This window comes from Sceloporus occidentalis, unplaced genomic scaffold, assembly GCF_023333645.1.
Source record: "Sceloporus occidentalis isolate IW3139 unplaced genomic scaffold, rSceOcc1.0.p SCAF_386, whole genome shotgun sequence".
Classification (NCBI taxonomy): domain Eukaryota; kingdom Metazoa; phylum Chordata; class Lepidosauria; order Squamata; family Phrynosomatidae; genus Sceloporus; species Sceloporus occidentalis.
The window spans coordinates 329,777-437,624 of record NW_028317366.1 but is presented as its reverse complement, the minus strand read 5'-3'; the positions used below and the strand labels follow the sequence as shown (position 1 = coordinate 437,624).

Sequence of the window (107,848 nt, the reverse complement as noted above, 5' to 3'; positions counted from 1 at the left end):
ATACCTCTGTCTTAATCACTCAGACGAGGGAGCTCTGACCAATTAAAGTAAATGAGAGAAAGAAGCTCCATTAGCATAAACAGGACTTCCTTTTCATTGCCATAAAGCGCCAGCTCAGCGTGGGCTTGGAATCTACCCAAAATATCACAAGGCAGACAAGCTATATAAACATAATTAAGCTGCTCAAACATGCTGGGGGTCAACAGCTAAAGGCCTTGGCGTAAGATTTAAAGGCCTTTAACACCAACTCAGATTAAACAGCAAAGCTTGAAGAGTTACTGTTTTGCAAAGACTTAGACTTTTTTTTTTTTTTTTTTTTTTAAAGGAAAGTTAATGACTCAAAAGTTATATAAATATATACATCTCACATCTAATTTGTAATGTAAGCAAATTTTACTTTACTGAGAAGGTGGTAGATAAGTGGAACAGCCACACAGCAGAAGTGGTAGAAGTTAATAGTGTGGGAATTTACACATGCATGGGATAGGCGTGGGATAGGAGACCAGCAGGAGGAACAGGTGACCAGACGGGGACCGAAAGGGTCCGATCTGCCATCAGATTATATGTTGACCCAAAAAAATTAAGGCAAAAAGCCCTGCATTCACAGAGAAAAGGTAAGCTTATACAGCAGTTAATGAGTTAAGTCTATTGTTTCTCAAAGTAAAAAAAAAATAAAAAAATAGAGGCGTAACCAAATCAGCGAAAATCACCATCATTTGGGCGCATCAGTCACCCGCTGGCACTCTGTCCGATGTCTCATAACGTAGCCTCACGCCCAAAACACACAACATCCGAACGGGACCAGCGTTAACGACAGCAACCTACAGAAATTCCATATGGCCGACACGGAGAACGGCATCAGCCAGACCACCCATTCTATTGTTTGCCGATGATGGGAGTAGGATAAGGAGTCCGGAGGGGGGGTTTGTAGCAGCAGCAGGATAGATGGTTTTTATCCAGGCTCCCCCTGCATGTAATTTGTTTGCCATTAATTGATATAATGAATTATAACTAAACAGAGGGAGGTACTAGAGGTTAAGAAAAGATCCAGCAGATTTACAACCAACCCCAACGGAAACCCATAAATCTGACTCAACTGATTAACACTTTGCTGCTCCTTAATTACAGCATTTTAGTTATTGCTTAACGTGAACATACATGAGAACCTACCATGCAGGTGTCTGCGGCCCCTCCGGCATGCCTTTATTGCTCAACTTAATACAGTATTTACATAAAACATTGCACACACCACGTCTCTAAGGCTGCTGAAAAGAAGAAGAACGGAAAAATAGCAAAATTTATCACGAAAAAACGTACAAAGCGGAGTCTCCTTTGCAAACTGTAGATGTAGATCAGAGGAGAGCGACACGCGAGTCTCCAGTTTCTTTCTGCTAGCCAAGAAGTAGCTGGAAAAAGATTACAATCTGAATCAAGATGTAAATCTAGAGCCGACAACCACCGAATACCACCTGATATGGTGCGGCACACTTCTGGGCAATTTAATAGTAAACCGAGCCGGTGTAATAAATATAATGCTAAATAGAACAATAAAACACAAATTTACATAAAAAAAAACTAAATTAGAAAACATTTTGACTTATTTATAGAGGCTCTGATATAAATTGTAAGCTTGTTTGAGCAGGGCCAGATTCTTATGTTATTTAGTAATATCCCGTTTATCCATTGTACACTGCTGTGGAGTATGATGGCGCTATATAACTCAATAATATGCTTCGATAGATGACACTAGATAATATTTAAACCATCTGATTATACCGTATTGGCTCGGATATAGGCCGCCCCCTAAAAGTTTGGTGCTTTTTTAAATAAAGTTTTTTTTCTTTAAAAAAAGCACCAAAAAAAAACATGCTGCCACTGTCTCCCCCCCCCCGAGATATGCTGCCACTGTCCTCCCCCCCGAGATATGCTGCCACTGTCCTCCCCCCGAGATATGCTGCCACTGTCCTCCCCCCGAGATATGCTGCCACTGTCCTCCTCCCCCCCCCGAGATATGCTGCCACTGTCCCCCCCCCCCCCGAGATATGCTGCCACTGTCCTCCCCCCCCCCCCGAGATATGCTGCCACTGGTCCCCCCCCCGAGATATGCTGCCACTGTCCTCCTCCCCCCTCCCGAGATATGCTGCCACTGTCCTCCCCCCCCCCCCCGAGATATGCTGCCACTGTCCTCCCCCCCCGAGATATGCTGCCACTGTCCTCCCCCCCCCCCCCGAGATATGCTGCCACTGGTCCCCCCCCCCGAGATATGCTGCCACTGTCCTCCCCGCCCCCCGAGATATGCTGCCACTGTCCCCCCCCCCGGGATATGTTGCCACTGCCCCCCCCCCGAGATATGCTGCCACTCTGCACCCCCCGACTTACCAGAGGAGACTCCCGCGTGTCTTGGGGGGCCGGCGGGGGACATCTACGCAATACACGTACACAACTTCCGGTGCAGGGGACCTGCATCCTACTCCCCGATACGCTTAGACAGCCTCCCCTGCCAGCACGGGTCCCCTGCACCGCTGCGGGGGATCTGTATCCTAACCCTGCCCGGCGCCCGGGACTGCATGTCCCGGGCGTCGGGCGCTAGACCCCGAATATAGGCCGCACCCCCACTTTAAAGACTTAAAGTGGGGGGAAAAAAGTGCGGCCTATATTCGAGCCAATAAGGATATATATATATATATATATATATATATATATTGAAGTACCAGATCCTTTAATGTATCTAGATTAAGTGTAACAATATAGAACAAACTGCTTCTTCCTGAACGGTTCATTATTCTGCAAATCATTGCATTTAATTCTCAGTTCTTATTTCCGGGGGCTTTCCTTTTTAGATCGTTCTGCAAGTTGAAAGGCTATATATTTATTTTATGTGTTTGGTATAATTTCAGTGCATTAAACACCAGCGAGTGCTTTCTCTGACATACTTTGAGGACAAATGCTAAACCCCCCCCGGTAAAAATCAAAGGAAATCCTGCAAAAAGGAAAGGAAGATACTAAGCTGCAAGTTTCGTCGGACAAGAGCTTTTCCCCGACAGGACTTCTGGAAGTAAATTTTCCAGCCTTTTCTCTTTCGCCGGTAGTTTGTTTTGCTGCCTGAAGTTAAGTCACCTTTTCCACAGCTAGCCAAGCTTTCGCTGCACCCACAGGATTAATCAAGAATGGCCGAAGTTGAGCGATTTCCTGAAGTCCCTAAAATTCTAAAGTATTTGTCCAGATAAATGTCGTATCCCATCGTTACAGTACCTGAGAGACGAGGATGAGATGCACAGCTCCAAGTAACTCTTACATTGCGGCTGTCCAGCCATCCGACGGGATCATACTTCACTCAAACCTGATACTACACTCAACACTGACACAAAAGCTTGGTCAAAGCCTTGATTAGACAGAGCAAAGCTAAATCAAAAAGTCTTGTTTTGAGAGACATTGCAACCATTCTAACTAAACATATAAATTATAATCAAAACACTCACTGGAGAAACAAAGTAATCAGAATTCACAAGCAATGGGTTATCCATATGTATTATTCACAGAAGGATTTTTCCTTGCAGGTTGGGGAATTTCTTTTCCGAGAGATTTCGGTACTCATGGTATTCTTACTGAAAGGATATGCGCAGCACAGTAATGAGATAGATATACACACACATAGATATATATATATATATATATATATATATATATAAATACACACACAGATATATACACACACATATATTATATATTATATATATATACACACACACACTGTATAAGGTATGAATCGTTTAGCCCGGGCAGAGTAATTTAGTGCAACAAGAAACCAGTGTGTGTTTTTTTTGTAGGAAACATATGCATTTGTATAGCTGCCAAACAGCACGGACCACAACAGGAATGTGACGATTGTGAGCGGGATAAATTCCACGGCCCCCAGCGACTCATTTCAAACGGCCGTCCGCATTCAAACGGAGTCGCAAAACCCGAGGAGCGGCCTGCAGCAAACAGAGGCTGTGGAGTGGCTACATGATATAAAACAAAAGTCAGTGCCCCAAAATAATGATTTCCCCAAATACCTGGAAACCGGCGATATTAAATCAGATATCACGCTTTAGAGATGCTATATTAGCTCAGCACACTAAATAATCCTAACGGCTTTTAAGCATTAAACTCTGCATTAGGAGCCTGCAAACGATGGAAGCTGCCGTCTTATAATCACACAGGCCCGGAGAACAGGAGATTGGCGGCTTATAAACGTGTCTCTACGCAGGTAAAACGTAGCCTTCCCAGGCAGACTTTGCGAGTCCCTCTTACACAAAATATATCCAATGTATTTGCTGGTGAAGGGCACTACTTTTAGGGTCTGAATTTTTTGTTAAAGTTTGCCAGTAATTTTACCCTAAACTACCAGGCCAGACACATGTAGATTTTAGGATCCAGAAAGGGATCCATTCAAAGTGATGACAAAGTTAGTCGCAGGCAGTATTTTAGTATCCATGGTCGCCTGGCACTGATTGACCAAACCCTTCCGGTTGGGATTTGAAAGGCAGTGTTGTAGATGTTCTCCCCCTCCGCACAAACAAGCGCATGATGCCAAGCTGAGCAAGAAGGGCAAAGACTCTGTACGCCTCCGCGCAGATGTGCTGAAACATCACAATACCAGTTGCACAGAAACCACAAGAGGAAGACGGCGGACTCCGTGAGCATCGCCGGCTGCGCTCGGCACAGAATAACCACATTCTCAGAACCGGAAACCAAAGAAACAACCAGCTTCTACCAGCAGCAAGAGATGTTCCTACGGCTAAGCGGCCTCATCGACTTTCTGAACACAACCTTTGATATGTATGATTACATTAACCAATCTACATCTGCAAACAACCAAGATGAGTTACTCTTTATTGGTAAAGTTACATTAAGAGTCTCTTAAGTGTCCTGTGGACAAGCAGCGCACCCCCCCCCCCATGGATCACTGGCAACAGCAAATTCTCAACTTTCTGTACGGGACAGTAAATGCTAAAGATGAAGTTCCACATACTTGGCTCAATAAAACACTATGGAAACTTAATGCTGCAGAAACCTTATTACTAAGCAGCGTTAACCGCCCTCTCCGGCTCGGTGTTGGCAAACGTCATTGACTCACGAGACTCACGGAACAAGCTTACTTAGAATGTACGTTTCTCGATCAGAACAGATACTTATATCAAAGACCTGGTGACAGTATGTTCCGCCGGGACATCAGACGGGATCCAGAGACCTACATATTTGCAGATAAAAAAATAAAGTAAAGTCGAACAGAGCTGTCCATTTCAGTGCTTATAAACAGTCCTCAAGATACAGGCGTGAAGATCTGACCCCCGCGATAGTAAAAGGAAGCAAGTACTTTATATTTTATGATAGAGGGTTACTCGTTTACATCAAGTATCACATTATGAATATCACTTTCTAGGAATCAATAGCCAAGGCTAAATATAACTTACGTGTCAATCGGGCAGCCTGTCTTTGGACTAAAGCCGGCGTGAAACCTGAGAAGAGTCATTCGTGACGCCTGCCTGTGACACACAATCCCTTTCCCTCTTAAAAGTGTCCTGTATTACGCCAGCGCCTCGGAACAGACATACGGGAGTAATCAAGAAACGCGTGCGAAGAATGCCATCCCAGACACATCCAGGGATATCAAAACAGAAATATTCGCCAGCAACTCTCCAGAGTCAAGGAACCAGAACCTATTTAGTCTCATTGGCTGCATAATCTCAATTCCCTTACAAGTATACAGCACCAAGAAACAATTCTGTATAGAAGTCTTCTTAAAGGGGGGGAAATAACGGTGGGGAGGAAAGGATCACAATATATGAGGGGCAGTTAAAGAAACAGCCCTCCAGATTTTAGGGAAAACAGGGCAGGCTAGCTTGGGGAGCACTTGCCCCCCAGGCCTGTCCAAATCTATTAAAAAAGGGCCGGTCACACATGGATCAGGCCTTTGGAGGCGAGGACACATGATGTTATGAGTCTCCAGCTAAAGAAAAGGTGTGTGTTAGTATAAATGTGCGTGTAAATATGTGTGCCAGCACATATGTTAAATAACAGGGGCGTGAAAGGCCGATGGGACCTCATGGCTCGTTCGCTAAGTTTTGGGTGTAGATCTCCAACATCCTGAACGTCACAGGAAGGGTAAGAGCAATTAACTGCTATGCCGGCCCAAAAACTGAACTTAACGGACCTCTGAATAGCTGGTGATCCTAAGAGGTACGAGATAAAAATGCATAGCAACACCTGGGGTCTGATAATTTCCCTTTCCTGCCTGCTTGTGACGGAGACGTTAGTATTCATAACTACCGGGCCGTTCATTCATTGTTGCAACTTAACACTACGCCACCTTGAAATAAGGAAACAAACATCCGATCCCCTTCCTTTAGTACTTCCAGATCCTCTCGCGCATGTGTCACCTTCCTCCGTACATCCAGAACAGTCGATCAGGGAGAAAGACATTTTTATTGTATGGCCCAGCTGATAAGGAAGCGCCCAGGACCAATTTAACCCCTTAATGACAAAGCCCGTACATTGTTTTCAATGGGTTTAGGGACCGCCCATTGACCTTATGGGGGGTTAAAACTTTACCTAGAGGAGGGTTAACCAAGAGCACCGCCAACTCTGACGTGTCTCCTACCGGCAGGCATCGCCAGCAACGGATTATACTTAAAATCCGCCCGAGAACGCGGTGCTACCAAGCCGAAGGAATGATGAAGAGTACAAACCGGGCCTGTGACCCCGGAGTAATAGAAGCTACTCTAAACAAGAACGCATGAAAAACCAGACATGCTCACAGGGTTGTGACACGGTCACTTATTATATACTCCCAACCACAAGGCAACATCACCCAGTGCTTGGAAAATTAGATCCCCGTGGATCTGATCTGTTCTTGGATAACTATTGCCAGACATATTTTATTTGTCCAGCGTCTTAATTATTAGACGTACACATTACAGGGTTGGCAATAATTAGAAGCAAGCCCATTTGCACAAGACTCCTCATAAACTCTTATTCACATCCTACCCGAAAAAACCAACAAAACTGGGTAATTTCATTTTGACAGAATCCGCATGTTTAATGGCGTCTGCTTTGCTTCACTTGATATCTAGAGGATTGATATCGCTGTAACACGACATTCGGAAACTTTGCTCTACAGCCTCTTCTACTTTTATCACTTCCCTTTTTATACCGTAATTTCCATTATATAACAGGGTGCATATCAGCGAGCGGAGGCTACAGAAGGAAACGTTTACACGAAGATACTGTAAGAAATGAAGGGTGCCTTTAAAATGGGACATTACATTTATTGCATAATGTTTTGGGGGACGATTTGGGTTTCTATAAAGGTGAGATATCTGGTTTTACAATGTAAGGTAACTTGCATAGTAATGCATTACAAAGGGTTTGGAACAAAGGCTCCAACAGAGGTGGGATACCCCACAGGGGGTCAGACAACTGAAGCCGATGTATATTAACATAACTGTGTGCATGTTTGCATAGACTACCCGTCTCCTCCGTAATTGGGTCATACAGGAAATCTCTGGAAAGAGGGGTTGGGTGAACCACTTTCTGGGAGGTACAAGGAATTCTGGGATGGCTAGTTAGGGGCTGCAATAGAAAGAAGAGTCCGAGTAAGAGAGAAAGGAGAGTCGGAGAAAGAAGAGACAGAGAGAGCGCAGCGAACAGAAGTGGCCTTGGTCAGGAGACTCAGAACGAAGCTGCGCAAGATGTCGTTCGGGAGAAGCCTGTGAGCTGAGCAAGGTTTCCCAAGAATTTAAGTATCCCTTTTGTTTTGGATAATTATCAAATGTTTTGTGTATGTTATATGTTTTATAACCTGTAACAGTGACCTAATTCAATATCAATATACATTTTTCTATACCCTTGTATTTGTGCTTTATTCGTCACACATTCCCTAAAAGAATATCCCTGTAAGAGGGTCATAATTTCTTACAATACATTAACATTCACGCTACAGAACCGACCCGACAAGAAAACTCAATGGGTCATTTAAAGCCACAATTTAGTGCCACAATAGTTTTTTTTTTCTCCCATGTTTATCAGGAAAACAATGGGATTTCACCGTGAATAGATTTTTATTCTTATGTGTTCCAACAGTAAGAGATAATAGGAGAGATAAAATACCCTTTTGGGTACGGTTTAAAGAATGGATTATATACGCTTTTTAGAAGAAAGAGTCCGTAGAGAAAAGTCAGTTTGGGCGCGCGCACATCAGAGTCATTAGTTCTTTTTGAGGTCACGGGTCTTCTTAATAAACGTAAAGGTAATGAAGCATTTTGGCACTATACATTTTTGGTACATGCAATACTATATAAAAGAATACTACGGAAAAAAACAAAAGCTATCGCCCTTCGCTCCAGGAGAGCGAGTCACGTAAGGACAATGCCTGGCTTAGTAATGAAAAGGTTAAGCAAAGAAATAGTTTGGAAGGTAGCCAAAGAGCTATAAATGAAAAAAAAAAAAATAAATACTAGTTTCAGTTGTAGATTTCACTAAATGAGGCAAACGGTTGTCCAATGACATGGGGACGAACAGGGTACGTAATAGAGACATGTTACAGGACCCCTTGGTCTGGCCATCAACAAAAGCGAGGATGAAAGGGCCTACTGCAGGTAGAAGTATGAAATCTATCTGTATGCTGGATGAGCGAAATCCATCGCTATGCCCGGAAACTGACGTTTTATAGTCAGGTTACGGGGTGGATTTACAAACACCCTGATCTATCCAGAGGGCATACAGATGCAGATTTTATTTTGTATTTATTCGTATGCCACAGAGGATAACATTGCTTTAACTTCGAAGGGCTAGGGATCTTATGACGTGAATATTAACTAGACGTCCATGAGAGGGATTCACTTTTCATACAGAACGCACACGCAAAGCTGAACACCTTTGGTACAGTCATTAATTTAGGTTATGTCAATTTAACCAAGATGAGCCACACGTGAGCATTTTAGAATGACGTGTGGCTCACTCATGCAGCCCAAAAAATAAGTCTGCTATTTTAAGAGGACCGAGAGCAGTAAACTTCACAATTAGCATAACTATCACCGCCAGGTGAGTCAGAGCGCCATGACATCTCGGAGATCACGGGGACGGGTATATGTCATCTTACACTTTTCTGAACGTCGGCCCTGATTGTTGCCTACAGGCATCAGCAGCGTAGGCAATACAGCGGCAGCTATAGAACCGATCGCTTGTCACCCCAAGATTAAAAGAAATTAAGCAACCGAGTGCAGGATCTCGTGTCGGCCTGTTCCTTGCAAGCATCATTTCTGTGACCGAGATCATTGCTTGCTGCTTGGGCAATCCAGGTTAAGTCAACAAAAATGGTCATTGAGGAGTGCCGGGTGATACATGCGCACCCAATGCCTTCCGCAAGCAGCTGTGTGTTGATCCTGAGCACTGAATAGGACACCATATGAACAGTTTAGTCCATCTAGTCCTTCCCTTGTATTACATTCAAAACAGTATTCTGCCCATTACATTACTGCTTAAACTCGAGCACTGCATTAACTACTACCACTTTTGCTGGAAGGTCATTCTATGCATCCACAAGCCAGGGCTCTCTGAAATAAACACATTTCTGCAGTAGAATAAAAGGGTATGTTGGCGTTTAAACTAGAAAGGTTTGATAAGAGAGATGACTATTCCTCCAGTCTAAACATCAACTCCTATGTTCAGTCTTCAACATCAACTGGCAAGGAATTAAACAGCAGATTCAATGAAATCAAAAGTCTTTGTGCAACTGGCAGCAGGATAGAGGGGAAAGACGAGAGAGAGACCGAAAAAAGTGCTCCGAGGGGAGACAAGTAGCAGAAGCCATGTAGCTGTGGGGCCTAAACCTTTTGTCTCATTTTATATCGATCTCTATGGGGGTCACACACACATATATATATATATATATATATATATATATATTATAGCCAGCTTTTAGATTTGGGCCCTAACTTCAACACAAGCGTGCCAGCGCTGTCATGTACACAGCTTTACCACATACCAAAATATAGTTATCAGAAAAGATCAAAAGCACCGTACAAGACACATCTGCTGCTTTACTCGGCAAATAAAGGGTTCTCAAAGCCTTTATTAATTGTAATCAGGTCTGTCCTGATTAACAACTCTATTTCAAAGTAATTCAAAGTGTTGGCTTTAATAAACACACATTTAAATAAAGAATTTGGAGGCACTTATAATGCGATATGTTGGTGGCTTATAAAGGGGTCTGATTATTCTCAGTAGGTACTTTAGCTTGAGTGCTACTTACAGGACAATGTCTCGCTGTGTGCAGTCCCTATATTCCTTTAAGGCACCCTCGCTGTTCAAAGAGTAAAAAGTTCCGTTTATTATTTATTTTATTTTTATTTTTTTTTTAAAAGCCAACTGACCTGTGACCGTAACCAGACTTCAAAAGTCCACAGACGTCTGGTGTACTTTCTGTGCTATGCAAAGCTTTGCCAATCAGAATTGGTGTGATAAAAAGTCCAACAGAAGCAAGTCTCCCAGCCCCACAATGTGTCCCAACGTGCCACAGGACGTCACAATCCCAGGAGCTAACGTTCCGAAACGAGCGACAGCCTGACTGGGACGGGGATCATTTTTAGCAGCAGAGAGACAATGCTTTATTTTTATACACAGGACTGAGAAACATATCTAAAGCCAACTATTAGCTTTTTATTAGGAGAAAGTAGCTGTGAAATTGTTCTGAATGTTATAGTAGATTACCTGTCTACTGTATTTTTTTAACATACTTTATTTCTACTGTTATTGATATTATATGCTATCTGCACCGTTACCTTTTTCGGCTTTAACTAGCTGACATGATAACCTATATCAAAATCTTAAGGATGCAAATAAATATCTTGGCTCCTATCCATATCTGGACGATAAGAACAGGAAGCCCAGATGATGGCGAGAAAGTTACTGCGTATCCAAGAGAATAGAAGATAATAAGAGGACGGCTAAGGAGCTCACATTAGTCATCTGGTGCCCAGGAGAGGCAAGAAGAAGGTGGAGCGACATCGTTTATCACAGGAACTACTGCTGCTGTTAGTTTGTTTCCAGCGCATGCCAGATGCTGTTTAACACAGAGATACTAAGCTTGGTGTCGTGAAAGGCCTCGCCAATGGAGATCCGATTTAAAGCTTTACATACGTATGGGGGGGGGCAGTATGCTAAAACTTTGCAGGTTTTCAGCATTATTTAATACGAGACTGACCATGAGAAATGTAAGATGTTGGACAACTCCAATTAGCCAAAGTACTTACACTTCACTAAAAAAAGAGAGGCATCACTCACCACTTTAAGTGCATTAATATGCATTATTCATCTTCCATTAGGCACATCAAGATTGATGTCACATGTACATTAAGTTTCAAAACATTCCATATTTGACTCCTTTCCTACATCATCAGCGTTTGACTATACAGATCCCTTGAGCTTTAAGTATTTGTCTCCATGCCCAGGGTGACTGCTTCTACGTCAACGCAGGGAAATGGCACACACATGGCCGCCTGTCACATCTTCCTGTCTGTGCCAGCTCTGAACACAGTCACACTTTCACCAAAACGTCGCCAATATTTTCTACCACCAAAACAATGGCCTCGTCTTTTCTGCCTTCTCAAAAGCTGAAATCTTTCCTCGTATCCAAAGAACCCCCCCCCCCAATCATCTACCCAAGAAACAAACAAATCACCTTTGGACCAGCTAAGTCCACAACACCCCCTGCCATCTAACTCCCTGCACCACCATTACATGCATTTCACACATTCGTCAACTCGGTTTTCCCCTGCAAATACTTTCTATCACCTTAACACTGTGACAACTTCTTCTCCCGGCCACACTGGGACCTTAAATCTATAAGGTCTCCCCAATCATGCAGCTCCTCGACACAATGGGATCTATTCACCAAAGCAGTGTTTATGGAGAGCTGAGGTTTCAATGCCCTGCATTCACTACACATTATGAAGGTCCAACCCCAGTGAGCTCCTGCTGCAGGAACAGCCTGGTTGGGCCTTTCATAACCTAGAGTTAAATGACTAAGTCCTCCCAACTAGATTATACATGACCAGCAGAGACCTTCTTGTTGGAGAAGCCTGTCTGTGCTGGTCCTTCATAAGGGAACGTAAAGAGAAGGAGTTAAACTAAGCTCTCCTCTTAGTGAATAGACCACAATGTGTCTTCTCCTGCATCACTGAGATCCTTTCAAGTTTGCAGCCACTTTTCCTTAGAGTTCCTTTAGCCCGTGTAACAAGTCCTGTCTCTCACCTGCAGCTCACACCAGGCCACCTCTACCGTGGTCTCGGTGTCCAGCCCTTTATACACCGTCTTGAAGGATCCTCTCCCAATCTCGATGTCAAACTTGAGAAACCTGCCATCTGGGGAGAAGCCCACGGCCTTGGTCTCCAGCTCCTCGTTCTCCTCAGCCAACTTTTCCTGCAGGCTCCGTTCGCTCTCCTCCTCCACGGGTTTGGGTGTTTGGTCCGCGGAGGATTCAGCATGGTCCACCTCCTGGACCACCGGAGCTGGCTGGGCATCGTCCCTTGATACGCTCCTTTTGGTTAGTGCTTGCTCCGGGACGGTCTCCTGATGAAGGGTATCCGGTACACTAGCCTCAACGAGCCCCTGAACCTCTTCTGACACATGCACGGTGAGGCTGGTCTCGGACTCGGGTGGGGAGCCCACGATAGACTGGTTGGAAGGCAGTTCCAAGGCCGTAGCGTTGGAGTCACATATCACGCTGCGGCGGAAGAAGCGGTGTTCGGCCTTATCTTTGTCCATGGTGTGCCGGCGACGTCGAAACTCCTCAGGCCGGACTCCCGAACCCTCCCTGGGGACCGACAGCCTATCCCCGACTGAAGTGTCAGAGCTGGAACCATTAGAGGGCCTAGGGGGAGCCAGGAAGACATTTCCAGAGGATCCCGACATGGTAAGGGAAATAAACGGGGGATAGAGGGGGGAATTAGGGTTCAGCGGGGCCTGGGGTCGGGGCCCTGAGTGGGCAGAGTGCGAGCAGGGTCCCAAGGCCGGAACTCACACGCCATACTGTAGTGGGGCGCTCTCCAAGACCGACATGAGCCCGAGAAAGAGGCAGCTGAGATTAGTGAGAGTGTGAGTGACGAAAGCGGTCGGGAAGTGACAGGGATAGGCCGCGGGAAGGGGTATGTCTGACAGGAGATGACTATAAAGGCCCCCGGCTCTGTCAGGGGAAGGGATAAGGGGAAAAACAAAAAAGGCGGGTCGCGTCAGGGACAGCGACAAAAGGCCCCCTGACAGGAATTTTCTATATCCGAGGGGCGAGCGCTTTCGGTGCGCTCAAACGGAGCGCACTCTGCCAAATGGCGCACGGCGGCGCGGAGCTGGCACACTGCGAGCGCCGAAACACGCCCACTCTCCCAAAATCCCACCCTCTAACACAAAGGTCAGCCTACTGCAAGCGACATTAACGCCTGGATATAACCCCGCCTACAGCATGCCGAGATCACGCCCCATCAAGCTCTCTCAAAAAAGCCTTGGGTTTCGCCCTGCCCGCTGGCGCTAACAATTCTGCGCATGCGTGACACCCGCTCCTTGCCCAGAGGGAAAGGCTACCCCGGAGCGTCTCGGGAAATGTAGTCCTAATATTTCTTTAGCCCCTTTATAATGTCATTATTTAAATATACGCTTATTTGAGGCACCTTCATTCAAGCAGGGATATCAACCATAACGTACTGGTAGCAACAGTTCTAAAAGCATCAATTGGGGATCTTATATATTTGATCACAGCGGGGTAGAATAGGAAGGAGTCAGCTCCAGACTGCACAGCCCTGAAAATCTGCCCCTTCACCCTGAGATTGGGGCAAAAACCTCAGACTTACAGTCAAACCCTGAGAGTTCCCGGATATAAAGTTATACTATGATATTGTACATTTTTAAAAATGCATTCATAGCTGCCAACAATCCCGGAATCTCCTGGAACAATCGGATCCCAGCAACTAGGCTCTGCAGGCCACTTTTTGGCCAGTGCACCATGTAATATAGAACATATATAATATACGTATCCAAAGTTATAGCATCTTTGGGATTATCACATAGGTTCCTAGAGTACTAGTATTGGTGAAAACATGTTCTGTGCATGCGCAAAGTCATCAGCGCACACGTCTTTTATCCAATAGGGATGCTGCTCCTATATATAACTTCCCGCAGGTCCTCCAGAGGCCAAGCTGCACGGATCCATCGTCATTCACCAGGCAATAATTCCATTGAAATGTAGTCTTTTTCCCCCAAAATCTTTAACCCTAAAAGCCTCCAATAAATCCTTATTGTAGCAGGTAGTCCATACATAGAAAGTGGCCCGCAACCTGATCAAGTGACCCTCTTCCCATAACAAATTAAAATGCCTGGTTTTTAGAAGTCTACAGAAATCCTTTTTTTTAACCCAAAATCCCAGTTGTCCGTGTCTCAGTAGCTGGCGAGTACCCGTAACATTCTACCTCATCTAAGAAGATTGACAGGTCTAACATTCTAAGTATTACCATATAAACTGCGGCTTAAAACCTACTAAGTGTCCAAACCGGAGAAATATTATCTTAAAAGGCAGCACTCAACTAGTTGAAAATTAACTACTGTTTCTGATTTGCCTCCCGGGCTGCTGTGGAATAAATTCGCCGTTCCAGCTACATGGAAGAGAGAAGATTTAAACACATGGAGGGATTTAACAAAGTACAGGAGGGAAGTTTATTTCAAAGGAGAAATGTTAGAAGAAGAAGTCGTAATCTAGGAGGGTAGTAGATAAGTGGGACAGCCTCCCGGTAGAGGTTAATACAGTGAGGACATTTAAATGGTGTAGGTATATAGCTGTACTGAATATAAGAAAAAACTAAGAACTGATTAAGGTTTGAGCCTTTAATGTAGAGGGGTCTCTACATGGGGGGTCTCTACATGTGTCTTAAAGGCCTCCGTATTGCAAATGTATAAATGGTTGCCGAGATCAAAGATCTCTCCTGTAACTGCCCTATTGAGCAGCGATTTGCCCCCCGCCCCGGTTTAGCAGCAGGGCAACCGCTGCCCCCCTGAATCATTAATCGGGGTGAAGGGGCAGATTCTCAAGGTCACTCCGCCTGGAGCTGATTCCCTTTTTTACGGGGGCCGGTATTAGAGCCATTCGGTTAACATATTTTGTGGTTCATATGATGGGCTATTAAAGGGTTAATGTTTCAAAAAATCTCGGAGTCAGCGCATTTCGAAACGTCCCGGGTATGGTTATATAATTTATTATTATTATTATTATTATTATATTATTATTTATTATTATTCTCTTCTATAAAGGATAGGTCCGTGACTATGATGCATCTGGGAAGTAAATCGTTATTTTCGCAGAATTTCTAATTATTTTACCTGTTTCAATGCCTTTCTCGCCCCTTTTTCTCCCATCGACGTAACAAAACACATCGATTTTCTACTTTATCTCCAGGGAGACGATTTGCTGGGTCTTTTCTTTGATGGCGAAACGGTTTTTTTTTTTAAAGAAACTTTGTCCCTGTGGCAAGTTCCACTTCTTTCATGTAACAGCTGTAGGTTCTCATAAAAGCCGGTTCATGGAACTCCACGGCAGGCTTTTGAGGGCGTAATTGCTGTCGTCTCGTGTTGTATTTTTCAATTTTTTCGAGATTACCATTTTTCCGGGTATTTTTTTGTTAAATAGGGTTTAAAAACGCAGAATCAACAAAACCCAATGCAACCAAACCAGGTGATTCGAGCTCAACATCCACCCCCCCCCCCGCCATTTACCGCCATGCAGCCACACACTCACCCAACCTGCCACCACGGCAGCAGATTGTCTGGATATGCCTGACGGCACGGTGACCATAAAACCATAATGTGCCGGGGCATCGCCAGTCTGCCGCTGCCTCCATAACCACTGTCCCTTTTCGCTGACCGTATATGATGTCATATCCTAGCGTGCTGCATTTAGAGGACATGTGACTAGTAAATTCACTATGGGGGCTGTACCAGCCAGGCACAGACCCCCATGGGGTATATGGGCTGGTTACAAGGGAAATGGACTATGGAGCAGAGGTGAAACGGGGAGCCTGACCTGTCTCCGGTGATGTGTCACGGAGGTTGCCAGCCCTCTGGAACGGAACCCCAAGCCTAGGCCAGAATATTCCACTGATAAAGATGGAAGTAAATTATATTCCAGGGCCTTTACATTTTTCCGATACGCGCGTTTTTGGTGATATCTCCATAAGTCTTTTTGTAATCGGCCACCGCTCTACTGGAGTGGGGTCATATTGTGCCTGCCTTCCAGAGGGGCAAGCCTAATGGTAAGGAGCCAGCCTGGGGAGGTGGCGGAACAATTGTTCCTCAGGCCAATCTGCCCCTCTTTCTAATCCCCACTCGTCTGCTAAAAACACACTTTGGTTCTTACCCATAATTAATACAAATATTTGTCAACCTCCAGAATGAATGGCAGAATGACCTCTGAACATTTGTTTGACCTGGGTGGTAGGGTTACAATTTAGGACAAATGGTTGGGGGGCAGGGAGACGAAATTTGGGTAGTCCCTGAATACAAGGCACAGTTGACAGGTAAGAAATGCATGCCGGGAATGTAATTGCCAGGTTCGGTGGTCAGGCGTGAGATGTAGCAACTGATGGTTAAGATCGTTAGTTGAAAGGAATGTAGGAGAGGAACCGACGTAATGGAGAGCAGCAAGGTTATTAATTAGCCGTAGGGTGGAAAATCAGCTTTTGAAGGACAGTGAGAAACATTTCTGGGATTCCATAGGCAACGTTGGATCTCAAGTCAGACACTGTATTTCTTGTAGGAGTTTAGGGCAGTGGCAGATCCCAGCATTAGAGAATAACAGAAGGGGGAAAAAGACGTGGTCCAGAGGTTGACACGAACCAAAGAAGACCTTGGCCAAACTTTGGACAAGCAGATATGATGATCTGTTATATCCCACATACATGAAGGAGGTCCCTACGGTTCCTGTGCACTCAAACGTAAACATTATGGCTACTTCTGTGCTCCATTTAGTTGTCTTAAGTAATTTATCAAAGGACTCTTTTTCCCAGACAATGGATGCTATGGGGTATGTGCCCTCTTATTGTGAATTCTATAGGTGGCCTATATATGACAATAGGTAAGCCAGGTGTGAATGCATGTTCCTTGGAGAACACATACATAGACCTGACTGGAGCCCTCACAAAAAGTGCTACATCTGGGGCAAAATGCACAAACAATTTGTCTCTGATCAATATTTCTACACATTGCTCCAATTGATGTACATTATTGCTATTGTCAGTAAAACTGGGCCCATTTTTAGTCTTTTGATGTAAAAGCATAGAAAGGGTAGGCTGGCACTCCCTTTGTGCCCATTTAACGAAAGTATGTGGTTGTGGAAAGAAAGTGCCATGACCGGCAGCGTTATCTGCCCCCGCGCGTTTGTACAGTATCTGGCTGGGATGACCCGCATTTCTCTGAAGCGGATATCTGTAACTTTGCAGCTGAAGAGACATGCGATATTGTACAGATGGGGAAGACGGCATGTGTTGTAAGGAGATACTCGGCAATTGGCAGATGCCATAGCCTGCCAACCCCATTTCAATCTCAGTCAATCATCTTTGAACGCTAGTCCCAGCTGGAACCGTATCCTCCTAAAATAATGCGTGTATACGACATCATATTCTATCCGCATCACTTTAACCTTTTCTTCCCCAGTTCATTTGTCAAGGGGTCCTTTAATGTTTCCCTAACAGAAGTGGTGCATCCATTATCAAGCTGTGCAGATATCCAGAAATTGGGTAATTCTAAAAAGTGATATTATTTAAAGTTCTAGACTATGGGCAGGATCAGACGGATATGCCAGTGGAGATTCTTTCTTCTGTAATGGCAAAAGTGAGCTGAATCTTGATATTCTATCGAGCGGGGGCTGTACGTTTAACCTATTTTTTTGTCCCTTTATGGGACATTTGTTGTACGCCGGTTCTCACACCTTTAGGGCACTGACAGGGTTAAGGATGGGTATGTGCCATTTGTTCAGCCCTAAATCAGATGACTCTGGCCTTCCCAACATTTGATTCTTCTAACAACAGCTGGGATTTTTGATCATTTGAGCCAGGATTACCATTCTTCACCACGATCCAACTATATTCAAAACCTGGACCACCTACTTAACTCATTATAGACAATATATATGTATATAAATATATATATATATATATATATATATATATATATATATATATATATATATACGATGCTCTTGCTTAACGGTAATCCAATGTGTGCTCATTTTATAGATTTCTTTTAAAGTTACAGTGATACAATGATGCTATTAATTGTATACAAACGTATGGTTGTTCCTTACTTAAAACAGCAGTTAGTTCTCTCTATGACTGTGAGATTGGCAAATTATTGAACGCCAGCCATAATTGTCTTGGATCTATCTTTGGTTGCGATGACCAATTGTCTCAAGGTCTCTACCCCAATCTCAGGGTACATGGACAGGTTCTCGGGGTCTCACAGTCTGAAGCCAACTCCTTCATATTCTACTATGATTGAATGATGTCTGAGCTTCCCGTTTGCAGCGTTCTTCCTATAATATCGCAGCTGAAATCGCTGCTTGAATACAGGTGGCTTTATCCTGAACACCTTTAGCACCTGATACTTAATGTTTTTTCATAGGGACCCTTCTTAGGACCATTTGGTTACCACCATTAGCAAATCTCTACAATAGCATTTTGTGATGGGCTATTAAAGGGCTAATATTTGTTCATTTAGGAAACATGAACATGTGCTAATGCAGGGTTCAATGAAGAAGTCATTGTTCCAACAATTCCCTTGCCCCTCTTACCAGGGTTAAAATGTTGGGGTTCACGGAGGGGCTGTTTGGTGCCCTTAAGAAGACTCTTTGTTTGCAAGGTAGACCTATTTTCATCCGAATTATTGTGACCAGCAGCAGCAGATCATTCAGGCAATTAATGACCCCATTCAGGCTTGGTTCAATGAGATCAAAGGCCAGCTGCCATGCATAAAACACGGGCAGGAGCTGGATGGTGATGTAACACGGTACAGAAATATCTTGGCAGATATGCTACATGAGTTTCGACAGAATAATCACCTCTTTGTATGAAGGGGAGAGGGAAATGATAGCATAAATGTGCTTCAGTCAGCCAACTTTCACAATGTCTTATGCAGATCGGCACCTCCATAGTTATCCAGCCACTCCAACAATAAGGAAAGACCAAGGCGGAGGCCAATGTACCCGGACCCTGCCTTTGACACAACCAAATATTTGATGTTTTCGTGGTGTTTCATTATTTCTTTTGTAGACAGTTTTTTTTAGTACCCTTATTGGAAAAAATTATTAAATTCTGATTTACCAATTATTTTGAGCCCCAAGAGGGGTATTAGCGAGGACTATCATTAGGAAAACGTTCCCTGGACATGCATTTGTCCAACTGAGTTAAACATGTATGGGTCTGAACCTGTTGTAGTTTATGGCTGACAGGTTATTCTTGGGATCTTCGAAGGTTGGGGTTGTTCATGGATTCTGGTTACGATCTAAGCGTGGCAATTATTCACACGGTATTGATTCAGGATAGACTTCTTCTGCCATGAATACCTGGGGTGTTCCTGTACATACATAAAGAAGACATGGTGCTAAGTTGTCAGGAATAGTGAAAACTAAAGTTGGTCTTAATTATAGCCATAAAAGAGGAATCTTAAGAGTGTTAAACTCAAAAGGAACCCAGTGGAATCTTGACTCCTACTAATTAGTTTACCCTTGAGTTGAGTTGTTGTTTGAGGTGCTCCTCAGCAGCTCCATCTTGAATTGAGGTAAGTTGCCACTGGTTCCTGGGGATGAAAACCATCAAATTAAAAGATGAAACAAATCTAAATTCAAGGATTAGGTTCCACAGATTCCGCTTACAATCTCTGAGCCCTTGAACTGAAGGCTGCGAAGTCTTACTCAACAGTTGTCCTAAGTTCATCTACGAGGTGGTAACGTTCTTCTATGACCATTTGGCACCACTAGTAGTGACTGATCTCACCGCTTGTCTATCTCCAAATTACTTCCCACCCCACCAAAAATGGAAGATGCGCCAAAACTATATTTAGCCATTTATTTAGTGGCTCTAAGAATCAGAATCTGGTCGAAATCACGAAATGCACCGAAAGCTTTTGTTATTTCCTTTAACAATGACAGTCGGGCATTTACCGTCATCGGGCATTGGGTAGAAAATATTTTCAGAGAGTAAAGTCACGAAGCACTAGCTTGAAAAGCACGCTTGCTCTGCGCTCTCTTATCGACACAGAGAAATAGACTTGTTCCTTGTGTTCAAACTTGGAAAAGGGAGAAGTGGGGTGGGGTGGGGGATTCTTTAAACAGACGGTCCTTTCTTGTTTGTGGATACACGAGACAGCTTGGATGGGGGGGGGATATTTGGAGAAATGCCCAGCCTCACGATTACAGTGAATTCTGTCTCCCCAAGTGTTGACCGATCAGGGACAGGCAGAGACAGTTTCTGGGCAATAGCTCCCAACATACAATTAGTCAACTTTGTATGTGTGTGTACATCATCTACACGTGATACAAAAGAAAGATTATGCCGCCCATGTCTGAACACAGCTCTGTGTACAGTAATGTCGGTCGGTGACAAAATCCTGGTTTTATCTCATTAATGTGGTATTTTGGTTGACTTTCCCGGCTCAAACACCACACTGAGCTGATGCTTTATGGCGATGCTAATGAAGTCCGTTCCTCCATAGACTTTCATTAGTCAGAGAGTCTGGCTGAGTGATTAAGACTAAGACAGGCGACTATCCTGAAGAGAAAGACACCAGTCTCATGGTTGGTATAATAATTTACCCCAGATCATAATGTTCAGATCCACAGGTCTAGAATCAATACAGTCTGATTTGGATTTTGGATGGTTTTATGATGGGGGAATAAAAATGTCATTTTACAAAAAATAAAAGTTTTAGAAAGAAAAACCACCCCGAGTAAAGTCTCGGTGAAATCTAGGCACTGGGAGAAATCTCACAGGAGTTATTACTCATTTAGATGTATGGGCAGATAAGGCACGGGGGGGGGGGGGGGCATGGTAAGGAGCACGTTTGTAAGCTAATGACCGGGAAAATATTTAGCCCCAGGTGAAGTCTGACGTTTGCCAAGTTAATCTCAGTTTAACTCTTTGATTCACGTGGTCGTGATGCGTTGCCTACCTCTCTGGGTGTATGGTTTGGGGGGGGTTAACCCTGCGTAAGATTGCCAGCTAAAACCAAACACGTCCTTTAGCTAACAACCCGATAATCAGTCTATTCAATTGGATTACGGTCAGGTCCACATTGGCTGTTGACCTTGGGTGGACTCCTTGACTTGGATCGCCAGCCAGATGTTGTCCGTCTTTAGTCAATTTACTGCATTTCCAAAGCAACTTAAAGAAAAGGCGTCTTTTAGATTGATTCTGAACATGTTGTTACAAAATTCCATATTCTATAGAGTTCAGCATTTATATTACATATGAGACGACGATGATATAATTATAGAAGAAGCCAAATATTGCAAAAAAAAAAGCGCGGGGTGCAGCCAACAAATCTCACAGGCCCGTGCATGTTAGGCATTGATGCATCTCAGCTCGAGAAGAATTGGTTGAAGTTTTCTTGAAGAATGGGACCCGGATTAACGATGTCAAGTGGTTTGGTGCCTCTCTTTTAAGAAAATGATGTATCTCTGGTGGTGAAGTGTCCCCAGTCGTCCCTCCGCGGCCATCCTTGCTCTTGAGCTCAGGGATATGACATCATATCCCGGTGTTTTGCCTATGAAAGACGCGTGGTTCCTGGGCGCAGCGTGCAGTGTAAACGGGCCTGTTCGGGAGGTCTGAGATCTCCGTCCCATTAAACAGTAGCACACCGAGTAGCCTAATTCTTAAATAAAGTGATCTGACCCCAGTTTAGGGGCAAATGGGTGCCCCCCCTGAACTTTTCCGCCCTGGTAGAATATGCCACGCGTATACAGCTGGCAGTCACTTGGTGGCTGCTGGCCTTAAAGGGACAGCACCCCTTAGTCATCCCCAGTCCGGTCTGGAGAGCTGTGGGGTGCCATGTGTGTACCCCACTCTCACAATGACAATACACATGTGTATCAGTGCTCTGTGGGCCGCGGGGCGCATTCCTTGGCTCGCTCCTATCATACGGGCGCCACATTCCTGCCGAGATTTACACTTCTATATTTAGGATTTCCAAGCCGCTTCTCGTATGTAACACAAGCAGAACAAATAATACTTCGAAACCTTAAAGTCTCACGTCTTTCCCCTTTTCTCGTAATTACAGCCTGAATTAGCAATTTCGTTACCCGCAACCCAGTTCAGAACTAACGTGTTATAACGATGTATCGCTTCGTATGAAAATGTTTCTATGCCGTGATGGGAATTCACAAGGAATAGGTTAAGGATAGGCTTCTCCTGCCATTACTAACCTCGGCCTTTCCTGCATGTAGAAGGAGCCGACATGGTGCTAAGGTGTAACTGTAGCTGATCCTAATTACGGTCATAAAGGAGGAAGCATACGATACTTACGGAGAACCCACTGGAATCTTAACCCTTAAGAATTAGTTGATGGGTAGTTGGCGGTGCCCATCAACAACCCTAACCATGGTATGAGGTAGCGTGCCTTTAGTTCTTCAGGATGGTGGCCACGAAATGAAAACATTAACAAGCCTAAATTATTAGAAGGAGTTAGCCACAGGATTTGCCGCCTCCTCATCCCCAGAAGAAAATAAATGAAATGCTACGGAAAAGCTGAACAGAGGTAAGAATGTGGTTGGAAGCCACTAATCTCTTCCGCGGCTCTTCTGCCCGGTGCTCCTTCTTTGAGAAATGGCCAAGTAAATTTGGCCGGTACGAGAAGGATTGAAGAGCCAAGGACGAGCCGTAGAACTGCAAGCGGGGGTTATCTCAAGGAACATGTTTTGGGTCAGCGTATTTCATGTACCGGTTAACAGAGATTTTAAGTTTGGCCTCAGGAGATATGTTTGGTTTCCTTTGGTTCATCTGAAACACAATTTTGCAAAGATTTGACTTAATGAACCTCTCGGTGATCGCTCTACATAAGATTGCTTCTGCCATGATATACACAGAGGAGCTTTTCAAATCTATACACCGATCAGGGATAACATTCTGACCACCGGCAGGTGACGGGAATAACACGGATAATCTTGTTATGATGGTGCATGTCAGTGGGGGGGATATATTAGGGAGTGAGTGAACATTTCCCCCTCAAAGTTGATGTTAGAAGCAGGAAAAATGGCGAGGGCCAAATTGTGATGGTGAGACGACCGGGTCCGAGCATCTCCAAAACTGTATCTCTTGTGGGTTGGTCTGCAGCGGTCGGTCAAAAGGGGTTCAAGGAAGGAAAAGTGGTGAACCGGCGACAGGGTCATGCGCGGCCGAGGCCCATTGATGCACGTGGGGGACGAAGGCCGGCCCGCGGGGCCAAATCCAGCAGACGAGCTGCTGGAGCTCAAATTGCTGCAAAGGCTACCGTCCTTCAGGCTTTCAGAATTCATAGAGCTGCTCCCATACATCTCAGGAGATCCTGAAATCCCGAGCTGTAGCTCTACTTGAGAAACTCTACTTTTAAAAGATATATTTTCTACATAGCCTTATATATCTCTATAACGCCCCCTCCAGCTGTCAGGACTGTCCCGGCAAATGCGCAGCTCTTGGCACCTATGTATTTATCACCTCTACAAAAATCTTACTATTGCCCCATAAAATATATATACATTTCTTGTTGCTCATCATAAATTCAGCCTGTGTGGAAGATGTTAAATGTGTGAGCGCTTTCACATGCGTACAATGAGGATCCTGTGTGCGGCCCCCCTCACTCCCTGCTCCGTGGATGGCGTCCCACTCGGGCTGGATGAATGGTACATGTGTGTGTCCAGCTGCACTCCCACCCAGAAAACTGCACCCCGCCAGGACCCCGACACTCGCCCAGCACAGTAGCCAGGCATGGGCACGGAGGGGGAGCGCATCAGTATGGAGGTGAGTATGCCTGGGGGGTAAGTAAGGGTATTAACCCCGTCCTTCCCCGCACTCCGCTGCCCATGATATTTAGAATCTCCGTGTAGAATGTTCTATTTCAGATCCTCCTGAAATTCCACGCCGTTTAGTTACTGGCTTGTTAATGAGATTGTGGTTTTGCTGGTGGGGGGGTCAGGAAACCTCAAAACCCCCAATCGCATCTAAAGAACCCCCCCTTACTCTCGCCACCACACACAATCCATTAACCCTCCGCAATCACAGCTTTCGCCCTGATGTCTCCGTCGACTTCCAAAAGCTGTTCCCAATTACGGGTTTTTCTGCTCTCTCCATTGAGTTACGGTGCCCTTTTCTGCCCTAAATTACTTCAATGCAGCCATTAGTACCCTGGCTCACTAAGGGGCGAGTAAAGTGATTGCTTTGCTACACATTCCTTATCCTTCGTGAGATTGAGGGGTTAAAATTTGCCGTTTACAGCTCGCCACCATTTTCCTCCTTCCTAGGACGTGTAGGTTGGACTTCTTCCTTTTTCTGATCTTTTTAGTACTTTCTACTCATCTGTATATTATATATTTCCGCATTTACCGTTTTTTTGGCTGCGTTTTCCTCCTCTGTTCCCGTTTATTTTTCATTCTCTCCATTCTCTCTCTCTCTTTACTCTGCACTTGGCTAGATGTAGGTCTCGCGGTGTTAAAGAGACACCCCAGGGTCCCAGGCAGTCTCCTGATCAAAGAATACGTATTAAAGGACTTTTTAAATTGGACGATTCCGCAGAATCCCCCCATGCATTTGCACCATGAAATTTAAAGGGACCACTCAGCCACCATATGCATTAAAGTGTTTTTAGGGGGGACCCAAACCATAACACCCCTAGTTTTCTTGGAAGGGCAACTTCCGTGTGTTCTTCTTAGGAGAAACAGTTCCTTTTGGGACCCCAATATGTATGACCCTCTTTTCCTGAAGCCCCTCTTTTCTAGGAGGTCAGAATGTTTGCTGGGTATCAGGGTATTGCAGGGTTCTACTGCCCTAAAAGCCCCCAATTTGTGTTTTTATTATCTGTTGCCTGTTGGAGCAGAATCTTTATTTGTTCTGCTATCTTGTGAATACTTTACAGTTAATAAAGGTACCAAAATAATAATAATAATAATAATAATAATAATAATAGTTTTTCCATAATGGTTGCTCCACACGTCCATCTGGCAAGTTTCTTATCTCTTGTTCTTAGCACACAATACTTAGCATTAGTAGCGGCTGCTCAGTTTATATATTCTTTCAGTTTCTGTGTAGCTTTAACTGGTTTTAGAACTGGAATGCAAATCAGGAAACATAGGGTTAAACATGTGCTCCATAGGATAACTATGTTCAATATAGGTAGGGAGCGACTGCAGGTTTTTAGAGCACTTAAGGCAAAATATTTATTGTAAGCAATAAATAAATACCATACTTTCAGGCTCCGCCTACGCGGAGCGCTTCCTCTTCGAGGAGAGAGGCTTCTCGGGGGCGGGGCTTATCAGTGCGTGGTGCTTATGACCTAAAGGGGGGGCTTGTGACATACATGGGTGGGACTCTCACGTACATAAGCATGGAGAGCCCTGACCACTTTAAGTTGTACAGGGTGGGCAGGGAGTTTAGCTGGAGTTGGCATTCCTAGACAATGCCCCGGCGACCCACAGATTCAGGGCCCTGACCTGGGGCACCCGAGAGTTCTCAAGTATGATAATAATTATATATATATTTAAATCAACCTGCATGGCGGATCATACAAGGACTGTTCCTCCAGCAACAATGCAGACGGTTGATTAATTGGTTGTTGATTAAAGTTATTTTTTTGGAGGTTCCTCCATTTCTGGTTGATTCTGTGTTTATCTATCTTCTCTGCCCTTCTCCCTCCCCGATCCTGCGATTATTCATGAAATATTTTTGATGCACATCTCTTTCCTCTCTGTTTCTTCTGTGACGCCCCAATGGAATTTCCGCCCGGCACCATAGACCATAGAATTCCTAATCTGCCCCAGATGTTAGAACGGGAAGATCATTCTCCAGTATTAGAAATGAAAAAATAAACTGTATTTTGTGGCCTCGACTGACCTCCGAACTAAACAGAGGATAGAGAAGGGACTAGCTAAACTACCCCCCAGGGCCAATAGGCAACATTGGGAGTGGGGGGGGTGCTTTTTGGGGCATTTCTGAGGTTTGGTTAGGAGGAGGGACCTGATTGGAATTTCGAGTGACTTCATGACTTGTGGAAAACTATTTATGATGTCAATTAAAGCCCGCTAGATCAGAGGACCTCTCTAAACCAACCCATGATCCCCGCTGCCCCTAAAAGCAGGACAGTGTCTGAAAACCAGGACTGTCTCGTAACAATCGGCAGCTATGACGGTTGCGTATTCATCCCCGTGCAGTGTGCTTTCTATTATTAATGTTATAATTGCCCTCGCGTCTCCTCCCTCCTCGCCCGCAGCCATCTTGGCGTGTGCCCAGCGTGTGAGGGCAGACGCAGGCCCATCCAGGTTCTTTCCCTGGGACGATCGGAACGGCTGCCAAAGCAGGAAAAGAATGGCGGCAGCCGCCGGTTCCCCGGATTAATTTGTCTCTTCACGCGGCTCTGTGTATTTTATTGATTGATCGGCTTTGCACCGAAAAGTCTTTTTTGTTGTAATTACCTGATTTCAAATATTCTAGTCCGGGTCCGCCACACCGAGCTGATTCTTTATCTAATAAAGTCTGCTCCTCCTTTAGACTTTAGTCCGTCAGTTATAAGTCAGTGTCCGGCTGGGTGATTAAGACCGAGCCATTCTATTGTTCCCCACAGGCAGTATGATAAGGAGATTGGGGCTCAGATAACAGCGCGAGAATCATACAAATGGCTGATATGCAGCTGCCTGAAAAACGTTACATTATGCAAAAGACAGAACTTTCCAAAAAAAACAAAAACAATATTTTTGAAAATGTATTTTTTATCGGATACAAACAAAAAAAAAAATTCTTTGATATAGAATTAGTTTTGTGCCACGGGGTCAATTTTACAATCGGATACAAAACTGGTGATTATTATTTGTTTTTTTACGATGTTTTATTTCCATTATAGGATGGGAAAAAAATGCACTAGAATTATTGGATTAAATGAAAATACTTTTTCTGACTCATTTTAATGTTAAATGCTCATCAGGTTTAGGCGCTAATCTCCGCCGATTCCCCTATAACTCTTTGCACCGGGTATTGCACTGATTGCTATGGCAACTGCTTCACTTTTACTGCTTTAAACCCCTAGTGTGTTAAAGGGTCAGTTTAATGTCCTCGACACCCTGTTTAAAGAATATGCATATTAAAGTACTCGGTGAGTAACCCCAACCCTCCGCGAATACTTCAATATGCAGTCTTCGAAAGAAAAAAAAGACCTGGAAGTTGACCTGGAAGTTGCAGCCCTGTTGCTGCAGCTGCCCTCCTCCTCCATGGTCCAGCGTGTCCTACTGCTGATTGGCTGCTTGAACCGGGGGAGAGCTGAACACATCTCATGCAAGGAAATTAGTGGAGGGGCAGGAGGAAAGGGGGCAAATGCATAATGGGGGAGATTCTGCAGAATCCTCCATTGACAAAAGCCACACCACGAAGATTTAAAGGGACGGCGCAGCTATCAGAGGCATTTAAGAAGCGTATGATGACTGGGGCGACTATTTAACCCCTTAATGACAAAGCCCCTACATGTACAGGCTCAAAATGCATTGCTTTCAATGGGTTTAGGGACCGCCCATTGTCCCTAAGGGGTTAAATACTAAATTTACTAAACCAAAAGGAATTTTTAAAAACAGGCGCACGCCTGGAAACGTCAAATCCCAAAGTATCATATCATCAAGAATTGCCTAATTATGGAGTCATTTGTGACTCAATCCTTTTTATTATTTCCACCCGTGCCGGCCAAGCATCAAACACCTGATCGGAGGCTGGGCCGGGTATACGGCGACGAGACAAGCCATGTACGGGGAAACCACTTATTTCAAGGGATTTTTACCTCATTTCTTAAAACTGAGAATTTTAAAAGCAATGCATGAAAGGAAGAGGAAGGCTGTGGTACTCAAAGGGTTAACGAAATGACAGTTGAAAATACAAATATAACATAAATAAATAACACTCTTCCATAGGTTTATTTAGTGAATATAGAACGGTTAGATGTAGGATTTACGATATATATATATAATATATTCTTTATTATTATAATAATAATAATAAAAATAAGATATTTAATAATTAAAAAAATAATAATAATAAGATATTAAGTCTAACTCTACCCCCCGGCCCCTCAGGTGTTTGATATGGAAGCTTTGAGGTTGTCCCGGGGCTAAAGAACCGGTTCCAATAGAAACCAGGGGAAAATAAACCAGTGCGGTCAGACAGCCCTATTATGTTATCGTGTAATAAAGAGAATGATTTATTGTTTTATTGCATTGTTCCTGTGCTGGATCCCTGCCAGGTTCAGGTTGATAAACCTGTTACGGCGTCACGTGTATCTTCTGACCCGTTGGCATCGCTGACCGGATGACTGAGGTTTGCGATGTGTCACGGTGTCCTTTATGAGTCACCCCATGAGACAATGTCTGGGTAATTGGGCGTGCGAGGGAAACTGCCCCTGGCAGACGTTGTAGTCTAGGAGTCATTACCGACAACCCAGGTTGCAACAGAAGGGTAGATACCCAACCTAGATGCCCCGAGAATCTCATGATCTATCGAGCTGAAGGAGTTCGCGTGAGCAGGGCCCTCGTCATCCTTTGTTTCAAATTGTTATGTGATGCACACTAGTTGTTATGTCCTGTTTACCCATTGTACAGCGCCGCAGCATATGACGGTGCTATATAAATCAATGAATTCCGTTTGTAGCCTTCAAAATTGGATGGGACAAAACCCTGTACCCATGTTCTTTGGAAATATGATGGACAGAAGTGATAGGAGTAACAAACTGCCCCCATGTTATACACATCGTATACTGTAAGCCTGTGAGCCGGACCCTCTTTACCTAATGTGTCAGTTCTATTGTAGTCAGACCCTTTGAAGGTATGGGCTGTAAAAGGCGCTGTGTTAATTGTTGGCGCTACATAAATAAAATAATAATATGGTGGGTTTCTAATATATGTTGTTTATTTCAAATATGACCCGAATGGACCCGAATAGGACCGTTGGATGTAGAATTTGGGTAAAGTAACGGATCCAGTTGAAACAATGCATCTGCAGTAAATATAGTAGCTGAACAGTTGTCTAAATGCCATTTGTGCGATGAAACACAGGGAAGGGATATCTATCCCACATAATATTCTTTAATATTTAAACATAATATATCCCACATAATATACTTCTACTACCACATAATATGATAATATATTTAGTAGATATGTGTAGTATGATCTAAATGCTTATGATGTCATACTTTGGCTCAATACATTTCAATTAGCGATTTTGTTTGGCAATCCTGACACCTAGTGGTTTGAAATGGAATTACAGGACATGCATTATTTACAGAAGAGCAGCAATGTTATTTCCTTTAAAATTAAGCAAAAAGTAATTATTCTATTTTTTCATTTTTCTTACATATATATATATATGTATATATCCAGGCGATCGGTAACCCAGGACCAGCCAGGAGATCTGCAATAAACATTAACCATTATGCCACCAAGAAGAGTCTGGCGGAGAGCATGTTGGACGTAGCATTATTCATGGCTAATGCAACACAACTGAAAGCTGTCCTGGAGCAAGGTCCCAGTTTCACTTATTATATCACTCTCATCACCCTCATCAGCCTGTCACTTGCTCTGCAGGTGGTCATTGGGATTCTACTGATCATTATTGGTAAGGGCTACTCCTTTACAGCACTTACTGCAGGGGTTTCAGGGGGTACATCGACGACTAGTCCCAATCTCCCAGCAGATGTCCCATTCTGACCTCTCTCCTTTGCACAGGTTGAGGGGTCAATCAGAAAAGAGGAAATCTGGTGTTATAAACTTAATAGAATAGTAACGATTTGTTAAAAAATTTTATATTGACATAATCTCTATTTTCCATTGTGTATTTTTATTAACGGATAGTTTTGCTTCAAGGCAGTGTCTCAGAGGGGTCAACTTCTACCTGTAGCATGTCTAGATTGTTGGGGGGACTTCTACCGGTTGTTTTTCTAATCTAGAACAATATAAAGGGGACTGGGCTCTCCATCCATGTTTGATAGAGCTTCATGATCTCTTCACACAAGGAAGCTTTAATTAGCATCGACGAGCTTTCATAGAAACACTTCTCCTGTCTGATCCACATGTGTTCTTCCAAGAGTGAGTGTTGGCGATGTGGCAGAACCCAAGTTGAGATTCTGTTCTGTTCTTGACCTATGCAGCTCGTAGAAACCTGAACGATATTGAAAAACAGCCCAGGCTTGATCTGCTGAACAATGTGGCCACGGGGCTGGTTTTCTTGACGGTCCTTATCAACATCTTCATCACAGCCTTTGGGGTGCAGAAAACCGGCCTTTACCCGTCAAGAGGACCACGGGAAGTCAACTGAGCAGACAAGCTTCACAGGTATACATCATATATATAACACATTGGTCAGGGCCCCATTTTTGGGTTGCATTACAAGGCAAAAACTACTTTGTGGATTTTCATAGTTTAGCCAAATCTTGCAACATGCCACCAAGTTCCAGAGCTGGTTCCAGAGTTCGATATCTCACTAGAATGTAGAGCTGGTTCCAGGTTTCCATATCTCACGAGAATGTAGACCTGACCCCATAGTTCTATATCTTATAATAATGTAGATCTGGTTCCAGAGTGCTATATCTCTCAATAATGTACATATGGTTCCAGGTTTCTATATCTCATGAGAATGTAGAGCTGGTTCGAGGTTTTTATATCTCACTAGAATGTAGAGCTGGTTCCAGAGTTCTGTATCTCATGAGAACATAGAGCTACTCCCAGATTTCTAGATCACATGAGAATACAGAGCTGGTTCTAGAATGTTTAACACCATACAAGAGTTTAGAGTGTGGATTCCATATACACCCATAAGGATACATGTGTTCAGGGCCAATAAAGGCTGTAGGGTGTATAAACACACGTGCTTACCGGTAAAAATGTTCCTTTGCTGTTTTCCAGATCTCGGTTACTTTGTTGCATTGTGTTGCGCAACCAACTTCTCAGAGATCTTCCAATTCATATTTTCTGTATGTAACCACCGGAATTCTTTTTATTAACACATGCCGTATTTTAGCCTAGAGACTTTTCATCTAACTCTCTGACCCACATGCAACCCTTCCTTCCACCCGATCAGAAGAAGACATATTTTTATTATGAGATACGCTTTTCAAAATGTGTGTGTGGGGGGGGGGGTGTTGGGGGAGTTGATGATTTGAGAGAACGCATAAAGTGTAAAGAGACTTTTGCTGAGTGTGATTGGAGTTGTACGTCACAACATCTGGAGCTCTAGAATTTGACTTCTCCTGATCGAATAGGGACCTCATCGTACACAAAGATACCCCGATACCTGCAATGCCGAACATAAAGCCAACACGATGATTTTCCGCTACATAGGTACTGAATGAAGAGACTCGGGACTGATGGGTACTACTCTCTTTTATTGCATCTCAGTCCTTTGGTAAATCCAGAATATCCTTCATTGTGTCCGTTTAACGAAATCTTTAAATATAACTGCCGAAGCACATACTTCATGTCAGAGTCCACGATTGCTGTGATCGGTAAACAAGCTCTTCAGAACAGCTGCTTCAGATATAGTCCGTTCTTCTCTGGGCCTCATGTGGCCCCCAGGCACACAGCTCAACGTATGCATTAAATACCCCCCCCAAGACAATACGCTCTGATGTAAATAATTGTCCTCCCCGCATGTCCTCGTAACTCTGTATTACAGGTTAAGAACTCATATTGTCCAAAGTGAAATTAACCCTTCATATAAAATGATAAAAGCTAGAATAATAAACGCACGCGCATCGCTCAAACACATAAAGCTTCCCGTTTAGTTTTTTTTTTTTTCAATGAAAACTAGAAACCCGGTGCTGTTCATAACACACTCCCTACTCAGGGGTTAATGGTTTCGAGATTAATCTCCCCTTTTGCATCTCCATTCCTTTGTATCCATAGTCTAGCAGTGCTGGACAGGCTGGTATGAAAATATCTAAGACCACCCAAGCCGTGGAGGAGTCCCGTTGAAAGGGCCATCACCTGATCTCTGTTCGGAACACATAAGGTCACTTTTTGGCGATGTTAAAAGGTACCAATTAACCCTATATTGATACCCATCAACCCTATCTCAGGTATCTCTGATTCCTTCACCTTGTAGCAGAAACCTAAAGAGTTAACTGAGATCGATAGCTGCATACACTTCAACCACCACGGATGACAACATTATGATCTATGATGTCATTGCCCTCCTGGCGCCTGACGTCGGTTCCACATGCCACGCTTTGAATGGAAATGGTGGAAAAAGTTTCTAACGGCAAGACGCTCAACTTCCAGACCGGCTTGAAGAATCCTGAAAGAAGAAGGGTTAACCGTATTGATGCGAACTTCAAAATATTTAATCCGATTTACGAAGCCAGCCTAAAAAAAAAAGGCAAAAACCTATAAAAATCATTACACTTATATATTGCTTCCGAAGAACTTATTTCAATTATTATGGAATTATTTACAGCAATGTAGTCAGGCGAGACTGTCTGCCGGTGTCTCCTTAACGGTGTCACTGATTCGTGCAAAAACAGCCTTCAGATTTTGGGTTGATTTTTTCCAGAAATGATACATTGTGCAACAATGTAACAATAGTTTAAAGAGCGTTTGTAACGGAATGTGTGATAACGCTACACCCCGACACGCCAGCCTTTCGCACGCTTTGCTGGTTGGGCGTCAGGCCCTCCATCCCTGGTTGCCCTCTGATGATGAGAACGTTCCTCACCTGTCCAGCAGCTCCCAGTCTTCTCCCCCCCACCGCTCCCGAAATTCCGCCGTGTTCATTCCTCCGATACGATCCAGGTCTGATTTATAGATTCCCAACAGTCCAAATCCATTAACTTCCCAATAACCTGCATCCACAACACAATCATCTAATGAAACGATACGTGGGTGAAAATTCTACAACTCCATGATGCTCAGCCAGCCAAATAGAGGACCACGGCAGAGATCGCTTGTCCTTTATCTCCAGGGTCATACTCGTCCATCATCACATTGAAACATGAAGAATGAAGTATTGAACACTCAATGCCTTGGACTGAGCTTTAATAGAATATTATAGGGGTGTAACGCTAGCTTTTTGGGGCCCCAAACAAAAAGAGTTATTGGGACCCCGGTTTGAGTAAGCCGGCCATTATACGCTGTAGACAAGGGTCTCGTAAAACCACCAGTGGTCCTCAGGAACTGACAAGGAGGTCCTGGATGATACAATGTGTGTAGGTGGGGTGGGTAGCGGAGACAAATTAGGAGCAGAGTGGTAGATCAATGGAACACCATTCCAGTAGAAGCGGTAGATGTTAGTCTAAACATGCATGCGATAGACATAAACCTGAACCTACGGCAAGACCAAAGACTGATTGAGGCAGGCTAGATGGCCCAAATGGTACGTATCCGCCATCAAATTATATGTAGGATGAGGTTATTTCTCTCCCCTTTGTACAACACTTCAGAATATGAGGCGCTATATAGATCAATAAATATGAATTAATAATAATAATAATGTTGCGGTTTATGATACTTTGGACAGTCCTTTAGTTAATGTGTTCCCCGATGGTCCTGTGCATTAAACCCCGTGGAACATACTTACCGTCGGGCCAGCAAGCGGACGCTCCGCAGTTCAGCCTCATCACTATAGGTGCGAAAACCATCTTGCCCTCCACCGTGTGTGTGCGCACCAAATCAATGATGGACGGGGGGAAGTGCATGTGAAGGTCACACAGGAAAAAGATGCTGTGCGGGTCCTGGAGTAAGGAATGACATTATGAAGCGTTATTGGGGATCTGGAATCATAGTAACCACTTAGCAGTTATAAAAACATCCAAATCCAACAGGAGCAAGAATTTGGGGCAAGTTCTACTAACTAGCAGGTGGCTGAGATCAACAGTGGCTCCGACCACCACTTCCCAGGTAGCCTCTTCTCGCAGCCCTGTCTATGTCTATGTTAGACATATATCATGCTCCATATCGTAAAGAGCTCACCCAGGCAACAGGGTTAACAAGTCCTTTTATACCCAACTGGATGCCCTCCATGATCGTCTATCGGTCATTATTGCTTCTGTTTGTGTTTTATTCCATGGGCTTTGGTTTGTCATCTTTTTGGTTGCGCTCATGATGTAGTCACGGGTCATCCTGACATATGGATGTCCGTCACTCACCTTTACCAGGTTAACTCCAGCCTGTAGTCCCGCGGAACGCTCAAAGTTCCCGTCGAGGGTTATAATCTCATAACTGGAGAGAGAAGTGGACAGAGAGGAGAGATGGCCGGTCAGAGAAGGAGAAAACGGGACGATTGTAGCATCTACCAGCTCTTCGGAGGGTGGTCCATTAAACACCTCTCTTTAAATAATCTCTTTACGATCTTCTCTACGATGCCATCTACTCTTTAGCCCACTAAATGCGAAGTGAATTAACCCCTCGCGGTTTAGTTAATTATAATAATTCTATTCAGCGTTGCTGACTGTACAGGGGCATCGACCAGCACACGGGATCACCTGGGGATGTGCGACTGTTTCAGAGCACTCTTTACGTCCAAGTCTGTGCTATTGAAATCCACAACGATAACGCTGAACCTGGCATCGGACGTCGTCTTGTACAGAGCCTCCATATCCCAGATAAACTTCTGCACCCAGCGTGCTTGGTTCTTAACTAAGGGAAGAAAAGAACGTTAGTAGATGATTAAGATGAAATGCATCACGTTCATAGGTGGATAAATAGAACAGCCTCCCAGCAGAAGTGGTAGAGGTTCACAGAGTGGGGGAATATGGCTCCCGAATCTAAGACAAGACCAACGACTGACTCCATGTTTCTATTGGACAATCACACACCCCCCTCACCTGGCACAATAAAGTAGACTGTGGCTTGTGGGTTCCAGGTTAGTCCAGATGGCCAACACAACTCCATTCGTTCTTCGGCTCCCATAAGCCTTCTGCGTGAACCCCACATCATGTTCCTCATCCCCCTCTCATCTTCTCGGTCCTCCGGAGAAACGTCATTCCAACCAGGGGCAAAAACATACTGAGAGAAACGTAGGATGCGGTTGAAGCGGTCCTTCAACTCCAGCTCCAGAAAGTAACGAGTCCCTCGTACGTAGTCCAGGTGCCTCTCTACGTTAACAATGCGCCAGAGTTGGTAGATCCTCCACCCAGCGGAAAGGGAAAGAACGGACTTTAATAACAAGCCTCTCAAGTAGCATTTTAAAATACCCTGCCATCCATCAATGTGCATCTTGTTACCCCTCAAAAGAAAACACCAGACACTAGACTGGAACACCTTGTTAAAGGGTGACATAGAAGCTCCACCAACTCGTCCTTTTTCCCACATTGACTTATAAAACGTATAAAGTAACAAGAACTGTACTTGCCCCCTAATACCATAATGTTCTCTCTTTGATGCGGCACCTACTTTTTTGATCCTTACATTTTGATTGCACCCACTCTGTCTACTTGCCCCAGTCCTTACCCTCGATATCGCTGGTCCAGTTTCTTCATGAAGGCTCTGGTGACGCTCATCGCCTCCCGTTGTCTCAGCATCAGATTCCCGGACGTGTTACATTGAAGGTCGATGAAGTCAGAGCGCACGACCTGGAAATCCGTCCGACCCACACTAAAAGTCCTGTTCCAGCTGACTGGCTCCTCAAAGACAAATGGGTAGTCCATTTCATCCTCCACTTCTTCCTCCTCCTCATACTGAGGACTATCCTCATCCTGATTGAATTGCTCAACATTAATCACCTTTTCCAGCTCCACAACCGATAAACTGTTATAGTTAGGGTCCATAACCTGATCAGGCTCTAGTCTTCTTCTTGTATCTGGTTTACTCCTGTCCTTCACACCCTGCTTGCTGTTTCCTAACCCCCGATTGACATCTTCACCTTGTCTGACAGTTTGTTTTCTCCTTTCAAGTTCTTCAAACATCTGTCTCCTACCCTCAGTCTGTCCAAGGCCCCTTCTTTCCTTGTTCCTTTGTTCAGACTCTTTTCCACCACCCTGAGAGTTTCTAAGACCTTGTCTTTTCCCATAACCCCGTTCAGACCACTCTATTCTACTCTCACCTTTTACAGGACCATATCTTTTCATCCCACCATTTTTAAGCCTCTGCCTTCCCATTCCAACGTGTTCATGCTCCTCTCTTCTACCCTGTCTAGTTCTAGGGTTCTGTGTTTCCCTATCGCTTCGCTCAAACATCTGCCCATTTCTCTTTTGCATTTTCAAAAGTTCCTCCCATCCATTAACTGGTTTAGACACTTGGTTGACTACTTCTCCATGTTGAGACATCGGCTTTCCCCTCCTTTTCGCCTGTTGTCTCAGCCTGGGCTCCTTACTCCTTGTCCCTACAGTCAATGGGGGACCAATGGTTTCTTTACCCAACGTCTTATGTGTCTCATTGATCGATTCTTGCTGTTTCCCTACTTGTGAAAGCCTCATCCTCTCACTAGTACTCAACGGATGATCCATACTTAATACGAACCCTTGCCCATCCAATATATCCTCACTTGCTCCCCTTCTGTTGTTCTTCTGCGGCTCTTCACCATCCCAGTCCACTTTTTTACCCCCTCGACCTGCTCCTTGGTAGGTGGTCTGCCTGTGAACTTGGGAAACATGCCTTGTGCCTGGGGGTGTAATGTTTTTATTCTTCCCAAGTCTCATGGATCGTGAGTCTTGCCCGTTGGATGGAGGTCGGGCATTAACATCGCTGGACGTTCCATGTAGCGTTTGCCTTTTCTCAAGGCTGTTCGGGGACCGCTCAGTCCCGCTCTGAGATGGATCTGAAGAATTGACTTTTCTCTGTTTTTCTAGTAACTCCTTTGCCCTGGATTCCGCTTTAACTTTAACCCCTGACTCCCCAAAAAGCTTCCTATGCTTTATTAGAACATTATTGTCATATGTATCGTCCCTGGGCTCTTCTGCCTCCTTCTCACCATCCTGCATGTCTTCATACTGAAAGTCAGAGGGGTTATAATCGTCATCTCCTCCTGTAATATCAGAAATATAGAACTGATTAACCCGTTCGGCTCCAGCTCCCAATAACCCCAGCCTGCCAGCTCTCACGTACCTTGATTTTCTGGGGCTTCCATTTTCATGTACCTGTTATATTTATACCTGTGAAGTCGAACACAGCGTTTAGAGCGATATTTGTTATTCTTGTTATTCAGATATAATGTAAGAAGCCTACCTGTCATTGTATCGCAGATGTTCTTGGTACATACAAGGATTCTCCTTTTCCATGTGGCTCAGCCGAGTATAATCATTAGGATAGACATACGTGAGATGAACCTGGGAAAACAACGTTAAACATTCTTACTTCTCATATACGTGACGTGCGTTCCTCTACGGATTTACCCCATCACTATTTCTGGTCTCTCTGATGGCCATCGTCACCAGATCCATTGCCCTCACCCCACCGCAAGCCACCGTAGACCCTGTTTTATCCATACACCGTAGACCCTAGTATGTTTTTTTTTTTTTTTTGGAGGGGGGGGTCTTTCTAGTTTGGCCCCTTTGCGGTCAGTCACTTACAAACTGCAGCCCCTGGTATCGCTGTAGCGGGTATCCCGTGACTAGGTAGCTGGGCTTGTAAGGGCAGGAGGGCAGAACGCTACGAAGTCGCTTCATGCTGAGCAGTGGAACTGAAACATAAAAAAAGGGCGATTCACCAGAACGTCCGAAAGGCGACAAATGCACACAATTCATAAAATGATCTAACTCAATGATTAATGCGGGACGGCAGAAACCGGCTGGAAATGGGGCCAGGTTTTCAATAAACTTGGGTCATCTACAACTTTGATTGTTGAGGGATCTAGTTTGGTTCTTCCCTTATAGAATATTGGGAACCATATTTGAGCAACATACGGAAAACATTCAGATTTATAACCAACGCAGGTTACGGGGTGGCCGTTAGTAAACTAGAAAGCCGCTCACCTTTATAAATGTCGTCTCGTGGGTCGGGTTTCAGCATGTCTGCGGGGTGAGCGCCGGAGCAGAGACTGGGGTGGCTCGCAGAGGTCAACGGAATGAAAGATGTGTCTCCGAGGGGAAGGTGAGACTCATCTAACGGACGAAGAACGAATTAGGGATATAAAAAAAATATATAAACAAATAAATTAAATTAAATGGGATGACCACGGGCAAGCGAATGAACTTACCGGAGTAAAGCGACAGGAATTGAGAGTCTATGAGAGTGAAGGGAGAGCCGACTCCAGACAGACGCCACTGCAAGCGACAGAAGCAAACACATTTTACTCGCTAGAACTGGAGTTGGCCTGAGAGCGTCATGGTCTCCACTCATTGGATGCATTATGAAGGTCTAGTAAAGACTGAGCTGGCCCTGCACAATGCATAGTTCAATTGCCGCCTTGGTGCTATACCGCCATTGTTGAATCTCACTGTTTTACCTTGGGGGCCAACCTAGCAGGAGAAGCTCCCTGGGGTCGGACCGTTGTAGCGTATAGTGAAGTCGATGTGAACATCAGCTCTCTTGAAACTCCCACTTTAGTGAATAAAGCCCTTTGGACTAGGCGAGTGGGAGAAAGCTCTCCAGGTAGAGCAATCCCTTCAATTCCTGAGTTATTTCATGCACAGTATCCACTAATATCTCGAATTAAATTGCTGTTTTGGTTATTCCGGTTCTGCTTATTGATTACGATGAAACCCTAAAAGCTTTTGATCTCTTCAATAGAGATTTCTCTCACCCCCAACTCCACGTGGTCTGTTCCTGTGTCATCCTGTTTGTGCAGCAGCTCGAAGTAGTATCTCCGTGATGCCGACAACCTGCGGAGGAGACCACCGAGAACTTTGAGAACTGCTCGAGAACCCACACAGAAAGCATGGAACCTGCCATCAGAGATCATCATCGCTTTTCCGTGTTTCATCTCCCTTTTGTACAACACTGGAGTATGTGTTGGCGCTTTATAAGACCCAGATATTTAATGAAGTCCGTTGCCCACAAACCTTTGATGCCCAGGTGGTCTGTCTGGGTGATTAAGACTGAGACAGTCTATCGTTTCACACAATGCAGTAAGACAAGGACCTTGGACATCGGCTACCCCCGGATCTCACCTTACAAACCCGGACCTCTGACTTTGGAATTTATTAAACTCTCCCGGGGCTGTCCACTGATTTCCAGGCTGTGGAGGACACGGAGACGCACAATTGTGAAATCACGGGTAACGTTATCGTGGGTAACGCGGACAGACGGGTTTTAATGACCGTACCGGACCAACTCGGCACAGAAGCTGCAACTTTCCAACTGTTTCATCCTCGCTGAGCCAGAACTCTGAGTTGTCATCTGAAGATACCCCGAACTGGAAGTCCCCTGCAGGAAAACTCAAGGGGTTAATTCTCTAAAGCCGGGGCTTCGTTGGAAAACTGTGACTATTAACATCTGGGGGGGGGGGTCAACAAACCCTTCTATGTTACAATAAGATTTGAAACTGCTATTCCTTAAAAGTAACTAAACCTGGCTAAATGTTTCCATTAAAGTGTATTCATTAATGTCATAAAAAAAATAATCTAGAACATCTCTTTTTGCCTCGTTCTCCCTCAACGTTCCAGTAGATTGTAAGCTCACAAGAGCAGCGACGTCTTCTCCTTTTGCACCAGTCGTTCGTGACGTGTGCTACAGTTATTGTTAATTTTGCGCATCGTCAATTTTAATGTTTTTTGTTTATTTTTAGCCGGTGCCATTGCAGACAGTCGCTGCATTCAAGAAATCGGCGCTTTCTGCTAAGAAAAGTCTTAAAATGAAGACAGGTCCCTGGTTATGTAGATATCTGCACCCCGTCCCCCCAAGTTTAGGGGGTGGGTAATAATAGTTTATGTGTTAGGTTGTATCTCACCGTCGGTGGGTGGATGCAGGTATCCAAATATGCGCAATGCATAGTTTGTCCACTGGGGGGTGACAGCCATCTTACTGATCGAGGTACGACTCTGGCAAGAGAAAGGACCGGTGTTAGCTATTTAAACAGGATCTTGTATCAGCGCATGGTTTGCACGCTTAAATAATATATGTATCAGGATACAATCAAATAAATCCTGGAAAGCGGTATCCGCAGCCAGCCGTGTACATAACCCTGTTTTTTTTTTCCTTTCGTTTAAATATTTGCCATTCCCGGTAACTTTTTTTTTTTTTTTTTTAAATAAGCCGGTCCTGGAGCCAATGGCAAAGATTTTGTGCAGCGTAACCCTGGAACGTTCAGAGGTTAACCCCCAAAGTCTTGGCGTATTAGGGTGAACGGGGCAGATTCTCGGGATCACACAGCCCGGCGCTGATTTAATGATTTAATCTGAAAAATCCATTTTATGCTTTTTTTCCCCAACACTTTATTCCTGTTTGAATAAACCAAAAAAAATTATTTCATTGGGAACATCTTTTACCTTTCCGGCAAGTCATGGTTTTTCGGGACTATTATTAGAACTTTTAGGGATCGCTACAATGGAATCTTTGTGACGGGCAATCAAAGGGTTAATATTTTAAGTGTCTCAAGGCCGGTCCTTTTAGAACCTTCTGGCATGACTGTGTATCAACCTATTCTTCTGATGTGAAAGTGCAAAAGGTAAATAAAAATGGATAAAATTCACCAGCCACAAATAGTTAGAGTAGAATTTGAGCCGGTTATGGGCTGTGTGATTCCCCCCCTTCAACCACAACTTTTGAAACGTGAGCAAGAATCTTGATCTGGGTTTGACCCGGAGTCTCTGGGAGAAGCCCGGCTACTCTGGGTCAGCTTTCTCTGAAGGGGCGGGGACAGGGTGGTGTGTGGCCACACCCACTCCCCGCCCCTGCTTATCTTCTCCCTACTATAATGATAAGACGGGACTGTGTTTCCAGCGGGCACTCACGTGAGGATAGAGGGGGAAATGCAGATTACGTCTGAGCTGTTTGACGGAGCTTCCACACCAGTCTTCAAACACGTGGAGGTTTACGCGACCCCTAAACTGCAAACGCAGAAAAGGTCGTAATGCATTTGTACAGCACCGCGGAATATGATGGCGCTACATTAAACAATAAAATAATAACAATATGCTTTTCTTTTATGGGGCATTCATAATAAATTAATAATAATAATAATAATATAGACCATAAAAGTGTGGATTTCTGGATCATTCATTGTTCAGAACCATCTACTAGCTTGGATCGTAAGGGAAGTTGGCTGATCCTGCGTTGAGCCGGAATTTCCGGTATTAAATGGTTACAACGTTCAAAAACATCTTTTTTTTTAAACGTTGATTTCTTGCATGCTTGGAACCTTTAGGTGAAAAAAAAGGTGCGCTTTGTAAGTTAAAGCTTTTCTGATGAAAAAAGTTGGATTTGGTAACCAGAGTCTAAATAATGCGATTGATACCCGAGTCCTGGGACAAAATCCGTACGGGGGTTAGGGGTTCAGTGGAGGATTAACCAAAATGCATAAAAGAGGTATTGTCCTTGTGTTCCGCACACCCAGGAAGAATACAGAATACCTGATCACAGGGGGGGGGGGATGCTCAGAATTTGTATAAATACTGATGAATAGCATATTTTCAGCTTAGGAGTGCCCTTTTTTAGTAACAATAGATGCTTTATGGCAATGCTAATGAAGTCCATTCCTACATAGACTAGTCAGAGTGTCTGGCTGGGTGATTAAGACCGAGCCATTCTATTTTTCCCCACAGGCAGTATGATAAGGAGTCGAGGTGTTTAGTAAATGTAAATGAAATGTTTTGAAAAAAGAAAACAGCATAAAAAATTTTGAAAAGTTACTTTTAACCTGAAACCAGTAATAAAAGTATTTTTGCTCATTACTGCATCCTATCTTTATGCTGCCCTGCAGGTTCTTTTCCCGTGGATATTTTTTTGGCTTTCAATGCGTTGGTGCTTTACTCCGTTTTAGCATTAATTGATGTCACAAAGTCAGATCCTTATGAGGCTCCTGTATTTGAAACAAGCTATTTGCTTTTGGTTTACCTCTGGTCTCCACGGGACGGAGTGATTCCAGGTATGATTTCCAGGACTTGTGGGCTGTGGTATAAAGAAGAGAAACCCATCAGTCGATAAATGGTTAACAAGCCTTCAAAATGATCTCCTATAGAAAAAGAAACATTTCCTTGACTATAACCGCAGTGCTGTATATAATATAACCCCCAGCGCTGTATACAGTAATATAACCCCCCCCAGCGCTGTATACAGTAACAACCCCTAGCGCTGTATACAGTAATATAACCCCCCAGCACTGTATACAGTAATATAACCCCCAGCGCTGTATACAGTAACAACCCCTAGCGCTGTATACAGTAATATAACCCCTCAACGCTGTATACAGTAATATAACCCCCAGCGCTGTATACAGTAATATAACCCCTCAGCGCTGTATACAGTAATATAACCCCCCAGCACTGTATACAGTAATAATATAACCCCCAGCGCTGTATACAGTAATATAACCCCCCAGCGCTGTATACAGTAATATAACCTCCAGCGCTGTATACAGTAATATAACCCCCAGCACTGTATACAGTAATATAACCCCCCAGCGCTGTATACAGTCATATAACCCCCCCAGCGCTGTATACAGTAATATAACCCCCAGCGCTGTATACAGTAATATAACCCCCCAGCGCTGTATACAGTAATATAACCCCCAGCGCTGTATACAGTAATATAACCCCCAGCGCTGTATACAGTAATATAACCCCCCCAGCGCTGTATACAGTAATATAACCCCCCAGCGCTGTATACAGTAATATAACCCCCCCAGCGCTGTATACAGTAATATAACCCCCCAGCGCTGTATACAGTAATATAACCTCCCAGCGCTGTATACAGTAATACCCCCCCAGCGCTGTATACAGTAATATAACCCCCCAGCGCTGTATACAGTAATATAACCCCCCAGCGCTGTATACAGTAATATAACCCCCCAGCGCTGTATACAGTAATATAACCCCCAGCGCTGTATACAGTAATATAACCCCCCCAGCGCTGTATACAGTAATATAACCCCCAGCGCTGTATACAGTAATATAACCCCCCAGCGCTGTATACAGTAATATAACCCCCCAGCGCTGTATACAGTAATATAACCTCCAGCGCTGTATACAGTAATATAACCTCCCATTGCTGTATACAGTAATACCCCCCCAGCGCTGTATACAGTAATATAACCCCCCAGCGCTGTATACAGTAATATAACCCCCAGCGCTGTATACAGTAATATAACCCCCAGCGCTGTATACAGTAATATAACCCCCAGCGCTGTATACAGTAATATAACCCCCCAGCGCTGTATACAGTAATATAACCCCCCAGCGCTGTATACAGTAATATAACCCCCCAGCGCTGTATACAGTAATATAACCCCCCAGCGCTGTATACAGTAATATAACCCCCAGCGCTGTATACAGTAATATAACCTCCCAGCGCTGTATACAGTAATACCACCCCAGCGCTGTATACAGTAATATAACCCCCCAGCGCTGTATACAGTAATATAACCCCCCAGCGCTGTATACAGTAATATAACCCCCCAGCGCTGTATACAGTAATATAACCCCCAGCGCTGTATACAGTAATATAACCCCCCCAGCGCTGTATACAGTAATATAACCCCCAGCGCTGTATACAGTAATATAACCCCCCAGCGCTGTATACAGTAATATAACCCCCCAGCGCTGTATACAGTAATATAACCTCCAGCGCTGTATACAGTAATATAACCTCCCATTGCTGTATACAGTAATACCCCCCCAGCGCTGTATACAGTAATATAACCCCCCAGCGCTGTATACAGTAATATAACCCCCCAGCGCTGTATACAGTAATATAACCCCCCAGCGCTGTATACAATAATATAGCCCCCCAGCGATGTAACGTCCAGTGCTGTATACAGTAATAACCCCAGCGCTGAATGCCCACAGACGTCAGAGGGCAGTCGTGTCCGTGTGCCTCAGGGGTATTCTCCGGGTAGCCGGAGCCCAAACGTTCCCAGGTATCATCACATTAAACTCACTCAGTCAGTGCCTTTTATTGAATCGGAGACGCTGACCGTGGAGGTGAAGGGGACTGGGGGGGCTGAACGAGGAGAGGCAGGGGGCCGCTCCCAAGGTCAATACAGCACTGTCTATATCTCTAAATTATTATGTAATGTTTTCTAGGCTCCTCTATGATTGCCGGAGGGCTGTGGAGTCACTTTATTGTGCATTTATCTCTATTTACTTAAAGGGCTGCGACATAATAGATTGTAAGCTGGGTTGTGCCGGGCCCTCCTTACTTCTAGTTTCTGTAAGTTGTATTGTTATGTTATAGATTACTTCTTATGTCATGTTTACCCATCGTACAGAGCTGCGGAATATGATGGCGCTACATAAAATAATAAATAATAATAAATATGATATAAAATGAGTAGGGGCAGAGCTTTAACCTTCCACCGCTCTGTACAGGTAGGGAGCGCGGCCCGGACCACGGCGTCCCCGCAGCGGATTAGGAAGAGGTGGGCGTTATAACCTTGAAGCCACAAATCTCATGTCACGGAGAGAGAGACATCTGGCCTGTGGGAGCTACAAACACACGGGCCGAACACGCCACGGGATACGACAGATATCTGACTATAGGGATCCATGAAGGCTCTGAGCACCGTGTCGCGTATCTTTCGGGATTTGCGGACACGAGGGCGCCGTTATCCGGTACACAGGAATCGAAGAAAAGTCCCCAAAACACAGCAACGCATGTACCGGGTCCATAAACATACCCGGAGGAGACCCCCGGAATGATCTGCTTCTCCAGGTCACTAGTAGAAAACTCTGGTTAGCGTAACGGGCGTTCTAACACCCCCCACACTGACCATGTCCATCCCTTTATGACCGCAGCGTCCCCATCCTCCGGCAGGATAACGCACCGCGTCACAAATCACATCATCCCAAACTGGTCTCTTGAAGATGGCGATGAGGTCACTGAACTCCAACGGCCTCCGCAGTCACCGGATCCCAATCCAATAGATCACCTCTGGGATGCGGGGGACGGGAGATTCGCATCATGGATAGACTGTGTGATGTCATCATGTCCATACGGACCAAAATCTCTGTTTCCAGCACCTTGTAGAAAGTACGCCCCGAAGAATGAAGTCAAAAAGGGGGTCCAACCCGGTACTAGCGAGGGGTACCTAATAAAGTGGCCAGTGGGTGTATATGTAAAAGTACACATTTTGGATGTATATAAGGGAAGAATCGTGATTGGTTTTATTAGTATCGCTTAATGAATTAGTTGTATTTTTGTAAGACCCGGAGGGTTCGGGTCTTAACCCGGAAAACCGGAGACGTTCCCAGATATGCTGGTGACCCTTCTCGCCCGGGAAGTCTCAGCGGCGCAGGCGTTCTTGGATCAGTTGCCCTTATGCTCGCTACATTGTATCTCTTGGCAGAACATCGGAAAGCAGGAGTCTGCGAGACTGCGAGACCCCCGAGAATCTGCCCCTTCGCCTGGGCATTGGGGTAAAAGACTGAGACAAACACTGAGAGGCTCTATGTTTGGTAATCTCGTAGAATATATGGTTTCTTACCAGCTCGTGCTGTTTGGCGGGTTTGTAAAACTCCACTTTGCGGTCCGTGTCGGGAATATTATTGAGTGCGAGAGCTTTGCCCAACTCGACCCAGCTGCTGTACCCTGAGGATGAGACAAAAGGGATGAGAACGGCAGAATCCCGACCTCAGACGGGACGGAACAGTCAGCCGGTCATTAATGATGTTGCATTAAAACGAATAGACCCTCGTAGCGTTAAATGGTTAACGCCGATAACGCTAGATGTCAATTTGTATAAAATAACGAGTTCCTGATTTTCCTCATCTTCGAGATTCTTTTGGCGCTTGTTTCGTTATCTCTACTTCTCCTTTCTTTTGATGAGTGATGTAAGCAATGACGTATCCGGGGGCCGCAGGTCCAGGGGGGGGGCTAGGACTCTCCAAATGACTTTACAAAGGAGCCTCTAGTGCATTGTGCCCAGGCATGGGGTCACTGCGGGTTCCTGAAAGTGGATCTGCCACTTTCCCCAAAATTCTACATTATTACTATATCATTTTATTTATAGATTAAAATAAACTATATATCGTTACTTGGGTTTGACCCAGAGTCTCCTGGTGCAGCTCTCTTTCTCCAGGTCTCTGGGTCGCAGTATTTGACCACGCCCACTCCTGCCCATTTCCCTCTCTCTCCCCGCCCACTAAAGGCTTATCTCTCCTGTCTATTGTTGCTGATTGCTGTTGATTGGTTCAGGCAGCCTTTCTAAGGGTGAGGGGAGGAGAAGGAAGAGAACGCTATGAGACGGCCATATTGCTTTAAGGCCAGCGGCCGCCTGTTGTAAGTTCAGCAGACGGCTGGATATGACCGGCCACATCCTACGTTTTTATGCTCACATTAAAACATGAAGTGGCCCATTTGGTGAGTTTGGGTGCCCCAGTCTGGGCCAGGTCATCCCATATTCAGATACAGATCTCAACTGCCCTGCGAGGAACTTTAAACCAAAATATCTCCAAAATAAATACACTGATTTACAGCCAAAAAAGTGCGATATAGGTAGTTTTACTAAATACGTTTAGCTATGCCGAGGTGTGATGAGCGTCCCCTTTACAATCCTCAGTTTTTCACCACTTTGTGACCTCATTAATCCCGACAATTAAACGCTCAAACCTTTATGTACTTTCTCTACCCTCATGGTTTCAAGTTACTAAATCTACACTCGGGGAAATTACACTCGACTTTACAAATTCACCTTCAAGTTCCTGGTATGATGACCTAACTCCCATAAACATAAAAAAGGGAATATTGTCAGAGAAACCGGGCATATCCAGCCGGTAGCCGCACGCTGCAGGACTCAATCTGCCACCAGAGCCGGTCATTAAACCAAACCTCACTAAGCTCTTGTATTGATTTCAGTGGGAACGGCAATCGGTGATGCAAAATCAGCACCATGGAGGGGGCTTTGCGCTGCAGCTTCTCTTAAAGCTAGATGTATATATACATATATAATTTAACATAATAAATATAATTTAATATGATACATAGATATGTATATAATTTAATATATAATATGATATATATATATATATACATATATCATTTAAAATATAATATATATGATTTAATATGATATATGTAATTTAATATATACATATATATATATTTTAATATATAATCTAATATGATATATATAGACATATCATTTAACATATAATATATATAATTTAATATATAATATATATATAATTTAATATATAATATAATATTATATATATAGATATATAATTTTATATATAATATATATATATAATTGAACATAATATATATATAATTTTATATGATATATATGTAATTTTATATATACATATATATATATATTTTAATATATAATCTAATATGATATATATAGACATATAATTTAACATATAATATGTATATAATTTCATATATAATATATATGTATAATTTCATATATAATATAATATTAAATATATAGATATATAATTTCATATATAATATATATATATATATATAATTTAACATAATATATATAATTTTATGATATATATTAATATATAATCTAACATTATATATATAATTTAACATATAATATATATAATTTAATATGATATATATAACTTCATATATAATCTAATATGATATATATAGATATATAATTTCATATATAATATATATATAATTTAACATAATATATATAATTTCATATCATACATATATATATATATAAAAATATAATAAATATAAATAAAAAATATTTGTTGAAGTTATCTTCATATCTTTTGATTGCATTTTATTATGGATACATTTTATTTTTATTCTTTCGAATACAGTGTATACACCTTTGCCAGTAACTTGTTAAAATCACATAAAAAAAGGATTAAAATAAAATGTCCCAGCATTTGATTTTAAAAACCTGGTCATTTTATTGCGGGATTTTTGCCCACACCTTCAGCACACAAAGGGTATTCATCTAAACGATGCGAATGTTTACTCGGAGTCGTGCTTAATGTCATAATCTGCTCTGTTTAATTTGGATAAGATGTGAATTCGTCCATTTAGCGACATGGGCTGCATGTGTGGCGGAGGGAGAAAAAATTGTGGTTCTATATAAATAAATAGTGCAATAGAAAGTTCATTGGGATCACACCAAATACTGTCAAATTTGGGGTTTATAAAATATAATACAATAAAAATATGTATTTTTTATTAAATACCCTAAGTGTGTTCCTTCACCTCTTAAGAGGACATTCTGGTGTCCTAGGAGGCCTCCTCAATTAAGAATTACTTACTTTTAGGAGAAGCTGCAGCACCAGTTGCTTAAAGGAGCCAATCGGTGGCAGGGAAAACGCTCCCATTGAACACAATAGAAACTTTTTCTGGGCATGCGCGCAGGGGTCCCCCCAATCAAACGCCTCCTGAGCCAGTGGTGGACGGCATCAGATGTTATTAAGATCTAGACTATTTCTTGTTTTTGGCCAGTGACTTACTTCGGTTGATGGGGTGTCCGTCCGTATATGTCGTCACGTTCACGTAGATCATCCACGCTCCTAGAAACAGAATGGAGGCCAAGACAACCAGCCAGAAGTTTCTTTTCAGCGCCTTTATGGAGAGCGGGCGACCCCACATCCTGGCCGCCCCCATTCGACGTCTCTTCTTCGGCAATGTGGTTTTGGCAAGTGATGTATCGTTACCAGAAGTCATTCCCTTCCCAACTCATTTAGAGATCTCTTCCCAGATCCTACATCATGCTTTATCGTCATCGTTTGCCCAAAACATGGAATAGATGAAGATCCTAGGCCGGGCAATATCTCAGGCACATTGTCATTCATTAAAAGCTTGGAGGCAGGTGTCCCGGGAGCACCAGATGTCCCCTCTCCGTGGTCTCAGTGGTGGCACGTTCTTTAGGTTCTCCAGGTTCCTTGGTGTCTTCTCAACGTGTTCTAGACACACGTTTCTAGTTCTACCCCTGCTAATCCAACCATAACAGAAAATGCAGAGGTCCCGTGTCCTAACCCTGGACACCCTCTCCCCTGTCTTTCTGTTTCAGTATTTACGTTACCTGCCCCACCTATACATTACCTGTCTCACCTATACGTTACCTGTCTCACCTTAAGGACCCGCCCCTTCCCTAACCGTCGATGCCGCTTCTGATATTCTCTGTCCTCTCCGACCTGCTTTGTCCCTTTCTGCCTCCTCTTGTTTCCTTGTACGGTGTCCCTGGGGTTCACACACCTTACTCCGAGGGACAGGGTAACTCCCAAACTCTTACCGGCGCCCCTCCCCGTAAAGCGAGCCGCTTACTAACCAAGCCACAATAACCTGTGTAACCCATTCCTACCCGGTGACAGAAGCAGAGATCACAGGTGCAGCCGGCGATAAGAGCTCTTATCCGTCTACTAAATACAAAGAAAGAAACACAAGTACATGAAAGAATAAAAACATGAAATAAAATAATAAAAAAATAAAATAATAATAAAAAAAAAATAATAAAAAAAATAAAAAGCAGTCATCGATCAACAACCCTATCGTTATTTTGGAACAAGAATAAGGGAGAGTAAAAATAAAAATGAATGAATTTGCATTCTGACATTCGGTGGAAACTCGGTATACACAAAGGGCGAGATAAAAGGACGGCTCAGGGTGGGCTTCCCCTCCAGGGGTTTAATGCGAACGTCTCCTGGTGACTTCTAAGAAGCAGCGGCGTTCTAATAGAAGATGAAAAGGTCATCGGGTATCGTGTGGGTGAGCCGCGAATAAATAATTTAAAAAATAATAATTTGTCGGCTTTAGGGGTCTCCTTGTACAGCGCCACGGAATACGATGGCGCTTTCTTATTCAATAAATCATAATAATTCCTGCCCTTGCAGGACTTGTGCCTCTGCTGGTAGATACTTGGAAGCTATATGTATGTAATTCCCTACTTAGAACAAATCAGTGGACACGAGAATGATATATTGCTCTTATTCTGGAGGGTTGTGCAATGAATGCAATGATTACTAAATGAAGACATATTGCAACACAGACACACACAATAAATACACCATCCAAGTGTCACTGTTAAGGAGGAACAGTCCCTCTTTCCTCCTCTAATGTTGCTTTTCTCTAGGCGCTCAGAGCATTTGAGGATATCACAGGCTTCTATAGCCCAGAAATGAATAGAAATTACATATTTTTAAAAAAAATATTAAATTATGTAAATAAAATACATTATTCTTCTTTTAACCCTATTTACATATATTGATCAAAAAGCGGCACGGGCGCCATCACCAGCTTCACTGACAAGAGTCGAGCACGACACCTATAGATTTAATGTAAATCAAAGAAATATCCGTCCATCGGAAAGAAAAGTCATTTGAAACGTTGGAGGTGTTTGTAAATTTAAAGGAAATCGGACGTCTCTCAGCAGCTCTCGGCTCCGCAGACGTCTTAAGGTCTTGCGTTTTGCCGCACCCTGATTTAGACTAATTATTATTATAGTTCATAGACTTTAACGACTTGTCTGAATCCAGCAGAACAGGGCTGGTACGAGCTGCTACCCATCGAGAAGGCGAATCCTCCTGTGTATTGTGTCAGGTAGCTGCACGCAAAGCATAAACACAATGAAAACCCTGCATGCGGATAAACAACAAGGACACACGCGTGTTCTGCTCATGTCTGAGGCAGCCACTATGTACCCCCATGGCTCTCTTGGACCCTAGGCGGCTGCCTACTTTTTCCCTGCCCCACGCAGATGATTTATGAGGATCTGAGTATTAAGGATTGAGAAGTATAGCTGGACGAGTCGGTGTCGGCTCACAAAAAGCAAAGTATGAGCCGGAGCCAAGCTGGCTCAAAGGATCCCTCCGGCTCCTCTCGTTGGGTTTTTGGTCCATATGGATGCTTTCAATGACTTGCCATCTGGCACATGGCTCATCAAGCCAAGCCTTGTGGTCTGGCTTGACTTTTACTGCCAGCTCACCCACTGACTGTATTGTTTAGAGCCGGGGCCACCATCAGAAATCTTGGGACCCAGTACAAATATCCCTCTGCCCCGTTTCCCCCCACTGCCCTGCCTTATGCTATAAATAGGACCATCAGGCCCCAAAGTCTGTAAGGCTCAATTCTGGGGGCCTGTGACAGACCATGGAGTCCGCGGCCCCCTGCTTGCCTGGACCCCCTACAGGGATACTGGTTCTACCCCATTGATGAAAGTCCTGTTTACAGCACTGACTTTTTTATTTTATTTTTAATATGGATCCCATAACAATAAAAAGCTTAAACCAGCATGAAGGAGAATATAAAATTAGCAATTATTAAACCTGCAAATAAGATCTATTAATTCATTTGTAGACAGGTTATAAGAAATATAATAAACGCCAGAAATTTAAGATTAAAGCTTCAAATCACCTGGGATAGTAATTTTTTTTTTGATAGTTTAAATCATTTTCCTAAATCCCACCCAAGGTATTAACATTTAGTCAAAATTTAATTTTTAAATAATGTTGATTTGATAATGAAAATACTAATCATTGTTTTGTTAGAACACAGAATAGGAATTGTTCCTCTCTAATTGTGAGTTATATGTTATTCTGATGTAGCACTTGATACCTCCACGGGGAGCGGACCAGATATCCCTGGCTCATTGTGAGCTAGAAGCAAATGAACAATTAAACATTGAGAGCAGTTTATCACAAATGTCATGTTGTTATCGCGTTACAGTCCTTAGGGGATAGAAACTCAGGAAGCTGGCAGGTACCCCAGCGTGCGACACACCTTTTGTGTTCTCCCAAAACAATACAACACCTGAGCACACAGGCAGGGGCCACACCTGTACAGAGGTTCGGTACGAAATTCTGTGGCCCTCTGGTGGTCACAAACGGAACAACAGGACCTTCTTAGAACCTTGCAATGTTTGCTTTGCTTTTAAAGTACAAAAAAAGGAATCTAGAATGGAGAATCTATATATTTCAATATTTTACTTACAAAGAGTACCGCGGCTCTTGTGACTAAATCAAGAAAAGCTAAAACAATGTTTTTACCAAAAATGAATGTTTCTGAGTTTAGGTGTGATACTAACCGCACTTCCAATATTTAGACAGCTGTGTTATCTTTATAACGAACATTCGGTGCACTTAATGGTGCGGTATACAGATAACGCTTAAGACAGAAACTAAGGTATTTCCATATTAACTAATTAGTTTTAAAACGGCTTGATTATATTTATTTTAATATCAAATACCCAAAAGGTACCATTTTTTATATTGCTTTCAAATATGTATAAAGATCTTCAGAATGCCTGAGGACATCTTGCAAGTTATCTATTACCCCAATATTCAACGGTACAATTCTTACTGCTTTTCTGTATCACTGCAGGGGATGGGGCTTTATCATCCTATAACAGAGATCTGGAAAAGAGGATTAAGGACCTTTAGTGCATCTAAATTTTGACAATTGGTTATGAGACGATGGGGATGTTCCGAGAACCTCATTACATGTTCCCACTTCTTAGCCTAATAGTAGCCCCTTTCTTTGAACACTAGCCGGCTAGACATGCTGGGATGCCAATAACAGCAAAGTAAAGTAGCCCAGATAGGATACAAAAAAAAAAATAATTCCACAATGACAATGGAAGACTTCAATTTGAATATTAAAAATTGAACAGATGTTTATTAATCATATTTGGTTTTTTACACAGCCAGGCTATAAGAAATTCGTTTTTGAAAACAGATTAAAAATGTTCAGAAATTGTAATTTCATCTGAATAATAAATTAAGACTATTCACAAAAAAATGGTTTATTGGAGAGACAGAATAAAAGCAATAAAGTTAACCTTTAATAAAATAAAACTATTAGTATTATAACTGCATACACTAACATGTATTGTTTCGAAATTAAATACAGGAATGAAGTGAGCGTTTAGCTGCTTTTAATTCTACGTGTAAATAGAAAGTATCTACATGGATGGAATTTGGATCCGATGCCCGCTTGACTTAACTCTCTCTGTGCTGCAGAAGCATATTTATGAAGCGCCAAGCCTTATTTTAGCAGAGTGAGAGCATAAAAAGTGCAATATAAACAGGCAAATAATGCACAGTCACTCAACATGAAACTTTTATTTTTGGTTGAAAAAATGTCCACACAATTTCCCATAAAAGAAAGATGATAAAAATGAAAAGTTCTGCAAATATTCAGGCACATGCCCTTTAAATCAGAGATCAGGCACCTCATTCACATGGCCCGTGTTCAGGACTGCGTCATCATCCTATCCTGAGCTCATTCTCCAGGCCGTAGATTTTGGCTTTCAGGCTACGCAGCTCCCCTTGGATGTTGCGCGTCCGTTTGTTCCCCTGTCGCACAGCGTTTAGGATGGCGAGGTCCTGATCAGGACCGATGTTCAATGTCACCTATAAAATTAACGGAGACATTAGGCGATTGCACAGGTCGCTGATGACGATAACCCCTATTAAATATTAGAGATGGTCCACCTTTAGGAACCTTCTTACAAGCTTTATATACATAGTGCTTGCAAAGCCACAAAACAGTTAAAAGATGATAGATTTATAAGAAGTAGAATGCTATTTTTGTGTATATGTGCATTAATACTGCATTTGGTACTGTCACAGGAGGAAGAGCACGGGACTACACATCGCCACTTATGTTTAAAGACTGGAATATACATACACATATATATATTTTTAAGTGTTTATATTTCACATACTTTATAATGAACACTCCATCACAGAGGCTGAAAACTCACCTTGAACAGTTGCTTCTCTACATCTTTTAGTCTCTGCCTCAGTAGTTTGATGTCATTCTTAAAACCCTCCACCTCCATGTTGCGCCTCTTCTCCAGAGCTTCGTAGCGCTTTGTCATAAGCTGCAGACGCTTAGCCATTTTTTCGGAGCGTTCCTAAGAATTGTAATGAAGGCAGATTAGCTTTCCAGTGTGGTGGGGGAAGCATGAGCGCTAGGTAGGCATATTGTTCATTGGGCTCTCCATGAAGTCTCCCCAAATTGAGACGCCACTGCTTTCAAGGTTAGAAGTCAAAACCCACAGTGCAGATCTTAATGACCTTTTTTGCGTTCCACCCATAATAAGGGCAAAATTGGCCCTTTTTTCAGCGAAGTAAAAATGAAAATGTTGATGCTATAACGAGGCCAACTCGGTCCTCACTGAATAGGTCCTTGTAGACTCCCATTAACCAACACACAGTGTCATAAGTACCAGGAATCACTGCACAAAGATTTTTACTTTATTTTAGAGTCACCTGTATACCTTACCTTGAATATTTCTTGCCCCACATCTCCTTCCTCCCGGATCTTTGCTAGCTCATCTTCCAATGACACACATTGCTCTCGGTACATATCAGAAAGACGGTGAGCCTGGGCGAGCTGCTCTGATAGGGCCTGGTGGAAAAATAGGGCAGTCGCTGATTTCAAATAACACACAATGAGAAAAGGATTATATTTTCAAAGCTAATTATTTATAATGGAAGTGCTGCAATTATACCCAATAAAAAAAAAGCAAAATACAGGTGGAACACAGGGAGATCAATTAAAAATAAAATTACCTTGACCTCTTCGCTGCGTGACGTCCTAGCAGCTCTTTCAGCCTTAGAAAGCCGTAGAACTTGCAATTCATGTTCTCTGTCTCGCTCGGGATCATGAGCCAAGGTCAGCTGCTCTCGGCAGCGGTCGAGCTCCCTCAGAAGACGGTCTTTCTCTGCCATCCAAGATTTCTCATTAGCACGACTCTCGAATTTCAGCTGCAAGAAGTCCCTTGTGCTCTCGTACAGCAGCTTCTGGGTTTTGTTCAATCTGATGAGAGCAAAGGACAAAGATTAAAGAAGAAAGAGACAAAAGGCAGAGTAAATAATAGACTGTACAGTATGACTGGCTTAGCAATAAGGCACATAAGAGGGTACTTTCAGCGACGTTCAATGCTATACAGCAGCAGCACGCATTGGCTTCTATTGTATCTAAGGTGCGAACGTCATTATGGAACTAGAATGTTAAAGGTAAAAAGACTCACTTTTCGGTTAATTGTTTGACTTTGTCCTGGTCCCTCTGGTGCTGCACTTGTGCCTCTTCAATGCGAATCCTTCTGTCGTCCAACAAAGACTCTACTTGCTCTTTGGAGAGACGCGTCTGCTCCTCTAGCTGGGCCTGCAGGGCCTCTATCTGGAGAAAAGTGTTGAAAGGAGTGTTGGTTAGTGGGGTCACCATTATCTGCTTATCTCGCTAACCCTAAAGCCCAAGACTATTTGAGCACCGGCAAAGAGAAGTTCAAGGATCCATTTAACAGAAGAAGCCAACAGGTAGACCTTCAGAACCACCACAATTCTTCTCTGGCCTGTAGTCAACATGCATTTTACTTAACGAGTCACTATGTTTATGTCTCAGAACTTTGTTTCCGTTGTGCCCTCTACAAACCACTATGGATCAGCCTGAAACAAGCGTCAGTGACCAGTTTTGGAGAGAGCTGGCAGACAACATCGATCCTCGGGCAGTGACGCAGTTATGGAATTTGTAATAAAATGCGGGACTGCACACCAGTTACGCCTTGAAATGTAAATTGGAATTTTCATCATATTTCACATTAATGGATAAAGAATACATAATCAATGATAGCTCTTTGTTGGCTGGCGGGGGTGTACACAGTGAATGGTAAGCTGAAGACGGGTTTAGCCAAAAGCATCTGCTGCAAACCATGGACTGGGAACCGGTGCCTGTTTACCTGAAGCAACAGTGTTTGCTCATCAGCCTTCTCTGGAACATCGGCCACATGATCTTTCCCCGCAGATTTCAATGACACTCGTTTACCACCTGAAACAAGGAAAAGGACTTAGAAATTGTGACAGTCGACCAAATGACAAATGCACAGAGTATGACAATTATTAATACTTAGCCACCATGAACTTAGTGTTCCATGGAGCTAAACGCCTGTTGGTATATGAGGTTCCCTTTTTTTATTTAAGTTCTAAAGTAATATGTAACCAAATGATCCCACTGCTATACCGATCATTAACACCATGGCTCCCTCACCTAGCCGTGCTGTACACTTCTCTCTCCGCTCATGTGGGTCTCCTGACTGGATTGCTCTCTGGGGTATGGTGACCTGTCAGACATGAAAGAATCAAGAGACTTTTAGCCAGCAATTGTACAAAAAAACACAAATTGATGTTTCTACTATGTGCTTTTTTTCTGATTAAAAACTCCCCTATAGAGGGCCTGAATTACAACTGTTCCCCAACTATATAAAGATCATTCATTAAACCATGAGACAATAAATGTTTCAGCTACCTAAGTATCAACAAAGAATTCAAGATCTAAGATTCACCCAAATACAATACCATATAGATTGTAAAGTGCTGCATAAATTGTTTGCGCTATATAAAAAAAAAAATTAATAATAGTAAAAAGGTAGCAAATAATTCTTCATGCTAGATTGTATTATTCATCTAAATAAGCCGTGAGGTGGAAATACAGACAGCAGAGGTGGTCCCCACCTTGTTTGGGGGCTCCTTATGGAAGTAGGTTATTTCACCATTGCTGGTCCCAACAAGAGCCAGGAGTTTGTGTATCTTCTTTCTGTCCTCCAGCTCCCTGTGGCAGAACAGCAGATAAATATGAACTCTTCCGTTCCATTTCCATATTATAAAGCGTGTTGCATTACAAATGGAGTCTTGTGATCGTCTCACCTGATTTTAAGCCGGTCGTTCTCAGAGTACAAACGCAGAACTTGCTCTCTTTCCTGGAAGAGGAAAACCTGCATGTCGCTCAGCGCCTTCTGCAATTCTGCGATCTCTTCTTCTCGCTGACGCATTTCCCACTGCAGTTTATGCTGTGACAGAGAGTAGGACATTAGAAACTGTTCAGCGCCCGCATCCAAATAGTCAGATTATGACTTGACCTAATGTGAAAATGTCTGCGTTTTTGTATTTGGATTCTTTAATTTTATAATAAACACGAATAAACGAGGACCCCGTGCAGCTCACCTCTTTTATAAAGTAATCCGCGCCGTTTACAGGAATTTGGTTTAGATTTCTCTTTACATGGAAAAAGCCTTGCCTTGTCATACTTACGAGCAATGCAAGTTTCTGGTACTACCCATTATCATGAGAAATGCAGAAAACTCACACATAGTTATTTTTAAAAGTATTTTTTTCTATATTTTTATTAGAAGAAAAAAAAAGTCTTGCTTTCATTATTCTTAAAAACGGCCACTACCTTCTGATTGGCCACAATTTAAAATTCATTCCAATATCGCTGCCAAACACAAGTAAGCGTGGACATTTTTTTCAACCAACCGTAAAATGTTTTGACTGCTGACATGAGAAATGGGGTACTTTTCCCCAATTTAATAGAGGGACAACATGGAAAGGATCCACAAGCTGCTCAGTGACCCAAAAACGAGTTGAGCCGAAGACTCAGCTAAGCGGAGGCCGATAGAAGTGTCCCTTCAGTAAGTTAACAAACAGATGCGTTCACGGACCTGCTCTTCGTACGTAGCTTTGTATTGTTCCAGCCTCTTCACCAGATCCTCATGTTCCTCATCAAACTCCGCAATCTTCTTCCGGTAATACTCCAGCAACTCCCGAGACGGGCGCAGATACGCCAATCGCTCGTTAATCGGAGGCAGAGGGGTCGTGTCCACCGGCTTCGGAGTGTCGCCAGAAGACAGGGACGAAGCCTGTGACAGAGAAGCTTCATACCTGAGCCAAGAAGAGAAGACATTGCCTTTAGTGTTATCCAATATTAACATGTATTGTTAATAAAGTAATTGTAAGCTCTTGAACTACAAGCATAGAACTAAACATCTCAGCTGCCGTCTGCTTTAAGGCATGATCAGTAACCAAGTCTGATGTAGAACTAAATGTCTTACCTGCCACCTCGGCGGGGTGTCACTTCCATTTCTATGGCTATTTTTTTTATAAGAAAGAAAAAAAAAACTGGTTAACGATTTTTCCTAGTTTACACACGTAATTCCTTCCTAGGAATATCATTTAAACCTCAGAAAATCTTTGGAAAATATACAAATAATGGCTTCAGGTAGACACGGCTACTTTTGCATCCAAATAATTTTTTGTTCAGTAGCCGTGTCTACCTGAAGCCATTATTTGTATATTTTCCAAAGATTTTCTGAGGTTTAAATGATATTCCTTTAGTGCTTTATCACCATAGCAACCAGAGGACCACTTACACAGTTGCCATGGTAGCTTGACCACTTTGAAGCATTGCACCCCATAACAATCACAGAACTGCATAATAATGAATAGGAAATCAATGTCATAGTTTTGTAGTAAAATGCAACAGACCCACCTGTCAGGTATCTAACCCAGTCAAATACAGTGCAGTCTGTCTCTAGTGCATAAACTCTAAGCCTGATATAGATATATATGTTTATCTCTATAGAGTATATCTCTGTACCCCAATACCTGTCTGTAAATTGTTCCCCTCAGCGATCTCCGCGGTTCTGCTACCGCCAGCTCTCTAACTGTAATGCGAACAGTGCGCTTCCCGCTTCCCAGCCAATCGCAACGCCTATCCATTGCCATGGAACCGAATTCTCCAATCACAAGAGGCAATACTGGGCACCATCTCCCGCGGCATCATGGGAGATGTAGTTCCGCTCCTTTATTGGTTGCGTGTTTGTTCTCGTGATGAGACCGTCATGCACTAGAACATAGCTTAAGCCCTTGAGCCCCCTAGCGGCACTAGCGAGTTAAAAAACAGTAAAGCATATTTTATGGGGAAAAAGTAATAGGAGGGAGGCAGAGATAATGTATACAGTGTGCAACCAAATGAGTGGGGTCTTCAGGAGTAATGGCATAGGCAAACCCAACTGCAAAGATAACATACCACCCAAGTGTCCCTGTTTCACCTACTGTAGATTCCAGAAGCTCTGAATGTTTGCTGGGTATGGGGGTATTGCTCGGTTCTACTGCCCTAAAAGCCCCGATAATGTGTATAGAAACTGCAGGAAACGGCTTTATAAAATATTTAACTTAAATACATTCTTCTTTTTATTAAACCACATATTAGGGGGGGCCCTTCCTTCTGTCTCCTTCCCACCTCCACATGCAGAGAGAATAAACAGGATGGTGCTTGGAATCCAGCGCACATCGGGCTCCACAAAATCAAATAACTCCAGATAAAGATATGAAACGGTCAGCATTTATTAGGTCCCGGGTTTAAAGATCAGACAGAAAACATGAGGTTTTGTGTTAGGAGTTGTCATACAACATGGCGGGTGTCACATCTGTGTCACTTCTGCAATAGACCCCTTGGCCATCGCATATCTCTGTCACTCTGGCAGCTGACGGGTTAAACCATAATTGAATTGACAACGTGAGGTCGAGAGGCTCAGACAAAAACTTAAAAGTATATATTTTTTACAACCCTAGAATAGTAAGTGTGGTGATACCGGTTTAACCCATTTATGTGACATGGGTTATGGAATGGAACATAAGTCGGTGCGAGACATGTCTAAGCTATTGTGCAACTTTTCTTACAGGAGAAAATATAGATCTATTGGATAAGCTTATAAAACGGGCTACACCTGGTTGCGCTACATTGTAGCGCAGGGGAGGGACATTTCCTTTACTAAAAGTTTTTAAAGTGACGTGAAACAGTGAGAGGTTAAGCAGCTGCGTCCGCTTCACTCCGTTCGATTCATCTTAATTCCCAGTCCTTTCCTTTCTGATCCGCACAGCGCCAAAAGATCAGGATCGTCCTCTGTCTCCTCACTTCATGGATTCCTCCGAGAAGAGGATTTTAACTTTCCCGTTTCTACCCTCATCCCCTTCACGACGTCCCAAGATTCCATAAATTAAAGCCCTTAGAAAAACCCGAGGGACTCTCCAATAACTCAACCCTAATCCGAGATAAATAAATATAAACTTCCTCTCGTAACCCAGTGGGGTTCCAGCCACGTTCCTCGTACATTTCCCACCCTCCCCAAGAGCAGCAAGTCACAATGTCCAGTGGAGATGTGGAATCTCGCAGCCCCAGTAGGACTCCATCCTCATCAAGGAGATCCGATTCACAGTTCATCAGAGCCAGACCTGGTGCTACCGAGAAATAAAATAAAAAATACACGGCTGGAGACGGACTGATAACCCTGCGGTTCTTTGTGTCCAGACGGCGGGCCAATTATGGAGAGACCCTTCCTTTTGTTTTTTTAATTTTTTTTATTCTTATTCTTATTCTATAAAACTAAAATGTGACCCACGCTAACCCCGTAGGCCTCCAGATAAGATGTTGATCTATCCGCAAAAGCACCTGCCTCTACCCCACCACCTGAGCCCTATATGTAAGGGTACTGACTGACAGTATCAGGTGGGCTTAGCGGGTATCCAGTGTAAACGCTGGAAGTGAAGCAGGCTGGGATGAAAGTCTGATGGGCAAACTGGGCCTGGTACTGGCCAGGGTGGAGGCTGGGGTAGGGAAATAATCCTGGGGTCATGCTAACAGGTATGTTGCTGGTGTGGTATCCAGCATGCTTCGCCGATCCTTGGGAAGCCACCAGGTGAGCAACTGTTCCAACGGGACCCGGTGCCTGAGGTGCGGTATAGGTGTACAGGTCGGGCTGGCCGGGAAGGTGAGCTTCAGCCGCCAGGCGATGGCGAATGGCTCCACAGCTGGGGCTTCCACGAGGGAAGTAATACGGAGCCTTGGCACGCCGGCGGGTTAAGAAGACTCGTTGCTTTCGGTGGCTGCTTGTACGCTCTGAGATGTGGTGCTGAGACATCTGTGAGACAAAAAAAAGAAAATAGGTTTGGACCTGGCCAGTCTCCCTCCTCATTTATTCTCCCATACACCCCCCCCCGATACAGAGGTCCTCCTCTGCCCTGACCATCTCCTCTCCTGAAGAGCTGGGTCCACTAGGACTCCCCACCTCTAACCCATACAGTGAAATCTCTCATTACCTGGCTCAGATAAATTGGCTGTTGTTGGAAGGACTGCCTGCCGGCACGTGGCTGCCGAGACGCCGACGTCCCCACAGTGCTACTGGAGGCAGGAAAAGCCGAAGCCAATGATGAATAGAAGAAGTCTGACAACTCCAGTTCATATCCATAGAGGCTGGATGTATCTGCAGCATAATAAAAGTTTATTTAGACATCTGATAGTTCCTTACTAATAAAAATAACAATAATTAACTCAATTTCAGATTATCTCTACCTGGCTGTCTCAGAGATGGTACAAGGATCGTGCGATGGTTGGCAGGACAGGCGCTCTCTGGTTGGCATCTGCTCTCCTGGGCAGTAGAATTGGTGCCAGGACGCTGCCCGATGGCTCCATAGGGGCAGCTGTTGCTAGAAGAACCTGAGAAAGGCGAATCGGGAACGGTGACACAGCCGATTACGTTCCTGTCCTGATTTAGGAGGCTGCAGAGAAAGATGGTTAGAGGTTAATGTTGGATTGTAGTTTTGCCAACCAGGTGGCTATAAGCAGGACTGGCAACATTCAACCCTTGGGTGATTCCGAGCCAAGAGCCCCAGTGACAAAGACCCCCAAACAGTCATTGCCGCCAGTCCTCCGTACTTACAGCCTAGTTAATGCCATTTTATTTTTCTATGAAATTTACCATTTTGTTGCGTTTGTTGCTCTATTTGTCTGCACTAGAGAAGGCTTTTGCGTCGGCAAAGAGAATAATAATTTGGTGTAAGAGCCTCTCATTAGGAGGTTGGAGATGAGATTTAATAAAGGAAGATTAATCACTAGTAAAGCGCAAATCTATGGTTAAACCAGCTTTACAGACTCACCTTAAGGCCGCTTGCCTTTGTTCTTCCTCCTCATCGGAGTCACTGTCGATGTTGAAGACAGTGTCCGGAATCCAGATTTGTTGCCATTGATGGTCAGGAGATCTGCTTACAGAGCCTTCACCCCAGCCACAGGTGATGGATGGGCTATAAGGGGCAGAACTCTGGGGCACTGACCAAAAAGGGGTTGTGTCCTCAGGACTGTATGCGTCAGGAATCGTGATTGTTTGCAGCTGGTGGTCAAGGCACCCGGAAATAGAGCTTTCTCCCCAGCCACAGTTAACAAAGGGGCTACAAGGGGCAGAATTCTGGGGCAGCGACCAGAAAGGGGATGTGTTCTCGTTCATTTGTTGATACTGATCGGGAGAACTGACAAACAGGGATGACGAGACCTGGTAGTTAGAGGGATCCCTAAAGGGGAAAAAGAAGAGCGATAAAGGAGTCTGAGAACAGATCCAGCAATATGGAGATATATTTAAAGAGACCACACAACTATCATACGGATTACAGCGCATGGGACGGCTGGAGTGTCCCTTTAAACAGTCATTTATAACCAATGAAAGCTGCAGAGATCCATAGAAGAAGAACAAATATACATTTAAATTAAATCTGAATTCTGATTGGTTCATTGGGGTTTCACAAACATTTGAGACAGTAGGACTCACCATGGGGCCGCTTGCCTTTGTTCTTCCTCCTCACCCGAGTCACTGGCGATGTTGAAGACAGTGTCCGGAATCCAGATATTTTGCCATTGATGGTCAGGAGATCTGCTTACAGAGCCTTCACCCCAGCCACAGGTGATGGATGGGCTATAAGGGGCAGAACTCTGGGGCACTGACCAAAAAGGAGTTGTGTTCACTCGATTAGACTGTTGGGGAGAACTGACAAACTGAGATGACCAGACCTTGTAGTCAGGGATATTCCTGAAGGAGAAAAAAACAGATAAGGAGTCTGAGAACAGATCCAGAAATGGAAAGTAGAACACGATGGGAAATCGGAATAAAACTGTGTATAAGGTGGGGAGATAATAAAGAAGTGTTAAAAGAAAAGGGCAGAACAATAAGAGTGGACACCATGAAAATTTAAAGAGACCGCACAACCATCATCTGCATTAAAGCGTATGGGATGGCTGGGGTGTCCCTTTAAACGGTCATTTATAACCAATGATTGCAGAGATACATAGAAGAAGAACAAATATACATTTAAATTAAATCTGAATTCTGATTGGTTCATTAGGGTTTTTATTACTAACATTTGAGACAGTAGGACTCACCATGGGGCCGCTTGTCTTTGTTCTTCCTCCTCACCGGAGTCACTGTTCATAGTTGACAGCTGGTGGTCAAGGCACCCGGTAATAGAGCTTTCTCCCCAGCCACAGTTAATGAAGGGGCTACAAGGGGCAGAATTCTGGGGCAGCGACCAGAAAGGGGATGTGTTCTCGTTCATTTGTTGATACTGATCGGGAGAACTGACAAACAGGGATGACGAGACCTGGTAGTTAGAGGGATCCCTAAAGGGGAAAAAGAAGAGCGATAAAGGAGTCTGAGAACAGATCCAGCAATAAAAAATCAAAAAGTGATGGGAAATAGGAATAAAACTGTGTCTGGGGTGGGGAGATAAGATGATGACCATGACAGCGGATCTTACCTCCAATCTGCCAGCTGCGGGGAGTCTGCCACACCGGCCAGTTGTTGCCAGGCCGGGGAAAACAGGATCTGTTGTGTGCCGCCGGGCCATGCCTGCCGTGGAAAGAGCGCATAGAACAATTACACACACATATATATATATATATATATATATATATATATATATTAACCCTTCAAAGGTGATCTGAGGGTTTAATCACATAAAAACCAACATAAACAGGTTTTTTGGTATCTATGGCAACAACCTATCACTGTGTTTTTTGTGTCACATGACTATTACGTTTTCCCAACAAAAAACATTCAACTTTGAATCTGCCCATTTACCCTGGGACTCTGAGACTGGGCAAGGCCACAGCGTGGTTATTTCATGGTTCTGTACGGAATGCCGAAGCAGAATCAACATTTCTAATACCCGAGACACGTGTAAATCAGTGTAATGTTTAAATAAATCATTTTAAATTATGTTAAAACATCATATTAAAACATCGTCACGTCTATCCATAAGCATCATGGCCTATGCCTTACCTGGCTGTGCACAGGGTCAATCTGATTGTTAAAAGTCATAGTCAGGTTGGTAGAGGTTCTGGGGGCCACAGGTGTGATGAAGGGCATCTTGGACTGGTTGACCCGCCGCTTACAGATCTCCATGCTCTGGAAACAGGATTTTACACTGTGGATAAAGAGAAAGACGAGAGATAAGGTGGGAGAAGCGAAACCAGAACGTGTACAGGCAGCAGAACAGACGTATTAAATATATATTCAAGCGCTAGGGGACAGTCCTATGTTAATAACCCTCTTACTACAAATAAAAATCACCAAGGATCTTGAACTGGAGGTGGAGGGAGGAGATGACAAATCTGGATCGTAACAAATGTGACTTCCAAGCCTTCCCTTAGCTGCCAACGTCACATAGTAATGGTATTTCACCAATAGCTGTGGACTCCATACTTCAATTTAGAAGCAAATGTATCTCACATTCAGTTCCTACACTATGTATCATATTTATGAACACAATCTTCCTCTACTTTGTTGCCAATATTTCCCCGTGCCCTTCTCATTTATCTATTCTCACTCCTAACACTTTCCCCCATTACTAAGACCACTCCTTAGGATGTCAAGAAGATGCCATACTGTGAGCTACGCGGGAAATCCAGCAGGTGGGCCATGGTCACGAAGGGGTGGTTGAGAGTCTCGCTAGATGTTATTCTTTCGTCCGCATCCATACTCAGCATCTTGTTTAGCAGGTCGATGAACTCCCGCCTGTCTGACTTCTCCACCAGCAAATCGCTCCCTTCCAAATCTGATGCCACTTTCGCCTAAAAAAGGTTTACGTAGAAAATTATTGACTTTTATCACCAATGTTAATAAGCCAAGAGCGGCGCAAAACAGGATCAAAACCCACTACCTGAGCCATGTCCTCCAGACTATTAATGATGTACATTCTGGTCTCCTTGGAAGTAACGCCGGTCTCCGCTTCATGCTCTTCAGGGGTCTAAGAAGAAGAAACAGGATTTGGCATTAATTAGTTGGTTGAAAAAGATAATTTGTCTGAATTAAGTTAAGCATAACCTAAAATCATTCTATCAATCTATCCATGGTCAAAAATTCACTTTTAAGAGAAAGCAACACAAGTTTTAGTTGATTTTGGACTTTGCTATATTCAGACTAGCTTCAGAGAGCTCCTGTATAGCTGATATTCAAGAAAGTACCTTTAATCTCCACAGCGGGTATGGACAATATCTGCTCCGATGGAAGAAGCGAGTGGTCTTTGTCCCGGTGCTAAGTAGACGCTCCGCCGGTAAACCCTGAGTGTCCGAGATGTAACGGATCTGCGGAAGGCAGAAGAACATTCATACTAACTCATGATAGCCCCTAAAACCCGATACTAAGCTTATTCGTAGCTCACATTTACATTTAGACACATAGTGAAGCGGCCTCTTTATTAGCGACAACTATCTGGCACGGCTATAACTGATTGTATCCAGGTGGGACGTGCTCCGAGATGCCCTTCTACTACCCACTATTGTGAAAGGTGGTTATTTGACATAATAATGTTGAGGCAGTAAGAGACCGTCATCCCACTTACCATATCGTAGTCCGATTCTCCAGGGTACAGAGGACACCCTAAAAAGAGCTCAGCGATGACACAGCCCAAGGACCAGATGTCAATGGCCTCGCAGAATGGTAGCCCCAAGATGATCTCAGGAGCCCTGCGTGAGAAATAATAGGGATTAGAGGGTTGGCTCAATATGGTTAATCTAAATGCTAACATTGGCAACATTGTACATGAAGATGGCTAAAGGCTTAACATTCTAAAACTATAAACTACTTTAGTGAATTAAGATATATTGTCAGTTTACTTAAAATTATTTTCAAAGACTTTTACTATAAAGAACAACTTCAATGAAAAATTTAAGGATTTTAAAGTCAACATCTAAACAAATTTAAATCGATTTCTTCAAAGTATGAGCCGGAGAAACATTCCTTCCCAAATCTTCAGGTCTACAAAGATACAAACCCCATAGAGGCCTGGAGACTTAAGCCAAGCCTAACTCTAAGAGACCTGTGTCTGAATACAGAACTTTTCTTACCTGTAATAAATGGTCTGCAGGTTGCCGGCACATACAGAGTTGGTGATATTACTCGCACATCCAAAGTCTATGACTTTCACTCTGTATGGCTGCCTGTGGGGGTCGACCAGCATGATGTTCTCTGGCTTTAGGTCCGTGTGGACCAACCCCAGGCTTCTCAGCTTCATGAGGGCCGTGCTCACCTGCTGCAGGACAGGTCGGATATGTTTAAGGGGCAACGGGCTGAACGTACGCTCCCTCATGAAATCATAGAGGCTTTGATGAAGCATCTCAAACACAAGGCAGATGTGGTTCTTGTGTAGAAAGCACTCATATAATTTCACAAAGTTGTTCTCATCAGGGCCTTCCCTGCTTAGCCGGCCCAGGATGTTGGCTTCAATCTGGCCTTGCTTGGCATACACAGGGTGGTTCTTCAAGATCTTCACAGCCACTGATTCGTTGGTCCCCCTTTTACACTTCACGACCTGTCCGAAGGTTCCTCTCCCCAAAAACTCCAGAACCTTGTAGGTGTTGGTAGTGGAGCTCAGCACCTCATCCTTCTTCAGATGGTAATCCCCCAGGGTGGTCTCGGGGCAACAGAGCGATTTAACGCTCGTCACTGTTGAGAAAACAACAGGTTACTTTTCTTGTGACGTTATGCTATTAATGGTAAAAATAATTTGCAGAATGCAACGTCATCACACGGCCACAAAATCTGACATTTACCCAAAACAGCCCAGTCCATCAACCAAAATATACCAGAATTACATCTGCCAGACAAAAGAAGAATTCAAGCATTTAAGCAAAACAGAACCCAATATAGTAATGAAATCCCTGACAAAGAGTGATTTAAACAATACCTGGTTGTCTCTTTGGCGAAAGAGACTGCATTTTGTAGTCATAATAATCTATATCAGACTGCTCCATAGCAGCACATCCAACTGAGCCCAGTCAGATGATATGATTGTCAGCTCACCAGAAGAGAGAAAAACATAAAGGCTTATGATGTCACAAAAACGATGACTCTTGAGCACAGTTGCTAGGCTTGGGTTCATTATGACTTCATAGCTTTTTTTTTTTTCTTCTTACACCCTGTTCTTCTATAACATTGAGAAATAAAGCAGAAAACCCAAAACATATGAAAGTCTCTGACTCTTACCCTATACAGAAGCTGAATGTTGGTTGGGTGATGTAGGTTTTCTGGGAAAAGCACAAAGAAGGGCAACTAAAAAGGTGTAAAGATGGGGGATATGACAAATGTTTAAATGCTAAGTGGTTACAGATGTACGGGAGGTAAATAAGGAGGAGAAACGCCGGGACGTGTCTTTATGGACCTTGCATTGCTGACCACTATATGGACAAAAGTATTGGGACACATCTCTTATTTCTTGAAAGGTTTGGGCCCCTTAATTCCCGTAAAGGGTAATGTTAATGCTTCAGCGTACCGACACATTTTGGACAATGTGATGCTTCCAGCTTTGTGGGAACAGTTTGGCCCTTTTCTGTTCCTGCAGGACAGCGTCCCAGATCACAAAGCAAGCTCCATAAAGACATGAATTGAGGAGTCTGGGGTGGAAGAACTTGGCCGACCGCACAGAGCCCTGACCTCAACCTCATCGAACACCTTTGGGATGAACTGCACTGCGATGCCATCAAAGTCCCTGTTGGCGTAATGGTCATGTGTACATACAGTATGTGTATATATATATATATATATATATATATATATATATATATATATATATATTGCCATCGTATGGGTGGCTACTCACTTCAATTTCCACAGATTGGTTCAACTGCATTGTTAGCAGATACTTGATGCATTCCGTGAAATTCACAATATCCCCCCCCCCCCCCCCCGTTAGACGCCTGAGATAATAAAATCAAGGGTAACGGTAAATCTCTTAATGGATGAGCGGCTTTTATGTTGTGCTGCCATTAAGGTGACAGGGGCCACAATCTATTGTATTGCGGAAATAAGTGTTCGCTTGTACAAGTAACATGAAGTGAATGGGTTAAATTATATAACACTTTCTGGAAGTTCATTGATTCTAGAAAAAGTCCTTCATTTTCCCAGTAAGGTTTGAATAGATTTGTACCTTTTATGGCCCACCTATACTGTCAGGAACCTTAAAAATGTTTAAAAGGGCAAAATGTATTATGTTTCATTTGTTGTCTACCACTAATAAGAGGCAGGCTGTGGTGTTGCGGTAAATATGTTATGCTTTAGACATTGGCTATAGTGAGCTGAGAGAGGCAGACATTTTTAATCCTCCTTCACTGATCCTTAACTGTAATCAAGTTAATGAGAAAAAATATATTTTAAAACATATATGATGTAGTAATGTATCTGCAGTGACTACACAGGGTCCGGGGTTGGCGACATCACACAGCAGAGGTGGTCTGGTGGCAGTCAGCAGAGTCAAAGCAGTGATGGCAGAAGGAGGTGTGATGGGCACGTGGGATGTGGGAGAAGCCGTGGTTGTGGTATAGATGGTGCTGGTGGCTTTGGTTCCTGTGGTACTCATTGTTGACGATGTGTTATCCGTCCTGGTCGTTGACTTGGGAGGCAGAGTCGTAACAAAAGATGGAGCCACAACTGAGCCAGACCCCCTGCGGTGGAGGATTGTTGGCGCACGTGCGCGCACACACACACACACACACACACACACACATCCCACTCTGCAACATTAAGCTGCAACCAATTTACTCTGTCCAGTCCCTCTTTGGGTACCTGATGTTCCTTTTTTCGTAGCGTTCATATCACCAATGGGTATGAATGCATGCAGTGATGTTAATATTTGTGGCTAGGTCCTACAATCATCCAATGGGCTCCTGCCACCCCCAGAACCGACCACTCCTATTCTTTGAATTGGACGTTACCTGTTCTGATTCCCGGGACCTATATAAGGTTGAGCGGCACAGACCCCCCCCCCCCGTTGTGTAAATGGGCCAGTTGGAGTGCAGCCCCCCAGACCTTCCCACCAATGTCTATGTCACCTAGGCCAAGATCCGCTGCTGGGGGTATCAAGGGGTCCTACAACCCTAAAAACCACAATAATGTGGGTCTCTATGATCCATCATTCCGCAAAGAAACAAAATGCTGAGAATCCAGAACTTTGTAACATTGTGTATACAACGCATTCTATTTATTCTTTAAATCTTCTCTTAGCGCAACCCGACGAGTAGATTAGTGGATAACGTATAGAAGAGACAGCGCCAGCAGGACACAAGGAATACATTCACACACAGGCACAAAAGTAGCTGCAAGTGAAACGATTTTAGAATAAAAAAAAAATGAAAATCACAAATTACAGTTCTTTTATTCCCTTTTTTTAACCTCATCAGTACTGAAGGGGTTAACCACGATTACATACCATCATTCACATAACAATGTGCCCACAGCTTGGATTTTAGCGGCCATTCCTTCTTCATAATTCAAGAGTCTTAGTAATTGCTTCGATAAAAAGGTTTCCACTCAACAATTGACAATTCCAAAATTAACCCCATGGCTGCCGGAGGAGATTGCCATGCATCGCATATCTCCGTCACTCTGGCAGCCAAAGTGTTAAAACATAATTGAAATGACAACCAGAGGTCGAGAGGCTCAGACAAAAGTGTTAAAAAGGTAAAATGATATATTTTTTTTCTTTTTACAACCCTAGAATAGTAAGTGTGGTGATACCGGTTTAACCCATTTATGTGACAACCGGACGCTCCTCAACATTCTACGGTCTTGTCACTTAAAGGGGTTACCCCGTTTCGGACCCTGTAGTAACTCGGAACACGGAACTTCGGATCGAGGCGTATAAGAAGAGAATGGAACACAAGCTACAGCACCAGCGGGTTGTAACACACCTCTTGTAACTAGCAGAGAGACAATTATCAGAGACACAACAGGGTCAAACGTTCTCATAAGGTTGTAAGGCACTACGAGCAAAGTATGTGACACGGAAGGACACACAGGTTTACACACACATGATCTAGGACTGTCACAAAGTTACATGCCGATATCTTCAATCACAAGTTGTCCATTAGTGTTTTGGAGTCGGTGCGAGACATGTCTAAGCTATTGTGCAACTTTTCTTACAGGAGAAAATATAGATCTATTGGATAAGCTTATAAAACGGGCTACACCTGGTTGCGCTACATTGTAGCGCAGGGGAGGGACATTTCCTTTACTAAAAGTTTTTAAAGTGACGTGAAACAGTGAGAGGTTAAGCAGCTGCGTCCGCTTCACTCCGTTCGATTCATCTTAATTCCCAGTCCTTTCCTTTCTGATCCGCACAGCGCCAAAAGATCAGGATCGTCCTCTGTCTCCTCACTTCATGGATTCCTCCGAGAAGAGGATTTTAACTTTCCCGTTTCTACCCTCGTCCCCTTCACGACGTCCCAAAAATCCCTCTTCACAAAGCTGCTCAGTTTTGTTTTATTTATTTTTTTTGTGTGTTAAAACCCAGAAGAGATGGGTTTTTTTTTATGCCACGTCCTTCTAAAATTTTTGTTAAAAATTACAATCTTCTAAAACTCAAAACAAAATTACGATTAGTGCTGAGAAAGGGAAAAATAAACCTGTAACCTAAAAAAAAACAGGTGCAGGAAAAGTTGGTCGAGCTGGTGCCCCCAAACTTCTCACGCTCACCCTTCAAATAGTAAAAATGAAAATAAAATAGAGGGGACTTGGTGGCCCCTTTTGATAATCTGGCCTACAAGTCCACCCTTGAAAAATTAAAATGTGTTCTAGAGTCAAAACATGGTTGGTGAGAACCTAACCCTATAAAACTCTGCATAAACTCCTAAGTCAACGCTATGTTAGAAGAGCCCGATGGACTCTCCAATAACTCAACGGTAATCAGAGATTAATAAATATAAAACTTCCTCTCGAAACCCAGTGGGTGACTTTCATCATACATTTCCCACCCTCCCCAAGAGCAGCAAGTCACAATGTCCAGTGGAGATGTGGAATCTAGCAGTCCCGGTAGGACTCCATCTTCATCAAGGAGATCCGATTAACAGTTCATCAGAGCCAGACCTGGTTCTGCTCAAAAATAAAATAAAAAATACATGGTTGGAGACGGACTGATAACTATTGTCCAGACGTCCTGCCACTAATGGAGAGACCCATCTTTTTGTATTTATTTTTTGATTCCAGAAAAGTTCTAGGACACTTTCTTTGACCCGTACTTTGACCCCCGGATAAGATGTTGCCTCCGATATATTCTTCATTTCCCAGTGTTAGAAGTTTTGTGTCCTCAAAAGGCACCCGCCTCTACCCCACCACCAGGACTCTATATGTAAGGGTACTGATTGACTTTAGGTGGGCTTAGTGGGTATCCAGTGTAAACGCTGGAGGTGGGAGAGGCTGGGATGTAAGTCTGGTGGGCAAACTGAGCCTGGTACTGGCCAGGGTGCAGGCTTGGTGAGGGAAGTAACCGGGGGGCCATGCTGACTGGTACGATGCTGGCCGGGTATGCAGCATGCCTCGCCGATCCTTGGGAAGCCACCAGGTGAGCGACTGTTCCGGTGGAACCCAGTGCCGCAGGTGCAGTATACGTGTACAGGTGAGGCTGGCTGGGGAGGTGAGCTGTAGCAGCCAGGTGAGGGTGCACGGCTCCGTGGCTGGGGCTTCCATGTGGGAAGGAGTATGGAGCCTGGGCAAGGGTGGGCGTTAAGTAGGCTTGTTGCCTTCGGTGGCTGCTTGTACGCTCCGAGCTGAGGTGCTGAGACATCTGCGAGACAAAAGAAAAAAATCAGAAACAAATCACAGATAAGACGGAGTAATCATGATCCTCGGACAGTTGTTTTAAAGCCAGAAAGCTGTTTTTGTTCTACTTTTTAAAGCACCACACAGGCTATTAAAGAATACCACAGCCCACAAAGCAAAATAAGATATCTGTACCTGTCCTGTTTTCGCAGCCTCCCGCCTTCCTCCCTATCTATCTTATTGTCCATAGATCCCCAGATACGGAGGTCCCTCTTTGGCTTGAGCTCCTCTTCTCCTGACAAGCTGGGTTGAGCCATGCTCAGAACGGCTCCCCTACCTGTAGCCCAAACCCCCCCCCAAAAAAAGCTGCCTCTACCTGGCTGAGGTTGAGTGGCTGCTGTTGGAAGGAGTGCCCATTAGCTCGTGCCTGCCGATACGTAGACGTGCCCACGGTGCTACTGGAGGCATGAGAAGATGAAGCCGCCGAGGAGGAGGAAGATGACGACTTGGGTTTATACGTGTGGTGGCTGGTTGTATCTGTAGAATAATAGACCGTTTATTAAGACATCTGGATAATTTAAGTACAAACACGCCTACTACTTGTTAAGTCGTGTTTACCAACGGTACAGCGCTGCGGAATATGACGGCGCTATATAAAACAATACATTCTAATAATAATGATTGTTCTGTGTCAGAATTATGGTTAGCAGTTTCTAAAACATATATCAGAGTCATCAAGCTAGGACTTCTAAATTCTACATTTTTATTGACCCGGTGAAGGGTCGTTACCCGTTACCTGGCTGTCTCCTCTCACATTCAAGGCGGCCTTCAGCAGGCTGGGTCTTCAGAGGCGGTACGATGATGGTGCGAGGGTTGGCAGGACAGGCGCTCTCTGGCGGGCATTTGCTCTCCTGGGCGGTAGTATTGGTGCCGCGACGCTGCCCGACGGCTCCATAGGGGCTGGTGTTGCTAGAGGAATCTGAGATTGGCGAATCGTGGACCGTGACACAGCTGATCACGTTTCTGCGCTGCTTTGGGAGGCTGCGGAGAAAAAGAGATGTTTATGTTAATTTTCCATCTTAGTTTTGCCAAAAAAAGGTCTTAATACGTCAGGACTGGCGCAGCCAAGAGTGACAAAGAACCCAAAACACATCTGGATGCGTTTACAACCCGTTTCATTTATACAGCGCTGTGGAATTTGTTGTTGCTTAATAAATAAAATATAATAATAATAAAAACAAACAACTTGTAAAAGAAGCACAGAAAGGATACGTCTATTCCCCTGGTGGTTTTAAAAGGAATTGCAAGTAAAATGGAAACCGCTTGTTAGTGACCCCATTTTTGTCAGTCCTCCCCAATCACCGCCCAATTAATTCTTCCCGTTTTAACCCCCTATGCAATCTGCCATTCTGTTATATTCGTTCACACTAGAGAACATTACTCCTAAGGCTTCAGTCACTATAGGACTACCACTCCCATAATCCCCAGCATTATGCTGTGGCTTTTACTCCAGCTCACAAACCTTATTATAATCTAAAGCCCTGACTAGGGGCATCTGGGACTAAACACGCAATAATATCGAAATGCACGTGTGTAGCGTTTGAAGATACGGTGGTCTCTTTAACCCTATCACTGTCAAGGCGCTAAAACCCCAAATCGCTGGCGATCCATTTCATTGACGTAGTTTATCATCATCCTCCTGTTTTTCTGCAAAATTCTTTTCACCTGCAGAATTCTTTGTCTAAGGCGGCGAGACTCGAGTCATAAGGGGGGGTAAAACGAGCCGTTAGCAAGAATATTAGGTCTACCCGCGTGAGGGCAAGGTGACACGGGGCGGCCTGAACTTCTCTCTTACACGGAAAATGCACCTTAGACTAATCCTGCGGATCCAGCTTTCCCAAGCATGCTCAGCCGACCGCCGTGCTCTCGCAAGATCGAGCGATTAATGCCCTCTCTCTCTCTTTCATGTCACAAAGAGATGTCTCATAATTGTACCTCTCTCGCCTATATGCCTTAGATGTTAAATCCCAGAAATATCTGGCTTCTATCTATATAAATAAATTTATATATATACACATAATATATATTATTAGTGTTCCTTCTGAGGTGAACACTATATACCACAAGGCTTAAGATGGCGCTTAACGGCCCCTCAGGATCGCACTTGATTACCCGCCATATTATGACAATCATCCTTCACCTCCCCCCCAACGTCCTTAGGGGACCCCGAGTTATGTTTGCCCATTAAACACTCCCTGCTTTGACAAAGCGAATGAAGGGTCACGGGGGTATTTTGTCCCTCGCAGGGAGCCAGAACCCTGTGGTGGGTTTGAGGGGGGGAGGGGGAATAGGTTATTTGCCACAGCACACAGGCATCTCCATGACAGCGCTCCATGTAGCCGAGCGCTACAGGAAGAAAGGAGATGCCGTTTCTCGATGATTGCGTTACGTCGCTATAGCAACTGAAGTTTCTAGAGTGATGGGAGAGGTTGGACAGGGCAGATAGGCGCGAGGTAATCAGGCTGCCGCATGGAGAGAGATGGGGGGGTGGACTGGACTAAACCATTTTTCTGGTGTAGGGGTCCACAATAAACACCAGAAGAGGAAGTCAAAAGGCGGAAAAGGCCTATAAAATGGCCCCCGTGAGAATGTAAACATTTATTACTACCCCTAGTAAGATGCAAGACGATGAGCATGGGGGAATAAGCTCATACCGCATTCATTAGCTATGGTCCATCTTGCTATTTATTTTATATATAGCGCCATCATATTCCGCAGAGCGGACTTAACAAGTAGTGTATCACTTAACAATTTGACTTACAGAAAGGAGGGCCCTGCTCAAAAGAGCTTACAATCTATTTGAAGGGATGCTTTAAAAAAAACGAGTTAGTAGTATTTAAAAAAGATGCAAAAACAAAGCATTCTTTAAATACAGATTTTAACCCCCATTTTTTTTTTAATATACATATATATATTATATGTATACACGTATGATGTATAATAATCCATGGCCGCACATTAAGCGCTGGAGCTCGGCATAGGCAAAAAATGAAGGATAATATGCAATAATGGCTGTAAACCTGAAAATGTGTAGGGGATTAACAAAAACGATCGACCCCCCCCCCCCCAAAAAAAAACAAAACAGCAGAACAGTAGCCTACAGTCATGACGGACAAGAGTGATGGGAATTAGTCCACCTAGAGATGCAGTGTTATAAGACTGCCATCCATTTGCCGGTACCTCCTCACACCTCATTATCATTTTTGTTCAATACAAAATCTTTCTAATTTACATTTAAATTACATTCACAGAAACCGTCATCATTGACCCTTCAAATGCCAGAATGAGCTGCTCACCCATTAGCCACGGCAATTTATTACTGTTGGCGATCAGGAATATGAAGCACTTTAAATAAACAAGTGGGAACGGGTTAAAAGGAAGACCGGATTTTTTAAAGCGTGTTTAATTATAAGGGTAGACACGACCAAGCCCTTATATTATATATATATATATATATATATTTACTCACAGAGTCCATTGCACACCATTCCAAATATTCCAAGCCCGGTGCTAGTAACCAGCAGTTTCCATATAAAACACTTTCAAAAAGATGGTCAGCACTCTAGGTCTTTAAATTGACAATTTCATTTTATTCAAAGTCAAGTCGACGTTTCAGTCATTACTGACTTTCATCAGGACATGATGAAAGTCAGTAATGACTGAAACGTCGACTTGACTTTGAATAAAATGAAATTGTCAATTTAAAGACCTAGAGTGCTGACCATCTTTTTGAAAGTGTTTTTTATATATATATATATATATATATATATATATATAATTCTTATTAAATTTCCTTTGATCTTAAAAAAATAGGAACTGTAATTAAATGCTTATTCACCAAAACAAAAACATTTTTAAGACGAAATATATTTTATTAAAACATTTTAATAGAATAAAAAAATATTTAGAATTCCTTAAAATGAAGGTAATAAAATATAAAAAATATCCAAAATTGCCAGCAATTTTTGTTATCAGAGGGACGGTAATGCCTTTTTTTTTTATTTTATTTTTTTTTACAAAGTAACAGACTAAAAAAGTTAAAACAGCTGGGGGTTATGGGAAATGGGCAAATGGGGCAATTCTGCAAAATCCCCACCCATGCATTTGCAAAAAGGGGAAACATAAAAATATAAAGGGGCCACGCAGCTATCATATGCATTAAAGGATTCCTCATGGCCGGAAAAAGCAGGTAATGATAGCTGCAGAGATAGATGGAAGTGACAAAACAACCAGATTTGAAATCAAAGCTGAATTCTGATTGGCTTCTTGGAGTTTCACTGATATTTGGGACGGCGGGGCTCACCTTGGGGCCGCTTGCCTTTGCTCTTCCTCCTCATCGGTGTCACTGCTGATGGTGATGACGGTGACCGCCGGACTTGGTGTGTCGGGAATCACGATCGTTTGGCGCTGACGCTCGCGGGATCCGCTCACAGAGCTTTCCCCCCAGCCGCAGGTAATGGAGGGGCCACAAGGGCCAGTATTCTGGGGGACTGAGCAGCGAGGGGTCGTGTTCTCCTTCACTCGTTTGGATCGTTGGGGAGAGCTGAGGGATTGAGATGAGGAGACCTCGTAGTTCGAAGAATTCCTGAACGGGGAAACAAAACGGAAATAAAGGATCTCGTAAAAAAAACAGATACAAAGAGATAAAAAAGTGAAGGAGGAGAGATTAAATAAAGAGTAACATGTAAAAAGCAGAAGAACAACAAAAATAATTAATAATGATTCAAATTCACATTTAATTTAACTAGTTGAATAAAATCCTTATATTGGGTAGCTGTTAATATGAAGTAGTTCTAGATACACAGAGAGCGATGGCAGAAAAACAACCAACAGGTCCGTCTAATCTGCCCTTTTAGATAATTTAAATCGATTCTTTACGCACATTCCAAGGGTTTTTTTTTTTTTTATGACATCACCACAAGTCACTGACCTCACGGAGGAGTGGTGTTGCTTCTTGCGCGACGAGGAGGAGCTGGTTGGCTGTTGCCTCATGACATGAGCCACTCCCACATTCAGAGGCTGCGCGGAAGGCAGGGTCACATGACCGGCAAGGAGTGCCGGCTGCTGCATGATGGGATTGTAATGCGCCCCATGTGTATGGGAGCTCCTGGAAGGAAAAGAAAAAAGTGGGGGGGAGGGTTACCCAAAAGTGATGTTTCACAGCTATAGGAATACCAAACCCATCATCCTCAGCCTGGAGGATGAGATCCAGAGTACGACGATGTCCTGTGAGCGATGAACACTTTCCTAATTTTTTTTTGTGGCAGCAGTTACACAATAGACAAGAGGATTAGTGTTCCCCGCAGGAATCCATCAACAGATTAACCATGAGTGGGTGATTAACGCACATAGGGTGCCAGTTACTACAATCACTGTAAAACCGCAGAACATCGGGACTGCCGTGATTCCCACGCCTCCCCGTTCAAGCCTTTGTCTGGGAGTAATGGGAATGGCGCTCCAATGCAGGTTTAAATCCCCAACCCTGAATACGACGGCGGCAGCAGCGGATCTTACCTCCAATCTGCCAGCTGCTGCGAGCCCGCCATGCTGTCTGGTATAACCGCGGCGTGCTGAACCGAGGTATGGGCAGCCACACCGGCCAGTTGTTGCCAAGCTGGGGGAAGCAGAATCTGCTGTGTGCCGCTGGGCCATGCCTGCTGCAAAGAAACAGCATAGAACAATTACACACACACACATATATATATATATATATATATATATAAACATATATGTACCGTGTATATATATATATATATAATATATATATATATATGAGAACGCTTAGTCAGCAAAATTTTACCCCTTTAAAGGTGCTGTGTAATTTTATTCCTATTAAAACATATACACCTTTAAGATGCTTTTTCAGTATCTACGGCAACAACCCATCAGTGCCTGCTTTTGAGTCACATGACTATTAAGTCTTCCTGGAATATAAAATTATTTTATAGTTTTCCCGTAATTAACATATTTCTGTGAAGGGTTTGGTCATTGGACAGAACCAGGAATGATGTTTTAAGTTCCGTGCATTTCAATAGATAACCATTAGGGGGCGTTTTTTTTTTTTTTCTTCTTCTTCTTCTTCTTCTTAATTAAATTAATGCCAGATGGCAAAGTATTTATCCTCTTACTTAATGGAGCTTCATAACACCAGCTACGACTAGGTTAGGTAAAGGCCGCTGCTGGAATCAAACTCTCAGCACGTGCAGCCAGATTTCTAAGACCCTCGGTTTCCAATTTTTTTTTTCTTTTCCTCTATACCTGTGTCAGAAGCCCTGGCTGAATTTGCAGCGCCTGAGTACCAGCTGTCTGCGTGACCAGCGGCACGGTATTTTCCATGCGCACAGAATATCCGCCATGTTTGGAAGGAGAGTTCTGCAACCCTGTCGGAATATAAGAGTCAGCCGGGATCCACAAGAAACAAGCCGCGCACCGTAATTACGCAGCATAGATAACGTCTTGCATGTTTATTTTCATCCGTCCGCCACTAGAAATCTCAGGATACTCATTTAAAAAAAAAAATGTATTTAGTCTTTTACCACCTATGCAGGAAGGCGGTTTTGTGAACCTATCACAATTACAGAAAAGGGTTAAACCTGTTTTATAAGAGAAAACACCAATATAGTATATAACATATAATAGCAGTTTAATAACACAACACGATTTTCTTTCAAAAGCTCTACTACATAAAATTAGATAAAAAAACTGTCAATTCTTAAAATGCTATATTATTTATCACACGTTTGCGCCTTTTTTTTTTCCTGCATTGGCGTTCCGACTTGGATGATGAGAATGGCGCCAAAAATCATTCTAAAATCCTATTTATTTGGTCACATAGAAAATAAATGACCAGTGTGTGCCACTAGGGGGCAGAGTGAATTATTACCTTGGAAGGCTGGCGGGCAAACAATCAGAGCCTGTTGGAAGGGGTCAGGCCGGGCACAGATCTGTGCTGCCCCAGTTTGCAGGGGCATACTCCTCTGGGCAACGGCTGCCATGGATGCAGCGGAAGGCTGAAAGAGGGAAAAAGCTGGATTATCTCCGTCCGCGAGTCAAATGTCCTTATTTCCCCGCACTGGGGTAAAGGATGAAGTCCCCGGATTTAACCCCTATGCAGGGGCGTTGGGCCAATAATATAGTTAAAGCACTTCAGCAAACTGCCATAAAGCAGGGAGCTCAGCAGGGCTTTGGAGCTGGGCGTGGCCATTAGATGTCACATGATAACCTAAAATGGCGGCCTCCATGTCAACACGACTATAAAATCTACGATTTTGCCTTATTTTTATCATATTTAAACATCACCACTTCCATCTCTAAGCGCCAGAGCGGAATGTGCCCTATGCCTTACCTGGCTGTGCACAGTGTTAAGCTGATTGCTAAAGGTCATGGTGAGGTTAGTGGAAGTGCTGGGAGCCACGTGTGTGATAAAGGGGGTCTTGCTGTGGTTCACAGTGTCGTACATGTTCACCCGCCGCTTGCAGATCTCCATGTTCTGGAAACAGGATTTCACACTGTGGGTGGGTAAAGAGAATGAAGATGGAGAGATAAGGTGAGATAGGTGGAACGAGATGGAAAGCACAGGCGGCAGAAAGATGGAATGTTAAAAAGAAAAAACAATATGAATATTGAATATTGAACCAACAAGGCATAAAATACTTATATTGGTTCTGCAAGACGATGAACCCTCTCGCTAACTCACATGACGTCTCTCCCTCTTAATCATTTTAGTGGAATAAGAATGTAGGAGAACGGTCTGTGAGGTCTACAGAGGAGGTCCACTTTTATGATGGTTTAGGAGGTCGTTGGACGAGATGGACACATTAGACTTCACTGATAATCCATTATTATCATTAGCTGCTGAACTATACATTCTGTATGTTAAGGGTTACGCTAATAAAAGAGGTATTCGACCTGCGTATCCAGAGTCACGACCAGTCCCACCACCCAGGCCACCTTATGGAAACTGGAAGAGTGAGGTGTTTGAAACTGACCCGACGAGATGCAGGGTTTTTTGGAGGAGGGAAAAAAAATACAGAGATGGGCCAGCAGGAATGGTTGGTGTTTTTAGTGTTCCTGGAGTCACTGAAGACTACAGAGTTGGATGGACCAAAATGTGACTACAAAGAACCAGCCATCTATTGCTGTCAAGGGATCGTAACAATGGTTTCCCACCAACAAATGCATCTCACTCTTAATAGAATGCCCCATAACCAAAAAAACCTCTTTAAAACGTTAAGAAGATGCCATACTGTGAGCTGTGCGGGAAGTCCAGGAGGTGGGTCATGGTCACAAAGGGGTGGTTGAGCGTCTCGATAGGTGTTATTCTTTTGTCCGCATCAATAGTCAGCATCTTCTTTAGAAGGTCGATGAACTCCCGCCTGTCTGCCTTCTCCACCAGCATGTCGCTCCCTTCCAAATCTGACGCCATATTCACCTAAAAACACCAAGTTTTTTAAAAAAAAACACCCATGTGCACCCATCAAATATTTCAATGCTATTTTTTTGTCTGCGGTGCAAAACAGGATCAGAACCCACTACCTGGGCCATGTCATCCAGACAATTGAAGATGTACTTCCTGGCCTCCTTTGACTTAACACCGGTCTCCGCTTCATGGTCTTCAGGAGTCTAATTAAGAGGAAGAAACATGGGTTGACAGGGTTTCTATTTTTAATAAAAAAAACATTTAAAAAGTTGTCCAAAACAGATAATTAGCCTACATTACATTAAACGAGACCCAGAAGCATTCATCATAGATAGCATACAAGAGGAAATCTATTCATGGTCCACAGGTTGTTTTTGGACTATAATTCCCAGCAGTCTTGTGACTGTGTAATATGTTACATTATCTGTTTACAGAACACTATGATGTCCGCTCAGCAAGGCAGGAGTTAGTAGCTTCGGAGAGTTCCTGTATAGCTGATTTTCAAGGTCATACCTTTAATCTCCACAGCGGGTATGGAGAATCTCCGTCCCTGTTGAAGAAGCGAGTGGTCTTTGTCCCAGAGCTGAGTAGATACTCTGCTGGTAAACCCTGAGTCTGGGAGATGTAACGTATCTGAGGAAAGGCGGAGGATGGGGACAGTATTACATACAAGTCATCTATGTAACAAGTGACAAAGGCCAACATAAAAACAACAATTTCAGCCCCAGAAAAGTTTATTCTTCATAGACAATTATTTATTTACATACTTAAGTGGCCACTTTATAAACTACACCTATCTAGTATAGCCATAGCCCATCCGGGTCAAGGTGTAACGTCACAGAAGCCCCTTCCGTTCACCACCACAGTTATTTGAGAATTTATGGTCTTTCTAAAGAAATCCAGCCATTCTCCCCCGAACCTCCGCTCACTGGATGTTGTTTTTTTTTGTTTATGTCACCAATTTCTAATACCTCTAGAGCCTGAAGTGTTTCTGGGATGGTAGAACCAAAAGCATCCATAACCACTGATCAACAACCATGGTCAAAGTCATTGAAGATCACTGTCTTTCTTCCCCCTTCGACTGAAGCATGACTACATTCCTGACCGCGTCTGCACGCTTTACATACGTGGTTGGAGCTCCGTGAGTTTTCAGGTTGACTATTTGTGTGTACCTGGTAAGGACCCATGACATTGACTCACCTGGTCGTACTCCGATGCTCCCGGGTAGAGAGGCCACCCTAAAAACAGCTCAGCGATCACGCAGCCCAAAGACCACATGTCAATGGCCTCACAGAATGGTAGCCCCAAGATGATCTCGGGAGCCCTGCGTGGTACGAAAACAGGGTAGAAAGAATAGGGAAGAGAGCGTTAGCTCCATGTTTTTTCTAAGAGCTGGCAACATTATGAAAATATAACAATTCTAAACAAATCGAGATGTACTGCCTGGTTTGCCTAAAACGAGGGTCAACAAAGACTTCTCTTAACCGGATATATATTGAATTGGCAGAGAACTCACAGCCACCAAAATGCTGCCATATTTTAATATAATTCTGTAATAGCAGCATTGGACAAAGGGATTGAGAGAGGAGAGAAGGAAAGGAGAATTAAAAGGTAAAAGAGTATAAAAACTATTACTGTTCTCTAATAAGGTCCCTGAATGTTAAAATACAGCTGGTGTTGTGTGTGTGATGATATAGAATGTTTAAAAGTATCCAATCAGTAAAACTGTGTGTAGTGGTTTAGAAACATAGATACATTTATTAAAACAAATACAAAAAATAAATACAAAAATAGGGTCAGGTAAAAGATGTTAGGTTAAAGAGAAGACAGGGTCATAGAGTAAAGGAGGACATTTTATTGAATAAAAAACAAGGAAAAACAGGGCAATGTGAATATTTATCGTCTTTCGGAACATTACGTTGCAAAAAAAAAGCCAAAAAGCATTAATACACATTTGTTAAAATGCTAAAGTGGACGATTCTCTGTAAATAAACGAGAAGGTGGTTAACTCGAGCAGAATGCCATGTTACGGATCGGCAGGAGCACAGGAAATGGTTAATAGCCCCCCACCCCCACACTTATTAAAGGAGGCTGCAGTTCTGACCAGTATCAATCTTATTACTATGCAAATCTCCGCTCCGCTCCATCTGGCTCGCTAGGAGTTATGAATGGAAAGCGCTCATCGCCCCCTCCCAAAACACTTAGCACAAGTACAGACCGGGCAATGCAAATACAGATTTTTCTCTGACACCCCCCCCTCCTCCCAGAGAAAACATTCATTATAACCCCGTTATTACCCCTCGAGCATAGATCCCCCACCAATCTAGAGCCCACAGATTCCTAAAAGATCACCCGGTCAAAGTGAGATCCCAGACGATCACCGCTTGATATTTAAGTCAACAGAATCGAGGATCACCCCAGCAGTCGCACACCCTATAATTACACCATGAACACAGAAAGTGCCTTGTTGTTATAAACCACTTATTAAAGATCAAGGCCCTTATTAAACTCAGTATGACAATATGGACTCACTCAAGAGACAGCCAGACTAACATTAAACCTGTACTCAACAATTGCTCATTCGCTTTTCCATGGAGCACAAAGGCGGACTAGACAATAAAGGGTTAAATGAATGCCTTTTCTAATGCATTCCATATATTTAAAATTAGATTTTATCTAATTTTGTTCCAATAAACTCTCTTTTGTCTGCAGACCTGGAGGCGGCCATTGTTGTCAGTCATGTGATATTTTGGGTGACGTTCCCGGCTCAGACACCACACTGAGCCGATGCTTTATGGCAATGCTAATGAATTCCAAATTACACTAATGATGCTAACGTAGACTTTCATTAGCCATACAGCCCGTGTGGGCAATTAAAAAATTCTATTTGCCATGCCATTTGCTAACGTTATCGTCAAACCCCCTTCTTATTGTAATAGAGCCACAGAATCCATTATATTATATTAATGGAAATACAAAAAAATCTATAATAGTTTTGAAAAGTAATCCGCTTCTTAAATTATTGGACACACACTGTGCAAAAAGTTAATCGCCCATGTTTTTTGGGTTTGTTTTTTTTTACATTTTTTCTATTATTTATATTTTCATGTTTAAAAACAAATGTTCCCAGGCACCATAAAAAACAGGACTCTGGTTACTTTAGGGACCCTGTTATTTCCCGCCATTTCTATATGTGACGCAAACCCATGGGCATTTGTCAAATAATTCAGGATTCTCACTGTGCCTGCATTCCAGTGGAGGGGGCAATACACAAGGACAGAGATTTTTAATATAGACTCAGTAGAGGATACATCAAAAGTCTTAACAAGGAGTCTCTGGGTGAAGCGCCGCTTCTCCAGGTCTCCGCAGAGAATCTCCAGGTTATGGGAGCGTTGTGGAGGCACGCCCACTCCCCGCCCACTTGCCCTCCTACCATATCAGCAGACCAACCACTGGGACCGCCCACGAGCTACCCGAAGCGGGATGGCTCTGGGTAGGTGGAGCCTGGAATTTCTCAGGTATGCGTAAAGGGTGACTGGATCTGTGATCTAGCAGGGCCCCTATGGGAAGCACGATCGCCCAATAGTGTCCCCCGTGGAATTTGCCCCACGTATAAATAAAACTATGTTCCACATGTGCAGAGATGTCTCTGTTAATAGGAGCGCGGCAAGGGCCGGAGCGCACATCTCACTGGATTATTCCGATGCAAAATTTTCCCCATTTCTCTCTTCCGCTGCTACGGCTAATGTTATTTTTATGGCGTCTTGACCGTGACAGCTTAACAGAACAAATGGGGCGCGCTCATGGGCATCGGCAGAAAATCCTTCCAAGGGGGACATAGTTAATTTAAAGCGAAAGGCTTCGAAATTCCCCCAACTTCCCTTCCTTCCTCTATTATTATTATCTTTTATTTATACAGCGCCAACAATTCCAGCAGCGCCTCTTACATTCCATACATTCAAAGGGTCCGACAGATCTAGAACTCACAGATTAAGACAAACCGATAGATTAGGTAGAGAGGTTCCTGCTCGAAAGATCTTGCAATCTAGTGGCAATTCTTTCTGTTGTTTATTTTTACATTTTTGTTCACCTCTTTCATTTTTTTGTATTTTTATTTTTTTACCCCAAATGTTTCCCTCAATGGCCCCTGATTGCCTCCCTACACTTTTAACTTGACCCACAGACACCGCAGATAAGTAACAGATAAAATAAAATAATATTTTTTTTATAATCTATATTCTGGAATAATTTCTAAATAAATAATATATAACTTAATATCAACCTCCAGATCTTTAAAATAAAAAATAAAATAAAAATACCGGTATTCTAAACTATCAAATGCTATTTAGCTAAATCGGGGATGTACGCAGCCAAGCGAGTCGCCGTGAACAAATACTTGTAAAAACAATTTAATTTATTTAAAAAGCATTGATTAAAATTCCTGCCAGTGGTGCTTAAAGGGTCAATGACCCCAACCCCCTCCTCCTTTCCTTTCAATCTCCCTCCCCATCTCGCTCTCCCCCCCTGCTCCATTCCTGATCTCCCCCTCCTCCCCAGCCCTCCTCCTGCTGTCAGAAAAGATTTTCCTCCAACTGAAATAAATATTGTGCCTCCTTTCAAGCTTCCTGCAAGCAAAAGCACTCAAATCCTGTAAAAAAGTTTAGATTTTATAATTTTCCCATTTCCTGAAAGTGAACTATTACTATATGACATCATCATAAAGAGATTGTAAGCGCCCAAGAGCAGGGCCCTCTTCTCTTTCTGTACCAGTATGCCGTTATCGTCAAATTTGTATATTGCCAATTTTAATGTTTTTGTTAATTTTTGTTAAGTAAAATCTAATGTAAAATATATAATTTAATTTTATTTTATTTATTAAATTGAAGTTTATTGAAGTTTTTTTTGGTTTACAGAGTACAATAGTCCCAAAAAAGGGTAAAATAAAAACAATATCATTTTTTATTATTTTAAATTTGATTATTATTTTTGCTGTATTTTCTGCAGATGGTTACAGACGAACAGCAGAAATACATTTCCCCAGCATTGGGAATACCTGCCGACTCCCTTGAGGCGCAAACGCTGCAATGCAGAAGTACCGGATTAAAACAGCCGCTGTTACCGCACTTATCCACGGCTAAACCTTTCCTGGGTTTTTTCCCCCCGTTATTAAAACTTTCTGCACTGAAAGGGTTAGCGGTGAAAAGGTTATAGACGCTGTTTGAAAGGCACCTCATTATTTCATGTTTCTCATTACTGTGGACTAGAAGCACAGAAGTCAAAAGAATATTATATTTAGAATTATTGTCAAAATTATATATATTTAAGAATATATGGGATGTGTTAAATTATTGAAAAAAATTAAAATACAAAAAATAATATGGCTGCTAATGAGATTCCACTGAACGGATCTTAACAAGTCTTCTGTATCGATTTGAAAAGAAAAATAATTTTTTTAGACAAAAAATTCCCAAAACATAGAATTCGAGGCCATATTTGAGCTTTTTGCCTCACTTAGCCTTTTTCTGTATGCTGTAAGCACAAAAAAAAACAACAACTTTACTTCATCTTTGGCCTTTCCTTACGTCCAGGATAACCCTACGCATTTTAAACCTTTATACCTAAATTCTAGGTATTGTGAATTTTAGGAATACCTAAATTCTCAGGATCTGCGGTACCGCCAACTAAATCCTGATTCAGACAACACTTGTTTTTTAAGGGGGAATAATTAGATCTTTGTCTTAAATTCTAGGTTCAAACAAAATTACCGGTTAGTTTTTTTTTGTTTTTTTTTTTACTGAAAGTGTTTTTTTTTTTCCTTAAATTTTTTAAAAATATTCTGGAAAAAAAAATTTCTCAAAATTCCTAGGACTTATTAAACTGGCAGTAATTGAACAAATGAACTGATGATATAATTTTAAACATATTAATCTCCAAGGCAATAAAAGTTTCCCATTGATCAACTTAAACAAAAAAATGAACAAATATATACATTTATTTTTTTTTAAATCCTTCTTTAGGAGAAAATATTCTCGTTCTCCAAGGTCCTTAGGAAACCAGGTTTTAGATCTGTACAGGGGTTTTTATAATAAATCTATTATGTTTAAGCTATCTTTGAATGCGTGAACATAGACAAATACACACAGAGAGATGCTTGCCGCGCACGCACGCAAACAATGACGGATATGAATACTGACGGCTCCAGAGCTCTGGTTGCAGCAGGGAGCCAGGCAGCCGGTGGGGGGTTCAGCCGATAAAGACTAACCTGATAATGCGAAGAGAGATTAAAAAAACAAAACTACTGATCCCTCTGCAAGTCCAGGTCAACCTGAACCCATCTGAAGCTAAGAAGCCCAGCCGCCACATATGGCACCAACCAGGACCGGTAGCTATTGGGATTCGGGAGTAGAAGGTCCTTCAGCAACATCTGTCGGTGCTAAGATGACCCAACCTGGATGTCGGGGATGGAGTAATAGTGGGGAGGTGACATGGAAACCAATAATTGTGTAGAAAACATAGAAGCTGATGGCAGATCAGAGCTGTTTGGCCCCCCGTCTAGTCCACCCGTTCTTCCCGCTGTAAAGACTCAAACCTTAATCAGTCGTTGGTCTCGTCTTAGATTCAGGAACCATATGCCTATCCCATGCATGTTTACATTGTAGTCCTGGAACCAGAGAAATTCAATCTATTCTTGTTAACTATTTTAATAGTTTTCAGGTGTCCCTTTTCCCAGGACTCCAAAGGGTACGTTAGGACGTAAACAAGCCCTCCTATAAAACAGAGCTCCATCATAAAATAACGGGTTGTCTCACCATGAAATGCCGCATCTCCACTTGTTCGGAGTGCCCCTTTTGGGCATATTACGTGCAGCGGTACTATTGGGGGCATTTGCCAAGGTGACATAAGCCTCGTTGTTGGGATTGTCCAAAGGTGGCCTCGCTAGAGTTTCTCAACTGCCACCAAAGCTTATTATGGGAACCTAAGACTCGGGGTGATGGGTACGGTTTTCTTACAGTTGCCTGGCATTCACAGGGTTCAGTCACATGAGAAAAGGAAATTACTTTTTTTCCCTTCCCATTACTTTCCATGTTAGAACTTTTCCTGACCCCGTCTTTAACCACAAAACCGTAAGGAGGGGAGTTTTGGAGGAGACTTTAAGGGGGAAGCGAAGCCTCGAATCTGCTCAAGCAGCACAACTACATCCTGATTCTGGCCGGGTCAAACCATATGCTAAGTATATATATATATATAGTAACCCTTAATCTTCCAAGACTATTTTATTATCTGCAATAAACCGATTCAGAAGTTTTCTACTATTCTATACTTTCAATAAAAACCTACTTTTTAAACCAAATACAGACAAACTAATTACAGTGGTAGAAAAACAAAGTACACAGAGCTAAAAAAATCCCCCACTCGGGACAAAATATTGCTGTAAATTCGACAATTAAAGAGTTTTATGGTTTTCTCTAATAAGTTAACCAAGATTTAAGCGTTTGGGTATTACGTGATCAAATTAAAGTCAATTAAATGCATGTCACGTGCCACGGTCTAAACATGTGGTACAAACAGACAAATGGAGGAATTTATTTTTTTCTGGGTAGAGAAAACTACTTTTAGGATGAATTACCCCAAGTAAGGTAAATCGGAGGCACCAAAGATGTTGGCAGTGGGTCAACTCTGAATATACGAGGCAGGGGCTCTAACAATCCCTATAGTTCACAAAAATAACAATCACACACACAAAGGGGCAGAAATATACAGTCCGCCAGGGTAAAAAAGGGACGCTTGGGGTACAGCAAGCAGATGGAGACCCCGTTCCTAATCCCATTAAGATACATGGAGAATTGAAGCAGCCAAACCCATGCTCTCAAGGATTTGTACCGGTGGTATATTAAGCAGTTTGAGTTTCGAGGGGGGTGATCCCAAAATAAATTGTAGATTGTATATTCATAAGAACAGTCCCTTCTGTACACAAGTATGCCTTAACGTGTGTTGATGTTATTTGAATTTCTAAATTCTAATTTTTTCTCTCTATAATAGGGCTACAGAGAATCAGCTAACGCTCTATAATTAAAATGCAATAAGATATTATTTATAGCTCTTTATACACAATCCTGTTTTTATTGCCCCTTGCAGGTTAGTATGTAGTTCTCTGCTAAGCATGAACAGGAGAAACATCGCTCCCCAAATCTTTAATCCTAGCTCTCCAAACATACACTCCTCTCCCTTACTCCTCTTTTCCCAACCCCACTCTCATCTAGCAGGAACGTCACATCCGAGCGCGGAGGGCAGCATGGAGACTTAGTCCAAGCCTAACTCCAACTGGATCTAAATACAGTACTTTTCTTACCTGTAATATCTGGATTGCAGGTAGGTGGAACAAACGGCTTTGGAGACATGGCTTGCAGATCCAAAGTCTATGACTTTGACTCTGTACGGCTGTCTGGAAGGGTCGACCAGCATGATGTTCTCGGGCTTTAAATCAGCGTGGATTAAGCCCAGGCTCTTCAGCTTCATAAGGGCCGTGCCCACCTGCTGCAGGACAGGCCGAATGTACTTAAGAGGCAACGGGCTGAATTTGTTTTGCTTCAGGAAGTCGTAGAGGTTCTGCTCAAGCATCTCAAACACAAGGCAGGTGTGATTCTTGTGCTGAAAGCACTCGTACGCTCTAACGAAATTGTAGTCATCTGCGCTTTCTGTACTTAGCCGGGCCAGGATGCTCACTTCGATCTGGCCTTGCCTAGCATAGGAAGGGTGGTTCTTCAGGATCTTGATGGCCACTATCTCGTTGGTTCCTCTTTTCCAGCATTTCACTACCTGCCCGAAGGTACCTCTTCCCAAAAATTCCAGAACCTCATAAGTATTGGTCATGGAACACAGAACCTCATGTTGCACCAGCTGGTAATCCCCTTCGCTGTTGGAGCCGCTGTTCTTGGAAGTGGCCGTGGAGGTGGTGGCAGCAGTGGCCCCGCTTGCATTGTTCTGGGTCATAGGAGGATGCTCATCCACAATCTGCACACTGCTATTGTTGTCTAACTCCTCGCATTTTCGCTTCAAACTGCACTTCTGGTAGGTATCCAGAAGGCTGACCGTACTGCGCCGCATCAGGTTGGTCGGAGGGCCACCGAGCGTTTTACCGCTCGCTGCTGTTGAAGACACACTGCTGGACGAGGACTCCACAATATGCCCGACGCTGGTCGGGAAGATCACGGTTTGCTCGTACGGCACCTGAAGGAGGGAGGTGTGCGCGAGCAACAGTTGGCCAGATGTCGAGCTGCTTTTGCCTGGATTATAGACCTTGCTGTGGCAGCCGTAACCGGTCATATCCCAGTAAGGACTTGTCTTCAACTTTGGATTCTTCTCACTGCAGAAGGCCCTCAACAGGAGGCTGTGGGAGGAGAATATCTGTGGGAGAGAGACCATACCTGGTGGGGAAAAAAAAGAGAAAACAGGTCAATTTACTTATTTTGCTTCCCCTCGTAAAAATACAGATCAATGTACAACGTCACAAGGTCAATAACAACATGGCACAAACTTTCACATATACCCAACACTACCCATTCCGTAATTGAAAATAAAGCCTGGGAACACCACCGTCGGGAGTCCAGGGGGCTCCCCACAAGAGGATATTACTGGAGAATCCAATAATACTAGGACACCTAAATATATTGGCCCTGTGCTTGTCACAACGTCGGCACGTCCAAATCTCATGAGTTAAATTTAGATATGACGGAAGGCAAACAACTCCTTAATGGAAAGGAACTAAGGTGTTTGTCTACATCGTCTAATAGCCCTGCCAGTGGTGTCCCTAAGAAAGCCTATTCCCCATTGGACTTTATGGAGAATCCTGCATTGGCCCACCTCATGGGGGCACAAAAATATTCATAGCAGACAGGTCAACGGGCACCGGCTACAAATGCTGGTTCTTCACACTAGCCCCAGGGCAATTTCTCTCTACCCATGTGCCAGCGCAATGTCTGTCAGGAATCCTTATTTGTGAGGGGCGGAAAAAAAATGGAATTTTAGGGACCACATTGAAATGACCCCTTCTGGGGGGGGGGGGTTGTGCCGGTACTCATGTTTATCATACATCGTTATTATGGAAGTCATACCTGCCAATTAACTCCAAGCTAACACTATACCTTAATTGCCATTCTACATCTATTTCTCTTTGTTCTTTGTCCTTATACCAAGAAGCCAACCATGCCCGGGGATAGCCTAAACAACCAAAAAATTATTTAGGTTTTTAATATTTAAATGAATAGTTACCTAAGCGTATAAAAAAAGTGTACATGCTTGATCAGGGAAGAGTTTTCTTATCTGATTTTAATTAAACGGCATTTTAAAGAACGTTAAAAAAAAAAATGTATGATTTGTTAAACATAAATAAAACAACATTTACGCATTTTTTATGATGCCAAGCCCGTTATAATCCGAGCTGGTATTGAATTTCGCCTCCCTTTTCTTTCCACTACATAAAACCATATGTTTGAAACCCAAAAACAGTCATTTAAGGTTACGTGTATTATGATTAGACGCGCAGCCCTTTGGCGTGTGGTGGAAATGACGCTCTTGTTGGCTGGTAACGTTGGAACCGAAGGACGAGGAGTAGGATATCCTGCTACGAGTGTCTCTCGGGAAAGCGGGCACCGCGCATGAGTCAGACCGTAGCGTCAGCGACAGCGTTGGCTCCATGTGGCGTTCTCTGCATGGAACGCGAGCCTTTTGTGCGGTTGGAGAATGCGAGGAGAAGACATCTCCTTTGTAGGTCTATTCATGGCCAACAATGCTCCTTCTGAGCAAAGGGACGTTTATATTGGTGTCCTGACCATATGACAAAGACCTGTCTTTCTCAGTTTAGGGCAGACGACAATTTAACCCCTCGACAGAGGATCCCCGTTTGAAACAAATACATGTACATGTATATATATATATATATATATATATATATATATATATATATATATATATATAAATAAAAAAAATGAGCCTATAAGAACAGAGTCTTAATTCGAAGTTCTGAATTCTTTTCCATCTTTCCGTGTTGATATGTTTAGGATATAAGGTCAGTATGGACACTTAATTAGGAGTCAGGGATATTTAGGGGGCAGGATGGATGTGTATCCCCCTTACCACTTGTTATGTTATATACTACCCGCTTTGCCCCGTTTACCCATTATACAGCGCTATGGAATATGATGGCGCTATATAATAATAATAACAATAATAATAATAACCACCCTGCAGTGAATATACCCCTACCTCCCCCATCTAAACGGTGTCACGCGCCGTGTGCCCGCAGTGACATCTTCTTAACCCTTTGAAGTTCAGGACAAGGGTTCATCCCAAAGGGGCTGAGCGATCCAACGCTTGCCTCTCTGGGTTTTAAAGCGTCAATACGGCAGATTTTTTTCTTTAAATTCTGTATCGCATGGGAAATGCTGGCCCCATTGTCTCTCAACAACGGAGCCTCACAGCTCACATTCGCCAGAAGGGCCCCTATTTTGAATATGAATACAAAGAAACGTGGCAATATTTCACTGTACTCACAAAAGAACCCTTTTAAAGGGGCCGCGTCCCCTGGCCCTCTATTTTATGACAGTAACTGGTCGGCTAGGTGTACTATACCTGCAGTAATTAAACCCAAATGCTTGGGTGTGCTTTTCAAAGGTCCCTGATTCCAAAAGGGTTAATTTTTATTTTATTGATTTAATGGCAAACAAGACTTGGTTTGGGGTGGAAAAAAAACCCCATAATATTTAGTTTTTACCATGCCTCTAATGGCGTCCCAGTTTCTCTTCCACTCTATTCCTTTTGAAAGTTTCAATAAAATCATATTTAATATATATATATATATATATATATATATATATATATATATATATATATATATATGGGGGGGGGCAACATAATTTCAGCTGCCTAATAAAAGAAGAATTCGTGCATTTAAACAAAACAGAATCCAAGATGTTATTAAATCCCCTTACAGAGAACTATTTAAAACTGTCTCATGCACAGAGGCTGATGATGTCATCAACATGTCGTAATCTATGACTCAACAGGAAGGTGCCAGCATTTGGCCGGCGGTGCAGCCCTTATGACTTATACTGTCCAGCCTGACAGATGCTTCATAGCATTTAAAGTTCTTTTTTTTTTTTTCTCTCTCCTCTCAATTAACTGTCGCTATCTGAAATACCGATGACATCATTTTTAACCCCTTGAGTAGACAACATAATTCTCATCCACTCCGAGGTTTAAAGCACTACGAATCACGCTGGTTTAACCGCTACGACCAGAGCCACCATAACCAATCAAAATAAAGCTTTGCCCCAGTGTACATTTCTTTAAATAAATAATCTGCTGGCGCCCACCTAAATGTCTTCCCCCAACGCACTTTAAATGAAATTTGCATTAAATATTTGGAAATATTAGGCTTTTTCTTCTTCGTTCTGCAGAGATGCTGCAGTAAAAGCTTCTGTTTGTAACAAATCATCGCTTTGCTATCCAGAGTCACCAAGTCTCCCCCATCCTCTGCGCCACCCGGCTTCAGATATTCAAATAGACTGCATCGCAAACGACCCCAAAACGGGCGCCGCTTCCAACGTGAGCCATAAAGACTGCGATCAACTCGTAAGAGAGCTAAAGAAAGGATTTACCATACGCACTTAACATGCGTCACTCTAAATCACAGGGTAGGTGCTATATTATATATATATATATATATATATATATATATATATATATATTGCTTAAAAGCGCTGGGAAAATGCCCCGTGGGCCACTGGCTGCCAGTGCCAATCACCTGATCTGCTGCCCTGATGGATGGATATGCCCAGCCGTTTTTTCCCAGCCGTTGGGCACACTTACATCACCTTAAAGTGCCAGGGCCGCCTAGTCTTCTCCAGTCCGGCCCCGATTCTGGAACCGGTTAGATTGTATCTTAACTTTACTAAATGGACAATAAATACCGTTATGAGTTACCTTTCCAAAGCGTCCATTAACGGGACACACCTAGCATCATATGAATAGATACGACAGCCCGCCATATGCATTTGTCCCTTTTCCCCACCACCCAGCTGAACACATCTCCTGCCATACGAACTATGGACCACCAGTCAGCTTGAGCCCCGGCTCGGTGAACACTCATGGGAACGATCTAAAGAGACCCCCCCACGCGCTTGCGCGCAAAGCAAGCCCATTGGTCTCTGGGAAGAGCTGGCGCGTTCCACCGTAGTAGGAATCAGAGTAGGTGGGACAGAAGCTTTAAAGGAACCGGATTCTCAGCCCAATGTGACTCTTAAGTCACCGCAGGCTGTATATGTAAAACTTTACCGCCGTAGAAGCAGAAGGATCGCTTTCTTAGAAGAAAATGTACCTTTAATCCCTTGGCAGGGCTTCTCTTTACATAACGTGATCTTTGCTCAGCACCACCTATCCCAATGTTTATCGCTGTATTAGATTTGATTACGGTGATCATAACAATCTACGCTGTTGGGACAATAAAAAACACGGACGTATACATATAATATAGAGAATTGTGTAAATAAATACTGTTGCCACATACTATAAATAGGGTGAAGCCCCTATTTAGCTTAGTGGATCGGCGGTGCGCGGACAGACAGGTGTACACGGCTTTCAACATGTACCCGGCGTGTACAGTAACCAAAAGAGATACGGAGGTACAAAAGGCCAGCACCACCGGTCCGAGAGCACCTGCTCAGCGATCACACCGCCCGCGTCTCTGACTTGTTCTTTGCCAAGTCTCTTTTAGCAACATAGATTATCCTGACCGGCAAGACTGAAAGCCAAAGGGCTAATTAGGGACTCGCTGGCTCCTTACAATGGGCATAGGGGCAATGTTTAGAAATCCTGCCAAGATACAAACTTTCTTTGGAACTAGAAAAGAAAAATCATACAATGTCAATCCAAACGGGTTTAGTAACTTATATCTGCTTTACCGCTTTACAAATCATCATAACCTGGATCTGGTTATTTTTATATATTATTCTGATCTTTTTTTTTTTTTATAGAAAGCATGTAATTGGAGAAACTAAGGAGAGAACAATACCTTGATACATTTAAAATGAAAGCAGAATTCTAAATGGCTTCTCATTATATTTAGATAAATGGAAAAGACTAAAAATTTAAGATAAATAGATTGTAAGCTCCCAAGAGCAGGCCCTTCTGCACTTTCTATATCAGTATGCACTAATGTGTGTTAATCTTATCGTCAGTTTTGCATATCGTCAGGTTTAAAGTTATTGTTGGTTTTTTCACCCCTGTGGTAATCGCGGTAAGGAGCCTGCTGGAGCTCTGTTAATAAAATGTAATAAATTAAAATCATACCAGCCCCGCTCTGCTAGAATATTCAGCAATCAAACAAAAAATCTCAATCCCAAAATATTTACTAATATAGCTTAACATTAACTTGCATTGAAGCGTGACAGTAACTTTTAATGAAAATATATTTCCTCCTTGAACATAATCCCCAGCTTTGTATACAGTCATATACTCCCCAGCACTGTATACAGTAATAACCCCAGCGCTGTATACAGTAATATAACCCCCAGCACTGTATACAGTAATATAACCCCAGCGCTGTATACAGTAATATAACCCCCAGCACTGTATACAGTAATATAACTCCAGCGCTGTATACAGTAATATAACCCCCAGCGCTGTATACAGTAATATAACCCTAGCACTGTATACAGTAATATAACCCCCAGCACTGTATACAGTAATATAACCCCCAGCGCTGTATACAGTCATATAACCCCCAGCGCTGTATACAGTCATATAACCCCCAGCGCTGTATACAGTCATATAACCCCAGTGCTGTATACAGTAATATAACCCCCAGCGCTGTATACAGTAATACCCCCCAGCGCTGTATACAGTAATATAACCCCAGCGATGTATACAGTAATATAACCCACCCAGCACTGTATACACTAATATAACCCCCCAAGCACTGTATACAGTAATATAACCCCCAGCGCTGTATACAGTAATATAACCCCCCAGTGCTGTATACAGTAATATAACCCCCAGCGCTGTATACAGTAATATAACCCCCCAGCGCTGTATAAAGTAATATAACCCCCAGCGCTGTATACAGTAATATAACCCCCCAGCGCTGTATACAGTAATAACCCCAGCGATGTATACAGTAATATAACCCACCCAGCACTGTATACAGTTTATCGGCAGACCTGGAGGCCACCATTGTTCTCAGTCATGTGACATTTTGGGTGACTTTACTGCTCACCGCACTGAGCTGATGCTTTATGGCAATGCTAATGAAGTCTGTCCATCCATAGACTTTCATAAATCAGAGTGTCCTTTTGGGGGATTAAGACTCAGTCATTCTGTTGTCCCCCCACAGGCAGTATAAGGAGTCGGGGTGTTTAGTACATCGGGGATCAGATAACAGAGCGAGAACTCATAGAAATGGCTGATAAACAGATGCCTGAAAACATTACACTCTGTAAAAACTAGAACTATATATTTTTTTTAAAACAGAACAATATTTTTGAAAACGTAATTTTAATCTGACGCAAAAAAAAAAAAAAAAAAAAAAGATAGAAGTTGCCCTTAGGACTTGGGAAAGAACTTGTCGAGAAGGAGTGGACGTATGAAAAAAATGTCTTCCAGCAGAGATGGTAGGAGAGTAAACACAATAAAAAGGATTTCAAATATCTCAGTAGTTTTTATTGGGAAATGTTTGAAGAAAAACAAAAATCAGTTTTAGGAGCTTGACCCATTAAATTAGCATTTTGTTCTATCGGTTCTTATCAGCTGTCAAAAGCAATGTATTTCTGGTGATCGCGGAGCGTTTGTTTTAAAGCCAAGAAGAAATAAGATCAGAATGTACTGAAACAACTTTCATAATCAGGAAACAGGGAGCAGTTCGGGGAATAACAAATTCTTCACAAGTCATAGTTTCTAATAATATTTCAAAATAGTCGCTGCACATGTGAAATATTTCCCTTATCGCACCAGCCGGATTTCTTAAATGGAGCTATAGATAAAGCGCTAATTATTCCTGCGCGAAAATACATTTTAAAGGGGACTCCCACGTTCTTTCTGCGCATCGCATACGTGCTAAGTAGGTATACCTGGGAACTCTCCGGGTGATTACCGGAAAACTCCGGGTCGCGGGAGCAGAGTCGGGACCGCCGGCCGACGTCAGAGGGACTGCCCACCCGCATCCCCAAGAGTACTTAATGTGACAAATTCCACATATATATTCCTTAAAGCACGACATTAACAATGGGATATTTTTAGATTGTAAGCTCTTTGGAGCAGGCCCCTCTGACCTTTTGATTTTGTTAAATCCAAATTATTATGTTATCCACTACGTTTTCTATCCTTCTTACCCACTGTGCAGCGCTACTAAATATGATGGCGCTATATAAAACCATAAATAATAATAATGACGTTCTGGGCAGGGGGCAATAACAAGAATCTAGTGTTAATGCATTGTAATTCAATGGTAAGCATTTCCAGGTCTCTGATTGGCTGATTAAAGAAACCAATCGGTTGCGTAAAACACTAGACCACAGAGTGGGTGGTTCCGCTGCAGCTTCTCCTTAAGGTTTTGAGGATCCCTGGGACACTAATACACATATATACATATATATATATATATATATATATATATATATATATATATATATTATATTATATATATTATATACACACGTACGTCTCTGAACATTCCCAGTAAGACGAGGCCTCCCAGCTTGTCCCAGTTTGCTGCTGGGACATTAACTATACATTCAGGACAGACAGATGGCAGCCATGGGTTTTAAACTGCATGCCGCCTGCAAAGCCCAGGCATTAAATTACTGCAGGGAAGCAGCATTCTGCTGGCTGTCATTACGATTTAACCTATTAAGCGCCAGGTTGAACAAAGCACAGCCAATCCTCTGAAGTGGAACATGTGTCTTAATCCTCTTTTACAAGGACAGGAACAATGGCGACTCTCAAAAACAGTCATTTCAGTCTGAATGAACCAAATAGGTTTCATGCTCCTTCTCCGGAATACCGCCTTAAAAGATTATTTTTATTATTATTTTTTTTGCAATAAACACAAATATATTCGTCAATGCTGCCCATTTGGCGATAACACAACTTGATTTAATAGTGATTTGCGTATATGATTTTGTTGGATCAAGACGAAAATGGGATCCGGCTAATTAACATCAAAAGATAGAACCTGCCTACAGATCGGCCCTATCCGGCCCCCGTCTAGTCGCCCGTTTCTCCTGCTGTAAAGACTCAAACCTTAATCAGTCGTTGGTCTCGTCTTAGATTCAGGAGCCGTATGTCTATCCCATGCATGTTTAATACCCTCACTGTATTAGCCTCTACCACTTCTGCTGGGAGGCTGTGACATTTATCTACCACCCTCAAAAGTTAAAGATATTTTATATTTCCTTGCAATCTTACAAGCACAAGGTATAGCTTTTTTTTTTAAGCGCTCTGCACGCTGACAGTAATTCGGGTGTCACGTTACCTTTCTGCTCATTTTCTCTTTCCCTGCTGTAAGGCAATTGATACATACAATTTTCCACTTGTTAAAGCCTCCCATTCTTGCTCCATTGTGGGCACCGACTGCCTACGGTCAGACATTGAAAAGCTGGTATAGAGTTCATTAGTGGCAATAGTTACTGAGTTTGTGCTCAGTCGCAGCTGTGGGAACAGGGGCTGCAGCTTGCCAGTGGCCAGAGAAGAGACCTTGTTAAAGGAATAGCCATGGCAATTAGTTTTTGTGTTCATTATTTTTATTTTTGGGGGGGGAAAAGAAAAGAAGAGAGTGTTTGATGCATGGAAACAGTGACCCCATGTGCCCAGAGTCACTGCGCCCTGTATAGCTGGGTACTGGCCCTTAAAACATTCATCAGAACTAGTTTTAATGATTGAGGGACACTGGACCAAGCTCAGCTCATGGACCTATTCACCTATCTATCCTGCTTCCCGTAACATATAAGATATCCATTGTACGGCACCAACATAGAACACTTCCAATCATCTAGTCTTAGGAAAACCATCACAATCCAACCCTATTTAAAAGGAAAGCAGATAAGTACAGAAGGTCTAGGTCTTTGAGGACCTTCTTGTCACCTCTCAGAAGAAGGGATTCCTTTGCCCGAGAGCCGAAGTGTGAACTTCTCAGCTCACCACTGCTCTTTGATTAAGCTTCTTCCGCTGGGGACTCCCTTGCCTCCATCATGTTTTTACGCAAACAGTATTAGACATCTTTTATGAGAAGATGTTGGCCATTATTGTGTGGAAGGCCTACTAACCTACTGGTCCAACCCAACCTATACCTCTCACCTAACATCCTAAACCCACAGATTGACCAGACTGCACACAATTCGTTGAGTATCTTTTATTGACAGTCCAGAACCTCTTGGAATCCAAGACTAACCATGTAAAGAACAAGGCTCTAAATTTCTCGAAAACAAATTACACCAATTGACACGGCCAGACTAGCGATGGCGGGCGGCACCGGCCGCTTATGGGCACTGGCCGTCTGATGACATTAGGCGGATGACTGGATACTCGGGAAGAAGTGATTGTGCGGCGTGGTCGGCCAGTGGCCCGCCAGGCAATCGCCCGCTGTGCCAGATGGCCAGTCTGGACCTGCTGATTTACAAACAAAAAGGACAAGCGATACCCAGCGTCAGTAAATTAATTTATTCACGATAAAGGGTGTAACAGTAACAACAATCGCAACAACATTTGAACAGTTACTATTGCAAATAAGTGTCTTAACGGCATCAATGTAGCCAGGGAACAGGTTTTATTACATACTTAAGGCTGCTAGAGGAGGGCCACATGGGTTATAAGAGCTGCATGGTGAGCGAATCCAGTTTTAGGAGAAAAAAAGGACTACATATCTCATTATCCTTGTTGGCCGAGAGTAGATGGAACGTGCAGTCCATCCATCCATGGGATCATAAAGCTATTAACCACTGTAGAGATAAATCTAGCATTGGCATTAGAGTGCTACCTCCCAGTATCCCCAGCCAGCAAACTATACATCATGCAAGTAGCAGTCCTTTCTGGCTTTAGATCTAATACCTAGGGGTATCTATTTCTAGACATTCTAGATCTAGAACCCATTTATCATCTGGTTGATGAACTACTGGTAAAATCTGTTACTGAACAATAACAGTTCTCTTCCATATACTTGTGTGTGTGTGTGTGTGTACACACACACATATATATACACACACACACATACATATATTTATATACATACACACACATACATACATATATTTATATACATACATATATTTATATACATACACACACATATATTTATATACATACACACACACACATACATACATACATACATACATATATTTATATACATACACACACATACATACATACATACATATATATATTTATATACATACACATACACAGTACCGGCATATTAGCCATTAGGAAGCCATTATTCCCAAGAACTCACACTCTATGTTTTTTCTCTCTCAAGGTCACTGCTTGAAATCTCCGTAATAACTGTCCTTATATCCATACCCTGCATTACTATAAAAACATCCTAACGAGGATTAATTCCTAATCTGAGATCATGGAGGCTTTTAGGATGAGTGTGTCACGCAGGACACAACCGTTTAAAATAAACTATTAGGTGTTCATGGAACGTTAACCCTTCGAGCCCCGCATCTGCGTGACCGCTCAATACTCAATAAGGGTTGTTCCCATTCAACGCAAAAGAAAAAACAATTTAACCCTTGTGGCGGGGGTAGCAAACATGCCATTGACTTACAATGTCATGGTGCTTTTAGGGTTAAAGCACTGCGCGTGCTGCAAAATTATTTTAAGGAGGGTGGTGGGTAATTACCGCCGTGCATCATTTTGCACCAATGTAATGTCCGCTTTAGCTCATCCGATTGTCATTCCGGGATGTGAATGAATGACTTTCTGTACCTAAAGGCCACACATCCTACTTTAACGGGGGTACGGCTGACGTTAGCCTTATGATGATGGATATACAGTCAGCTGCATAATGTATAATATAATATATTTATATAATTGCCATATTTTGTTACAATATATCATTCCCAGTTGAAACCCAACAAACATCCCATTGTACAACGCTAGACAATATGATGGCGCTATATAAAACAATAAATAATAATAATATTCACCAATAAACTGAACACAAAAAAAAACAACTGCATTCTAATTTAATAAACCAAATTTTCATGGATTTCGGCGCAAAGCGGTGGTAGGGGACACGTTGGTTCCGCAGCGTAAGAGTTAATTCTAGAAGCTTTCAGGAGCTTTTCCAGAGGCAGGCCTCAAAAGTACAGGGCATCTCCATAAAACATATCCTTTTCCTTCAGCGTTAACTATTTTAATTCGCTCTAAAGGAGGACGAGCGCTGAATGCTGTCGGCAGAGGGTGCTGTGACCAGATACGCGCACTCTAGCCACCCAGACAGAGAAAAAGGGCCTTGAAATGTCTTGGTGCAATTTTAACCAAAAAAAAAAAAATTATATATAAATATATATATGAAATCTTTTGTCTGCGAATCCCGGAGTGAAAAAGTTACCGCAGTCCAGAAGCCCAATAAAAACCAGGGGAGGAAAAAATGGTAATATGGACGAATGCCAATTAAACAAGGTTAACTATTAAAAAACCATTGCAGCAGAAAGCTCGCCACCGACAGGCAAGGCAACAGTTAACTAATACAAAGTGTGCGTGTGTTATTTTACGGTATCCTAATTACCTTATTTACCCAGCAACCTGTAAACAAACAAAAAAGCATAAATAAAACAAGAAATGTTTCAATACAGTCCAATCTGTTAATGTGTAACCCTAATGGAACAGATGACCCTGGGAATTATGGGAATTTTTTTTTCTTCCCCAACTGGGAGAACTTATATATATATATATATATATATTCCTCTACAGCAACAGAGTCTATAAAGAAAAACATAAATCTTCAGCGGAAAAAGAAAAAAATATTTTATTGAATAAGTATCGCATTAACCCCACTGCGGCCAGAGTGCTCCGATACGAATATATTTGCACCATGTATTTTAGACCATTTTAGCTGCCAGCTGTCAAAGGGTTAAGTTTAAGGCTTCAGGGGGAAAATATGCAGAGAATTGTATAAAATTTCTTACACAGAGATAATACACATACAATAGCGAACACCCCACCCCATCCTTCCTCCTTAACCCAAAGTAAAGTCAAGCACAGTTCATATTAACCCCATCATTTCCATAAGGGTAGCACCATACTGCTCCCCCAAATTTACACTAATTTTACTAGTGTAAACTGCACCGATAAACCACAAGAATACACACACATATATATACATATATATATATATATAGTTCTTAATACAGTGTTGAATCCCTTAAGACAGTTACACATATATCTATATATCATAGAAGTGAAGCCATACTAAACCACGTAAAATGTATACAGGGGCCTAACCCAATTCTATATTAAAAAACCAGCTTGGTTCTCAAATTAATTATTAAAGGAATAATTATTGATTAAAGGAATTATGATGAATTATATATACAAATTATAATTATATATATATATATATATATATATATATATATATATATATATACACACACATTCATACACATATATACATAAATCATAAGCCTGGACATGTAAGATAAGTTAATGTGGCTCCTGGTAATATAGACAGGGGGTAGGGGATGAAATAGGAGCCCTTCTCTTACCTCCACAGACAGGGGCCACAGTGGCAGGCAGTAAGCAGCTTCATGGCAGGAGAGAGACAGGGAAGCAGGGACAGATCCTTACTGCAGTCCAGGCTCACAGCGACGAGTGTCTCCAATCTGCCATATTGGGGGGCAGCCTGTGCCTTGGGGGTACCTCCAGATGCCTCCTGGGTTCAGGGAGAAGGAAGGGGGTCAGCCCTGGATCCTGGGGTCTCCTATCAGCCTCCTGCATTGAGTAATCAGTCAGACAGCAGCCACTTCCAGTAGCCCCCCAAGAAATGTTGCATCCTGCCAATGTACCCCAAAACAGAGAGTTCCCTGGGTACTGGGTGAGGATCAGGGCCTGGCCTGGGGTAATGGAAGGGTGGTAGGGTTTTCTTTTTGGGGGTTCTCCAGAATGCCTGGCAGATAAGAAGCAAGGGTTTAAAACCCCCCAAAAGGCAGCCTTCCAGCCCCTTTTTCAGCCACCCTTCACCATCGCCATGCAGAGCCCCCCAGCACCCAACCTTCCTGCAAGCTGCAAAAAAGTTGCATTTAGGAGAGAGAAAAGGCAGAGGGAGGAGGAGGGGAGAAGGCTCTCTCTGTGTCTCTTTCTTTCTCCTGCTTTAGCAAAGCAATCAAACGCCCATCTCATGGATGACAAACAGGAGGGGGTAGTGCTCAGAACTGTCATGGTAGGGGGAAAAAATCTATAAACCTCCCCCCAGTGGAGAGACTGAGTGGGATTTCTGTTTAACCAACACATTTCAATCAGACATGGAGGGTGAAGGGGAGGGGAGGGGGTTACTAACCCCTTGAGTTCTGCACAGAATGTTTCTTATGATTCACAGGGATACAATGTTGCAGCTTCCAACAAAAGGAAACAGCCCACCCAGCCCAGGGGTGAGGAATTACTGTCTCATGACTGCAAGCTCTTCAGGCCAGTGCAGAATTTATTCTTCTGTCCGCACAGGGTGGCGGGGGTGCGACCCATTGTCTCCCCCACTGTCTTGCTTTGGACTTTTAAAACAAAACCTTATTGTACAGCGCTGCGGGATATGATGGCGCTATATAAAACAATAAATAATAATAAAATAATACAGTGTCATAGACTGGATGGAAGTATTGGATAGTCTAAGGGGCTATGATTACAAAGATTGTACAATTAACCTGTAGGACCCCAGCCATTGTTAATGTACTACTCTCATTACACCCAGCCACACAATAACTATATATATACATATATATATCACCCACATTTTATTGTCTGTCTCCCCAGGAAAAACATTATCCAGGACCACTCTCCTTTCTGTCTGCGGTATCCTATACTCCCTTCTTTCTTCTCTCAATGCAGAGCCTTGTGTTACTCATGGGCACAGCTGGACAAACACTCCATGGGGCCGCATCAATTTATGGCCCTCTCCCCCCAAATGCCCTACACAGGGGGCAGCGTACTCCTGTTACACGAGGGGTGTGCTCTGGCGATGGATCATTCATACATGGAACCTACTTGGGTGATCCATCCTGGTTTCTTTACACATAGAATACTCCTGAACATCTGTATATATATATATATATATATATATATATATATATATATATACATGGAGGTGGGTCTCTCCAGCCAAGCAGGTTCTGGATTCCCTTGTGCGTGATTCATCCTTGGCCATAGGAAGTGCAGAAGAGGGTACTTTCCCCACCTAAATGTTCTGGGCCACCCTATCTTACCTATAAACCACCCGTTGGTCCTTCAAACAATATCAGATTATTCTTCCATCCATGGCCATAGCTAGAGGTAGGGTCTTCATTGTCCCCCACAAGAGAAAGTAACCACTTAAGTCTTCAAGGGAAGGTGGCCACCAAAATGCCAACCCATCTTCCCAACACCAAAAAAGTAATCAGCTAAGATCTATACAGACACACAAGGGTACAAGGTGAGACAGGTGCACTCACCAGCACTGAGTACCCCTCACTGTAACACCACCACAGTGGGCGCTCAAACTGATCAAACCTGTGGGCTCCTGATGTATCCTACTTTAACATCATCTAGTATAAGAAATGACGACAGGTGACCGTGCTCCATATAGGGCCACAGAGAACACCTTCCTTGGCTACCTGGTAAAACCAAGGGAGAGCCGTATCTCTTTGCTCTCTTCCCACATGGAGCGGGACCACCGAATTCTCAGGTCAACATTTTCATCTTTTCACAGGTACTCGCTTCATAGCTGGTTAGCCTTAACGTTAGACTCCAGACCTACTATAACATTTTATATAATGCTTCTGCCATTACAGTAACAAGAAATTTTTTTTTAAATTATAATAAAATAATAATTTCTTTAAAGGGAAGTTTTGCACAAAGTGATACTTTGATACTGAAACTAGTTCTGTGTTGCATCTCGATATATTTGCATACTATTGGTCCCCAGCTTCCTCTCACCTGCGTTGGTCATGGCTGGGTGGTGGGATGCTAAAGTTATATTTATTATTATTGTTTTTATTATCTTTATTATTTTATATATAACTCTGTATAATCGGCTACATCTCATTTCTGGTGGTCGAGTTGCATTAATATATACAGTTTCTACAAAACCTGGTATTTATTTATTTATTTTGGGGATCGGCCCCGGACTGATAATCTGGCACACCAGGGCACGAGCAGAAAAACGTAGCGTGCGGTTGCTCATATACAGCCATTGGCAGGCATTTGCTGGCTTTAATTTCCTCGCCATTTATGCTGGATGGCTATTCCATGTACCCACCTCTATTATTATTAGTTATTGTTTTATATAGCTCCATCATATTCTGTAGCGCTGTACAATGGGAATCTGTTAAGCAATACTGTTTTACATTCTATCTTACTTCTGTAATGCCTTGTAATGTTCACATAAATCTCTGGCCACCATAGAAAGTCTACCGTGACTCCGTCTCTGTTGATGCATTACATTGTAACACTGCAAGGTTTGAAACCATTACTTCATTAAAGAATCCCTTCTTTATGGATCTCTCCTCTCTGTTCCCAATATGAGCCTCAATTTATATCCCTCATGGGGATGCCAGGACACCCCCCACACCAGAACTGCTTAATTTTTAAGACCCTCAAAAAAATTGGTATTTAGGTTTGAAAGTTTACATTTTTTTATTTTATTATATAAAATCTTTTACGTATTGTAACCACATGCTGCATTTTTAACACTTCACTTAATTTTTAAATACCTAGTGATTTTTATTCTCATCCACAAAATCATTATTTGTCTTGTTTTAATATTGTATTCTTCGATCTCTTTTATTTATCACCTATATTCCAATATATGTCAGCTGGGAGCTAACACTACTGAATTATTAATGTAATCCAAGAGCGCCTATGGGATTTCATGGCAAGACAGAGATCAACAATTCAGGCTTCCTTCTGGGAACAACTGGAAAGCTAACGTGTCACATACGGGTCAAGTGTCCCTGTTTAGTAGGGCCAGTGTCCCTTATTTGTCCCCTGATGTCCCTCCTATCTAGGTTGGGTGTTAGTGTATGACAGCATTCTATAGCCCATGACATCATAATTCCTGCTGCTTTTTTTTTCGTGAAAAAACACCAGTCCTGAGCTCCTAAACCCAATCAATGTCCTGCACTGGTTTGATTTAAAGATTTGGGGTCACTGTCTAAAGCTTTATTATGTGTTTAATTTTGCAGTTCCACATATGGCCACCAGGGGCTCTACAGTAAACACGCCTCTAGGAAGAATGCACTCATTGAATCCTTTCTGTGTTCCTTTTATGCATTTAATGCATTCCCTTTCCTTTTAAATTCTTCTACATGAGACTGGATAGTCCACACCGGGCATGCTGTCCTCCAAATGTGCTTTAGGCTAGTTCATAACTGGGTCACCTGGCTGGAATTGCCACTCAGCCGATTGTCGCCAGCCCTTTCCTGTTCAGAAGGGTAGAGTTATTGAAATGATTTTTCGATGGTTGAAAATTGAAGCATGCCGAGAGCAATCTGAAAAGCGTCCTGCATGTGTCAAACATTGCTCCTTTCCCCCCAAAAAAACAAACTTATCAAGGAACTCTAAAAAAAACCACATAAATAGCTCTTATCGGAGCTCGGACCAGGCTTCAACCATGACAGTCCAACCTCAAAGAGATTCTGATAATCGTTGACATTAAAATGTTCCTCTTAATTTTTCTGCGTATGGGTGATAAAGCACAAGGGAGAAATCTTACAAAGGCATGATATTTCCTTGTTACCAGCCCTGGTCACCAGAGCTTACACTTGGTCTGATGTAGATGTCCTCCCTTTGAAGTTTGTGTAGAACCCTAGAACCCATTCCATTGTGTTCCAAATATACGGTCCGCGCGCCTGTTATCAATTGTTGTCTTCCTTTTTGAAAATGAATTTCCAGCTGATGATTTTGCAGAAAATGTCACGCAAGAGGAGGCTCCGGAGCTTCTATCCGACCGGCCATTAATTCATTTGTTTGCTGCTGATACTGAAACAAAAATTGCAAAATTGATACGCCGCAACATCCGAGCGCATTGAGTCTTGCCCCGTTTATGACTGTTTATTTATGCAAGAATTCCATACAAGAAATTTTGGAGGAAACCAAGGAAATTGCTCTCCTGATTAATTGACGTAAATGGAAGAACTTTGCACCACAGCCCTAAAAGTTACTCTAATACAAATAGGAAAAGGTTTCGTAAATTAAATTGTTTAAAGAAAACAGAATCGTTTGGTTCCAATCTACAGCCCCGAAAGGCAAAGTGTCCCCTTTTCAGCAATTTGAGCCTCTTGGCAGGTGTGCTAAATAAGAGGTGGCTCATGTGTCTCTTTTTGCATATACCTATATTAACCTTGGGTGCTGCCCCAGGTCTCATAGTACCCCCAGCCGTCCCCTCCACTATGACGCAAGGGGGGCTCATGGAAGCTGTAGCCAGAAGGTTTCCAGTTATGGACATGACATCATACCTTGTCTTGCCTGTTAAAGCAATGTAGATGGGCCGGTTGGGGAGATCAGAGATGTCATCTATAATCACGTGCTGCCACCCTAAACCAGAATATGATCCTGCCATAATGCATTGGTTGGCCCTTCTTAACGCCTGTGCTGTCTCAAGGGGTCTCCGGGGCAGCTTCTCCTTTCTCCAGGCAAGTGGCTACTTGCCTCGCACACCCTGCCCAATCCCTTCCCCACTAAGGCTGTTTGGGGTCAACTATCCAGCCGCAGCCTTCATGAAACCGTTCCCCCCAAAACAGGCAGAGCTCTGGGTATCCCAGGCGTGATAATACTTGGTATGATAATAATTTTGCTTTAGTGAATAACCCCGTCCGAGAATTAATAGGAAAAGCGGGGGGGCATTAAATAAAAGATGGGGGGATCGGAATAGAAGGGAAATGGGAGAGCAGGAAGACTTCATTTTGACTTTTTTGCTCACCCTGTGGAAAAATGTAGACACCCCTGGTGGTGTGAAGCCAGTTTAGCAAGGTATAGGTTACATCCTCAACTAGGAGCCCTAAATAGCCTCTTAAACACGTCGGCCCCGGGGTCAAAGGCTTAGTAGATTCCAATATTAATTTAATCTTTATATATATATATAGATATAAATATATATATATATGCATATATATATATATTATATATATATAATATATACATATATATATTATATATATATTCATAAATATATACTGTATCTATATATATATATATATGT

General features: G+C 43.0%; 5 protein-coding genes across 5 annotated transcripts; 1 reads left to right on the top strand and 4 right to left on the bottom strand.

Annotated features, from left to right (window-relative positions):
- Positions 1–24,029: 24,029 nt before the first annotated feature.
- Positions 24,030–30,599, top strand: NINJ2 (ninjurin 2). Its single transcript, XM_089506475.1, has 3 exons — positions 24,030–24,079; positions 29,692–29,900; positions 30,433–30,599. The coding sequence occupies exons 1-3, from the start codon at positions 24,030–24,032 to the stop codon at positions 30,597–30,599; spliced, it is 426 nt and encodes a 141-aa protein (XP_089362601.1).
- Positions 30,600–32,464: 1,865 nt separating this feature from the next.
- On the bottom strand, positions 32,465–48,907 carry LOC149273320 (beta-1,4-N-acetylgalactosaminyltransferase 3-like). Its single transcript, XM_089506474.1, has 19 exons — positions 48,754–48,907; positions 45,792–45,895; positions 41,104–41,256; positions 40,101–40,191; positions 39,477–39,577; positions 39,322–39,389; positions 38,955–39,033; positions 38,409–38,475; positions 38,185–38,313; positions 37,783–37,892; positions 37,439–37,539; positions 35,998–36,022; positions 35,726–35,946; positions 35,101–35,402; positions 34,759–34,912; positions 34,423–34,495; positions 33,855–34,008; positions 32,994–33,120; positions 32,465–32,576 (listed from the first exon to the last, which is right to left on the bottom strand). The coding sequence occupies exons 1-19, from the start codon at positions 48,905–48,907 to the stop codon at positions 32,465–32,467; spliced, it is 2,325 nt and encodes a 774-aa protein (XP_089362600.1).
- A 4,595-nt stretch (positions 48,908–53,502) lies between these two features.
- On the bottom strand, positions 53,503–58,159 carry LOC149273319 (coiled-coil domain-containing protein 77-like). The gene is made up of 11 exons (XM_089506473.1): positions 58,131–58,159; positions 57,741–57,960; positions 56,947–57,089; positions 56,755–56,851; positions 56,291–56,363; positions 55,983–56,071; positions 55,278–55,426; positions 54,817–55,063; positions 54,527–54,652; positions 54,003–54,155; positions 53,503–53,649 (listed from the first exon to the last, which is right to left on the bottom strand). Exons 1-11 carry the CDS (start codon positions 58,157–58,159, stop codon positions 53,503–53,505), a joined length of 1,473 nt encoding a protein of 490 aa, XP_089362599.1.
- A 2,395-nt stretch (positions 58,160–60,554) lies between these two features.
- On the bottom strand, positions 60,555–68,754 carry LOC149273318 (homeodomain-interacting protein kinase 2-like). Its single transcript, XM_089506472.1, has 13 exons — positions 68,616–68,754; positions 66,248–66,845; positions 65,743–65,866; positions 65,366–65,485; positions 65,055–65,148; positions 64,788–64,965; positions 64,182–64,326; positions 63,658–63,749; positions 63,284–63,520; positions 62,676–62,933; positions 61,430–61,635; positions 61,177–61,340; positions 60,555–60,998 (listed from the first exon to the last, which is right to left on the bottom strand). The coding sequence occupies exons 1-13, from the start codon at positions 68,752–68,754 to the stop codon at positions 60,555–60,557; spliced, it is 2,799 nt and encodes a 932-aa protein (XP_089362598.1).
- A 2,760-nt stretch (positions 68,755–71,514) lies between these two features.
- On the bottom strand, positions 71,515–94,487 carry LOC149273317 (homeodomain-interacting protein kinase 2-like). Its single transcript, XM_089506482.1, has 15 exons — positions 94,478–94,487; positions 88,760–89,834; positions 81,610–81,733; positions 80,923–81,042; positions 80,526–80,612; positions 80,237–80,421; positions 79,336–79,498; positions 78,874–79,000; positions 78,249–78,370; positions 77,505–77,647; positions 76,921–77,097; positions 76,294–76,575; positions 72,727–72,971; positions 72,307–72,467; positions 71,515–71,955 (listed from the first exon to the last, which is right to left on the bottom strand). The coding sequence occupies exons 1-15, from the start codon at positions 94,485–94,487 to the stop codon at positions 71,515–71,517; spliced, it is 3,462 nt and encodes a 1,153-aa protein (XP_089362608.1).
- Between the last annotated feature and the right edge of the window lie 13,361 nt (positions 94,488–107,848).

Excerpts from the sequence above, each read along its gene's own strand:
- NINJ2 (XM_089506475.1), top strand. The coding sequence starts at position 24,030 with ATGGGCACGGAGGGGGAGCGCATCAGTATGGAGGTGAGTATGCCTGGG. Across the intron at positions 24,080-29,691 it reads GAGGTGAGTATGCCTGGGGG|GAGATCTGCAATAAACATTA; the intron begins GTAAGTAAGGGT and ends AGGACCAGCCAG. Across the intron at positions 29,901-30,432 it reads GATTCTACTGATCATTATTG|CTCGTAGAAACCTGAACGAT; the intron begins GTAAGGGCTACT and ends TGACCTATGCAG.
- LOC149273318 (XM_089506472.1), bottom strand. The coding sequence starts at position 68,754 with ATGAGTACCACAGGAACCAAAGCCACCAGCACCATCTATACCACAACC. Across the intron at positions 65,486-65,742 it reads GAGAATCGGACTACGATATG|ATCCGTTACATCTCGGACAC; the intron begins GTAAGTGGGATG and ends TGCCTTCCGCAG. Across the intron at positions 64,966-65,054 it reads GGACATGGCTCAGGTAGTGG|TGGCATCAGATTTGGAAGGG; the intron begins GTTTTGATCCTG and ends TTTAGGCGAAAG.
- LOC149273317 (XM_089506482.1), bottom strand. Across the intron at positions 78,371-78,873 it reads TTGCCCGCCAGCCTTCCAAG|GGTTGCAGAACTCTCCTTCC; the intron begins GTAATAATTCAC and ends ATATTCCGACAG. Across the intron at positions 72,468-72,726 it reads ATGTGAGAGGAGACAGCCAG|ATACAACCAGCCACCACACG; the intron begins GTAACGGGTAAC and ends ATTATTCTACAG.
- LOC149273320 (XM_089506474.1), bottom strand. The coding sequence starts at position 48,907 with ATGGGGGCGGCCAGGATGTGGGGTCGCCCGCTCTCCATAAAGGCGCTG. Across the intron at positions 39,578-40,100 it reads CCTGCATCCACCCACCGACG|GGGACTTCCAGTTCGGGGTA; the intron begins GTGAGATACAAC and ends GTTTTCCTGCAG. Across the intron at positions 38,476-38,954 it reads CAGACCACGTGGAGTTGGGG|TGGCGTCTGTCTGGAGTCGG; the intron begins GTGAGAGAAATC and ends TGTCGCTTGCAG.
- LOC149273319 (XM_089506473.1), bottom strand. The coding sequence starts at position 58,159 with ATGGAAGTGACACCCCGCCGAGGTGGCAG. Across the intron at positions 55,427-55,982 it reads AGCAAACACTGTTGCTTCAG|ATAGAGGCCCTGCAGGCCCA; the intron begins GTAAACAGGCAC and ends ACTTTTCTCCAG. Across the intron at positions 54,156-54,526 it reads TGGGGCAAGAAATATTCAAG|GAACGCTCCGAAAAAATGGC; the intron begins GTAAGGTATACA and ends TACAATTCTTAG.